General features: G+C 43.7%; 1 protein-coding gene and 2 long non-coding RNA genes across 3 annotated transcripts; 2 read left to right on the top strand and 1 right to left on the bottom strand.

Moving 5' to 3' along the window:
• The first annotated feature begins 18,756 nt into the window (after positions 1 to 18,756).
• Positions 18,757 to 66,339, top strand: LOC129625423 (uncharacterized). The gene is made up of 4 exons (XR_008701435.1): positions 18,757 to 19,264; positions 51,021 to 51,094; positions 54,799 to 54,885; positions 66,251 to 66,339. It is a non-coding gene; the product is annotated as an uncharacterized LOC129625423 (long non-coding RNA).
• On the bottom strand, positions 60,865 to 88,002 carry MSRB2 (methionine sulfoxide reductase B2). Its single transcript, XM_055543794.1, has 5 exons — positions 87,869 to 88,002; positions 79,410 to 79,510; positions 70,544 to 70,620; positions 62,849 to 62,996; positions 60,865 to 61,840 (listed from the first exon to the last, which is right to left on the bottom strand). The coding sequence occupies exons 1-5, from the start codon at positions 87,984 to 87,986 to the stop codon at positions 61,736 to 61,738; spliced, it is 549 nt and encodes a 182-aa protein (XP_055399769.1). The 5' UTR covers positions 87,987 to 88,002; the 3' UTR covers positions 60,865 to 61,735.
• A 73-nt stretch (positions 88,003 to 88,075) lies between these two features.
• LOC129625422 (uncharacterized) lies at positions 88,076 to 89,302 on the top strand. Its single transcript, XR_008701434.1, has 3 exons — positions 88,076 to 88,244; positions 88,612 to 88,763; positions 89,248 to 89,302. It is a non-coding gene; the product is annotated as an uncharacterized LOC129625422 (long non-coding RNA).
• The last annotated feature ends 35,108 nt before the right edge of the window (positions 89,303 to 124,410 follow it).

The following is a 124,410-nucleotide window of genomic DNA, read 5'->3' as shown; positions in this document are numbered from 1 at the left end:
GCCCCTCCCCTCCCCTCCTCGGGCGAGTACCTGCCGGGCAAGCGGCTCCAGGGGCACCTGCGGCCCCAGGCGGCCGCCGCCCGCTGGCGCGCGCTTCGCCCAGCCGGGCCCTTCTGCCCCCGGGCTGGGGTATTGGCGCGCGGCGTCTCGGCGCAGCCACAAAACGCCCTAGCGGGGCGCCTCCGCGTCCCAGACGGCGGGAGCGAGTCTCAGGTGGAGCTCGCTGCTTCTCCGGGGTTGGCGCAGCGACTGCGGGCAGCCTGGACAGTTCCGGCGGTGGGTTTCGCCACCCCCAACCCCGGAGCGCGAGCGGGCCTCCGGCCTGGGTTCCATTCCGGGCTTCTGTCTCATCGCCAAACCTTTCCAGGACTCTGGTCAAATTTGCACAGTGTGTGCCGCTGGGGTTGGAAGGCGATGCGGCGCCTCTCCAGGCGCGGCGCGGGTTTGAGGGGCGCGCGCCTGCCCGGCGCTGCTCGGGATCCTGACTCCGGTGCCCTGTGCTCTGCGGCCGGCCTCTCTTCCCCTCCCCTTTCCCCGCCCCGAGGGAGAAACGGGAACGCTGGAGAGGCCGCCTCCGAGAGCGGCTCAGCAGGGCATGTTTCTTGTGAGACCCTAGGGGTCCGGAGCAATAAAACCGGATACAAAGGGACTCAGTTGAATCGTCTGCTTTGGAGCAGTCCGAGAGAGGGCATGGAAGTAAATGGGCAGAGTGTGAACCGTTTTCAAAGCCAGAGTCGCTCACCTTTCCCACTGACCACCGAGTCCATCCTTGAACGACTTTTTCCTTTCTTTCTCTGGCTCATGACAGTACTACAGACAGTGATGCAACTCGAATTCCTCAGTTGAAAAGTAACAAACTCTTCCAGGGTCGAGGCAATTCTGTTAAAAGCCAAGTTCCAGAGGGTTCAGAAGTGCAGCCGACCGCGCGAGTTCTCTCAACAGAAGACAGAGAGCCACCGCCTTCCTGGGTCAGCCGCTTCCTTTTTCAGACACTTGTCCCACCAGAGGCTTCTTCTAGTGGGTGTTGGAACTCTCAAAAGCCAGGTCCATGTCTTATAGAACAGCGATTTTAACGGGCATCCTGGTTTTAGACATTTACATTGTATTTAACTGAATCCTGAAACCAAAAAAAGTTAAGGGCAAAAGATACATAAGAACGCCAGAGATTACCTTGAACCACCAAGGACACAGAGAATTTTAACCCAAAGACTTACTGTTTTCCAGTAAGTTCCTTCCTTTGTTAGCTCATCCTTCCTAGTGAGGTGATTAAGTTAAACTGAGGCAAATGTGGACAATTTTCCTGTGTTCAAGACTGGGCTGCAATTTCCTGTATTTAGATTTATCTTTCTCACCTCAACGAAAGGGAAGCTGTTTGGGAAGAGGAGTTCAAGACCCGAGATCTAGCCAGCTGTTGGTGGCCCTTCCTCCCCTCCCCTCACTTGGTTAGATTAAAACCCAGTAGGGACATGCTCTTGGATCAATCTGAGGACTTGGAGGCATAGCGAATAACCAGACTTCAAAGCCTTATCCGAAGTATTGATAATCATTCAGTGGAGGAAAGACTGGGGTTCCAGCCTACACAGGCTCTCTTTAAGAGGCTGAGAGACCTTCTCTGATGGATATAATGGCTCTTGAGAAAATGTTTGTGCCATGCATATGTCAGGGAGTGGGGGCTGGGGGACACAGGGAGTCTGTAAGCATACATTTGGGGGATCTTTATACCCAGTGTGATTTTAACAGTCAGAGTCCACAGAAAATCATCTTCCATATGCTTGATGAGTTTATAGAAGGGCCCAGAACTTTACCTAGGGCACCCAAGTGAACAATGGGCATGTCCAGTGCTGGTGGGAAAGTTTACTGTCCTGTGAAGCTGAGCAGAGATAGTGTGGAGGTTCTGGGCAGCTTCTAGGGCTGCATAGATGAGCCTGGAGGAAGAGGAAAAGAAAAGATAGTCACTTGTTCCCTCCTTGCCCTTTCCCTCCCCACCCCCACCATTTTTTCCCTTAGAGAACTGTCTGCTGACTTGTCCTTTGGGGAAGCAAGGGTCAGGCCTGCAGATGTTGATACTGGGGTGCTGGTATGGGCTGGCATGCTCTCTCTCTCTCACACACACACACACTCTGTCCTTAAGTAAGACATGATTGTTCTTTTCTCTACTAAAAAGAAGAAAGGCTTCACTGATAATAAAGGGAATTTTCTCTGGGTCACTGGAGGTCACAACAGTGTGGACGGCTGCCCTCTGCCTCTCGAAGCAACAGGTTGGCGGAGGAGATGGCTGGGACAGAGCCCTCTACAGACTCCAGCTCTCATTCCTCCCCCGCACCGCTGCCCACCCCCACCCCCGGCCCGCCCCAGTTCTGCACACCCCGGGTCCTCTAGGCACTGGGCGAGTGTGGAATGGAACAAGAACGCAAGGTTTCAGGTACTTCAGGGCAGAGGGACAGGGCTGGTCCCAGAGCCAAATGTTTCTCCACCCTTTGCTAAGCCCGAAGCTTCTCTGCTCCACCCTCTGTCCTCAAGAGAGACGTACCCTAACCTTGTTCCTGCCTCAGTATGAAATAACATCTGGCCCCTAAGGTTGGACAGTGGCGAGGTGCTTGACTCTTTTTTTAGGGTCAGATCCCGGTGAAACCTTGAGATTGTTTCCAAGTCTCTCAGTGGCACCTGTCCTCCTAGGCCCAGAAGGCTCCTACCACACTGCCTTTGGGGCTGCCAGAAGCCTCAGTCCGTCTTTAAGCTTCTCGGTTTCAGGAGAATGTCTGGCAAGAGCTGTGGGGCATTGCTGTGTCCATCTGCCCTTGTGTCCATCGTCTCTGTCTCTCTCAGCTCTCTCTCTGTCCCAGGGATTACCGACTTAAATACTTGCTCCTTGCTTTCCCAGAAAACATTTCTAGAGTCTTCCCCTGGCTTTTCAGAACCATAACTGCAGGGTTGGAGCCCAGATCCCTGTCTCCTGCCCAGAATGGATTCTCCGCAAAGCAGCCATAAAGGCTGGGGCTCCAGGTTCTCCATCCTTTGCCCCACCTTCGTATGGCTCCACAGTGCTGGACACTCCTTGGCACATGTCCTCCCTGCAGGAGAAATAGGGTGCAGCTGTCTCCCCACCAGCGTCCCATGCTCCTCACTTAGTGCTTGCAAGCAGGTGGGACTCATGGTCTGTCTCCCAACTTGAAAATGGGTCCCTGTTAATTTCTCATCGACCTAAATTGTTCCCGTTCCCCACTCTTGAACACAGAGGTGATACCAGGTGGCTGAATTGTCCTTACAAGTGTCTTGTTTCCCCTTTCTTTACCATTCCCCTCCCTCATTCTATGAAAACTTTCTCTTTTCACTTGAGGGCCCTCATCAACCCACACTCATGGGAATGATGATGCTGAAAGGCCTCTGAAGCCCAGAAAAGTCTGGTGACTTCCCTAAGGTCACACAGCGGGTTACTATCAATCCCAGTCCACGCCAGCCTAGTGCTGGTTCCACTGGCTGCTGAGAGCAGACTCATAAAAGGTGAATTTATATTGATGTGCAATGTAATCGGTCTGGGTCCCATTCTGAGCCAGCCCAGACTACCACACACCACCTTCCTGGCCTCTCCAGAGTCCTGGCCACACTGTGGATATCACCACACCTTCTGATGTGCTGAGAAAGGAATCACTGAATGGTGCAATTTCCAGCAGAAGACAAAGAATACAGAATTAAATATGGGCTCATGGGACTTTCTCTGCCCCCTAAAGTCACGTTATATAGATTATGAATGCTTTTTCCACTCAGAAAGTGCACTCTGATCAGGTGCCATCTAATTCCATCCTGGAAAGGACTGGCCTAGTGGATGCTAGACTCCTTGACATGACTTCAAAGACCTTCCTTGAACTAGCCCTGCCTACCTATCATCCTCCTCATCTTCTCTTTACTTTACCCTTTATTAACTTACCGTGTCTTCCAATGCCACAGTGACTTCTCTCTGGTTTTCTTTTTTAAATTTCTTGCATTAAATCAATCAATTTGGCTGCACCAGGTCTGGTTGCCGTACGTGGAATCTTTGTTGCAGCACAAGGGTGCTAGTTCTTCTAGTTACAGCATGTGGAGTCTTTAGTCTCGGCATGCGAAGTCTTAGTTGCAGCCTGTGGGATCTAGTTCCCCCACCGGGAATTGACACTGGGCCCTGAGTCTCAGGTCCTGGACCACGAGGGAAGTCCCTCTTTCTAGCCTTCCACTGTCCTTCCTACTAGCCTGCTGCTGCTGCTGCTAAGTCACATCAGTCATGTCTGACTCTGTGCTACTCCATAGACTGTAGCCTACCAGGCTCCTCCGTCCATGGGATTTCCCAGGCAAGAGTCCTGGAGGGGGTTGCCATTGCCTTCTCCATCCTACTAGCCTGAGCTCCTTGGTTTGGTCTGAAGCTCTTATGTTTATCATAAGATGGGTAGAAGGAATAATACAAAGGTAGAAAAGATGGAGATGAGCATTTTGGAGGGCTTTCACTTCTGATTATCCCTTTCTCAAAATGCTGCTGGAGGACATCCTCCTTATTTCAACCACTGAACAGAAGAATCTCGGCCATAAACCTACAGCTACAATGGCCTGTCAGAGAAGGGGACCAAATTCCACCCAGGCTGGCTGACTCCATATCTCACCTGCCTTACGTAGCATCTTCCTGCCCCTCCTCTGTCTCTATACTGAATGTAGCTGATGCAATGTGATTTTCACATGGACCCTCTTGTTTGCTAACACAGCTCTGGGAGATGAACTGGTCAGGTGTTTTGATTGTTTGCAAGCAGTTAGATTCAGAAAGACTCAGCATCCCGGAGTGATACAGCTGGCACCATGGAGCCACAAGAGCAGAAATGTGGATTTCCAGCACGAGGGTGGGGGGAGGTGTCAGCATTGTTTTCCAGGGTTTCCATCAGACATTATCCACTCTGAAGCTACTCAGCCTTAAAAAATAAAGAAGAAGAAGCTGAGCTGTGTCCCACCTGGGAATGAGGGCAGGACGCACGAGGCTGCCATGGCTGCCATGAAACAGAGTGAAAAGCCCAACACCCAACACCCACTACATTCCTTCTTGCATTTCCCATCGTTAAACATTAATCTTTGGAGGGAGAAACACCAAAACGCTGATATACTTCTCCAAATAAGTGTTTTCTGGCATGCCACGGTTTGTTTGATGAATAAAGCTTCTGAGCTTTGTCCTTCAGTCTTGTTATTCCAAAAGGTGTTTGGTCTTTTGTAAGGTAAACATTGCAGGTCATTATAATCAGACTTCTGTGTTTTGGCCTCCATGGTGAGCAGTGAGAAGGCAAAAAAAAAAAAAAAAATTAATAGAAATTTGGAGCTTTTTTCTGTTTGTTTCTCTTTAAAGCTGTAATTTTTGTTTGTTTGTTTCATGTCCATCCATAGGGCCTTAAGTGAATTATGGTTCTATATTGTGGAATATTTAGGCTTCCCAGGTGGCACTCATGGTAAAGAACCCTCCTGCCATTTCAGAAGATGTAAGAAACATGGGTTCAATCCCTGGGTCGGGAAGATCTCCTGGAGGAGGGCACAGCAACCCACTCCAGTATTCTTGCCTCGAGACTTACATGGACAGAGGAGCCTGATGGGTTACATTCCATGGAGTCACAGAGTCAGACACGACTGAAGCCACTTAGCATGCACGAATTGTGGAATATTCAGCTGCCATAACAGAATAAGAATGCTTTTGATGTCACAATGTGAAATGATCTCCAGGATACATCATTAAAGTGAAAGGAACAAGAATAGCTAGTATTTTTGCATTAAAAAAAAAAGAAGGCAGTGAGTATATGTGAAAGCATTTGTTTATGCAGCCATCCAATATCTCTAGATGGATACCAGAAACTGATGACATGAGCTGCACTGAGAAAGGAACTGAGTGGCTAATGGATAGACTTTTTCTTTAAAAAAGAAAAAAAATTATTTTGGCTGAGTCTTCATTCCTGCATGCGGGCTTTCTCCAGCTGTGGTGAGCAGGGGCTGCTCCCTAGTTGTGGTGTGCAGGTTTCTCACTGCGGTGTCTTCTCTTGTTTTGGAACCCAGGCTCTAGAGCGCAGGCTTAGTAACTGTGGTGCACGGGCTTAGTTATCCTGCAGCACGTGATATCTTCCCAGTCCAGGGGTCAAACCCATGTTCCCTGCATTGTTGGGCAGATTCTTAACCACTGGACTACCAGGGAAGTCCTAAAAGAAATTTTAAACTATTCATTAAACCCACCACATTGTTTGCATGGTCCAGAGACTCCACGTGACTGCTGCTAACATTTTGGTCTCTTTCCTCTGGTGTTTTTAGTTTCATGTCTTGCACTTTTCACTTGACCATCTCTCATCACCATTTCCCCATATCTTTACTTTAACAGACAGGTTTTAATGGTGGCATGATGGTTCATTGTAGGACTTTACCATCGGATAATTTCATTTTCACTTGAAGGACCACTCCTAAGAACTCACAGTTGAGTATCTCTCAGAATAGCCTGTGTGTTCCACTTGTGGGCTGACTTTCTTCCTTGCCTAGCAGACCACTGATTGTGATTCCCTTGGAAATTTTTCTACCTCTTCTCAATGATACCTTAGCTTTCACTCTTTACAGTGGTCCTGAAGATATAGGGTATTACAGTGGCATTTTTTTCTTGTTTCTTAAAATCCTGCCTAGAGCAAAACTTTCCCTCAGCCAGGTTAATCTGTACTTGAAGAAGCGTATGCTGGCCCATTATGGCACCCCACTCCAGTACTCTTGCCTGGAAAATCCCATGGACGGAGGGGCCTGGTGGGCTGCAGTCCATGGGGTCGTGAATAGTCGGACACGGCTGAGCGACTTCACTTTCACTTTTCACTTGCATGCATTGGAGAAGGAAATGGCAACCCACCCCAGTGTTCTTGCCTAGAGAATCCCAGGGACGGGGGAGCCTGGTAGGCTGCCGTCTATGGGGTCGCACAGAGTCAGACACGACTGAAACGACTTAGCAGCAGCAGCAGCAGCATGCTGGCCTGTGCGCAGTTCAAGCAGGCACGTGCCTACTATCAGTCAAGTGTGTATATGCTCAGTCACTGAGTCCTGTCCAACTCTTTGCAACACTATGGACTGTAGCCCTCCAGGCTCCTCTGTCCATGGGATTCCCCAGGTAAGAATACTAGAGTGGGTTGCTATGTCCTCCAGGAGATCTTCCTGTCCCAGGGATTGAACCCACATTTCTTAGGTCTTCTGCACTGGCAGGCTGGTTCTTTACCACTAGCACCACCTGGAAAGCAATTCCAGTTATTTAGAAAAGTTGACTATAAGTCTGGAATACAGTTTTTATGCTTGAACATTCCAAGAAATAAGGACTCTACACAGACCTTAGGTTTTTTGTGTTTTTTTTTTTTTTTAATATTTATTTATTTATTTGGCTGCACCAGGTCTTAATTGTGGCACATGGGACCTAGTCCCCGACCAGGAATTGAATCCGTGCCCCTTGCATTGGGAGCATGCAGTCTTAGCCACTGGACCACCAGGGAAGTCCCCAGGCCTCAGGTTTTGCCACCACAGGACCCCTCTCAGATTAGACCCTGTTAGAGGTTTGAGCCTATTTTTGTTGCAGAGAAAACGGCATCCCACTATCCACTGGCCCCTCGGAGAGGCCAGGAAGCACAGAGCTCATAAGTATAGGCTCCGAAGCCTGGCTGCCTGGATTCCAGCTGCTCTGCCACTGACTAGCTGTTTGGGCAAGTTAGCTAACATCCATGAGCCTCCACGCCTGCATATATAAGAAGAAATTAATATAACACTACTACCTCAGGACTTCCCTGGTGGTCCAGCGGTTAAGACTTCACCTTCCAGTGCAGGGGTTTTGGGTTCAGTCCCTGGTCAGGGAGCTAAGATGCTATGAGCTTTGAGGTCAAAAAACTAAACATAAAAAACAGAAGCAATATTGTAACAAATTCAATATAGACTTTAAAAACGGTCCATTTTTTAAAAATCTTAAAAAAACCCCACAACTACCTCATTGGGTTATTGTGAGGATTAAGTGAGTTAACAAATACAAACACCTACTCAGCACTGGGCACAGAGTAGTGTGTTTGTCTGACTTTATTTGCTCATTTATTTTTTTAGCAGCAGTAGGTTTGTTGCACTTCCCTGGTGGCTCAGATGGTGAAGAATCTGCCTGCAATGCAGGAGACCTGGGTTCGATTCCTGGGTTGGGAAGATCCCCTGGAGAAGGGAATGGCAACCCACTCCAGTATTCTTGCCTGGAGAATTCCATGAACGGAGGAACCTGGAGGGCTACAGTCCATGGGGTCACAAAGAGCCGGACACGACTGAGTGACTAACACAAATCAGGTTCATAGGCTCAGTAAACATTGGTGGAGTGGATGAGAATGTATCATTAAGTACACATAGGAGTCATTAGTCAAGTAGGAGTCATTCCTCTTGGCTTCACCTGCCTCTATGTGATATCCTGGATTTATAGTGCCCCAATATCAACAAGGGCTTCCCAGGTGGCTCAGTGATCAAGAATCTGCCTGCCAATTCAGGAGATGCATGTTTGATCCCTGGGTCTGGAAGATTCCCTGGAGAAGGAAATGGCAACCCACTCTAGTATTCTTGCCTGGAGAAGCCCATGGACAGAGGAACCTGGCGGGCTACAGTCCATAGGGTCACAAAAAGCTGGACATGACTGAGCAACTAAGCAATAAGAACAACAGCAAAAATCAACAAATCTATCACCCAACACGAAGATTGACTCACCACAGACATTGGAAGAAGCACTGGATCTCTGTTCAGCTGTTCTCACAGCTGTGGGAGGCAGTTTGGATTAGGCCTGGTGACAGTGTCTTGCTAATGCTCTTGGTTATGAGTGGGGGGAGCTGGAAAAGTGGTCCATTCACAGAGGATGCCCCCACAGCAAAGCCTGGGAAGGCATGGAGCAGGATGCCAGCCCTTAGCTGGGGGCGTTCACGCAGGCCCATCTCTGCTGCTTCTCTTTTGCATTGTCCTCCCAAGAGACACTGGTTAGCTGAACAAACACCAGGGCCTGGAAGGCAGGAACAGGGAGAGAGCTGGAATTCCTCTCTTACTCCTCCATCTTCACCAGCCCTGCAGAGAGAAGCCAGACACCTTTCATTACCTGCAAGGAAAAACTAGCCAGGCTTGTTACAGAAAGCTGTCACTTTATAATCCACCCCTGCCTCTGTAATCAATGGCTCCTATTTATAGACTTTTCCCTCTTCACAACAAAAGGACGCTTTCCATACCCAGGAGTTTGATTTTCCTGGGGAGGGTCCTATCACTGGACCTCTCTCATTTCTGCAGATCCATACTTCTCAAAGGAAGGCTTCACAAGTTAATTATAACTTTTAAAAATATATACTTACTTTTGGCCGCTCTGCATCTGCTGCACGAGGGCTACTTTTTAGTTTAGTTGCAGTGCATGGGCTTCTCATCGCTGTGGCTTCTCTTGTTGCGGAGCAGCGGCTCTAGAGAGCAGGCTCAGTAGCTGTGGTGCACCGGCTTACTTGCCTGAAGGCATGTGGGGTCTTCCCTGACCAAGGATTGAACCCAGGTCCCCTGCATTGGAAAGCAGATTGTTATACACTGGGCCACCAGGGAAGTCCAATTATAACTTTTTTTTCCCCCAATCTTGTGACCATGTGTAGATGATAATTGTTTTTTTAGACATATTTATTTACTTGGCTGCACCGGGTTTTAGTTGTGGCATGTGGGATCTTTAGTTGTGGCATGTGAACTCTTGGCATGCGGAATCTAGTTCCCTGACCAGGGATCGAACATGAGTCCCCCGCATAGGGGGCAAGGAGTCGTTAGCCACTGGGAATGTGGTCTAGTCGTTAGACCATCAGGGAAGTCCCTGGAGATGATAATCTTAAAAAACACTGACAACAAAGGGTGAGCATATTCTGGTCCACCTGAATGGCCACCCAAAAACTTAGCCCTACCTTGAACTTGGAGTCTGAACCTGAATTTATACTTAAGACTGTGGTGTGTGCTTTATGTTCTAAGTTGCTTCAGTCATGTCCGACTCTTTGCAACACCATGGACTATAGCCCACCAGGTTCCTCTGTCCATGGCATTTTCCAGGCAAGAATATGGGAGTGAACTGCCATTTCCTCCTCCAAGGGAAGACTGTGGTGGGGCCATTCTGTTTTAATTGCTCTGGCCTAAAGAAGATATACAGACGTTGTGCTGGTGCCAAGAAACCAAATAACTACAAAACAAGCTAGATAAACAACGCTATCATGGTAGTTTAATTAAACTGGTGGAGAAATAAAGGAGACCCATAGTGGGCTGAAGATTGGGACCAACATCATGTCAGCTTTGTAAAGGGCAAATGTCATTACAAATAGATCGTATCACATTAAATTAAAGTTAATTAGAATTTTATTGGCTTGAAGATTTAAAACTATTTTCATGTGTTTAGTTTTGTAGTTATATATGAAAAACACACATAAAGGGTTTATACCAATATTATGCCTGCAAATATTTAAGCAATTCTGTTTAAATCTTTTATTGAAATAGTTTACAATGTTGTGCTTGTTTCAGGTGTACATACAGCAAAGTGATTTATATATAGATATATACATTCATTTTTTACATTCTCTTCCATTGTAGAAGAGAATCCAGAAGAAGTATCCATTATTAGAAGATACTGAGTATAGTTCCATGTGCTATACAGTAGGTCCTTGTTGGTTATCTATTTTATATATAGTAGTGTGTATATTTTAACTCCAAATTCCTAATCAATCCATCCTCCCCTTTCCCCTTTGGTTACCATAAGTTTGTTTTCTGTTTCTCTATTTCTATTTTGTAAGTAAGTTCATTTGTATCATTTTTTTTTTAGATTCCACATATAAGTGATATCATACATTTGTCTTTGGCTTACTTCAGTTAGTATGATAATCTCCAGGTCCATTCATGTTGTTGCAAATGGCATTATCTCATTCTTTTTTATGGCTGAGTAGTACTCCATTGTGTATATATACCGCATATTCTTTATCCTTCACCGATTTCATTTTAATGATCATTTAAGCTGACATGCAGGACTCATGAACACTCTTCTTGTTGTTGATTTGCTTTATTTTTCTATGGAAAGTGTGGGGATTATATATAAGGACATATATGCATCTATGTGTTATATAAATGTTTATACACACATATAAATGCATACATATATTCGGAGTCAAGTTTGAGGAATACTGTTCTACATGATTATCAAATACATGTTTGACTTCAGGTGAGGGATTAAATGGCAGAGAGGAAAGGGGGCAGGGAGTAAAGTAAAAAGGACATGGAGCAGATTTAGAAAGGGAAAGAGACAGGAGGAAGAGTTTGACAGTTTGGAAGAGGAAGTATTTGAAATATTTTTGTGTGGGGATGGACAAGCATGAACATTTGACTCACATAGTTCTGAGTTCAAATTCAAGTATCTGCTCCACTTCATCTAGTTGTATTTTACTGTATATGTTATTTAAACTTGCTGAGCTTTAGTTTCATTAGCTATAGATATGGGAAGAAATAATAATATCTACCTTAAGGATTGCTGTGGGAAGTGATGTATGTAAAATATCTGATACAAAGTAGGCACTCAAAAAATGCCAGTTTCGTCCTTTTTCCCTCTATACTCAGTGGGCTAACCAATAGGTTTTTTTCCTCCCCCCCTCAAGCTTTATAAAAATATAATTGATATATAACATCATAATGTGTTCAGTGTGATTATCTGATATATGCATATATTGCAAAATGTTTACCTAAATAAGGTGAGTTAACACATCCTGTTGTTTTTTCTATTATAGTGGGAACATTAATATTCTGTTCTGGTACCAACTTTCAAGTATACCATACAGTATTGAATATGTTTTTATTAAATGTCTATAAAGTACAAGAGGAAATGATGTGAATAAGAGGTAATATCATAGGCATTAGAAAAAACCTGAAGGGTTCTATACCATTGGTAGCTTTCACCTTGAGCCCCAATTGTCTGTATAAAGGAATCATTTAAAAAGTTCAGCTCAGTTCAGTTCAGTTCAGTCGCTCAGTCATGTCCGACTCTTTGTGACCCCATGAATTGCAGCACGCCAGGCCTCCCTGTCCATCACCAACTCCCAGAATTCACTCAAACTCATGTCCATTGAGTCAGTGATGCCATCCAGCCATCTCATCCTCTGTCGTCCCCTTTTCCTCCTGCCCCCAATCCCTCCCAGCATCAGAGTCTTTTCCAATGAGTCAACTCTTTGCATGAGGTGGCCAAAGTACTGGAGTTTCAGCTTTAGCATCATTCCTTCCAAAGAACACCCAGGACTGATCTCCTTTTTATTTTTACCGCAAACCTTGCATTATTCTGGATAAAGTTCTGGCTTCTGTAACAAATATATAAAGACAATATAACATTTTTGTCTTTCTAGTAAAAGTCCAAGCATAAGCAATCTGAAGTTTATATGATGGCTAAATGCCTAGGGGGTAGGATCAAACTTCCTTGTAATTTGTTGCTCTATCTTCCTGAAACATGGCTTCAAACCCTGAGTCCAAAATGGCTGCTCCAGCTCCTGCCATTATGTCTGCATCCCAGCCAGCAAGAAGAAGGAAACAGAAAGGGTATGTGCCTTTCAAGATCATGGCCTGAACATTGCATATATCACTGCAGTTCACATTCAGATGGCCTGAGCCATCACATGGCCACATCTAGCTACAAGGGAAGGTGACAAATGTGGTCTTGAGTTCAGTGACCATATTCCCAGTTAGTACTTGGGATGTTAGCAAATAAGGAGAGAGAAGTATTCTGTGTGTCCATGGAGGGGGGAGGATTAGCACACCTTTGTTCAGTCGCTCAGTCATGTCTGTCTCTGCGACCCCATGGCCTGCAGCAAACCAGGCTTTCCTGTCCTTTACCATCTCTGGAGTTTGCTCAAACTCATGCCCATTGAGTCGGTAACATCTTATCATTACCATTTTTGATTATCCACTCTACCAGTGAATTTATCTATTTTTGTATAGAAAATCACATAGAAATAAGACGTATTAATACACTGTATGTGCTAGTGGTAAACAACTTGCCTGCCAGTGCAGGAGACATGAGACGTGAGTTCGAACCCTGGGTCAGGAAGGTCCCCTGTAGGAGGGCATGGCAACCCACTCCAATATTCTTGCTTTAGAGAATCCCATGGACAGAGGAACCTGGCAAGCTATGGTCCATGGGATCCAAGAGTTGGACACGACTGAAGCAATGTAGCATGCACACATTACATTTTTAAACATGCCCCATACCAAGAGAAATTTTAGGAAGATGAGTATAACTATATTAGGTATCCTAAATGTTTTCCTGTATCCCAATGGAACATCTTGTTCACTTTGGAGAGTCTTAGTCTACATATGCCGATCAATTACATTTTTTCAAGCTGAATTGTCATGTCATGTTAAAAGCATACAAAGTTAAAAGCAACATGGAAATAACGGACAAAATGTAAAGGCACCCTGTTTTAAGGCTTAATTTATTGATCTCTTTGAGAAAGATGTTTTACGCATCAACTATGTTCAGTCATTGTGTTAAATGTTGGGGATCAGAGAGAGTCTCTACGCCTTAACACAGGACACGGGTCCCAAACCTCCAGGATCTAATGTCTGATGATATGAGGTGGAGCTGATGTAATAGTGATAAAGTGCACAATAAATATTATGCGTTTGAATCGTCCTGAAGCCATCCTCCCCACCCCCTCAGTCCATGGGAAAATTGTCTTCCATGAAACTGGTCCCAGGTGCCAAGAAGGTTGGGGACGACTGCCTTAATGCATTCTTAGGGTAGTAAGAGAGAGGGGAGAGAGTATTATAAACCAGTGTAGTAAGGGCTATTGTTGAGGTTTAAAGGCTCAGCATGAGGGTGAGGGGTTGCGGGGGGCGAGGGTGGTTCATAAAGGGTGCAGTATTGAGTTAGTTGAGTCTTGAGTGAGTCTGACCACAAGAAGAGGAGCAGAAGTATGTCCCTAGGAAGCTGAATAGGTTGACAAAAACGGAAGGCCTGCAATAGCATGGTTTCCTGTGGTTTAAGGATGTGTTTGCCAGCAAATCTGTGGGATGCAATAGACCCCACTGCAAGCAAGCCAGGGTCAGCACCTCTCAATGGTCCTTTACCCATCTCCTTTCTTGGTCCTGCCTCCATCCACATTTCCATGCCAGGCATGGTGTGGCCTTATGGTGATCACATCTATGCCCCACCAAGACCCATGTCCTCAGAGAATGCCCAGTGCTTCAACTTTTCCTTTTTGCCCCTTTAAAAGCCAATTACTTCTGGGTCATCCATCTCAGTCAGAGGTCACTAAAGTGTAAACAACATATAGCTACCAGATAGTCATCTCTGTGGCATTTTATTAGTGCCCTTGAAAGGTAATGCCATCCACCACAGGGCTGAGTTCTTACCATGTAGCCTATTGCAGTCACTATTTGGGTGATAGTCACAGACTGCCTCAAGAACCTTGAATCTCACCTTTATGTAGCCTTCAGCCAGCCTTGGAAACCCATTTCCCAGCATTTACCTTATGGTAGAACTGCAGTCCATGGCATTGCTAAGAGTTGGATACGACTGAACGACTTCACTTTCACTTTTCACTTTCATGCATTGGAGAAGGAAATGGCACCCCACTCCAGTGTTCTTGCCTGGAGAATCCCAGGGACGGGGGAGCCTGGTGGGCTGCCGTCTATGGGGTCACACAGAGTCAGACACGACTGAAGTGACTTAGCAGCAGCAGCAGAATGTCTTCCTGCTTTTTCATATCCCTTGTATTTTTTTCAGACATTTGGAACTACCAGACCAGAGTACAAACCCACTCTAAAAATCCAAGATGGAGCTAGGAAAATGCTCAGAGACTGCTAAGAGTGTTGAGATGTCCTGGGGGAAGCTAATCTCTGCACACCAGTATCCATTTTATGACTTTTCCCTGCCCCGATTTAGAGTGACGTGAGAGATTTCTGTTGTCATTGACCTTACGGGTCCCCAGTCCTTAAGGAACACTTTCCCTCTTCAGCCAGGCAGGTGTGAGCAGAGAAGAAGGGAAGATGTGGAAGGATGATATTATGCTTTCTGGGTTCTTTGCAGTAAGAATTAATCCAAAATTAATTCCCCTGGAGGGGATTGTAAGACATCCCCTCCAGAATAGGACATCCCCTTCCGTTGTAGGATGTCCCCCTCTGTCCATGGGAGCTGGACAGACAAGCCACAGGTCTCTGTCTTCTTCCAGGTGGGTCATAAGCTTGTATTTCCCTCTCCTCTTTGAGATAAGATGTGGCCATGTAATTTGCTGGGGTTAGTAAAAGATGAGTGAAAATGCATGTCACTTCCAGGAGGAAGCGTTTCTTTTCCTTCATGTTCAATAGTGAAATTTTATTGTTGTAATTTCCCTGGTACTTAAAAAATATTAGTAGTAGTGATAATATTTGGGCTTCCCTGGTGACTCATCTGGTAAAGAATCCGCCTGCAATGTGGGAGACCTGGATTTGATCCCTGGGTTGGGAACGCAGATCCCTGGAGAAGGGAGTGGCTACCCACTCCAGTATTCTGGCCTGGAGAATTCCATGGACTGTATAGTCCATGGGTCACAAAGAGTCGGACATGACTGAGTGACTTTCACTTCTATTAGTAGTGATCCAAGTAAATTTTGAACACATTATATTCAGACCCAGGGCAAAAAGAACTATAAATAAATTCTAAACTGCTTTCGTAGGTCTAATTTTCACAGTGGTATAAGTTAGCAATGTTAAAACAACTTTCTATGTGATCTAGGAGTGAATAAATGAGTAAATATATTGAGAATAATGAGAACTGGATTTTTCATTGTTAGAGAAGAAGTTGTAAATGTGGAAACGAGAAAGACTAGAAGGTATAGATAGAGATATGTGGATACAGATATAAACATAGAAGTACTTGTATATGTATATGTACATTCTTTTTGTTTTCTCCTAGCTCTGTCTGCTAAAAGGGTCCCTGTAGCAGTGAACACATTTTGTTCTTAAATCTTGGTTTCTAAAAACCATTCTCCACTTACAGGTTCCAGAGATCCTTACAGAAATGGCTCATTCCAGGCAGGGGCAGACCAGGAGGAAGCTTTTTTTTTTTTTAATTTATTTACTTTTGGCTATGCAGGGTTTTAATTGCTGCCCGAGGGCAACAAGAACCTAGTATAGCCAATAAATAAATAATAAAATACAAACATATGTAAATTAAAATATTTTATATATACATATATAAGAATGAGATAAAAATACAGATGACAGTCCTAATATTTTCCACCAGGGAAACTCCCAGGAAGAAGCTTTAAGAGCCTGTGTACTATTTGGCTCTGTTGCTTCTCTTTTCCATAAGGATGGCAGAAACACAGCTTAAGGCCAAGCATCCGTCATCCTGGGACCTTAAATGACTAACGATGAACAGGGTCCCCCTGCAAACTCGAATAGAACAGGGAACCTGGACTAGAAATAATCTTCTGTTTTGTGAGGCCACTGAGATTTGGGGGGTGGCTACTCCAGCATAAATTGGCTTATCTGATGTACCTGTGTCAGTTTTAAATCTCTTGGTTTCAGGTCATGGAAATCAACATGAACTAACAAACATTAAAAGAGAGCTATAATATGGGATTCAGGGTATGTCCTAGAATCCATGAACAGGAATGTAGCTAGGCCTCAGGAAGGCAGTAGTACCAGGAGTCTTGGAGACTGAAAATTCTCCTCCATATCAATATGAATAGAAACCCATAATTTTAGCTGGGCACATGGACACTCAGAATAAAAACCACATTTTCTAATCATTCTTGCAGCTCAGTGTAGTGATGAAACTGGCTTTGGGGTATAAGTAATATTCACCTCTGGGGCTCTTTGAAGAGGAAGGACATGTCCCACTTTCTACTTTCTCTCTTCCTACTGGTTGGAATCCAACACAATGGCAGGAGTTGGAGCAGCCATTTTCAACCATCAGTAGAAAGCTACATATTTAGAATGGAAAAGTAACTAGCTAAAGGAGTCTGAGTCTCTTACATCATTTAGATCCCACATAAAGGCTGGAGTACCTATTCAGTTTTGTTTTAGTTTTGTGAGAGGGAAATAAATTATCTAATTTAAACCACTATATATTTCAGCTCTTTTGTAGGGCAGTCTAACTTGTATCCTAGTTAGCACACCATGATCTGGAAAGATGCTGGGACACTCCCTCCACTTTCTTTGTGCTTCTTTCTGTTCCCTTCTGTGTCCCTGCTTCATTCTTTTCTTTTTCTATGGATCTGTTTTTCTCTGCTTTTCAATCTCTTTATAGAAAACATGGCTTCTCCCAAGAAGTACCATGCTTATTTACAGAACAAATATTGAAGACCAATTCTGTGCTGAGAACTGTGATAAGCAGTAGTTACAGAACAGTAAATAGAACAGATCCTTTTTTCATGGTGCTTACAGACTAGAGGGAACAGAGAGTAGAGGTTGAAATAAACACAAAACAAAGACAGAGAATGACTATCATGGCATTTGGAAATATAAAAGAACTTCGTTAAGGATCAAGTAAAGAAAGATATGAGAATGGAATCGTAGGCAGGGTCTAGATGAAGGAAGTTTCTAAGCTGTGTTAAGGATATTGGCATAAAATATGGACCAGATATTTCCAGAGTGTAGAAGTAGTTCCACTGGGGTTTTGGAAGAAAATATCTGAATTGTCATCTGTATTTTTATCCCATTCTTATATATATATATTATATTTTATTATTTATTTATTGGCTGCACTGGGTCCTCGTTGCTGAGCAGGGTTTCCTCTAGTTGCAGCAAGAGGGGGCTACTCTCTGGTTGCAATGTGCAGCTTCTCGTTGTGGTGACTTCTCTTATTGTGGAGCCCAGGCTCTAGCGCTCATGGGCTTCACTAATTGTGGCACATGGGCTTAGTTGTTCTGAGGCATGTGGGATCTTCCCAGACCAGGGATCTAACCTGTGTCTCTTGCATTGCAAGACAGATTCTTAACCACTGGACCACCAGGGAAGCAATATCTCATTCTTTTAAAATCTGTTGGTCTGATTCTTTATGATGTATGTAATCAATTAGTACAGTAGCACATGTTTATAATTTATATGTAATTAATCAGGGAAGAGTTAGAAGCTGGAGGTAGCACGATCAAGTTTGCCACTTAAAAACAATACAGAAGCTGCAGGATTGGAAAATAGATTGAAGTAAAGCAAGATTATAGGCAGGGAGTCTGATCAGAAAGCTGCAGAAGAACAGCTGAGAGATTATGAAGACTTGAACTAGGTAGTGGTTGAGCAGATTGCAGAAATGGTTTGCAAATAGAATTTTAGGACCTGGTGTCTTATTGACTGTGGGCTTGGAGGAGACAGAGAAACAAAAGATGGTACTGAGGATTCTGCTGTTGGTATCAGGATGACTGGCGGGCCTGTTTACTGCAGTTTTAGGTATGACAAGGTCAAAAAGTGTCCTTAAACGGGGGGCCATGGAAGTTCCTGGTGAAAATGACTAAATGAGTGAGAGTTCCAGAATGAGTGTGGGCCAGATGCAGTGTGCTGAAGACCAAATAAAGGTGAGGGAATACAAACCTCCTCCTTTGGATAACTTATTCAAGAAGTTTAGTTGTGACCGTGATGATAGAACGGCGGTAATTTTTTGTTTATTTGTTTTTCAGATGGGAAAGTCTTTCTTTCACCTTGTAAGGAATCTATTCCTTCCCCTTCATTCTCTCAAACTATTCTTTTCAGACACACACCCTTCTTCATCCTCTTCACCATTCCTTGTCCAATTTCTCTTACTTTAAGAAAAAAGCACTCAGTCATATTCAGAGGTTAATTTTAATCAGAGGTGACATGTAAAAATAATGATGATGATGATGGAGCTGTAGAAGGAATATGTTTCCAGATAGTATTAGATAATGAAGCAAGGCAGACAACCTCTGAAGCGTTTGGGAGTATCTGGAGGCTTCCTACAGACACACCTAAGATTTCTGTCTGCTCATTCTCTTTTTCTAGTTGGCTCTAAAAATCATTAAATCATTTGTTATATTTTTAAAAAATTGTCTTGCTTAATATCCTGGCAGTGGTGTTTGGGTTGTCTTGCGGTACTATTTTTCTTTGTTAGAATTTTGGCCCTGTGAAGGCTTAAGGACCGACTTAGGTAGGTAGTAAACTCCATTAACAATCTCCTCCCCAAGGGAAAAAGCATTTCCAGGTGTTCCTTTATGGAAGCCAATTTTCTGCTTGCCGGGTCTTGCAGGGGCAGAGGGGCCCACGAGGTTACCTACTAAGGGTAAGGTCTTCCTTGGTTTCCTCTGGGTGGGAAATGACTCTGGCGCTGGGGAGAGGCCTCAGGCCCATCTGTGCACAGGAAGATAGACAGGGAGACGATGGACCGAAAAAGTTCGAATTAAATCTGGGCAGGCCCCTGGGGGCCCAAGTGGCCCAAGCAGCAGGCAAAATGCCTCTTCCTTGCCCGGCCTAGCGCCGGCCTCCACTGGGGAGTTCCAGTCTCCCGTGACCTCTCTGTGCCCTCAGCCTTGAAACTGGGTCGGGGCTGGGCAGAGGCTCAAAGCCTCCCCCGACCCCCCTCTCCATCAAATGCAGCCCATAAATAACGTACTGTAGGCTCTGCTCGACCCCCCACCCCCACCCCGGCTGCTTTCTCTACCACCCCCAACCCCCAGGACCTGGGTCTGCGCCCCAGGCCGGCTGTTCTCGCCGCAGAAGAGAGAGCGAAATTGCTCGAGCGGCTGGCGCGGCGCGGCCTGGCGCCTCTCCCCGGCCCTCCCCGGCGTCCTGCCTCCTCCGGGGCGTTTGTATAGTGGACACCTGCAGCACGGGCGGCCGCCGGGGCTTCCCGACACAAGGCGCTGGTACCTGAGCCCTTGACTGGTAATGTACCATAAACGGCTCCTTTCAGGCCCTTTCAGAGCTGGAGCGCGGAGGTCAGCGTGTCTACAAACCCCTCTGTGTCCGCCCCGTCTCCCGGGCCCCGGGTGCCCGGGCCTCCAGCCGCAGAGCCCGCCGGCCCGTGGGAATCGCAACACTTGTGCCACGGCTCGACCGGCAGGGCGGGCGGGGGAGGGAGACCACCCGCCCTCCCCGGGCCCGGCCTCCCCCGCCCGCCCCGCGCTCGTTCACAGGGCGCAGTGAGTGGAACGAATGGGTGCTGGCGTTCTCGGACGCTCGCGGAAACCAAATGATGAGGCGGGAGGGGCCCCCGCCCCGGGGCCGACGCCCACTCCCCCCTCGAAAGGTACCGGATGCCCGCCTGGACTGGGCCTCCCTCTGTCCCCCTCCCCTGCCGGCGTGCGCGGCCTGCGGCCAGAGGCCGGGCTCCTAGGGGCGCGATCCTATTAGGGGCGTTAGAGGGGAGTGGTGGTACCTGTGGCTCCGGTGACCTACAGTATGCGACCCAGGCCGAGGCTGTCCGCAGACCTGCGTATTCGGGGCCAGCTCGGGCGCCGGAGGCGCTGTTGCGAAGGTCGCTGGCCGTGGAGACGAGGCAGCCATTCGCCATCTCCCAGGGCAACTTTGCGCCCTTTTAGCGCACGCGGCGCTGAAACGTAAAGGTGGATAAAGGGGAAAGTGTCTCTAGTGTTTCCTCAAAACATCGTCCGGATATTTTCCCGAAATGGGGTGAGGGCATGTCATGGAGAGGACATGTTATGGAGAGGACACCCCCTCGCAAGACAGTTAGGACCACCTAACTTGTCAACCAAGTTTCCATCTCCCTGGCTGGCAATGGGGACAGAGAGGCGAGAAGACATCGCAGGCGCCCGAAAACTGCTAGCGTCCGGGATCCGCGGGGGTCGCTGGCCAAGGCCACTCAAGTCCGGCGAGCGAGCCTTCGGCCAGCTGGAGAGCCGGCCCGGGAGGCAGGTGGGCGGGCGGCGGCGGCGCGGGAGGGAGCGCACGGCCAGAGGCCAGTGCTCAGGCGCGGGGCGCCCCCTCCCGGGGCCGCAGGAACCCCGGGGTTACCTGGGGAGCCGGGCTTTGTCGGCCGCGCTGGCTGTCGGCGGCCCCAGAACTAATTAAACGTCTCTTTTGGCGGAGGGAAGGCTCGCGTCCGGCGGGGGCGGGGGCAGCCCGTGGGCACGGGAATAATCAGCGCCATTCTTGCGCTTCCACAAAACCCGCGGCGCAGCTAGAAGTGAACAGCGGCCGCCTGAATGGCAGTTTCAAAAGGCGACACCTGCAAGCGCGGCCGGTTGTGAATTGAATGGAGTCAAACGCGGCGCCTGCTCGTACCTGAGCCGCGAGCTATTAGTGTCAGGCGCGCCCGGGCGCCGGGCAGGGAAGCGCGCGGCCAGGCCGCCCGCGCTGAATGCGACAAGCTGCGGCGCGGCCGCTCCATGGGAATGTCGCCACTTGTGCCGCTCGCGGTCGGGAGGGGGTGCGCCGCCCTTTCAGAGACAGACACAATTAGGCAAAATGCTCAATGAACATTATAAATGATGTGCGATCGCTCTGCAGATTGCCTGGCAAATCAAATTATATGGTCGCTCGCGGGCGATTTCCATGTGCTTTAAAAACTTAAACAGGTATTCGCTGATTAAAAAAAAAAAAAAAAAAAAAAAAGCCGACCCAAGGATTCCGGAAAATACGACTGAAAGCCTCGGTGTTGAATATTCACACGTCCCCTTTGTTGGAGATTGACTTCACAATGGGCTTGGGGAGGGGGCGCGTTTGCATGAGACACATTTTTTACTGTCTTACATACTGCAGAGGACGGCACCAGAAGTTCGCATTTATTACAACTCACAATTACAGTGGGACCCTCTTTTTCTTTTAAGACTAAAATTCTTATAATGAATGGCTTGAAAGCTACTGTCATTCTAATCAGATGGGCGAAACATTCTAATCAGATGGAAGCAGGCCCGGTGCGCTTTGGGGAGGGGTGGAGAAAGACCCGCGCTTCTGCCTGGCACTGAGTGCTAACACAGGAGGGAGCTGGCTGGGGGAAGCCGGGGCTCCGCGCTCCACACAGCCCAGACTCTGGGCCTGGGGCGCAGCCGGAGGCTCCCCGGCTGCCCACAGGCCTCCCCAACGCCGGCTGCGCTCCGGGAGGAACAGCGCGCCGAGTTAGCACAAGCGAGCAGCGCCCTGCGCACTGCGCCCAGGGCGGCTCCGGCCACAGCACTGGCTTCGGGGGCACCACGGGCATCCTGGGCACCCTCGCCTCGCCCCACCTTGGCCCTGCGCTCTGCGGCTGGCGACTCTGGAGAAGGGGCAGCTGGAGGCGCCCAGATTGCTCGGACCCCCGCCGAGGCCGGGAGCTGCGCCTCAGGCGAGGGGCTGTCACCGAGGAAGAGCACAGTCGATTTTAGCTTCTGAAAAAGGGGGCAAGGAAGCGGCAGCAATCCGCTGCCTCACGTCGCTGCCGACCTCCATCTCATTTTCGATTTTCTACTCTTTTGGTTTTCAGATAATTGGGCCAGAGGGAGGGGTGCAGAACCTGGATCCTGGGGACAATTGGCAGATATATATCTATGTATCTTGCTGAGGAAGGACCAGCAGAAAGGAAGACTGGAAATCTGACTATTTGGGTTGGCTTTTGTCACTTATTCACTGTGTTCTCTTGGGCAAGTAGCTTAACCTCGGGGTTAGCTTCTTTATCTGTGAGATGGGAATAGTATTACCAACGAGTGATGTTTGCCTTCGAGGATTTTTATTACTTAGTTGGGAAGGACAATCTTTATGGTAGGTTGTTATTGTTTGTTAGCCTTAAAGTCAGGAGCTATACACAAACTCCAAGATAAAATTTCTCACAAACACGAATCTCGGAGTGCTGGGCGCGAGGCGGAGGGCTTCTCACCCATCTCCCCTCTCTGTCCCGGCAGAGAAGACTCGCCTAGTTGGGACAGGAGGCCAAGAATGCTTTCCCCAACTGCTTCTACGTGAGAAGAGGTGCTGGGAGTGACAGGAGGAGAATTTAACCAACATACAGCCCACCTGACAGCATTTGTGTGAGTGTGTGTGCGCGCGCATAGGCGCGCGCCTGTGTTCAGAAGGATTAGATCTCCAATAAATTGACCATTTTCATCTATCATTATCAAAAGCTTTTCTGCTGGTAGCAGTGACTACTCCATGAACAGCAACTTATGAAGCTCATTTCAAGAGTTAAGATGGCATGTTTCATTGAGAAAGGGCATTTCTTTATTGCAGTTCTGGGGCATGAGAGTTCTGCAATGGGGAAAGTTGGGGGATCCCGAAAGAGCCAGGTGCGCTGGCCTTGGTGCTGAAGGTAGCGGCCAGGCCTCTGGAGGCAAAGTCCCTCCGATCAAGGGCCATTGTTAGGGGCTGCTCTAAGAAACGTGATCACACCCTCTTACTACCTCCTGCCTAGAGTGTGAGCTTGTTTCGTGTGTGTGTGTGTGTGTGTGTGTGTGTGTGTTTAAAATGGGAACCGCATGCTAACGCGCAGTGCCTGGAATATAAACAAGCACTCAATAAATTTTAGTTACTAAATTTCAGTTAATACTTGGACACCTTTCTCTTATCCCCTTCCATGAGTTACTTGTTAAATTCAATGTGGGAAACTTTTTACTAAGTAATAGTCTTAGGATATCTTAAAAGTACATGAATTTTTTTTCTAGCTTTCTGTCCATTGGATTTAAATATTATTTTGGGAGAGTTTGGATAGAGAGCAACATTTATCAAAGCCAAGAGTTGTTCACCTCATGTTCTACTTTTGAATGGTAATTTGGTTCTGTACTATCTCTGGGTGCAGAATATGGTGATTCTATCTCAAGAAAAGAGATGATGACTGGGGCAGAGAGTTGTTAGAAAGGTACATGTGGTTTTAATTAGTGATTTTTTTCTGAGGTCTCTGAGAAAACAGTTTGTACTGAGTTACACTGATGATTAAGGCTTCATGCATGTCATTTGTGGGGAATATTTCCCTTGGGCTAAAACATGGTCAGAAAACTAAGAACCAATATTTCTGTTCACTTTTCTGTCACAGGATCAACCATTAAAAATCAACCTGCTCATTCAAAATAGATATCAGGTGGAATGTGCACATATGTGTATTTTAGTAAGATAAGAAATAAATAAATGTGACTATTTGGGTTGAAAGCAGGAAAAATAAGATGTATCTGGGATTAAGTTCTGTATACTTGCTATGGGTGGTCTCAAGTTCTGGCTTCCAATTTCCCAGCAGTCGATACAAAGAGGGAACACAATAAATCCTATGATTCACCAAAAAGAACAGCTATTTAAGTTACTGATGCCTGAGAGAATTTCTTCCATGTGTCCCCATAAAATGACGATGCCATGAACATTGACCTCAACAATGTCCCTAAAGCAGATAGATTTGGGCTGTGAGGACTGGCTATTTTTGCTGTTCATTGTAGCCCTGCAGTATTCTCTTTGTCTGAGTAAGGATAAAAGTGCTGAGAAAGGAACCCAGCAAATGTCATGCTTACCCACATTTTTAAAGGGATACTGAAATCTGAGTGTTGAAGACAAACCGTCTGGGAGTCCTTACAGTACAGTTGTTGCAGCTTCTGAAAAATTTGCAAAAATGCTCTGGGTACCCAGCCTGGGATCTAAGGGAAGATCAATGGCATGGCTGCCATTGGAGAAGACGTGTTTGTGCTGGAGCCCTCGTAGCCATCTCTGGGCTCCAGCTTTAGTGCTGATAAAAATCATCTGTTTAAACTTCACATTCCTAGGCCCCTAACATTCTGATTTAGTAGATCTGGGGCCTCAAACATACATCAGACCTGAGACTACCCAGACCTACTAAAATATGTGTGTGTGTGTGTATATATATATATATTTTTACAATCACTCTAGGTATGCAATGAGATCACCAACATAATTTCCATTTCCTCTGGGACAGAGTTAAACCACAGTTTCCAGCCTCTTCCACAGCTGTGTGAGACTGGGTAATTGAGTCCTAACCAATAGAATGTCAGCAAAATGATGTAGATCCCTTCTAGTGCTGGTCCCTAAAACCACTTTTCCCCACTTTGGCCATACCACATGGCTTGTGGGATCTTAATTCCCTGACCAGGGATTGAACCCCTGCCCATGGCAGTGAAAGCATAGAGTCCTAACCATTGGATGGCCAGGGAAGTCCCTTAATACCACACTTGACTCCTCTAAGTTGGTTTTTCCCCTGTTTTGTTATCTGCAGAGCATCTGGCAGAGGACTCTGTGGCCCTGGATGACTGCAGAGAAATTAGGTGGAGAGAACTTCAGCCACTGGATGGGAAGACCATCCTTTACAAGTTGCTAAAGACCCCTGGACTATGAAATGAGCAATGACTAGATCTTCATGCTATTAAGCTACTGAGACGTGGGGACTGTTTATTATAGCTTCTAGCTTTACTGGCCCTAATACACCAGGTTGATTCTAAAAAGGCACCATAACCATATTCAGTGAAGCACTACCTTAGACAAAACTATGGGTAAGAAACTCATTCAGCCTTCTGATGACCATTCATTGAAAGTGAAACTGTAGTCACTCAGTCATATCTGACTCTTTGAGACCCCATGGAAAGTGGCCCACCAGGCTCCTCTGTCCATGGAATTCTCCAGGCAAGAATACTGGAGTGGGTAGCCATTCCCTTCTTCAGGGAATCTTCCTGACCCAGGGATCAAACCCGGGTCTCCCATACTGCAGGCGTATTCTTTACCATCTGAGTCACCAGGGAATTCATTAGCTTGTAAGAATAACTCAGATGATAAAGGCTCCCAGATGTAGTCCAGGCGAATGCAAGAATGGGGAGAAGTTTCTCTCTGTGTGTGCCAAGTCACTTCAGTTGTGTCTGACTCTTTGAGAACCTATGGACTACAGCCCACCAGGCTCCCCTGTCCATGGGATTCTCTAGGCAAGAATACTGGAGTGGGTTGCAATGCCCTCCTCCTGGGGATCTTCCTGACCCAGGGATTGAACCTGTGTCTCTTATGTCTCCTGTATTAGCAGGCAGGTTCTTTACCACTAGTGCCAACTGGGAAGCCCATATACTTGGAAGTCATGACTGCTATGTTTTCTGAATATTTCCCTCCCTCTCTCTTGTCCTTGATCCTGTAACCACTGAGGGAGAAAGATGGGTCTCAGGAAAAAGGGAAGAAGAAGCACTCACGTATGAAGACAGACTGACCCACATATGGGGGCAGACACTGTAGTTAATACTTTCCATGCATCGTCTCATTTATGCTCACACACATTCCTTCAAATCTGACATTCATATTCTCATTTTACATTGAAGACTCTAAAGCTTTGTTGGAATGATTGCTCTAAGCATTTGGAAACTTACAGGTGAGCTTATAGCTCTGCTCTTTTAAGGAATCTTGGTTGGTGCTAGAAGTAACCCTGAGCTGTGCATCTTCTCAATGGGAAGATAAAGGGGTATAAACTAATGTTTAGTGGCATCCATGGACTCAACCAGCAGTTTGGGGAGATAAACAGATTAACTGACCTGGTTCTGGGAGGAGCTATTCCACAGGGACCCAAGATGAACCTCTTTGGACTTGATAACCTCCTTGAACTCTGATCCTGGGAAAGGGACATGTTTTGTATAAAGAGCCTTAGAAAGACTCTATTTTGGGCTCTTGAAAAATCCATCTCTAGGGATCAATTCTAATGAAGCAGTTTGAAATAGGCAAAAGGCTGTACATGAAAAGCTCTGCCATGACACTGCCTGTAGATAGAAAAAGACGAAATAACCTAAATATTGTTCAAGTTGATATGCCACTTACTGATGCACCAGTAAGTGAAATATGTGGTCATTAAAATAATTACAGGGAGAGTTTGTAAGAACTTTGAAAATGCTTACAGAATAATGTGAAGTGAAAGATATTAAAATACAGGTTTGAATACATCTGACTACCATGAAAAATAAGACATCAAAAACTAGTCATGGAGAAAAGATAGGAAAGAAATATACCAAGATATTAACAGTATTTGTCTTTAGGAGAAAGAATTTAGAGGTGATCTCCCCACCCCCCACCCCCCCACAACCCTTATATGATGTTTTTCAAATGTTCTCTTAAGCTCTTGAATATGTTTTCTAATGGAAATTCATAAAAAAAGAAAATTTCAGGGAATTCTCTGGTAGTCCAGTGGTTAAGACTCTGTGCTGCCAAATCAAGGGGCATGAGTTCAATCCCTGGTCGGGGAACTCAGATCCCACGTGTGTGTGTGTGGTGCAGCCAAAACATTAAAAAGAAAACTTCAAGTGCAAGGAATTTGTTTTTAAGGAAATAGTTAGGAATTAACACTTCAAACTTTTCATCTTAGAAGTGTGAAACACAGCACACAGACAGTAAAATGTATAAACTATACAACTCAAGAATTTATCAGTCAACACCAGGGTGAAGAAACAGCATGGCCTGTCCCCCAGAAGTCCCCTCCCCTCCCCTCCCCCCACCAACCCCTTTCTGGCCCCTAGGAGCAATGCATTTTACACTTCTCTGGGAACCTCTTTCCCTTCTTTAGAATTTTGTCTCTAAGTCCGAATCCACAAGCGCTCTGATTTCATCTGTTTTTTGGATGTCATGTAAATGGAATCAGACAACCTTCCTTTCTGTCTGCTTTCTTTTCTCCAGCACTCTGAGCAAGTGCACCATCCATGGTGCTGTGTTCACTGCTCTGTAGTATCGCATTGTATTCATGTGAATACACCCACCTTTCTGTAGCATTCTGCTATAGATGGTTCCAGTGTGCGCCGCTATGAGTGATGCTATGAGCCCTCTTGAACAAGTCCCTTAGTGCACACCTGCAGACACTTCTTTGACTATAGACCTAGAAATGGAACTTCTGGGTCATGGAGTATGTGTGTCTTTCACTTCAGGAGATAACTCCAAACTATTTTTCACAGTGGTTCTGACAGTTTATACTCCTGGGAGCAGGAGGCATGTACTTGAACTCTTTTTGAAGTGGGAGCATATGGTTCATAAAAGGAGATTCAAGGAATTGGTTTTCAGCCCTTTCCTTTCCAGGGACAGAGTGGGGAAAATTTTTGTATCAGATTATAGGGTCTCCAAGACTCACCATGGGGACCACCACCTCTGTATGTTGGCTGACCAACATCTAAGCTGACCTCAGAGTAAATCTGCCAACACAGTGAAAGCAATTCTCCACCCAGAGAACTCAAAGACAGTCAGAAATAACACTGGGGTGAAAAGACTTAGATGCTGAAGAAAGAGTAAAACTCTGGATCTAAATGTATCTCACAGATGAAATCTTTTTCAATAGTTCTCAATCTGTGACCTTTAGGAGGCCATAGAGGTGATAACTGGGGTTCATTGAGTATTATTTTCAATATGAAATAAAAGCTTAGAGAAACCAACCATTTACTGAGGATTGAAAAGGGTAGGATTTCTAAAGCTTTCCAGCTTGACTCTTGCCTGGAATTATTAATAGATGAATTCATAGTGAGAGTCTGGTTAATTCATGCTCATTAGGAGCTTTGGCTGAAAGTCAGATGTATCTCTGATGAATAAAAATAGAAAAATTTGCTAAAAATTAACATATGCATAATTTCTCTCCTCCCCCCGCCACCCCGGCCTTTTTGGGCTGTGCAGCATGTAGGATCCTAGTTCCCTGACCAGGGATGGAATCCTTGCCCCCTGCAGTGGAAGTGGGGAATCTTAACTACTGGACTGCCAGGGAAATCCCCATGCATAATCCCTTAAGCCTTGGGCCCATGAGGTCCATGATGATGAAGAGGTTGGGAAGCATGGAAGGGTTTATCAGGCAGAACATGGGAGCTCTTAGCAACCCCCAAACACACCCACAACTGCTGGCTCCAATAACTCCTTCTTGGTCATTCTTATTTGCTTGGGCAGGATCTCCCAGGGGTTCCCTCGTGTGATGATGATTTTTAACTATACTTGGGGGACACAGGGTCTTAGCCTTTGACTGGCCTGTTCCATCAAAGTACAGTAAAAATCACGGAGATGGTACCTCTGTAGGAAATACACCTTGGGAGACAGAATGGATGTCAGCAGATGATGAGTGGAAAGACTGCATTCATTTTCTGTGGCTGTCATTCAGATGACTGCAAACTTGGTGGTTTCCAACAGTGCGAATGTATTGTCCTACGGTCTGTAGGTCCAGCCTGACACAGGCCTCACTGAACTCAATCAAGATGTCAGCAAGGCTACATCCCTTTAGGAGGCTGGTGAGGGCTGGAGAGTGGGTGATGGGGGAGGAATCTGTTTTCTTGCCTTTTCTGGCTTCTGGAGGCTCCCACATTCCTTGGCTTGTTGCCCGTCTTTCCAGTGACATAGCATGCCTCTAACCAATTTTCCCCCTTGTGACACTTTCTTTTGCATCCTTTTCCCACTTTTAAGAACCCCGTGGTCACATGAGTCCCTCTAGCATTCTCTGGGGCCATCTCTCTGTCTTTCAGCCAGCTGATTATCAGCTCTAATTCCATCTGCCACCTTAGCTGCCCCTGGATGTGGAACTTACCACAGTCACGTGTTGCAGGAACCAGGGTATAGCTATTCTCAGCGTGCTGTTATTCTGCCTACTGCAGACCATTCCTTGCACAGGCTTGATTAACGAGGGGCGAGTCTCCAACAGGGCGGAGCCCTGGGCAGAGGCGGGGAAAGTATAAAAACAAGTGCCTCCCTGCTTGTTCCTGATCAGGCAGAGGTGCAAAAGGGCGATTGAGTCCTGTAAATGACCTGACTCTGCACTGCAGTCCTGGAAGGGACATCCTTGGGTTAACTGAATTACCTATCAACTCCCCAGGTGTTTTCAGGCCACTGCCTGACTTGTTGCTGAGACACCGATGTGCTGGGTAGTGGTATATTTGAGCCCTCTCCTCTTGCATCTCAGGAGACATATTGTCTGGAATGTTTCCGGGTGATAGAGGGACTGTGTGTGTGTGTGTGTGTGTGTATGTTAGTCGCTCAGTCACGTCTGACTCCTTGCAACCCCATGGACTGGCTCCCCACCAGGCTCCTCGTCCCTGGAATTTTCCAGGCAAGAGTAGTGGAGGGGGTAGCCATTCCCTTCTCCAGAGAATCTTCCAGACCCAGGCATGGAACCCAGGTCTCCTGCATTGCAGGCAGGCTCTTTACCGTCTGAACCACCAGAGAAGTCCAGAAATACCAGGTGGAGGGACTAAAAATACTATATATCAATGTGGTCATAACAGCTACAGTGAACCTGCTATGTGCCAGACGTCAGCCGTAAGTCCTTCATAGGCTCTGTCTTAATCTTTGCAAAAGTAGGCATCATCTATTATTACACAGATTTAGAGATGAGGAAAACAGGCAGGTAGCCCACCCCGTTGGCCCTCACCCTCCTGCAGGCAGGGCCACATCCGGGTCTTTTCTGGAGAATGCTTGCCTCTGAACCAGGAAGCTTTGGGGTTGCACTTTCTCAGCTTTTGCTAAGCCTCACAGAGCGCACTTGGCTGTCTGTACGTTCTTCCTGCCAGCCTGGCAAATGGAAGCAAGAAGTCGTTACATTTCTAATTGAGCGGATTTAAAAAAATGCCAGTTCCCAGGAACGGATGGCAGACTGGCCCTAGGTGCCACCTGGCCCCTTTTGAGGCCACAGCGAGGCTGAGAGGGGCGGGGGTTGGGGGTGGCCAAGGGATTTAGGTCTCCTTTGTCCCCAAACTCTCTTGTTTGGGTGGGGCGGCATCTGTTGTGGGGGACGGCTGTCCTGTAATGAGGCTTATGGTGCGGCCGTTTCTGCTCCCTGGCCTCGTTGGCATGGGACCAGCCTTTCCAGGATGGGTGTGAGCCTGGTGCCCTCTTTTTGGAGGAGGAAGGTCAGAGCTCTGGAGACTGGCTTTGCAGACCTTCGTTCTGACACTTCTTTTTACTACTATGGTTCTCACTGGTCTCTCCTGCTGGAATCCCCACACAACCAAGGACCAAGGTAAGGTGCCTGGCTTCCACCTACCTCAGTATCTAAGCTTGTACTGTTTCTGGGTTCAAATTATTTCCTGCATGTTACTGTTACCACTCAAGGAATTTTCTACAATGCAAATACCATCCTTATTCTTTGGTATCTCTTCACTCACCCCAGTGCTGAAACAGAAGAAGCACATATATAGTTGCTCATTTATTTATTATTTATTTATTTATTCTGCTGAATTCTAGCAGAAATTAAGCTGTCTGGATTGCTGACATACATGGACATCTGGTAGAAATAACAGATCAGCAACTTATGAGTAACATGTATAAATATAAAATGCTTTTCCTGCTTTACTGAAAAATGATTTTCCATTACTTACATTTTATCCACTGAAACAAAGAATCATGTCAAAAAATTCTTCAGCTGTTATGTCAGTAACTCCTTTATATTTCGTTAATGTTACGGCCTTCTCCTTCTTGAAAATGAAAACAATTCAGGCAATTCTGTTTTCCTTTTGTCAGCCATCTCAGAGAGACCCCCAGACTTAGAGCAGTGATATTAAGTCCTCCCTGGGGGGCTCAAACTTTCCATTCTGTCCTCGGATCGCTTTTGGTGAGGAGTGGAGTGTTTACGAAGAAAGGGAAAGTGGATGTTATAAGAAGCTTAGGGAGTGTGAGACTGGTTTACTGATAAGGAAGCATCACTGGGAGATGTTCTTAAAGCATTATACCTATGTTTTAAAACATTATACCATAAACAAAGATGATTGTCTTCTTGTTAGAGCCACTTGATTCCTGATCACCTCCCCCAATTTCCTTCACTGGCATCCACAGGGAGCCTGGCAAGATGGTTGCCATTGTGGACCTGCAACCAACAGCCCTGAATGAAGGGGACCTTCCACCCAAGATCTGTGAAGCCTCTCCTCACCTGACCTGGTGATGGGAGTCACAGGCCAGCTGACACCAGTGAGTCAGAAAGCCCGAGGCCAGAGCAGGAGACTCCTCTGACACCAGAAGCCTTGACAATAACTGCCGTTAGGATTTCCATCTTTCCCTTCCCTCCCCACCCCCCCACAGTTGTGAGTTTAGAGCTGTGAGTGGGCTCTTTTCCAAAGTACTTGGGGCTCTAAATTTCATAACAGCCCCTGGAAGTCCTTCTGGGAGAGGACAGCCTTCACTTCAGCATGTTTAACTGTTCTGGCAGCCCCATCCTGCTGTTTGCTCATAGTGAGCTTAGGATATACTGCAATCCTGACTCCCCGCCCCCTTTCCCTGGTGTCTCTATCAACACCTGTCTCCCCATCCCATACTTGTGCAGAGGGTTTTCAGAATCTGTGAGCTGGAGGTTAGGGCAACAGTACATTTCATTTATTGGTGGGAGCCCATCGTTCTACCTGTTTGAGTTTTGCTTTGTTTTTGGCCATGTGACATGCAGGGTTCTTAGTTCCCTAACCAGGGATGGAACCCATGCCCCCTGCAGTGGAAGCTTGGAGTCCTAACCACTGGACCCCAGGGAATTCCCATGATTTTTTTTTTTTAACAGCTTTATTCAGGATTAATGAACATACTATACAAGCCCATTTAAAGTGTACAATTCTGTGGCTTTTAGAATATTTAATATACTATAATATACTATATACTATACTTAATATACTATATCTATCGCCAGAGTCAATTTTGAACATTTTTATAATCTCCAAAGCAACTCCACACCCCTTAACTGTCACACCTCTCCCCGGCTTCCTCATCCCTCCAGCTCTAGATAACTACTAATCTCCTTTCTGTCTCTGTACATCTGTCTGTTCTGGACATGCCATACAATCGGAATCATGCAACATGTGGTCCATGTAACTGGCTTTCTCATCTGAGCTTAATGCTTGCAAGGTTCATCCATATTGTACATGTATCAGTCTTTTACTTCTTTTTTAAAATTTGGACATACATTGTATAATTTATTTTTAACTTTTAAAAGTGGGATTGTAATTGGTTTACAATAGTACATTAGTTTCAGCTGTACAACATACTGATTCACTACGTTTTAGATTATACTCCATATAAAATTATTATAAAATATTATTCCTTTTTTCAAATAATATTCCATGATACAAATATATCACATCAGTTGGTGGACATTTGGATTATTTTCCCATTTTGGCTATTATGAATGATACTGCTGTGGACATATGTGTACAGATTTTTGTGTGGACATATTTCTCTTATGTGTACACCTAGGAGCAGACTAGGGTAATTTTATGTTTACACATTTGAGGAACTGCCAGAACATTTTCCAAAGTGGCTGCACCATTTTCCTTCTTTACCAGCAGTATGGGCTTCCCTGGTGGCTCAGTGGTAAAGAATCTGCCTGCCAATACAGGAGACCTGGGTTCAATCCCTGGGTCAGGAAGATCCTCTGGGCGGAGGAAATGGCAACCCACTCCAGTATTCGTGTCTGGGAAGTCCCATGGGGGAGGATCCTGGCTGGCTACAGTCCTAGGGTCACAAAGAGTCAGACATGACTTAGTGACTAAACAACAACAATCAGCAGTATATCCTCCACACCCTCTCCAACACTTGTCATTTTTTTTTTAATTTATTATTATTATTATTTTTTTAATTTTTAAACTTTACATAATTGTATTAGTTTTGCCAAATATCAACACTTGTCATTATCTGTCTGTCTGAGAATAGCCCCCGTAGTGGGTGTGGAGAGCTGTCTCATGGGTTTGATTTGCATTTCCCTGATGGCTGATGGTGTTGAGCACTTTTCATGGGCTTATTGGACATTTGTATATCTTCTTTGGAGAATTAGCTATTCCAGTAGTTTGCCAATTTTAAAAATTGGGTTAATTTTTTAATAATAATAAGGTGTAATAGTTCTTTATGTATTCTAGATAGAAGTCCCTTCAGTTTAGTTCAGTCACTCAGTCATGTCAGACTCTTTGTGACCCCCATGGACTGTAGCACGCCAGGCTTCCCTGTCTATCACCAACTCCTGGAGCTTGCTCAAACTCATGTCCATCGAGTCGGTGATGCCATCCAACCATCTCATCCTCTGTCGTCCCCTTCTCCTCCTGTCTTCAGTCTTTCCCAGTATCATGATCTTTTCCAACGAGTTAGTTCTTCACATCAGGTTGCCAAAGTATTGCAGCTTCAGCTTCAACATCAGTCCTTCCAGTGAATACTCAGGACCGATTTCCTTTAGGATTGACTGGTTTAATCTCCTTGCAGTCCAAGGGACTCTCAAGAGTCTTCTCCAACACCACAGTTCAAAAGCATCAATTCTTCACTGCTCAGCCTTCTTTATGGTCCAACTCTCACATCCATACATGACTACTGGAAAAACGATAGCTTTGACTAGATGGACCTTTGTTGGCAAAGTAATGTCTCTGCTTTTTAATATGATGTCTAGGTTAGTCATAGCTTTTCTTCCAAGGAGCTAGCATCTTAATTTCATGGCTGCAGTCACCATCTGCAGTGATTTTGGAGCCCAAGAAAATAAAGTCTGTCACAGTTTCCATTGTTTCCCCATCTATTTGCCATGAAGTGATAGGACCAGATGCCATGATCTGTTTTTTTGAATGTTGAGTTTTAAGCCAACTTTTTCACTCTCCTCTTTCACTTTCAGCAAGAGGCTCTTTAGTTCTTCACTTTCTGCCATAAGGATGGTGTCATCTGCATATCTGAGGTTACTGATATTTCTCCTGACAATCTTGATTCCAGCTTGTGCTTCATCCAGCCTGGCATTTTGCATGATGTACTCTGCATATAAGTTAAATAAACAGGGTGACAACATACAGCTTTGATGTACTCCTTTCCCAATTTTGAACCAGTTTGTTGTTCCATGTCTGGTTCTAACTGCTGCTTCTTGACCTGCATACAGATTTCTCAGGAGGCAGGTAAGGTGGTTCCATCTCTTTATGAATTTTCCACACTGTTTATAATAGCCAGGACATGGAAGCAACCTAGATGTCCATCAGCAAATGAATGGATAAGAAAGCTGTAGTACATATACACAATGGAGTATTACTCAGCCATTAAAAAGAATACATTTGAATCAGTTCTAATGAGTTCTAATGAGGTGGATGAAACTGGAGCCTATTATACAGAGTGAAGTAAGCCAGAAAGAAAAACACCAATACAGTATACTAACGCATATATTTGGAATTTAGAAAGATGGCAACAATAACCCTGTATACGAGACAGCAAAAGAGACACTGATGTATAGAACAGTCTTATGGACTCTGTGGGAAAGGGAGAGGGTGGGATGATTTGGGAGAATGACATTCAAACATGTATAATATCATATATGAAATGAGTCGCCAGTCCAGGTTCAATGCACAATACTGGATGCTTGGGGCTGGTGCACTGGGACGACCCAGAGGGATGGTACGGGGAGGGAGGAGGGAGGAGGATTCAGGATGGGGAACACATGTATGCCTGTGGTGGATTCATGTTGATATATGGCAAAACCAATACAATATTGTAAAGTTTAAAAATAAAATAAAATATTAAAAAAATTTTTTTTAATTAAAAAAAAAAGAATTTTCCACAGTTTGTTGTGATCCACACAGTCAAAGGCTTTAGTGTAGTCAATGAAGCAGAAGTAGATGTTTTTCTGGAACTCTCTTGCATTTTCAGTGATCCAGCAGGTGTTGGCAATTTGATCTTTGGTTCCTCTGCCTTTTCTAAATCCAGCTTGAACATCTGGAAGTTCTCAGTTCATGTACTGTTGAAGCCTCACTTGGAGAATTTTGAGCATTACTTTGCTAGCGTGTGAGATGAGTGCAAGTACAATTGTGTGGTAGTTTGAGCATTCTTTGGCATTGCCTTTCTTCGGGATTGGAATGGAAACTGACCTTTTCCAGTCCTGTGGCCACTGCTGAGTTTTCCAAATTTGCTGGCATATTGAGTGCAGCACTTTAACAGTATTATCTTTTAGGATTTGAAATAGCTCAACTGGAATTCCATCACCTCCACTAGCTTTGTTCATAGTGATGCTTCCTAAGATCCACTTGACAAGTCCCTCACCAAATATATAATTTGCAAAAGTTTCTCCTATTCTGTATGTTTTCTTTTCATTTTCTTGATATCCTTGGAAACATAAAAGTTTTAAATTTTGATGATATCCAGCTTATTCTTCATTCATTGCTTGTGTTTTTGGTGTCATATCTAAGAACCATTTCCTAAGTTTATAAGTTAAAAAAATCTTCATCAGCGCTTCCCTGGTGGCTCAGTGGTGAGCTGCCCATGCAGGAGACTTGCGTTCAATCCCTGGTCTGGGAAGATCCCACATGCCCGCAGACTAGCTAAGCCCGTGTACCACAACTACTGAATCTGTGCTCTAGAGCTCAGGAGCTGCAACTCCTGAGCCCACGTGCCACAACAAGAGAAGCCACTGCACTGAGAAGCCTGCACTCCACGAGAGAGTGGCTCCTGCTCTCCATGCGTAGAGGAAAGCCCAAGCACAGTGAAGACCGAGCGCAGCCAAAAGTAAATAAAAAAAATGTTAAAACCTTCATCTATCATCCAACATATATTTTCTCTTTTCCATACTGGTGTCATCCTCTAATTTAACAAACTGATAATGTCTATCCTTATGAAAGTGAGTAATACCCAGTCCAGTATTCTTGAGCTTCCCTGGTGGCTCAGCTGGTAAAGAATCTGCCTGTGATGCAGGAGACCTGGGTTTGATCCCTGGGTTGGGAAATTCCCTTCGACAAAGGAACAGCTACCCACTCCACTATTCTGGCCTGGAGAATCCCATGGACTGTATAGTCCACGGAGTCGCAGAGAGTTGGACATGACTGAGCGACTTTCACGTAGTGTATAGTCGGTAAGCAGGCACACATCTGGGTAACCACCCTCTCTCTTATTTCCGGGCAGAACTCTACGCTAATGCAATGGGGGGTCCAGGTAGTGGCAGCACCATCCTGGGGTTCAAATCCCATTCTCAGCTTATATCATTCATGACCTTGGGCAAGTTACTTAATCCTCATCAATCTGAGCCCAGTCTTCTCAACTTTAAAATGTAGGTAATAGTGAACGTAAAAGTGCTGGTCACTCAGTCATGTCTAACTCTTTACAACCCCATAGACTGTAGCCTGCAAGGCTCCTCTGTCCACAGGGATTCTCCAGGCAAGAATAGCTGAGTGGGTTGCCATGCCCTTCTCCAGGGGATCTTCCTGACCCAGGGATTGAAGCCAGGTCTCCTTCACTGCAGGTGGATTCTTTACCATCTGAGCCACCAGGGAAGTCCCAGGTAATTGTAGTACTTGTTACTGATTTCATAGGGCATTTCTGAGGATGAAATGAGTTAATACATATCTAGTGCTTAGAGAGAGGCAGACACAGAAAAAGCCCTTGCTTGTTCCTAACTTTTCTTATTTTACACCCTGTTCATGAGAATATTATTTATTCCATAAAAGCTGATTAACTCCTAATGTGCGCCTTGCACTCTGTTGGATTATGAGGCTAAATCTTTCTGGAGAAAATTAAGACAAATTTCTTTCCTCAAGATGTTAACAGTTTAATAAGGAATTCGGATTTTAAATAATCATATAATGGACTGTGAGATATAATTTTTTACAAAGTGCGTGGGATCTCAGAAGGACCCACTAGCCCCTGGCTGTGGGTTGAAAAGGTTTAAGGGTGGGTACCAAGAAGGAGGGAGGGTGTTTTAAGAATTCGGTTGAAATTCAGAGGCACTGTTTTCCCAGCAGTTCCTGGCTACAGAATGGCCAATCATAGCCAATGCCAACAAGAGGATGTTGTTGACCTCAGTGGACAGTCTGCTAGGCCTAAAGCACAACAGAAGCAGAAAAGATGTATTTGTGTAGGTGGTTCTTAATGCAGAGCCAGCCCCTACAGTGTTGTTGTCGTCCAGCGGCTCAGTTGTGTCCAACTCTTTGCAACCCCATGGACTGCGCACGCCAGGCTTCTGTGTCCTTCACCATCTTCTGGAGTTTCCTCAAACTCATGTCCATTGAGTCAGTGATGCCATCCAGCCATCTCATCCTCTGTCGTCCCCTTCTCCTGCCTTCAACCTTTTTCAGCAGAAGAAAAAAAAAATCACAGTCAAATCCCCTTAAAAACAGATCCTTAAAATGTCTGTTGAAAATATATGAAAAGTGATCAGCTCAATCTGGTAAATTGTTTATACTCATAAACCATTCTCCCACCCCCTACCCCACCCCTCCACCCCCAGCATTCTTGAGGATTCATTCCTCACTGTGCATCCAGTTAACGGTCTTTCTAAGGCAAGATTTCTCTAATTATTCTGCTCCCTGTTAAGAAGGCAGAGAATCTTCACATTGTTAAATACATCACCACAGCAGTATTATTTGTTTGTTTTAAGTCTGTGGGTTGCTAGGTAAGAAGATACAGAATACATATTTCTAGCGCTATAATTACTTCTGATTTTTTTTTTTTTTTTTAATGTCTGGGGGAGGGGGAGAGATGAGGAGGGAGGAGGTTGGCCGGCAGCTTCCCAAACTTCAATGAGTGATTCTAAAGCAGTCATTTAGCTCCCTCTGGTGGACTTTTCCAGAATTACTCATTCCCCCTACTGAAACCTTGTTACAAACAGCAAACTCACACTTGTTTGGAAAATGGAAAGATGCAATGTAACAATCTACCAACCCAAACTCTCAGTTGTATGTTAAGGGAGAATTGGCTGATGTCTTTAGGTCAGTCCAGCCAGAGAAAGAGCTTAATGGAAGAGAGAAAATTGATTCAACTTTGCCCTATGCAACAGAGATGTAGCATTTTAGCAATATTCATATATGAGTTTTCTAGTTACCAATCCTACCTATACCCTACCACCCTAGCGTACAGCAAAAAGCCCATTCAGATTCAGTACATCTCAGGGTCTCACTACCCCTCGGCCCTCTTAAAAAAAAAAAAAGTGTTCAAGGGACTTGTAAAAGTGAATGACGCCCTCTATTGGCTCAGATAAGTCACATTTGTGAGATTTTTTTTTTTTTTTCTTCATTTGGAATACTCAGAATCTATACCTAAACAGAGCTGTTTCGGGGCTTTTAGACTTCCAGGACCCCCCTCCGCCCCCATCATTAGTTGTAGGTTTCTAATTGTTTGATAAAAGATATTTAATTATAAACAGTCAGTGAAGTTCATGCACAATTTGCATTCTGTGCATTGTGTGTGCATTTAGCTTGTTGGTGGAATATCACAGGGTGGAAGATCACAGGGGTGCCAAGGCTTTCTGGGGTCCAAGGAATGCCCCCTGGAGGACAAAAGTGGGTCGGGTAAGACACTGCTCACCCCCTGGGTTTCCTTCTACCTGTGGGTCCTCTGAACTCCCTCCTCAGCCCCCAGGGCCAGGGCCATTTCCTGCCCACCTCTCTGTGATGCTGTTATTAGATGGGACCAGTTGTGCCTGGAGCCCATTGTGATGGCTGAGCCATGGGACTCCAGGGAACGGGTGTTTGTCCTTGGTGGCATCTCGCTGTCCAGAGACCTTGGCTCAGTCCACCGACTCAGGGCAAACCGGAGGCTAGTTTCTCATGCGTTCTCTTCTCCTCAGCCCCACATGCATCTTCTCTAACCTCACCAGGGCTGCCCTCTACCCCCACCCCCATACAACTTCTGATTGCAGTAGGAGAAAGTACTGAAAACTTAAAGGAGACACACTAAGCTTTTGGGCTGTTAAATATATTTTTAGCCATCAACTCTGAATTATAAAGTTGATCTCAGATCCAACAGAGAAGGAGAATGACCCAAGAGGAAGGAAGCAGGGTGAGAGAGATTTTAATTAAACAATTTATATACACACATATACATAGGTGTAATAGGATCTATGAACAAAATGTACATATATATATATATGGACTTCCCTGGTGGCTCAGATGGTAAAGTGTCTGTCTACAATGCGGGAGACCTGGGTTCGATCCCTGGGTCGGGAAGATTCCCTGGAGAAGGAAATGGCAACCCACTCCAGTACTCTTGCCTAGAAAATCCCATGGATGGAGGAGCCTGGTGCAGGCTACTGTCCATGGGGTCACAAAGAGTCGGACACGACTGAGCAACTTCACTTTTGCTTTTCACTTTCATGCATTGGAGAGGGAAATGGCAACCCACTCCAGTGTTCTTGCCTGGAGAATCCCAGGGACGGGGAAGCCTGGTGGGCTGCTGTCTATGGGGTTGCACAGAGTCGGACACAACTGAAGCAAGTTAGCAGCAGCAGCGAGACACTTTCCTAGATTTCCTCAAATAGGGATACAGGGTTGAAAAGAATCTTCAGAAATCTTGTTGGCCAGATCCTGCTTATCTTCTGGATGCCCCAGTGATCTCCCCCTTAAAGGAAAACTGTATCTATTGCTTTTTTGGAAAGTCCTTGTTCACGTGAATGATGAAACCCAGCTCTTATTCCAAAAATGGAGCAGAGTAAGTAAAAGGAGTAAAAGATAGCCCTGTGCTCGTGCAGAGGAAAGACCCAGGTTCTCCACCCGACTGCTGGCAACATCCCGGGCTGGGAGTGGGCTGACTGCGCCTGCTTGGGGCATGGCCCAGGCTGACCAGGTACCCAGTCAGGTGCGCCCCAGCCCGCTCTGGGCCAGATGGTACGTCATCTGAACAAGATGTTGGGGGTCACACAGGTTGCATGCTGTCTGACAACTTGCATGTTTTAACGGTGCCCACCCTCCACCCCTGAGGATTCTCTGACAGATAGTTAGAGCTTTTGATTAGTCAGTGGCCTGAATCACGGACCAGGCTCTCCTGTTACCCTGCCGTGAGCAGAACACACGGCCTTTGCACCTCCACCGCCCTGGCACCTGGGCTCAGCAACAAAAAGTTCGATAAAACCTCAGGTTGACACCCACCAGTCGTGCCTGGAGCAAATCTGCATCCAGAAAGGGGTGACTGGGGAACCAGCAAAGGCGGTCCAGCCATCCACAGAGAACTGCAATGTGGACTTCAGGGAATGGAGCATGCTGAAGGGATGGGACTTCTCGTTTACCACTTTTCGAGATTCCAGTTATCCCACCTCAAAATGGCTTGAAGCACCAGCCAGTGCACACCTGTGGCCTCCCTTGTTTTGTTTCCACAGATCAAGCTGACTGGCATCTAGTTGTGTGACCTGGGACCAATTGTTAATTCCTCTGAGCTGCGTTTCCTCCTTCAGGGCAAATTGAACTTGACTGTACAGATGCACTTGGGTACCCACATTCTACTTGGTTTCAGTGAGACTTGAATTATAGGTATATACCAAATGCTAGTTACTCATATATGCCACACGGTGCAGAAGCCCTCTGCTATGGTGCACCCTCCTTCCAACAGCCTTCTGAGTTAGGTCCTATTATTGTGTCCAATTTTACAGGTGAGGAAACTGTGGCACAGAGAGGGTAAAGGACTTTCTTAAGGCCACACAGCTGTTGAGTGTCAGAATCAGGATTCAAATAGTAGCTGGCTTTGGAGGCTGAACTTCAGCCACCTGCTGTGCCACGAGATCCTGCAGGGACCTGCCCTGGGCTGCACAGCGGGCAAGTGATAGATTCCGAATGAAAGCCAGATTTTGTCTGAATCTAAGAGAGTCCATCCTTTCACCACTCTGCTGTACTAGCTCTCAAGTGCTGTTTCTAGTAGCAAACTCTTGTAAACATAGAGGCAAACGTCTAAGGCAGGGCATTTGTTCATTAAATAAACAGTGGCATACCCATGCAAAACAATACACTTTAACATTACATGGGAGAATATTTATTTTCACGGGAAGGTGTTTATGATATATTAAGTGCAGGAAGCAGTTACAAAACAGTGTGTGGCTTAGATTTACATGCAGTCCTGGAAAGGGTCATGAAATAAACCGTGAAATATGATTTCTAGCCTATTAGCTTGTAAACATGTAAACGTTCTGGCAATACTGATCCTGGTGGTAACACGTGGACGTTGCTGCTGTTGTTGTTCAGCTGCTAAATCGTGCCCATCTGTTTGTGACCCGTGGACTGCAACACGTGAGGCTTCCCTGTGCTTCACTGTCTCCCAGAGTTTGCTCGGATTCATGTCCATTGAGTTGGTGAAGCTATCTAACCATCTTACCCTCTGCCGCCCCCTTTCCTTTTGCTTTCAGTCTTTCCCAGAATCAGGGTCTTTTCTAATGATTTGGCTGTTTGCATCAAGTGGCCAAAATATTGGAGCTTCAGCTTCAGCTTCAGCATCAGTCCTTCCAATGAATATTCAGGGTTGATATTGAAAGGCTGTTGCTGAGCCGTGAAAGACGCCGGGATTCTTGGCCTCTGGAGGACAGGAATTCAATCTGGGGCCAGTGACGAGGCTTGATCGCTCAGAGCTTTTGTGTAATGAAGTTTTATTAAAGTATAAAGAGACAGAGAAAGCTTCTGACATAGACATCAGAAGGGGGCAGAAAGAGTGCCCCCTGCTAGCCTTTAGCAATATGTTATATACCTATCAGCAAGCTGTTGATTAGAGAAAGGAGATGTCTCAAAACTCAGAATGGCACCAGGCCCCTCACCCACAACATGCATTTTGAGATAACATTGGCACCAGATGAGTCATCCTGGGCCATTAAATGATTGACATGAATCTTGAAGAAAGGCAGGTTTCCAAGTAAATATATAGTTTCATTAACATAGATTAGGAGAACAATGTATGAATAAAACATACAGATTTGTTGAGCCCTCATCAGTTCTGAGTCTTAAACCCACTTGAAGAAAGACAGAGTCTAGAGTAAATACACAGTTGATTAACATAGCTTAAGAAAAACATTTCCATAAGAAAAATGCATTGGTTAGCTCAAGGTTTGAGAAAAATTAAGTTCAGGTGGAGCGAGGTATTGTCATGGCAACACAAATTTTTTTTTAACATTAAAAAATTTTTAATTGGAGGCTAATTACTTTACAATATTGTAGTGGTTTTCGCCATACATTGACATGAATCAGCCGTGGGTGTACATGTGTTCCCCATCCTGACCCTCCCTTCCCATCCCAACCCTCAGGGTCATCCCAGTGCACCAGCCTGAGCACCCTGTCTAATTGCATCGAACCAGGACTGGTGATCTATTTCACATATGATAATATACATGTTTCAATGCTGTTCTCTCAAATCATCCCACCCTCCCCTTCTCCCACAGAGTCCAAAAGTCTGTTCTTTACATTTGTGTCTCTTTTGGTGTCTCGCATATGGGGTCATCGTTACCACCTTTCTAAATTCCATATATATGTGTTAATATACTGTATTGGTGCAACACAGAATTTTAAGAGAAATCTCCTTTTAATTTTGTATACGAAGGATCATGTGAAGTCGTGTCCGACTCTTTATGACCCTGTGGACTGTATGTAGCCCGGCAGGGTCCTCTGTCCATGGGATTTTCCAGGCAAGAATACCAGGGAAGGCCCTTAGTTTTGTATAGAGAAGGGAAAAAAATCTGACACTTGTAGTGTTTCCTCCTGCCGCTCAAGAGAGAGATAAAAAAATGTCTGAAACTTGCAGCTTATTTCCTCCGTTTGGAGACCCCTAGTCTTTCTGCCTGTTACCTTCTCAATATCCTTTAGGATTCACTGGTTTAATCTTGCAGTCCAGGGGACTCTCCAGAGTCTTCTCTAGCACCATAATTTGAAAGCATAGATTCTTCTGTGCTCAGTCTTCTTTATGGTCCAACTGTCACATTCATACATGACTACTGGAAAAAAACACAGCTTTGACTATAGGAACCGTTGTTAGCAAAGTGATGTCCCTGCTTTTAAATATGCTGTTTAGGTTTGTCATAGCTTTCCTTCTAAGAAGCAAGCAGGAAATGTCTTTTAATTTCATGGCTGCAATCATCATCCACAGTGATTTTGGAGCCCAGGAAAATAATATCTATCACTGCTGCCATTTTTTCCCCTTTCATTTGTCGAAAAATGATGGGACCAGAAGTCATGATCTTGGTTTTTTTAATGTTGAGTTTTAAGTCAGATTTTTCATTCTCCTGTTTCACCCTCATCAAGTGACTCTTCGCTTTCTGCCATTAGAATGGTATCATCTGCATACCTGAGGTTGTTGATATTTCTCCTGGCAATCTTGATTCCAGCTTGTGATTCATCCATCCCAGCATTGCACATGATATACTCTGTATATAAGTTAAACAAGCAGGGTGACAATATACAGTCTTGATATGCTCCTTTCACAATTTGGAACCAGTCTGTTGTTCCATGTCTGGTTTTAACTCTTACTTCTTGACCTGCATACAGGTTTCACAGGAGACACGTAAGGTGGTCTGGTATTCCCATCTCTTTAAGCATTTTCCACAGTTTGTTGTGATCCACACAGTTAAGGGCTTTAGTGTAGTCAATGATGCAGAAGTAGATGTGCGGGAACTCATATGTATTACGGGAGGGAGTGTATATTGGCAAAATTTCTTTGAAAGTCAGCTGGTCAGTCTTGAAATATTTATACCCTTCAACTCAGAAATTCCAGTTTTAAATACATATCTTAAGAAACTCTTGAAGAAGTGCAGGAGGCGGTTTGTGCATGGGATTTCCTGCAGCATCAATTGTAAGAGTAAAATGTTGGGAACAACCTAAATTTTAATAATAGAGGAAGAAGTAAGGTGCTGTATTCTTACGGCAGTACTACACAGACCTGCCGTTAACCTGCATAAAAGTTCGTTCACAAATATGAACACTTTGGAAGGATTTTCATTTCTTTATTAAGATGTTTTTATTTAATAGGAAGATGTTGACTTGACTGACACCTCTGCAGAGTAGTCCAAATATGTTGTCATCCAAACTAGGACAGTCTTAGGAGGGAAGGGACAACTGACAGATCAGTACAGCCCAGCACATGGGACGTCAGGTCATCCTAAGGACAACCATCAGAAGTACTTTGTGCGGCCATGACCCAGACAGCCAGCCACCCAGCATGCATTGTCATCCAGTGGGGTACTTACTGGGCACCTACTGCGAATCAGACACATGCAGGTCCCGAAAAAAACTGCAGTGACCTTGACAGCCTTGGTGGCCCCTCTGAGCTAATACCTTCACTGAGCAAACTGGCCCTGCCTAGGGCCCACTGCTCCAAGGCAGGACAACAGCAGACTGTGGCTTTTCAGGCTACACGTGAGACTGGCTATTTACACCAGCGAAGGGAACGGGGTGGGGAGGGACTGCGGCTGAATGGAAGCCAGGAAACCGTTATGGGGATGTTTGCAGCCCATCATTGTGACAGGAAGAATAAAAACATTCTTTTTTTTCTATCATTTACTTTAACATTTTTAAAATTAATTTTTATTAGAGTATAATTGCTTTACAATGTGTGTTAGTTTGTACTGTACAGCAAAGTAAATCAACTGTATGTATACATATATGCTAAGAGGGGAAGAATGTTAGATAAGTAATTATATAATTTATGAACTGCAAATGTAAGTGATCTCTGTAAGTGATTTCAGAGAGTCCAGGGTGCATGAATGGGAGGATCTGACCCTGCCCAGGACCTCACAGGTTTTCCTAAGGAAGTGACTGGAAGCTGAGACTTAAGAGAGAGATAGAAATGAGGCCAGTGGGAGGGACAAAGGGGATTGTACGAAGAGGCCCTTCTCATGTTGAAAAGAATGAGCATGCAGCATGTCTGTGGATTCAAACGAGAAGTTCATGTGCTTGGTTTATTTTTTATTTTCCTACATTATTAGGAAAAAAAAAATCCCATCCTGCTCTTGAAAGCTGCACTTCATTGTGAGTATTTGATTCGGCAATAAAAGGCAACAAAGGGGACTTCCCTGGTGGTCCAGTGGCTAAGACTTCATGCCCCCGGTGCAGGGGGCCTGGATGCGATCCCTGGTCAGGGAACTAGATCCCACATGCTGCAACTAAGACCCGGGGCAGCCAAATAATAAATATTTAAAAAAAAAAAAAGGCAACAAGGATAAACCCTAAGCAAGCACAGGGAATCATAGGGTGTCTTGTAATAACCTATAGCAGAACATAATCTGCAAAAATACCGAATCACTATGCTTACCTGAAACTGACACAACATTGTAAATCAAATGCACATCAATAAAACATAAAAGGCTTCCTGGTGGTTTTGAGCAAAGCAGTCTGCAGACTCACTGGTTTCCTGGGATGTGCCCAGAGTTCCACGGCAGCCAGAGAGTGGGGAGAATCCCTTCCTGATGCTGACCTGGGGACGGACCCACCCCTGCTCCAGCACCGCGTGGCCAGGCGTCCTGGGACGTGTGCTGCTGGTGGCCCATGCCGCCGCGGGCCAGCAGCTGTGCTCTGTCAGGGCCCCTCTGCGTGTTTTTATGAGCTGACTGGTTTTGATGTCCCCAACTCCTGCTTGCTGCTTCCTGTGTTAGGGTTTTATCTTTCTGTATGCGGAGGAGCCCACAGTGATGGGACCCAGCTGGGATCATGAGACAGGGGCAAATCTGGCGCTGATGAAAACAGTCTTCTTGCCTCTGCCGGGCTGGCTCTGCCCTTTCCTCTGGGGCAGTAGTTTTACTGCCACAATCTTCCTGGGAATCAACCTGGGACGTTTGATGCAGGATTCATGACTGACCAGGGACGCTGGGAGCTTACCTTCTATCTCTGGAGTGCTCCTTATTTCTAGGGCTGTTCGTGGACAGTTAGGGAATTAATTTTGCTTAAGATAAAATGAGGTGTTTTTTTTTTTTTAATAAACTTTTTTGACTGACCTGGGTCTCAGTTGCAGCATGTGAGATTTAGTTCCGACCAAGGATCGAACCCAGGCCCCTGCATTGGGAATGTGGAGTCTTAGCCACTGGACCACCAGGGAAGTCCCAAGTCTCCTTAACTTTAAAGATCTTTTTACAATATTTATTTATTTATAAATAAATTGGGTTTGTTGGTTTGGGTCTCAGTTGCAGCACACCTTTCGTTGAATCTTTTGTTACAGCGCACAGGCTATTTTACACACAGACTTAGTTTCTCCGTAGCATGTGGGATCTTAGTTCCTCCACCAGGGATGGAACCCACATCCCCCACATTGCGTGGCAGATTCTTAACCACTGGACCCAGTGAAGTCCCTCTCTTAACTTTTAATGCCCAAGTTACAATAATTCGAGGTTCTCTGGTGCCTTTCCTGGTGCTGCAGACAGTAAAGAATCTGCCTGCGATGCAGGAGACCTAGGTACAATCCCTGGGTTGGGAAGATACCCTGGAGAAGCAAATGGCAACCCACTTCAGCATTCTTGCCTGGGGAAAAATCCCATGGACAGAGGAGCCTGGTAGGCTACAATCCATGGGGTTGCAAAGAGTCAGACACCACTGAGCGACTAACACTTAAATACACCTTAAAAGGGACATAGCAATCTTTATGTCTCCCAGTCGTTCTGGGGAGTCTCTGAAAGGGATCGTGGAGGCAGCGCCCAGCCCGTCTCTGGTGCAGTCACCAAGCCAGCTGCTGCCCCACCGTCCCCTCTGCTGTGCAGCTCCTGGTGCAGGGTCTTGCAGTGCAGGGTGCGGTGATGTATCAGTGGCGGCCTCTATGGGGACACCAACACTGACCGCTCCCTCACCCCGCCACTGATCTGGGAGGGAACGAGACACCGCTAGGACACCTGAAGAGGCTGGTGTGAAGACTGCACCCCAACACTGTGCTGGACTATCTCCTCCCCTCTCTCCTAGTCTGTACTGTTCTCCTTAACTATCTCCAGAAGACCTGCTTCTGATCCTTGTCCAAAATCTTTCAGAGATTTTCATGAAAAGAGTTCTTTCCCTGGATGGTTCAAACCCCATCCAGGAGGCCTTCCTCTGTAACACAAATGCCCTCCTGCATATGGATGAACGCAAGCAGATACAGGAGCATGAGTTCCCTATACTGACAGCATCACCTATACTGCCAGCCTCTGTTTTTGCCCCAAATGTCCAATTCCAGGGCCACCTCTGTGCATCTCATGAATGCACAGCAGATACACAATTAGCTGGCTCTGATTTATAATAGGCAGGAATTAGTGATTGGAAACCAATGACATCAGTTTATTTATTGATTAAAGGTAAACTGAATCACCCATATCTTTTTTCCCATATTTATGTAGTTGGCCGAGTCGGGTCTTCATTGCGTCACGCAGGATCTTTCGTTGTGGCGTGTGGACTCTCTAGTTCTGCTGGGCAGGCTTTGGTAGCTGCAGCACGCAGGCTTAGTTGCCCCGGGGAATGTGGGATCTTAATTCCCAGACCAGGGATGGACGGAACCCGAGTCCCCTGCATTGCAAGGCAGATTCTGAAAACTGGACCACCAGGGAAGTCCCACATCAGTTAAAAAGGCAAAATAATTGACAAAAGTGGACAAAATTACTGGAAAATACATTTAAATGTAGATTATTCTGGAGTGCACAAACATTAATAATAAAAAATACTAGTGATCTGAAAGATTCATTTTGATCAACAGTCTTTCAGAGGTTTACTTAGAACCAAGGAGGAAATTTTAAATTCATTCATGGAAAAAAAAAAATTCATTCATGGAAAACAGTGTTAAGCAAGCAGAGTAAGCACAATGATTCAAAAGCATTAGGAAAAATATCCCCCAATTTGGAAACAATTTTCTTAAAAAATACAGAAAATTCACAGGACTTGTAAATGTTATCATCCTCATCCAAACTCTTACATTAAAAAAAAAAATCATGGAAAGTAAAAACAATGCTTAAAGGCTCATAAAAGTTTGCCAGAATTTTGTTTGCATTGACAGTTTTTTAATTTATTTACTGGTTGCACTGGGTCTGGATTGCCCCACGTGGGCATTCTCTCGTTGTGGCAAGCGGGGGCCATTAGTTGCAGTTTGAGGGCTTCTCATTGTGGAGCACAGGTTCTAGGGGTGCTCGGGCTTCAGTAGTTGCTTCCCACAGGCTCTATAGTTGTGGCTCAAGGGTTTATGTGCTTTGCCACACTGGGACTCTTCCCAGACCAGGGATCGCACCCATGTCCCCTGCATTGGCAGGCAGAGTCTTACCACCGTGCCACCAGGGAAGTCCCTGTATTTGTTTTTATTTATTTATTTTACTATTTTTTTTACTTCTCTAGCTGTTACAATTGGTTATTTGGTGTCATAAAGCTATCACGTATTTGGTTTGGAGATGGAGCCACTTTTGTTAGGTGGAAACCACCATGGGGGTTCCCTGGGCTCCGGGCCGCTTCCTGTCTATGGCAAAACATGTGACACGTTGCTCAGCCATTCTAGAAGCATTGCTGAACTTAGACTGAGCCATGGTCTAGGTTTCACTGAAGCCATGTTGGAGGGGGTGTGATCACCATGGGTGTCATGGGGGCTGGGAGCCCTCAGGGTGCTCTTGCCCATCCTCCCTGCCTGTGGATTTCCTGAGGGTCTCTAGCCTGGGGAGGAGACCTCAGGGAGCAGCTCTGCCCCTGCAGTCATTGTTCCCGTCCTGGGACCACGTGTTAGCCTAGGATCTGGGGAGGCGGCATGTCTCATGCTCAGTGGAAATGGCCACCCCAAGGAGCTCTCAAAGGGGCTCCTCCTCCCAGTCCTGGCTTAGACCCCAGACCCAGGTGAGGGAGGCTCCACTCCTGCTGGAGACGATTCTTCTCCATTGCCCCTTCTCTTAGTGGCCCTCCTCAGTGCCCACCCCCAGTGCAGGTCACCCTGCCCCTTGTCCTTTTCACCCCCCTGTTCCTACACCCTCTGGGGTACCTGCAGGAACAAGCATGAGGCCAGAAAGGCACCTGGAGGCAGAATTTCAGCATGGGCTGCCTCTCGTGCTCTCCTCCCCCGGGGAAGGGCCTCTCCCATCTCCCATCTCATACTGTCCAGGTGCTGAGGCAGATCTTGGCCTCAGTCCTCAGTGTTCCAGCTCCAGGAAGGCGAGTCTAAGGGGGTGCAGGATGGCCACCCATTTACGTGGTGGAACACTGCTGAAAATGAAGCACAGAGCTTGAAGCTCTCAGAGACTCCTGGTGACCCCTGACGGTGGCCTTGCAAAGTCCTAAAGTCCATTCTTCTGCCAGAAATCAGGATTGTACCTGAGTCGTTATGCAAATTTAACATCCTAGAGAAGCCACATAATACAGTTTCCACCCATGAAGATCAACTTGGGAGAGGACATGAGGTGTAAGAACTCAGGAACCTTGGGTATCCCAATCGTCATGAGCTAGTTCAGTCTCTCTAGGATTCAGTTTGCTTAATGGAAAGATGCTTGCTCCTTGGAAGAAAAGTTATGACCAACCTAAACAGAATATTAAAAAGCAGAGACATTACTTTACCAACAAAGGTCCATCTAGTCAAAGCTATGGTTTTTCCAGTAGTCATGTATGGATGTGAAAGTTGGACTATAAAGAAAGCTGAGCACCAAAGAATTGATGCTTTTGAACTGTGGTATTGGAGAAGACTCTTGAGAGTCCCTTGGACTTCAAGGAGATCCAACCAGTCCATCCTAAAGGAGATCAATCCTGAATATTCATTGGAAGGACTGATGCTAAAGCTGAAACTCCAATACTCTGGCCACCTGATGCGAAGAACTGAGTCATTGGAAAAGACCCTGATGCTGGGCAAGATTGAAGGTAGGAAGAGAAAGGGACGACAGAGGATGAGATGGTTGGATGGCATCACTGACTCGATGGATGTTGAGTTTGAGTAAGCTCCAGGAGTTGGTGAAGGACAGGGAAGCCTGGCGTGCTGCAGTCCAGGGGGTCGCAAAGAGTCAGACACGACTGAGCGACTGAACTGAACTGAACTGAAAATGTACAGGGATTGGACCTAGTGCCTTCTCATTCTCTTCTCTCAGTGGCATTTTACGGTGTTTGGAGTCTGTTGGTGTCGGGGGGAACAGTCCTGTTGACGGGATACTCTGTGTAGGCAAAGCAAGGGCTTTGCAGGCGATGGTCAGAGACCAGGGAGAACATGGAATCCCTGGCCTTCTGCCAGCACTCACCCTGGCAGGTGGTTTCTTACCAAGACATCAGTCCCCAGCATTGGAGATCGGAGGGGAGTCCGGTGACCCCTAGAAGCATGTCAGGAAAAGGCATCAAGTCCGGTTCTCAAGCTAATGATGCGCTAAGAGATTCACAGACAAGAGCATCCTCATCATTTGAGATGCCTTCAGTGATTCCGAGAACTGGGCCATCGATGAAGATGCTGATCCCGAGCAAAGCCTGAGACCGAAATCAATCAAGCAGCCGTGTTTATAGAGTAACATGTAGAAAATAGATGCTTTTAATTGCTAATTGTTCTTGAGACCCCTACTAAGATTTTTTTTTTTTAATGTGGCCTAAATGTTCTCCTCGCAGGCATGGGTGAAGGAATTACAGTTTATTCAGAGGCTGACATGCTGCTGATTGAAGTACAAAGCAGGGTAATCAAGGTTGGTTTTGTTTTTTGCATATGGCTTTTAACATTTACAAAGAAAATGATTTCAAGGGGTACATGCTAGAAAGAAATAAGCTGTAAACAGTTACCAATCAGTCAAATACTCCGATTACTAAGAATATCTCCCCCTCCCACCCTCATTTCTTACCACCCCTCCATAATCAGCATATAAATGCAACAGGAATTATTCTTTTGTTCACAACTCTCTGTGGGGAGGGGATAAAGGGTCAGACTTAAGGGTGTCCCGAGCTCTGAGACTCCAGTTCCCTGGCTTGGATACCTTCACACACACAAACCTCCTCCCTGACCAAGGCAGGGAGGCAGCCTTATGGGATTACCTCCAATTCAGGTGAAAAGAACAGAAGCCTCTTTGTCTTCCATCCCTGCTCCCCAGAACTAGACTCGGGGGGCTTCTCGATGATGCATTTTAATATAGGAGAAAGGTCAGAGAGCATGAGGAAACTGAGCTGACATAGACAGCAAGTCTGCAGAATGCCTATTCTTGGAAGAATTCCTCTCTTGCTGAAGTATTGAGAAAATAGCCTTTTCCTGGAGTCCTGCAGCCCCAGGAGTATCTTGCAGGACACCTTACAATGTCAGTGGGTTGACAGGCCTGGGAACCTCAAGGTCACTGGTAATATAATGTGTTCATATCCCCCTTGTATTATGGGGGATGGATAATGCTGTTCACCCACCTATGCCAGGGCAGAATGAAGCCATGGTGATCCTTGAGAAACATCCCTGGGCTATTTCTCAGGATAGGTGGTCTTAAAACCTCTCAGAGCAATGGGGTTTTCCAACATACAGAAAGAACCCCTCCAGTCATCAACCAGCCTTCAGACTGAGGTCTACACCTTTTTAAGGCATGAGTGCCTTGTTGTTCAGTTGCTAAGTTGTGACCTCATGGACTGCAGCGCACCAGGGTCCTCTGTCCTCCATTGTCTCCTGGAGTTTGCTCAAATTCATGACCATTGAGTCAGTGATGCCATCCAACCATCTCATCCTCTGCTACCCCCTTCTCCTCTTACCCTCAATCTTTCCCAGCATCAAGGTCTTTTCCAATGAGTCAGCTCTTTGCATCAGGTGGCCAAAGTGTTGGAGCTTCAGCATTGGTCCTTCCAATGAATATGCAGGTTTGATTTCCTTTAGGATTGACTGGTTTGATCTCCTTGCAGTCCAAGGGACTCTCAAACTGGGTCACTTTTTAAGCTCAGTTTTTTAGCCAAGCCTAACTTCAGGACAAGATGTGTACACAGGTAGCAATGTGACCTGTGTCTGCTCCCTCCTTTCCTAAGTCCAATATTAGCCCACAGAACTATTCAGGTCTTCCATTGCCTCAAAGGAAACCACAGTTCAGAGGAACATACACAGAGCAAGAATGTCAGAGACAGGCAAAATGGAGCTTTCTCTACAAAAAGCAGTCCTTCTTCCTTGGCTTCACTGCTGTTTTATTTTTTAATTATTTGTTTCCAAGTGTAATGGATCTTTGCCATTTTCCCTGGGAGGTAGTATTCTTCTGGTTTACTGTCTTGGTTGGGATGAGATGGGGCGCAGTTTGAACCTTCCTATCACGGTTGCCCTTGCTCCACAGATGGGGTCCTGCCAGCTGGGAGGTATATGCATCCTGAGTAAGTAAGGACCGGCAATGACTGCAGGGTGGGCCTGTGGGCTCAGTGATCCCCTGTTGAATGAATCTGGACCAGGCCCACGTGCTTTGTATATCCTGTGACCACGGTGCTTCTGGGGTCCCTGGAATCAGTGACGGCTCAGATCCTATATCCAACAGACCTCAAAAGTTCGAGGTTTTCTCCTCCCCAGTGTTCAGTGACCACAGCACATGACTCTATTTCTCTCTGGGGAAAAATTAGGGGAATTAGTACTGCCCTCAGAGACTTGTCTCAGATAATAAAGAATCTGCTTGCAATGCAGGAGCCCCAGGTTTGATCCCTGGGTCTGGAAGATCCCCTGGAGAAGGGAATGGTCACCTACTCCAGTATTCTTGCCTGGAGAATTCCAAGGGCAGAGGAGCCTGGTGGGCTGCAGTCCATGGGGTTGCAAAGAGTCAGACATGACTGAGCAATGAATGTTTTCACTTTTCTCAGAGACTTAAAGGATGTGGGGTGGTGTTCCCAGTTCACCTCTATTTAATGCAGCCTATTGAAAAGGGCTTCTCTGATGGCTCAGCTGGTAAAGAATCCACCTGCAATGTGAGAGGCCTGGGTTCGATCCCTGGGTTGGGAAGATCCCCTGGAGAAGGGAAAGGCTACCCACTCCAGTGTTCTGGCCTGGAGAATTCCAGGGACTGTATAGTCCATGGGGTCGCAAAGAGTTGGACATGACTGAGCTACTTTCACTTTTTTCATTGAAAAGAGCAGACACCACTGTGTATTCAGACTCGAAGCCATTCTTCTCCTGGCTCCTCTTCAGTCACACAAGTCTCCTCAGTTTCTGAAGAACATACCTCCATGCAACCCTTACAGGGTGTGGCTCCCTCTGCCTGCAATGGCTCCCCTCAGCTCCAGGTCTTTTCATGGAGTTCTTAGTGATGCATCCCCTGACTATGCTCTCTAAAACTATAACCAGGACTTCCCCGCTGGTCCAGTGGGTAAGAACCAGCCTTGGAATGCAGGGGATGTGGGTTTGATCCCTAATCAAGGAACTAAGATCCCATATGCCTGGAGCTACTGAGCCCATGCACTTTGGAGCCCTCCATGCATCACAAGGAAAGAGCATAACACAATTAAGACCTGAGGAAGCCAAATAAATAACTATTCATTAAAAACACAAACCTGTAATCCACCCAACCCATCCTATCCTCTTTCTAGGCTTTTCTCCATAGCACTTAGAACCACCTAAAATTTTATTGTATTTATTAACTGATTCTGTTGCCTGTCTCCTTTATTAGAATTGATGCTCCAAATGAGGGCAGGGATCAGTTACTGTGTTGGTGATGGCGGGGTCTCCAGTGCCTAGGAAAGAGCCCAGCACAGGGCAGGTACCCTTTGGTGGTGGTGGTAGGTTAGTTGCCAAGTCATGTCCGACTCTTTGCAACCCCATGGACTGTAGCCTGACAGATTCCTCTCTCCATGGGGTTCTCCAGGCAAGAATACTGGAGTGGGTTGCCATTTCTTTCTCCAGGGGATCTTCCTGACCCAGAGATTGAACCCAGGTCTCCTGCACTGCAGTTTCTTTACTGACTAAGTTACCAGGGAAGCCCAGGTACCCTTTAAATATTAAATAAATGATTGAATGATGAATAATGTGGGCTTAATTACTCTCCACCCCCAGGAGACCCAGCCTTTTCTGAATGCTCACTGTCTCACTTCCTGTTAGAGCCCCACCCCCACCAGTCCCCATGTGCCTTCTGGTAGGTCCTGGAGGCCAAGCAATGTAATTCGAGACATGACTGTTTCATGCAAGCTCTATTTTTGTTTTGTTTAGTCTTGAACTGGGAGGGACATCCAAAGAATCTAATTTTTCATAATGATCAGAGTAAAAGCTGAATGATTCTTTTAACACCCTTTGAAATCCTTTTGTTAGAAATTTGCTTCATGTTTTCACACCCATTTTCTGGGGTGAAATGGGTTTATAGGTCTCCTTCCTTTGTGCTATACTCTACCTGTGACATGATTTAATGCTTATTCTTATGTTATTTTCCCAACATTAAATTGACTTTCACTCCCTCTGCCCCACTTCCAGGATCTATGTTATGACACAGGAATTACTGGATGTTTGAAAGAACTCACTCAGGAAACTCTCCAGGTCCAGTCATTTTTGTAGGCAACTGTGAGTAATTTCTAGTCTCCTTCATGCACAGTAGTCTGTTCTGGTATTATAGAGTTTATTGCAGTAATTTTTATAATGTAATATTTTCCGCTAAAATTATCTATTTCACCTATATTTTTCATTTGAGCTCTACAGAGCATATGTTAACAATTTTAAAATTTGCTGTATCTGTTTTAATACATTTCATATCTAATTTTAGTTCAGATATTCTTTTCTTCTAGATTAACTACTAGAAGTTTGTTTTATACTGTTGTGTTTCATTGATATTTTACTCTACATTTCTTTAGTTTACTCTGCTGTGTTTCTCTCCTAATTCATTAATGTCTCCTTTTCATTTGTTATTTCTTTATCCTATTTTCCTTAAGGTTACCTTACTCTTTTCTTCTAACTTCTTTATATGTACTTTTAACTTCATTTATTTTCTCTTATAAATAAAAAAAGCATTTAAGTCTATGAATATAGTATTTAAAAACCTATATTTTTTTAATATGTAGTGTTACTGCCTAAAAGTCCTATAATAAAGAACTTGTCTGATCTTTGTCCTGGGTTCCTGGGGTGGAGCTCCTAAACTCTTGGAAATTCCCAAGTGATGTCTGAATCTTTGTTATTCATGATGAGCACTGGATTCTACCTTAGTTTGTGCCAAAGAGGTGACTCAGGTGGGGGCTGGTCTTGCTGGAAAGACCAACCATGTGATTAGCGGGTTTCTGTTTTAAGCCATGAGATACAAGCCAGCCCAGCCTCCTGCCCTCCAGGTAGGGAAGGTGGAAGAGAGATTGAGTTCAATCACATGAGCAATGCAATCAGTCATGCCAGGGAGTGAAACCCCAATAAAAATTCTGAAGACTAAAGCTTGGGTGAGATGTGCCAGGATGGCAGTGCATCCTGACTGCACAGCGAGAGGGCGCCGAAGCTCTGTGCTGGGACCTCCCCTGTTGTCTCTTCACTGACTGGTCTTGGTTTGTGTCGTTTAGAATAAAGCTGTAACAATAAACATAGCACATTCCTGAATTCAGTGAGTGTGGCTAGTGAATTATTGAACCTGAGTGTGACATCGCAAGAGCACCCCCTGGATTGTAGCCAGTTGGTCAGAAGTGCAGCTGGCCTAGGGATCCCCAAAATTTGCTACTGGAATCTGACAGGAGGGCCGCCTCATTGGGGATCAGGCCCTGAACCTGTGGAGAGGGTGGTAACTCTAGATGGTTTGCGTCAGGGCCGCACCGCAGAGTTGCAGTCTATGCATTATTTAATATTTTATTTTTTAACACGAGTATATATTTTAATCTCTTTGCTCTAGGAGTTGTTTGATATTCCTTTCAGATTCTTGACATAATTGGGAATAGCCGTGGGGTGTTTTATTTTCATTTGTTGCTGTTTTGTGAACAAAGAGGAGCAGAGGTGTAACCAGCCCACCAGTCCAATGGCCGTTTCATCAGTCATAAGTCTCTGTAGCTATTCAAACAAGTCATAGTTTCCACTTCTTTATGACTCTTTCTTCTATTTTTCCACACTGTGTGTATGTGTGCTGATTGGATGGTGACGGGTAGGCATGTTCCTGGATATGAGGTTAATCTATTAAGTTGCTAATCCAATAAACATTGAGGTTCTCTTCAGTGACCAAAGAAAAACATGCCTGGAGAGGAGATGAAAATGACTTTCTATTAAATTGCTATTATTCCTCTGCATGCATGACTCGGCTCTTCAGTGGGAGAATGCTCACAGTTAGTACTTGGTTGGAATGAGTGTCAGAGGCCTCTGGAAAGCAAAGTAGACTAGGGCAGCAATCACTAATTCTAGTTTTCAAATTTATTTTATTAAAAAAAAAATTTTGGCCATGCTACATGGCAGGCGGGATCTTAGTTCGCCCATGGGGGATCAAACTCACAAAACCCCTGCATTGGATGAATGAAATCTTAACCACTGTTTCTATTTTTTAGTAAAGGTCTTAAATGAAAATATGGTCAGAGTGGAAATATTAACAGATATGTGGCAAACACACCTAAAATCAGGGAAATCACCTGGAGAAAAAAGTGCTGCAGTGGTGGGCTTTGAATGAGGCAAAGGATCTTTTCTGATGAGTCATTATTTTCTAATGGGTCTTTCCCACCCTCCTGCTCCAGGAGATTCTATCTGAAATGCTATGAGAGCCCGAGCTTGAATCATAGTGTCTGACAATTAGAGCAACTTCAATTTCTTTAAGTTGAGAGATGCAAAGAAAAAGAGAAGGAGCAGAGATAAGCAGAATGGGCCCCCTGGAAGTAAAAAGAAAATGGAAATAAACATTTAATATCAAGGAAAAATGGCCACCAGATAAATATATAACTCATCTTCTTGAACTTCCTTCTTTTATAAAATAAGTACATTTCCTCAAACTCTTACATAGGGATAAAAAAAAAAAAAAATACTAGAACCCAACTGACAGAGGCACAATGAAATTGGCACCAGGGATTCTTTTTTTAACCGACAACATAATATCTAGCAAATGTAATCTGTGATCCTTAACAATGATTTATATTTTTTATAATACGATAATAGCCAGCTGTTAATGGTGATTTATATTTTTGTAACGTGATCTCAACTGGCTGTAATATAATGAACATATTTTAAAACCCACAAAAAGTTTAGGAGCCAGAATACAGCACATAAATTGTATTCATAGCCAGCATCTAGCACAAAATATCTTGATTCATGGGACACCACAGGAGGAGTTGAAAGGCCTTTGGCTGGAACCTCCACCTGCCAGTAATTCGCCAAAATGATGAGCTCAAGCAAAAGAGAGGAGGAACCTGCTGTATGTTCTTTAGACCTTTAGAAAGCATGGAGTTGTTTCCTTGGCCATGTACACGTAAATCTGCCAGAAAGGTGATACTGCAGAGGTCAGGGGAATTGGGACTGTTAAAAATGCATGCCTGGGACTTCCCTGGTGGTCCAGAGATTAGGACTCCGAGATTCCACGGTAATAGGCTCAGGTTCAATCCCTGGTTGGGAAAATAAGATTCTGCATGCCATGTTGTTGCTGTTGCTAAGTCGCTTCAGTCGTGTCCTACTCTGTGTGACCCCATAGATGGCAGCCCACCAGGCTCTGCCGTCCCTGGGACTCTCCAGGCAAGAACACTGGAGTGGGTTGCCATTTCCTTCTCCAATGCATGAAAGTGAAAAGTGAAAATGAAGTTGCTCAGTCGTGTCCAACTCTCTGCGACCCCATGGACTGCAGCCTACCAGGCTCCTCCATCCATGGGATTTACCAGGCAAGAGTACTGGAGTGGGGTGCCATTGCCTTCTCCTGATGCATGCCATGAGATGTGGCCAAAAAATTAAACAAACAACACATTCTTTTTTGTTTGTGTATGTGTGTGTTCATCCACCAGTGCTCCCATTGCAAAACTGGAAGATTCTACAGTGTTACTAGCATGCCTTTAGTGTTGAAAACCAACAAGGGAAAGATTCTTGCCAAGAGAATCAATGTACATGCTGCTGCTGCTGCTGCTAAGTCACTTCAGTCATGTCCGACTCTGTGCGACCCCACAGATGGCAGCCCACCAGGCTCCCCCGTCCCTGGGATTCTTCAGGCAAGAATGCTGGAGTGGGTTGCCATTTCCTTCTCCAATGCATGAAAGTGAAAAGTGAAAGTGAAGTCGCTCAGGCGTGTCTGACCGTCAGCGATCCCATGGACTGCAGCCCACCAGGGTCCACTGTCCATGGGATTTTCCAGGCATGCACTCCCAGACCTGAGACAGCTTCCTGAAACACATGAAGGAAAATGATCAGAAAAAGAAGAAAGCTAAAAACAGGCACCTGGTTCACCTGAAGCCCATGCTACTCCACCCAGGAAGCCCACTTCATGAGAACCAGTGGAAAGGAGGCTGAGCTGCTAGAACCCATTTCCTAAGAATTTAGGAGAAAAATGATCCCAGGTTAAGAAGTGAAGCCACAAAGCATAGCCATGAGAGTTTATAAGTTGGAAAATATTTAAATTAACAACCTTTGGCTTTAGAAAAATTTCTCAGTGATGAGCCTCTAAAACATCAATTTTGAATCTGTGTAGCTTTCTGGCAAATTCCCCAGGACATATCAGCTGAAGAATGGATAACATCATCGAACAAAAATCCAATTAAAGTTCTGGAGACTATGCCAGAAAGGAGGATACACCACTAAGAAAAGTACTGGCAACTGAGAGTCTTAGGTCTCCACTTACACAAATAATGACTAAAATGCCTTCAGACGATTGTGCTTCTGCAGAAAACTATGAAACTGGACATCATACAAAGAGCACCTACCTGGAGGAACCAGAGAGTAAGAGGAAGCAAATGACGTCCAGTGCAGAGTGCCAGCTTTGAAGAAGGCACAGTGGAGCCACACCAGAAGTCTCATCTGCCCAGATTTTAGCCTGAGGCTAAGAAAAGCTGGTGGTGCACCCTAGTGGGGGCAGGGAATAGGGGGTGTCCAAGAGGAGTCATGGGAATGTTAGAAAATATGTTGATAGTATATCATATAAATATGATCATTAAAATACACATATCAAAATTTGTGAGATGGCAAAAATAAGGTAAACAGGGAAATTTATTAATTTTTATTTTTAAAATATTTATTTGACTGTGTTGGGTCTTAGTTGTGGCACTCGGGCTCAGTAGTTGCAGTGAGTGGACTTAGTTGCTCTGAAGTATGTGGGATCTTGGACTTCCCAGGTAGTTCAGTGGTAAAGAATCTGCCTGCCAATGCAGGAGACACAGGTTCAATCCCTGGGTCAGGCAGATCCACTGGAGGAGGAAATGGCAACCCACTCCAGTATTCTTGCCTGGAAACTTCCATAGACAGAGGAGCCTGGTAGGCTACAGTCCATGGGGTTGCAAAGAGTTGGACACGACTGAGGACACACACATGTGGGATCTTAGTTCCCCAATTAGGGATTGAACCCGAGTCCCCTGCATTGCAAGGTAGACTCTTAACCACTGAACTATAGGGTGAGTCCCACAGGGAAATTTGGAATTTTAAATACCTATGTGGGAAAAGAAAAGTCTAAAACTCAATGATGTAAGCTTCTACTTTAAGAAACTACAAAAAGAAGAATAAACTATACCCAAAGCAAAGTTAAAAGGCTTTGGAGACTAAAATTATGAGCTGTTATCCATGGGCAATGAGTGGCTAGCAGCATACCAGCACTCCCGTCCAGGACAACAAGAACAGCCAGGCAGAAAAGGACTTATTTATTAATTTATAAATATGTATTTAATCTATTAGATTATAAATTATTAATGATAATTATCTCCATAGGCAGCAGAAAATTTCTGAGGTGACTAGAACTAAAGGGGATAAGATTCTTGTATTAGTTTTCTGCTGCTGCTGTACCAACCAACCACAAGCTGGGTGGTTTAAGACAACACATTTAGTATCTTGCAGTTACACAGAAGTCTGAAGAGCATCTCACCAGGTTATAAAATAGATGTTGGTGGGGCTGCATTCCTTTTGGAACACTCTAGAGGAGAAGCCGTTTTCTGGCCTTTTCCATCTCCTCGAAGCTGTTCCCATTCTTGAGCTCATGGTTCTCTTCCTTCATCTTTTAAGCCAGCAAAGCAGCATCCCTCTGACCCATATTCCATCACCACCTCGCTCTCTGACCCCAGCCAGGAAAGGTTCTCTACTTCTAAGGACTCGTGATTAGAATGGACCCATCAGAGAATTCAGGATAATCTATTTCCCTGCATCAAGGTCTTTAATTCATTCACACCTGCACAGTAATACAGAGAAAAATGGAACACTTAAGCTTCCTTTCTGTCCATAAAGTCTCAAAGAAAATGATGTAAACGTTTTCAGTAACAAATCATTAAAAACTCAGTTCGTAAAAAACACTTGAGTTGCTATTACCATTGATGTAACCAATAACTACTACCAGGTGATTTAATTATTTTTTGGCATTTGATTTAGTCACTTTTGTAAGAGAGAAAATTCACAGATTTAGACAAAAAGCAAACAAATTTTAGTAAATATTTTATTTGGACACTTTAAAGTTTAACTTTGTAGCCACGTGTATTCATTATCACTGAAATCTAGCGGATTCCCATTGAAATTTAGTTGCAGGTAGAGAGGTTGGAACTAGAATGTTCAAGACAGTTTATTAACGTTTTGGAAAAAAAAAAAATCATGCATCCCATGGATCTCCAGGCATGCTCCCGAAACCCACCTTGTCCACAACTCTCCTCCTTCTCCTCAATGCCTCCTTCCATGCTGGAACTGTGGAGTACTCTAATGCCATATTTTCCTTCCTCTTTTCACTTGATCTCTCACCTATCTATGTCTGGGAAGAACTTAACTGATGGAAAGTTCAGGGTCGTTTTGTAGGAATATTTTTTTGGTTTATCCATCTGCCTCCAAGCGTCCCTAGAATCATATACTCTGGTCCAGGCAAAGCCCACAGAAGTCGATTTAATGGAAACAGTTTTCCCTCTGTCATTTTGTGAAATTCTAGTCAAAGCCAGAGCCAGGGCTGGGTTGACTCCAGGTAGTAAATTAGAGAAGGTGTGGTTTGAGTGGTGCCAGCAGTGAACTTAGCCTTGGTTTGGTAGTTAATAAAACTACCAATCACAATGGGTAGTCATTCACATCGGGCTTCCCTGGTGGCTCAGACAGTAAAGGATCTGCCTGCAATGCGGGAGATCTGGGTTTGATCCCTGGGTTGGGAAGATCTGGAGAAGGGAATGGCTACCCACTCCAGTATTCTTGCCTGGAGAATTCCATGGACAAGGAGGCTGGCGGGCTACACCTCATGGGGTCACAAAAAGTCATTCACATAAGTTCTTCAAATTGAATTTGGAAGTGAGGGAGTGGCGAGGGAGGGAAGGGAACTCGGAGGTGGTCAGTGTTTCCTTGGCTTGAACCTGAGCGCCACACTGTTGATGCAGAACCTCTGCCCAGCAGGCCCAGGTCCGTCAGGGAACACATGGCCGAGGTGAGCTTCACACTGCAAGGAGAGCAGCCTCTGTCATCTCTCACCAGGGACAAGGCTCTTTAGGTAAAACCCAGACAGATCAACCCCACCTGGTGGGCCCACTCACGTCTTTGACCTCGGTGTTGGGGGAAAGTCTATTGTATCAGAATTTGATTCAGAAATGAAAGGATGTAGAGCACGTGGGATGGTAAATAGCTCTCTACTTGATCGGTGAGAATGTCAGCAAGTGATTTAACTTAGGCCTTGATTTACTCATCTATGAAATGGGGATGATGATTATACCTACGTAACAGAGCTGTTATTATGATTCATTGATATAATGCATTGGGACTTCCCTGGTCCCAATGCAGGGGGCCTGGATTCGATCCCTGGTCAGGGAACTAGATTCCACATGCCAAAACTAAGACCAGGGGCAGCCAAATAGATAAATATTAAAAAAAAAAAAAAAAAAAAAGCAGTAGCACAGTTCTGAGTGAGTGAATCTTGTAGCCAGTATATTATTATTGTTTTTTTTCACTGAAGACAAGACTAAGCTACATTTATCTGCTTACAAAACCAGAACATTTGAGCACCCAAAGATATCAAGTTGAATCTGCTGTCTGGATTTAAGCCACTCTCTCCTGCCAGGCTCCCAGGAGAAATAAGCCCTGATGTCACCTTTGGTACTGCTCTGCTTATAGGCGACATGCTGCAGAGCGGGAAGCGGGCAGAGAGATGCCATCCACCCTGGACCTTCCTGCCGCTCTCCCAGCACAACAGAATGTGAAGGGCCAGCTCTTTCTTTCAGACCCTCACTCACTCCCATCTCTGCAAGGCTAGAACCAGGCAAGGCTCCTTCTTTGGTCTGCAGTGCTGGGAGTGATGGGAGAGAGGAACTGGTAGCAGCTCAGGAGAAACCCAAAGAGCTTCCATGACAAAAGCACTCCCGTCCATAACACCAGATGTGCAAGGACAAGTGAGCTCTGCACTGCACTCAGGAGGCGCAGGGGAAAACAAAACACACGAAGCAAAGACACCCACCTGCTTACAGACGACCTCTGTGCGAGCTAGTCCCAACGAGGTGTCCGCGCGTCTCAGGATCCCCGTGTTACTCTCATCAGAGCCAGATGTCCCGTGAGCCTCAGAGAACGAAGGCCATCCCGTGCCGGAGCAGAACTTCTTCTCAGAGCTATGTTAGAAATCACGACACCTACAGCTGTGAAAACCGCTATGAACAAACAAAGAGCACCATGTGCCCCAACCCACGTCCCTACAGAGCACAAATTGATTCCCTTCTTCTCTGCCACATCTCAAGGCCAGTTCTCTGAACCCCAGGCGTCTGCCCACTGCACCTCCACTATTCAAGATGCTGTCTCGTCACGTCAAAGATGTCTTGTTCCTTTGATGTTGAAGGCATCCCTCTCAAGCTTCGACAAGGACCAAAAACACGAGGAGCTTTGTGAACTGCTCCACGTTAGGAAACAGATTAAATGCCCATGTTTGAAACGTAGGGAAGGCGGAAATTGAAATGAAATGAGTGGCCAAAGGGTTTAGTGTATCGCAGGTTCAGCAAATCAGAGAAACATGAGAACTGATCAAACGGCCATGTTCAGCCACAGGAACTTTTGGTTATCTGAACACAGAGCCTGACTGCCTTTGGGGATTCAAGAATGAGTTCCTCTGCCACTTCTTAGCTGTGTGAAACCGGACGGGCTGCTTCCCTATCCAACTCACAGTTTTCTTATCTGTAACATGGGGACAGCAACATCTACGTTATAGAGATGCTCTGAGGGCTTAGGGAGCTATGCAGTGGAGCACGTAGTGATTAATAAGCCTGGGCACCCAGACTCATCACTGCAGTGCAGTGATCTTCCTGGGAAAGCCCCACAGGAATGAATGATGCTGGGGGTAGAGGGTGGGGAGAACAGAGGTGCCAACAAAAGGGGGAGGAGGGCAACAAGCAAATCTACTCATCAGAGACCCACTCTAAATAATTTGTTATGTGAACTCCTTTTCTTTCTTTTTAAAAAAATTTTGGCCACACTTTGCAGCATGTGGGATCCTAGTTTCCCTCACTAGGGATCGAACCTGCGTCCCCTGCATTGGAAGCAGAGTCTCAACCACTGGACCACCAGGGAAGTCCCCAAAGAGGAACTCCTTTACATCATGCTAGAAAACAAATTTCAGAAATTTAAATGGCAGGGGAATGGCTCTCTCTATCTGGGGGAGAGGCAAGAAATGAATTGTAAATTCTGCAAAACAAAAACTGAGTGAAAAGAGGGGCAAAGTGGCAAATAATCAAACTCCTAGACTATGAGCACAGAAGGAAGCTCAGTTTAGAGCACAAACCCAGCAGAAAGAGTCTGGGGTAAGTCAGTGACTCAAACACTCTGGTCCTGGGACCCATCCGTTACTAAAAAATTATCGAGGATCTCTGAGAGTTTGGTTTACATGAGTTGTACCTATTAGCACTTAACAAATTAGAAATTATGAGTGAGAGTTTCAAAGACATTTATGCATTGAATTATTTTTTAAAATAATAAATTCATTATAGGCTAACACAACCTATTGTTACAACAGATAATTCTGTTTTCCAAACTGAAACAAACATTTAGTGGGACGAGTTGCACTGTTTTATGACTTTGCAAATCTCTTTTTAAAAAATTAATTTGTATTGGAGTGTAGTTGCTTTGCAGTGTTGTGTCAGTCTCTACTGTACAGCAAAACGAATTGGCCACACACATACAAACGTTCTTTCTGTTTTTGGATGTCCGTCCCATTTAGGTCACCACAGAGCACTGGATAAAGTTCCCTGTGCCGTACAGTAGGTTCTCACTGGTTATCTGTTTTACACATAGTATCAATAGTGTATATATATCAACCCCAATCTCCCAATTCATCCCAACACCCCTTTCCGCCTTGGTATCCATATGTTTGATCTCTATGTTTGTCTCTATTTCTACTTTTTGCAAATCTCTTTAAGGTCTAGCCTTAAAAAAATGACAGTTGAATCTCCAGATGTGCTCATGCATTCAATCTGCTGCAGCATTGTTTTGACTGAAGTGTAGGAAGAGGATGTAGTCTCTTGGACGTGTGGGTGTGTGCTGAGTTGCTTCAGTCATGTCCGACTCTGTGCGACGCTATGGACTATAGCCCACCAGGTTCCTCTGTCCATGGGACTCTCCAGGCATGAGTACTAGAGTGGGTTGCCATGCCCTTCTCCAGGAGATCTTCCCAACACAGAGATCGAACCCAGGTCTCCTGCATTGCCAGCAGATTCTTTACCGTCTGAGCAACTAGGGAAGCCCCAGTCTCCTGGATACACAGAAAAGAAAGCACCTTGAAGAGCCCTGGAAAGATCCCAGGAACTCAGGTACAGCTCTGAGGTTGACTTCTGAGAGCCTGGGGTGTGAATCCGGGCTCTGGTATGTCTGTACGACCTTGGCAAGTTATTTAACCTCTTAAAGTCTCTGTTCCCTCGTCCACAGAATAGTAACAGCATTGTTACCTCACAGGGTTGCGGAGGATTGACTGAGATGCTTTCTTCATTTAGCATTTTTACCATCGTGTTGGATACATGGTACCTAAGTTAGTGGTTATGATTTTAAAAATATCATTATTATTATTAGTAACAGGTATCCATGAAATTTGTGCAGCTGTGGGTCCAATTAGAAGTGTCTGCACATTCAGACTGGGCTTCCTAGGTGGCTCAGTGGTAAAGAATCTGCCTGCCAATGCAGGAGATGTGGGTTCGAGCCCTGGGTTGGGAAGATCCCCTGGAGAAGGAAACAGCAACCACTCCAGTATTCTTGCCTGGAGAATCCTATGGACAGAGAAGCCTGGCAGGCTACAGTCCACAGGGTTGCAAAGAGTTGGATACAACTGAGCACATGTGCACACACCTATTCAGACTGGGTTCTCTGCAACCCCTTTTCTTTTTCAAGGGTTCAAAAATATTCATCTGAGCCACTTTGGTCTGGGGAAAAACATTTTAAATATCCTTTAATCATAGCTTTTCCATCCTCAACATTATATATAAACTAGTGATCATTAAAGCAAATCTGATAGAGAATTATGAATATAATAATTTTTTTAATGAATGACTCTAAGACTAATAAAAAGTCATTTAAAACGTTTTATGGGAAACAATAAACTTTTATTGATGCAATTAACAGAATCTGGAGATTTTACCAGGTAATATGAGAGGCCCATCATATATCATTTAAGAGGGAAAACTTAAATATTAAGGGCAATTAGAAATTGCAATATATATATTTAAATGATTAGCAGATTGTAAGGCCCGCCCTTGAGAAACTAAAACCGTTCTGGACCATCTTTACTCTTAAAGGGAGTAAAGATGTATATCATGTATACTCTTTAAGGGATTCCTTTTATTTAGTTTTGTTATATGTTTCTTTGCTTTGTTTTTGTCATTGTTTCTAGAAACTCCATGGCCCCCAAACCAGCAGCAAGAGGCACTTGGTGATAACTGACAATCCTCATGGTAGAAGAATTCCCATTCATTTCAAGGAACAGGAGCACAGAAAAGGTTAACAATATTACCTAGTTCCTACAACACGTGGGGTGCCAGGATATTCTGTAAAAAGGGAACTAACATCAGGCTCTCAGTTTCCTTCTATTCTAAAAAGATTTATGACCGTGAAACATGTGATCTCACAGTAGATTTTAATAAACACATCCAGAATTGGAGAGGAAGAAGGAAAGGGAATAGAGGAAGGGGTCAAAGTCACATAATTTCAAGGTTAATGAAGTGACAGTCTGGAGTCCAGTGCTCTTGACCTGGAAACCCTGGATCAAATGACTCTGAGTTGGAGAGTCAGCAGCTCCCCTGAATCATACTGGTTCAGCTCGAAGGGAAGTCTGCAGGCAGCAAGGAGCCCAGTGGCCAAGTGGCTGTGGTCCCTCATCCACTTGATTTCTTAACTGTTTAGTTTTGGTTGACTTTTCACCTCCTTTTGACTGTGTGCGAGTATTTGAAGGGATGTTCATTTCTTCTCTACCCCTGTTCTCTATTACTTAGGACGGAGACTGGGGACGGGAAGAGAGGGAAAACGAGAGGTCCAACAAGAATCCTGACAGTTATCTACCCTCTTGAATGGGAAGCACTGTCAGGAATATAGTCTTCATTTATAGATTCTCATTAATTAGAAGAGATTTCTTAGGAGTTCCTCATTATCAAAAACACTTTCATGCATAAGGCCCTAAGAAGGCTCTGTCTGTAAGAATCTCATTGCTAACATGTATCTGGTGCTTGGCATGTGTCAGGCATTGCTCTGCTGCTTTCATGTGTATTAACGCATAACTCAGTTCCATGAACTTCCTGATGTTCAAGCTGGTTTTAGAAAAGGAAGAGGAACCAGAGATCAAATTGACAACATCCGCTGGATCATGGAAAAAGCAAGAGAGTTCCAGAAAAACACCTATTTCTGCTTTATTGACTATGCCAAAGCCTTTGACTGTGTGGATCACAATAAACTGTGGAAAATTCTGAAAGAGATGGGAATACCAGACCACCTGATCTGCCTCTTGAGAAATCTGTTTGCAGGTCAGGAAACAACAGTTAGAACTGGACATGGAACAACAGACTGGTTCCAAATAGGGAAAGGAGTACGTCAAGGCTGTATATTATCACCCCGTTTATTTAACTTATATGCAGAGTACATCATGAGAAACGCTGGACTGGAAGAAACACAAGCTGCAATCAAGATTGCCGCCATGACACCACCCTTATGGCAGAAAGTGAAGAGGAACTCAAAAGCCTCTTGATGAAGGTGAAAGAGGACAGTGAAAAAGTTGGCTTAAAGCTCAACATTCAGAAAACGAAGATCATGGCATCCGGTCCCATCACTTCATGGCAAATAGATGGGGAAACAGTGGAAACAGTGTCAGACTTTATTTTTCTGAGCTCCAAAATCACTACAGATGGTGACTGCAGCCATGAAATTAAAAGACGCTTACTCCTTGGAAGGAAAGTTATGACCAACCTAGATAGCATATTCAAAAGCAGAGACATTACTTTGCCAACAAAGCTTCGTCTAGTCAAGGCTATGGTTTTTCCTGTGGTCATGTATGGATGTGAGAGTTGGACTGTGAAGAAGGCTGAGCGCTGAAGAATTGATGCTTTTGAACTGTGGTGTTGGAGAAGACTCTTAAGTCTTCTCCCTTGCACTGCAAGGAGATCCAACCAGTCCATTTTAAGGAGATCAGCCCTGGGATTTCTTTGGAAGGAATGATGCTAAAGCTGAAACTCCAGTACTTTGGCCACCTCATGCGAAGAGCTGACTCATTGGAAAAGACTCTGATGCTGGGAGGGATTAGGGGCAGGAGGAGAAGGGGACGACAGAGGATGAGATTGCTGGATGGCATCACTGACTCGATGGACGTGAGTCTGAGTGAACTCCGGGAGTTGGTGATGGACAGGGAGGCCTGGTGTGTTGCGATTCATGGGGTTGCAAAGAGTCGGACACGGCTGAGCAACTGATCTGATCTGATCAGTTATTCCTCCCAATAGCTTTATGAGTTCAGAACTACTAACATGCTCGTTTTACCGGTGGGGAAAGCAAGGCACAGAGGGGTTAAGAAAGTTGCCCAAGGTCACACAGCAATTAAGCCAGGATGTATATCTACAGACTTCACCAGTCTACTACATTGTCTCTCTTATAAACCAATGCATCTTTAATAGCACAGAAGATTCTAGAACATAAAAGATTCTTATGAATATATTCTTATTTTTCTCAGACTAAGCTGCAGGAGGAAAAAACTAGAACAAATTCAAAAGTCCTTAAGAAATGAAAATGGAAACTGCAACTAAAACTAAATTGCGACCCAGAGGGATGGTATGGGGAGGGAGGGGGGAGGAGGGTTCAGGATGGGGAACACGTGTATACCTGTGGCGGATTCATTTGGATGTTTGGCAAAACTAATACAATTATGTAAAGTTTAAAAATAAAATAAAATTAAAAAAAAAACTAAATGATTAAAAAGAAACAAATAGGTTGGCAGATTGGCAGGTCAGTAAACTAGCCACTTGCTGAAAGGGCTTTTGGAGACCTTTTGGATGGTTTTATTAGTCTTGGCTGCCGTGAAGATGGTCACTCAACTTCCTTAATTTGGACAAGCATTGGTCTTTCAAGTTTAAATTACCTTAAATGAAATAAGATAAAAAATTCAATGTTTTAGTGGCATCAGCCACATTTCAGGTGTTCAATAGCCACACGTGATTAGTGGCCACCAAAGTGGATGGAGCAGATATAGAATATTTCCAGCACTGCAGAAAGTTCTACTGGACAGAGCTTTTTGCTCTGGTCTCTCCAGTCCCTCCCTGCCCCAACACTCTGATTCCCCCACAGAGCCTGCGAGGTGCCCATGCTGGGCACTGGGTAGGAAGAAAGTGTCATCTTCACAGGTGCAGAAACTGGAACACCAATGAAGTCAAAACAACAAAGACTAAAATGGAGGAACATGTTCTCGCAAGGATGACGGTCAAAAGCTAGAAACAGAACCTCTGGCCGCTTACTGCAGTCACAAAGCCATCTTTTATATGTTTACAACAAGGTTGGTTGTTTGGCTAAAAGCAGGTTGGCCATCTCAAGTCCCACCCCTCCCCCTTTAAACAGAACCAAAGGTCAAACAGTAACTAGTGGTTCAGAAATCTGCGTGCATTTTACCATTGCCAGCTCCCTCAGGCCATCTTCTCAGCCTGAATGTCATCTTTGCTGTCTCTTCACCAGCCACTGACAGAGTGAATGAATCCCGGCGAAGGCCTGCCCTTCTGTGAGCATGAAGGAAAATCAATCCTGATCGTTGCTCATCTTTGCAGGCGGGGTTTGGCTTTCCAAATTCAGCCCCCATTAGCAGCCAGCGGCCCAGGAAAGCCCAGTCTGCTGAAAGCCCAGAGCACATAATGAAGCACGGCCTAATGGCAGATTCACAGACCTGGCTTGATTTATATTTTATTCTAAACCAATTTAGGGTTGATGCAAAAGAAATAAAAAACATCTTTGAACTTCTGAAAAATGGGACTTCAAAGATGTTTTCCTTTCTTCTTCGTCGAATCTACTTTTTTTAGACTGTTTCCTGCATGTCTAAACAAAAAAGCCTTTGTTGAGAGATTTCAGATCCTGATTGACTTAAAAGAGGCTTTGAAATCAAGGGACAATTAAATTTACTTTTAGCTACATAGAAGAGGCATGGCATTCACTACTGTCAAGCACTGTGGGGAATCCATCCTCATAAAATTCTACATTTCCTAAATTAAATTATAAACCCATTTTTTCCCTGGGAGAGATATAGTTTTAATCACATGGGTCAAGCAAATACCATTATGGTTTAGATGTCTTTAAATACTTTCCCAGGGAAAAACTAATAGCTTTATCTTAAGGTGGCCACCAAGTTTTTTTTGTTGTTGTTTTTGTTTGGTTTGCTTTTTGCTATTCTTGCAGATACAGAAAGAAAGACTATAGGCTAAGATGTTAATGCTATAAATAATAATAAGACAGGCAAGAATCTTAATGAACAGCCCTCCTTATAGTAACCAAGTTAATCAGGAATGAAAACCATGGTATGTATTAGGTTGGTCAAAAAGTTTGTAAGATCCTATGGAAAAACCCAAGTGAATTTTCTAGCCAATCCAATATTTATCCAAGGCCCCAAAAGACAGAGCGGTATGAATTTTGAGGCTCACTCTCCTTTGGTACCTCTTGGTCTTTATCTCACCTGAAGAGCGGGCTGTCGCAACACACACAGTGATACATCCCTGGTTCCTTGTTATTCAGGTAGATCCCACTGAAAGGCTGAAAGTAAATGAGATATATCACTATTCAGGTTTCTCATAACACCAGCAGGACATGATACAGCAGATCTAAATCCAAGATTAAGTTCCCCAATAAAGGAATTTTTGTACTAATTTCACAAAGTGCAAGTATCACTGGAGAGAAAATTACAACATGCCCAGTGGAGCAGTCTGCAGGCTTGTTTACAACCGGCCTTTATGGTGCCAAATATTCAAATTATGACATTAATAATGCTTTGTATTTATATAGCACCTTTCATCCAAAAACATCAAAGCCTGTGAAAAAGCAAGAGAATGGGCCTCTGGATTGTGTTAGATCTCGGCCTCCATTTCAAAAGTTAATACAACAGGAATCGAGTCCACTGACTAAAGCACTCTGAAATCTCCAATTAAAGACAGGAGATAGATACATTAAAAAGCAAAGCTCAGTGAGATTGGGGTTGTGCCTTTAATATGCTTCACGTGGGGTTTAGGATACTTCATACTGAATAAATGCTAAATAATGAGCAAGATTCTCCCAGTGCCTAAGTTACTACTTAGATGAAATTACTGCATTAAATTGTGGCTTAAGGAGTTTGCAGGTTCTGAGAACAGCAGACTTCAATCAATGAGTGAGCCAAGACTACTATATATTTTTTTAAATGTTATTTGGTAAACTGATCTCATTGTTTGGAACAAACAAAGACCATTTTTGCCCAATTCCATCTTCTCTATCAAAGAAATTTCAAGAAAGAGAAACTGTTGCATGAGTCTCCTGTGAAAATCCATAAGCAGTGGCTGGTGGCAGGCACTGTCCTACTCTTTGGAAGAGAAGCTGAACACGGGATGGGTCACTGAGTCCCAGAGCTGATTCAGGAAACAAGTGGCCCCTTCAGCCCTCTCTAGACAAATCCCCAGTCAAACGTTCACGTTCCCTGTGGTAGGAGTAACAGTACATTTTCAGGGAGCAGCATAACAACAAATTTCAAATTAACCTACTGAGCTCGCCATCTGGCCACACTTGGATGTTTTCCCTCACTAAAATCCCTAAACTTGGCTGCAGACATCTAACAGTGGTGAGCTGGTCTTTTTCTGGCCTGTCCCCTTAAAGGCTTGCACCTCACGCTGGCAAAAAGGGGTATCTGGGATGAAAAGGAAGTTTCGCCTTCCTCCCACCTGGGCTGAAGAGACAAACATGCCAAAGGGCTACCCAGATGTGAAGCTGATCTAGAAATGCCTACTTATGGGATCCGGACAGCATGCTAATATTCACAATATAATGGTTGTTATCGCAGGGACAGTTGGACAGAGGAAGTGACAGGGAACTGGTAACCACAATAAGTTAAAAAATCAGACATAAAAGAATCCTTTGCTGACATATTTTATGAAATGACATCTCTCCTCTGCCTCCTTGCCTGATTTCCTACTGTCTACCCTCTCACCCTTTCTCCTTAATTTTTTTAAATTTAAATTTATTTATTTTAATTAGAGGCTAATTACTTTACAACATTGTATTGGTTTTGCCATACATCAACATGAATCTGCCACAGGTGTACATGTGTTCCCAATCCTGAGCCCCCCTCCCACCTCCCTCCCCATACCATCCCTCTGGGTCATCCCAGTGCACCAGCCCCAAGCATCCTGTATCCTGCATCGAACCTGGACTGGCAATTCGTTTCTTATATGATATTATACATGTTTCAATGCCATTCTCCCAAATCACACCCCCCCTCCAACAGAGTCCAAAAGACATATTATTTAGGGCCACACTCAGCTTCTATTTCACTCGCTCATTCCAGTATTACTTGAAAACCAAGTGTGTAGCCAATGCTGCACTGGGTACTAAGGTTGCTGCTGCTGCTGCTGCTGCGTCGCTTCAGTCGTGTCCGACTCTGTGCGACCCCATAGACGGCAGCCCACCAGGCTTCCCCTCCCTGGGATTCTCCAGGCAAGAACACTGGAGTGGGTTGCCATTTCCTTCTCCAATGCATGAAAGGGAAAAGTGAAAGTGAAGTCGCTCAGTCGTGTCTGACTCTGTGAGACCCCATGGACTACAGCCTACCAGGCTCCTCCATCCATGGGATTTTCCAGGCAAGAGTACTGGAGTGGGGTGCCATTGCCTTCTCCAGGGTACTAAGGTTGCAGAGATGGAGAAACAAAACAGAACTACACTAACCATGGTTCCTGCACTAAGAATTTGCTACCAAGTCAGGAAGAGATGTGAGCTGGCAGTGGTCACACCACGTGACCGCAGTTCTGATGGGGAGGTTAGCAGCGAGTGGTGGGTACCACGAGTCCCTTTACTACTAGGGAAGTCTTCATGAAACCTTTCTGGACCAGGTCATATATGAGATGTCTGAGATCAGGGTTTTCTTTTTCTTTAACCTTTTATCATCATTATTTTTCATTGCATGGCTGACTAGTGTTTATTACAGGAAAATGCCAAGACACTAAAGTGAGTTTTGAAGGATGAGAAGGAGTTAATCAGATAAAGGAGTTAATCAGATAAAGAAATTTCAGACAGAGCAGCCTGGGCTGGGCTCACGTCACAGAACAGAGCAATGTGGAGGAGGAAGAGGTTGCTGGAAAGGCAGGGAGGGCCAGATCATAGCAGCTTTAATCAGACCATGCTTGTTGTTGTTGTTCAGGCGCTCAGTCATGTCCGACTCTTTGCCACCCCATGGACTGCAGCACACCAGGCTGCTCTGTCCTTCACTATCTCCTGAAGTTTGCCCAAACTCATGTCCATTGAGTCGATGATGCTAAAGAGTTAAAGTGCCAGCTTACTGAAAATGGAAAGCCACTGGAAACTTTTAAACTGGGCGCACACCCAATCGGAGCTGGTTTTTAGAAGGAGCTCTCAAAGGACAGTCAAACGGCCACCAGTTCAGGCCTGGATTTAACTATGGCAAGAATAGTGGAAATAAAAAGATGAGGACGGATTTAAGAATTGTCTTGAAGAGAGAACTGAAATGAGTGACTGTACAGGGAGGCGGTCAGAGACAGAGACAGAAAGATATCCCCATCCCCGGGTTTTCAAAATCTATCCTATGCACTACATGTTCTGCACTGCCACGGACTGCAGCCCACCAGGCTCCTCTGTCCATGGAATTTTCCAGGCAAGAATACTGGAGTGGGTTGCCATCTCCTCCTCCAGGGAATCTTCCTGACCCAGGGATTGAACCTGTGTCTCCTGCACTGCAGATGGATTCTTTACTGCTTTACCACAGAGAAGCCCCTAAATGTTTGTGTATCCCCTCCAAATTCATGTTTAAGCCCTAACCTCCAAGGTGATGGTATTGGAGGTGGGGCCTTTGGGAGGTGATTAGTTCATGAGGGTGGAACCCTCAAAAGTGGGATTAGTGCCCTGGGAAGAAAAGACATGGGAGGGATGACCTATTTCTCTCCCACATTGGGACACGGCAAGAAGGTGACCATTTGCAAACCAAGAAGAAAGTCCTTATCAGAACCAAATTGTTTGGCACCTTGATCTCGGATTTCTCAGCCCCCAGAACAGTGAGCAACAAATGTTTGTTGTTTAAGCCTCCTCGTCTGTGACATCCTGCTGCTGCTACTGCTGCTGCTAAGTCGCTTCAGTCGTGTCCGACGCTGTGCGACCCCATAAGATGGCAGCCCACCAGGCTCCCCCGTCCCTGGGATTCTCCAGGCAAGAACACTGGAGTGGGTTGCCATTTCCTTCTCCAATGCATGAAAGTGAAAAGGGAAAGTGAAGTCACTCAGTCATGTCCGACTCTTAGCAACCCCATGGACTGCAGCCCACCAGGCCCCTCCGTCCATGGGATTTTCCAGGCAAGAGTACTGGAGTGGGGTGCCATTGCCTTCTCTGACATCCTGCTAGAGAAGCCCAAACTAAGACTATGTGCACACCAACACAGCCTTTCCCTTCTTTTATCTTGTCACTACTACACACCTGTTGGAAACGGATGATACACTTAAATGATTTGCAGGTTATTTCACAGAGAACTATTTACAAAGATGGGGATGGGCCCGATGGATACCAGCCAGGGAAGGTGAAGCATCTCTGGGCCAGTGATTGAGAACACACTGCCCTACTGGCCTGTGGGGCACAGAGTAGGCAGAACCCATGAGGCCGGAGCTGGAGGGGCGGGATGCCTGTGGGGGTGGGGGGCAGGGAAGCTGCAAGCTGCGTGGGAGGAACACAGGCCCAGGGGACCCTCGATGCCTGTTTTTCTACTGTGTCCTCTGATCTTGCTGGCATCTCGCAGGGGCCAAACTCAATCAGGAGTCAAGAGGGCAAGGGAGCTGGTAAGCCTTCCCAGAGGTCACAGCAGAGTGAAGCACATAGATGGCATATCTGAAAGGCAAACAGTAACCTGCACAAAACCTAGCTTCTACTGACATTCAAGATGGGCTCGATAAAGGACAGAAATGGTATGGACCTAACAGAAGCAGAAGATATTAAGAAGAGGTGGCAAGAATACACAGGAGAACTGTACAAAAAAGATCTTTAAGACCCAGGTAATCACGATGGTGTGATCACTCATCTAGAGCCAGACATCCTGGAATGTGAAGTCAAGTGGGCCTTAGAAAGCATCACTACGAACAAAGCTAGTGGAGGTGATGGAATTCCAGTTGCACTATTTCAAATCCTGAAAGATGATGCTGTGAAAGTGCTGCACTCAATATGCCAGCAAATTTGGAAAACTCAGCAGTGGCCACAGGACTGGAAAAGGTCAGTTTTCATTCCAATCCCAAAGAGAGGCAATACCAAAGAATGCTCAAACTACCGCACAAATGCACTCATCTCACACGCTAGTAAAGGAGTGCTCAAAATTCTCCAAGTGAGGCTTCAACAGTATGTGAACCATGAACTTCTAGATGTTCAAGCTGGTTTTAGAAAAGGCAGAGGAACCAGAGATCAAATTGCCAACATCTGCTGGATCATCAAAAAAGCAAGAGAGTTCCAGAAAAAACATCTAGTTCTGTTTTATTGACTATGGCAAAGCCTTTGACTGTGTGGATCACAATAAACTGTGGAAAATTCTGAAAGAGATGGGAATCCCAGACCACCTGACCTGCCTCTTGAGAAACCTATATGCAGGTCAGGAAGCAACAGTTAGAACTGGGCATGGAACAACAGACTGGTTCCAAATAGGAAAAGGAGTACGTCAAGGCTGTATATTGTCACCCTGTTTATTTAACTTATATGCAGAATACATCATGAGAAAAGCTGGGCTGGAAGAAGCACAAGCTGGAATCAAGATTGCTGGGAGAAATATCAATAACCTCAGATATGCAGATGACACCACCCTTATGGCAGAAAGTGAAGAGGAACTAAAAAGCCTCTTGAAAGTGAAAGAGGACAGTGAAAAAGTTGGCTTAAAGCTCAACATTCAGGAAACGAAGATCATGGCATCTGGTCCCATCACTTCATGGGAAATAGATGGGGAAACAGTGTTAGACTTTATTTTTCTGGGCTCCAAAATCACTGCAGATGGTGATTGCAGCCATGAAATTAAAAGACGCTTACTCCTTGGAAGTAAAGTTATGACCAACCTACACAGCATATTCAAAAGCAGAGACATTACTTTGCCAACAAAGGTCCATCTAGTCAAGGCTATGGTTTTTCCAGTGGTCATGTATGGATGTGAGAGTTGGACTGTGAAGAAGGCTGAGCGCCAAAGAATTGATGCTTTTGAACTGTGGTGTTGGAGAAGACTCTTGAGAGTCCCTTGGACTGCATGGAGATCCAACCCCAGTCCATTCTAAAGGAGATCAGTCCTGGGTGTTCACTGGAAGGATTGATGATAAAGCTGAAACTCCAGTACATTGACCACCTCATGTGAAGAGCTGACTCACTGGAAAAGACCCTGATGCTGGGAGGGATTGGGGGCAGGAGGAGAAGTGGACGACAGAGAATGAGATGGCTGGATGGCATCACCGACTCAATGGACATGAGTTCGAGTAAACTCTGGGAGTTGGTGACGGACAGGGAGGCCTGGCGTGCTGTGATTCATGGGGTCACAAAGAGTCGGACACGACTGAGCAGCTGAACTGAACTGACATTTGACTTAAAAAAAATACTTATTTGACTGCACTAGATCTTAGTTATGGCACGTGAGATCTTTAGTTGTGACATGTGAACTCAGTTGCAGCATATGGGATCTAGTTCCCTGACCAGGGATCAAACCTGGGCCCCCTACATTGGTTGTGCGGAGCCATAGCTACTGGACCACTGGGGAAGTCCCTGATATTTGATTTTTAGTTCCTGCTCAACTAGTCTGTGAACCCCCTTGTCGCACTTGGCAGAGGGCTAGCAGGTTACTGCTGCCCAACAAAAAGCACATGCAACTGAATTTTAATTTTGAGTCACCAAATAGAAGGCTGAGGTGTTTCCCTTCTCTTTTCTTAGCCTCATGGAGCTTATGGAGGCTTATCGTTCTGCAGCATTCTAAAAAGTTACATGTGGAAATGAATCAACTGAAAGGGATTTAGAACATTACTTAAAATAATGGATGATGCTCATTTTGTAAAATGGCCAAATGCAGAGTATAACATACCATCTGTCTGAGAATCCCACGTATTTATTCTCCTAAACATCTGGCAGCTTATCTTCAGGCTGCCACTTCCAATTCCAAACCCTGTGTGGCTCTGCCCTTCAGAATAGGGCTGACTTACAGTGCTCTGGGAAGACACACAACTGCTCAGGGAATTACAGGTAGCTCTCTTGTGCTATCTGGCTATCTATAATGGCTAGTATAAGTATCTTTCCTGGGCTTACCTGGTGGCTCAGTGGTAAAGAATCCATCTGCCAGTGCAGGAGATTCGGGTTCAAATCCTGGGTTAGGAAGATCCCATGGAGGAGGAAGTGGCAACCTGCTCCAGTACTCTTGCCTGGAGAATCCCATGGACAGAGGAGCCTAGTGGGCTACAGTCCATGGGGTTGCAAAGAGTCGGACACGACTGAGCACACACACACATAAGGAGTACCTGCTCTATGCTGGGCTCTTTTCCAGGCACTGGAGACCCAGCCATCAACAATACAACTGACCAGCTAAGCAACAACAACAGTCTCTTTCCGAGGAAGCCTTTATTAAAACCCCACCCACAGGAAGTTTTCAAAAATACCAGTATTTCACCAGAATCTAGGAGATCTTCTGGTCTATCTAATGACTTTGGATTGGCAGTAAAGTTGAAGGTGAGACCATGATTATATGGCTCCAGCACATGGATAGCTTACCTGAATTTTGCAGGGACCGCCAACTTCAAAGATATACATATCCTGCTGCTAAGTCGCTTCAGTCGTGTCCGACTCTGCGACCCCATAGATGGCAGCCCACCAAGCTTCCCCGTCCCTGGGATTCTCCAGGCAAGTACACTGGAGTGGGTTGCCATTTCCTTCTCCAATGCATGAAAGTGAAAAGTGAAAGTGAAGTCGCTCAGTCGTGTCCGACTCTTAGTGACCCCACAGAGTGCAGCCTACCAGGCTCCTCCATCCATGGATTTTCCAGGCAAAAGTACTGGAGTGGGGTGCCATTGCCTTCTCCGATACATATCCTACAATATTCAAAACCGCTGTGCTGGGGTCCACTCTAGGGGGTCTGCTTCACAAATGAAAATATCTACTAACCTGGCTCCATAGCTGTTTTCCAGTGGTCATATTTGGGCCTAAGACAAATGACTTGCTGTGAAACTCAGCGTGGTAAAAATGGTACTATACTGAGTAACCACTGAGGGCTGCTTTCTCAGGAAAGGAAAGAAAGCCGAGGTTATTGAAGACAGTTTCAGTAATATGTTCCCCTCTTGGCCTGCAGTGGTTCAACAGTCCCAACGCTTGATTTTTTCAGCACCCACTACCTGCAGGATATGTCATGTGCTAGGACGGCAGGTACTGAGCAGGGAAAACCCAGCTTGGGGCTGGGGAAAGGCTTCCCTTTGCAGGTGAGATTGGGGCCAAGAGCTGAAAGGTGGGTTTGAATGGGTTGGAGCTGGGGGAGGACAGAGGGTGAAAGGGCCTGAAGTGGGGAAAGTCCAGGGTCTTGGAGTTGAACAAGGAAAAGTGGCCAGATCTGAGGATGGGGGTGGGAGGTAGGGACCAGAGCTTCAGGGCCTTATTAGCCACTTTAAACTTTTTGCTTTTACTTTGAAAACAAGAATTTAGAGTAGGGGGTGATGTGGTCATATCCATTTCCAAATGATCTCTTTGGCAGCCGGGAGGAGAATGGCGAGGTGAGGAGCAAGTACAGAGGTGAGGAGCACAGCTGAGGCAGCTGCTTTTGAGCCAGGGATGGTGCGGCCTGGACCAGCCTACAGGGGCAAGCAGTGGAGAGAAGCAGGGTGATGAGACAGTCATTCAGGAGGCTGAGTGGGTGGACCGGCCACTGGAGGGCAGTGTGTCCAGAGAGAGGTTTCTGGCTTGCATAACTGGATGGATATTCATGGCCAGAGGAGAACAGTGGAGGGTGCCAGATTAGTAGAGAAAATGATGAGTTTTGTTTTTTTTTTTTAATTGGAGGGTAATTCCCTTATAATATCTTGATGGCTTTTACCATACATCAACATGCATCGGCCATAGGCATACATGTGTTCCCTCTCGCCTGAGCCCCCCTTGCACTCCCCGCACCCCTCCAGGCTGTCCCAGAGCACTGGCTTTGGGTGCCCTGCTTCATACGTCAAACTCCCACTGGCTGTCCTTTTACTATGGGAAGGAGAAGGTGGGGTGATCTGAGAGAACAGCACCAGGTTAGGTTTTGTAGTGAGATCAACTCCAGTTTGTCCTGCGCCACACCCAACACATCTACTCAGAAACCGTAAACAAGTGTAGCTTACCGGCTCCGTCCCTTTTTCTCTTGTGACATGGAACTGCTCTGGTGTCAGCTTCTTCTGCCACTCACTCTTGGAGAGAGCCGGCTGACTTTTTGTAAGAGACCCTGTATTGTTAAACAGGAATTTCAAAAAAATGAAAAAAGCAAGGAACACTGAGGTTGACTTCCTTGGGTTTGTCTAAGAAAATTTAGTTATTTCTCCCAAAGAATTAGAGTCATGCCTTCACTACAGATATTTGTATTTTAATTGTTTCTTTGTATTTCATTGCATTGTTTAGACTCTCAAAATAACTACTCTATAAGAATGTATTTAATAGCAGTGGTTGACAAATTGCAAATTATTAGATGGGTGCTATTTCTGCTTTATTGACTATGCCAAAGCCTTTGACTGTGTGGATCACAATAAACTGTGGAAAATTCTGAAAGAGATGGGAATACCAGACCACCTGATCTGCCTCTTGAGAAATCTGTATGCAGGTCAGGAAGCAACAGTTAGAACTGGACATGGAACAACAGACTGGTTCCAAATAGGAAAAGGAGTTCGTCAAGGCTGTATATTATCACCCCGTTTATTTAACTTATATGCAGAGTACATCATGAGAAATGCTGGACTGGAAGAAACACAAACTGGAATCAAGATTGCCGGGAGAAATATCAATAACCTCAGATACGCAGATAACACCACCCTTATGGCAGAAAGTGAAGAGGAACTCAAAAGCCTCTTGATGAAAGTGAAAGTGGAGAGTGAAAAAGTTGGCTTAAAGCTCAACATTCAGAAAACAAAGATCATGGCATCCAGTCCCACCACTTCATGGGAAATAGATGGGGAAACAGTGGAAACAGTGTCAGACTTTATTTTTCTGGGCTCCAAAATCACTACAGATGGTGATTGCAGCCATGAAATTAAAAGACGCTTACTCCTTGGAAGGAAAGTTATGACCAACCTAGATAGCATATTCAAAAGCAGAGACATTACTTTGCCAACAAATGTTCGTCTAGTCAAGGCTATGGTTTTTCCAGTGGTCATGTATGGATGTGAGAGTTGGACTGTGAAGAAGGCTAAGCGCCAAAGAATTGATGCTTTTGGACTGTGGTGTTGGAGAAGACTCTTGAGAGTCCGTTGGACTGCAAGGAGATCCAACCAGTCCATTCTGAAGGAGATCAGCCCTGGGATTTCTTGGGAAACAATGATGCTAAAGCTGAAACTCCAGTACTTTGGCCACCTCATGCAAAGAGTTGATTCATTGGAAAAGACCCTGATGCTGGGAGGGATTGGGAGCAGGAGGAGAAGGGGACGCCAGAGGATGAGATGGCTGGATGGCATCACTGACTCGATGGATGTGAGTCTCAGTGAACTCCGGGAGTTGGTGATGGACAGGGAGGCCTGGCGTGCTGCGATTCATGGGGTCGCAAAGAGTCAGACACGACTGAGCGACTGATCTGATCTGATTGGCTTCAAATGATGTCTTTGATCAAGTTACGGATTTTTATACATTTCTATATTATTAAAATATATTTTGCTTCAAGAAAAAAGCCAGGAAGGCACAATGACCTTTTCTTGCTAAGCCTCTCTCCTGAAGTGCACCAGTTCCCAACAGAACACACCATAACGTCCCCTCCGCTCCCAACCTTTCCTTCTTCACAGAGACCAGAAAGTTCAGGTACAAAATGCTTTAATTGACTCATTAGTTTAGTAAGAGATGAGTAATAAGCAGAGAGCCAGTTTTCCAGTTGTACTGGGGCACAGAAGTTAAAGAGGCGGCTGAAATATGAAATAAAGCAGAATAAATTCTCCTTGGTTTGCTAAGGGTAGAGATCAATCCCTCTTCCATTACTACATACAAAGGAGTATTTCCTGTCAGGATACAGCTGCGAATATCTGTGAGACTGGACAGAAAAGATCATTGAGCCAGTGGGTTATTAAAACCCTCTTCCTTGCTGGTTTATAAAGATATCTCAGATTTTATTCATCAAAGGAGGCCTCTATTAAAAATTCTTCTTGTGTGAAAAATAGAAGACTCCTAGAGCACACATTCCTGAAAGGGAAACTGAGACCTACCATAATCTATGTTTGGGCTTCATGGTTTTTATCCACTTGTGTCTTCCTTTCTTCTGCTTCCTACAGCATCTGTGTTACTTTTATTCCAATGAGTATAATCAAAGTAATTAGGATAATACTCTCTTTGGCCAAAGAGTTGAGGAGGGGGGCCGGGTGGTGGGAAGTCTAACGTCTATTATAATGTTCTAATCATCCAATGTTAAGAATATGAAAGGATCGTATCATCTGCACACCTCAACTTACACAAGAGAAAACAGAATAGTGATCGAAGGCTTTATTAGGAAGGTGGCCTTTCGGCACAGAGTTGAAGGAAATGTAAACAGACCCATCAGATGAGCACCTGGAGGACCACTGCGGGCAAGAGAAGCAACAGGCTGGGTGTACCTGGCATGTCCTATGAACAGCAAAGAGGCCTGAGCTACTCGGGTGGAGCCAGCAGGGAAGGTTAATAGAAATGAGAACAGACAAGCAATGGGGGCCAGATCACTTAGAGCCTTGAAGACTATTACTTCAATCAATTAGTTAAGGCTCTGCTGGGTCTTCTCTAATTGCGGTGAGTAGAGACTATGTTTCAGGTGAGTGGAGACTGTTTCATTATTGTGCCAGGGTTTCTCATGGCAGTTGCAGAGCACGGACTCTAGATGCCTCATGGCAGTTGCAGAGCACGGGCTCTAGATGCGTGGGCTCAGTAGTTGTGGTATACAGGCTTAGCTGCTCCAAGACATGTGGGATCTTCCCAGACCAGGGATCAAACCCATGTTCCCTGCACTGGCAGGTGGATTCTTCATCACTGGCCCACCAGGGATGTTCAGGCCTTGAAGGCTTTTGTAAGAACACTGGCTTTTGTTCTCAATGAGTTTGGAAGGCAGTGAGAGGTTAGCAGAGGCATGGAATGATCTAACATATTTTAAAAGAATTAGTGGCAGACGTTCCAAAAAAAAAAAAGAAACAGGGTAAAGGCTGAAGCAGGAGAACCAATACAGAGGCCGGCTAGCTCTGAGAACTGTGGCAGCGTACGTCATGGCTGCAGTCTGATCATGTTTACTTCTTCCACGGGGATGGGGGGGGGGGGTTGGTTTCAGTATCTATAAGACAGCTCACAGGCTATGGCTCAGAATATTATCTGTATCCCTTGCTGAAAGGCAGAGACCTGGACTGGGGTTGCAGCAGTGTAGTGGCTTAGAAGTGATCAGTCGGTGGACACAGTCTGATGGCAGAGTGGGGGGATCTGCTGATGGGCCAGTTGTGGAGGTGAGAGAAAGCAAAGGTCAAGAGTCATAAGCCACAGCTTCTGGGCTCTGGAAGATGGGGAAGACTTCAGGAGGAGTAGGTTTGGAAACATGGTTTTGAACTTGTTAAATGCCAATCAGGTATTCAGGTGCAGGTGTCAAGTATGGCTATATGGATACAGAGAGGGAGAGGTCTAAGGTGGAAATGTGAACTTCAGGATTCCTCAGCCTGAAGCTGTCTTTTATCTTGGGGGCTGAAAGATCCTCAAGTCAGTGAGTATAGACAAAACAGAAAGGCCTGAGGATTGTACTCTGAGGCTCTCCTCGATATACAGGTTGAAGATACATGGAGGCAAGCAGGGAGGTGGGAAGGAAACTGAGATGCAGTGTCCTAGTGAAATGGAGCAGGATCCTATGGTCCTTCCCCAACATGTCCTCAGTTGCCTTTTGTCTGTGAAATAACTTTAGCCAAAGAATAAGTTTAATCAGGAACTTCCCTGGTGGTCCAGAGGCTAAGACTCTGAGCTCCCAGTGCAGGGAGCCTGGGTTCAATCCCTGGTCAGGGAACTAGATCCTACCTGTCACAACTAAGATCCCAGAATAGCAAAATAAGTATATTAAAAAAAAAACCATAATATTTAATCAGAGAAGTGAGAAAATACAGAAACAAAAGAAAACAGTCAAATGAGACGAAATAATAATAATTTAGTCATTAAGCAAAGTCAACGACTTTTAGTTCCTTCTCGAGGGATACAGATAATATTTGAGCCATATAGCCTGTGAGCTGTCTTATACTGAAACCCCCACCAGGTGGAAGAAATAAACATGATGATCAGACTGCAGCCATGACATAAACTACGGCAGTTCTCAGAGCTGGCCTGGAAATAGGAACAGACCTACCCTGGAACTGAAGATGAACTGTACTTGAAACAATCAATGACACTGATTAGATCACTGCATAAGCAATTTCAAGATGACTGTCAGAGCTGACTGTGCTGTTTCTGCATATAGCCCCCTCCCATCACCTACAAAAGCTCTTGCCCACTGAAGGGGAGAGGGGGAGTCAACCTTCGGACAGGAGTCTTCCTCGCCCCTGCCCCGCCAAGCCCAGGTTGCGGGCCTCTGAAATTAAGCAAACTCTCCACCATTCTCGCCTCTATTAGCTTTTGAGCAGCGAGCAGCGGGACCCTACTTTCACTTAGGCTTTTCGGCTCTCACCATGGGACCGCTGTGCTCTCGCAACACCTGGCTCACGGGATTTTCCTGAGCAATGCTGAGGCCATGACGACACGCCAGAGTGACTGTGAGGAACTGCTGCTCCTGGCCTGCTGGCCCCAAGAGGCGGATATGAGGGGATGGATATGAGGGGACGTTCCTAGCAGCTGCCGAATCCGTGTTGTTTCAGGGATCCTCCCTGTTTCTCCGCTGCTCGGCACTGGCTGTCAACGTACATACACTTTTCCTCGGTGGAATGGAAACGTGTCTGGATGAGCTGATGAGACCCAAGACCCAGTAAGTCAGTGCACCGGTGTGCAGCCGGGCTAACTTCTCTTTGAGCACAAAATACTGTTCGGGCATTTCGCCAATTGGTTCTGCCATGGGTATGATGTCGAGGAGCGTTTGTGTTGGGGACTCTGTATTGGTTATTGTCTTGAACATTTGTGACAGTTCTGTCTTCTGGTGTGTGAGTGTATATTCCATTTGTGTGATTGGTATCTTTCTTGTCTTTTATAAAATGGGAGATTTGGTTCAATTTATTTGAAAAATTTTAGCTATGAGATTATGATTAAGGAAAAAGATAATTTTTTTCAACAACATATGGCAACAGTATTCTTTAAACTCCAAGAAAAAAAAAATGGGTTAAGATGAAACTTCTGAAATTCCCAAACTGGTTCTTTTTGCATATGCAGTTATGTACATATGTACATAAGTCTGCCTTACATATGTTATTAAAGTACTAAAAATGATGAGGAAGCACTTCAGTGTGTAAAGCAAGTGGGATACGTGTTAGTGAGAGGAGGTATAAAGAATGGAGGTTATTTTTTGTTGAGGAAAAATGATGATAATAATTTTGTCCTGGAGCTGGTTGTGATCTCTGAGGGGAGAGCAGTGAATGGTTCTGAAGAGAAAGCTGTTTCCTGACCAGGAATTGAACCTGGGTAACCTGGATGAAAGCCAGGAATCCTAGCCAGCAGACCACTAGGGGCAAGAGGTTAGAAGCAAAGTGGTCCTGGCTCTTTCCCTCATTTGAAAGTAAGAATGTTTCAAGGAGGCAGAAACTGTAAAAACAGGTACAATCCCTTTTGATCATAAAAAAAAAAAAAAAAAAACAGGTACAAAGTTTATCATTAGAGTACACAGCACAATAAGTGGGAGGGCAACAGATAAATCATTTATTTAAGACAGAAGAAGAAATACACAGCTGGAGAGAAGGGGCATGGGCACCCTCTCTAACGAGGAGGGCATAAGAAGTAAGGCAGAAATACCCACCCAGAGAGGAGTGTGGGTGTCCTAAATGAGAAGCCAGTAAAAAGGTGATTTAAATCCCTTAATTGGATAGTCCTTCCCCATCTTTGTTTACATTTGGCCAATTATTTTTTTTCCACAACTGACTGGTCCTCGGACCCTCCCCACGATGAGTGCACAACTTTTTGCTAAGATGGATCCCATCGCAGAAGCCTGAGGGTGCCTCTCCATGCTTATTATAGGGTGGGGCCCCCTCCCTTTTCGATCCCCAAGTAGCCTTCCGCGCATGTGTAGACAGGGAAGTTTTCTTTGACCTCAGGAGTCGACACCTTATGTCTTTAGCTGAGCTCAGTTTTTGCCACTAGCTTGTCACTGGAGGGTTTGGGTGAGAAAAAACCTTGAATTTTATTCCACTTGACAAACACCAGCTGTGCAACCCAGGGGCCTATGTATCTCCTACCTCAGTTGTTTCTGGATGGGGACAACTCATATGGATACAAAAAGTGACAAAAGGTTTGTGAAAAAAGGGAACTTTGAGAAGAGTTTTATTTGTTGTCAGGAGTGATTAAGATTAGACTGGATTTAATTAGGTAAATATACTTTGTTATTAATAGTAAGCTGGTATAAAAGTAGAATTTGGTTTTCTTTCTCCTTGTTAAGAGATAAAACCTTTCCTGGAATATTGAGATGCTTTTGACAACAGATTGTAAGTTTCTTTCTCTAGCTAACTTTGAGTATCCCAAAGGGCCTATAGGCATCTCAGAAGAAATGTTAAAGTAATTAGGATTATTTGGTATGTTAAATTATAGGGAAAACATTTGATTAACTTTCAGGTCATAATGCTGAACTGGGTGAGAAATTTAAAGAATTCTAATGGAAAGCTATTGTTTTGCTTCAAAGCATATTTTTGACCCCAACGTTTGGGATGGAAGTTATCACAGAGTATAATTACTTAGATGTGTACCACTGCTGGTTTTAAGTTTACTGCTACAAGTACACGTACAATGCTTGAGTGACAACTTTATATAAGTGATAAAATGTATAGACTATAAAATGTCTTCCTGTCAGCATCTCTCTGTACTTGTTATGTCTGATTAGTTTTCCCTCAACGCGGATAATTAAGCACACAGCATAGGGTTAAATATAGCTACACTTTTATCCTTTCCATTCATTTATGTAATTATAACTAATGCTTATTGTATACCTACTAAGCACCAATATTGTGATAAAACATGTTTAGTTTTTTTCATTTATTCTGTATAATAACCCTACTATCATCATTATCCTTATTTTACAAAGAAAAAAAAAACAGGCTTATGCTTACCAAGTTCAAGACATGCTCAAAGACACACAGCCAGTGGGTGTGGCACGTCAACACTGAAACCCCTTAACCACGAAACTATTAGCTGCCTATCATTCTCAATGGTTGCCTAGTAGTTTGTTGAATTGAACGTTCACGGTTTACTTAAGCATTCCTTAACTGATAGACATTTGGGTTATGGCCAGTTTCTCCTTCTTAAGAGTAGTGCTGTTAAAAGCATCTCTGCACATATAACTTTGTTCTTCTTTTGAATTATTTCCTTAGAATAAATTCCCAAGAGTGGGTGTCTGATAAGTGAGCAGTTCCTGTTAAGTATTGGTGTCTGGCCAAATTTTAATGTTGCTGAAGAACCTCAGATTCCAGGGCAATTTATTAGGCTGTTTCCGACAGCACTAAGTACAAACATAAAGGGCAAATTTCCGCTGAAACCACCACCCTCTAAAGGGGAATGAGGAGGGCTCCAGCCCAGAACTCTGATGCCTGAACCACCACCTGTGGTTCTCAGGAAGTCAACACTTAGCACTGAGTGGGCAAAGAACACACAGGAGATTGGCTGACTAGAGACACCAGGAGTGGTCTGAGGTCCGTGACCCCAAGTCATATTTGATCAGCTCCCATAGCACCCTGCCAGGGCTTTTATTTATTTAACACTACATTTTGAAATTTTCAGGGGATAAAAAGAATTCCGAGTGACTGGGTACATTTATAGCACAGATATTTATCTTTAAATATCTTCAGTGGACACATAACAAATGGATTCCAAGATGGGCTAGCTGGGGCAGCTGTCCAGAAAGGCAATCAACACATGGCACTGTGTCCACCAAACTGGACATGAAATACAGCCAGCTGACCCAAGATCCCACTAGCGTCGCCTTTAGTGACTCTGTACTAAAGGATGAGGTGTCAGCGAGCCCCAATCCCACAGAGCAGCCAAAGCCATGTCGTAGAAGAAACGCACACTTTCCCCCGGTCTGTGTCAGCAGGCATAACTGAACGAGGGGGACAGTGTAGTTAACAGAGCAGTGGGTGGCTGCAGCAGAGAGCCCTCTGGGCGGGCTGCTCAACCAACACCGCCGTCCTTCACCTGGAAGCCCGGCTCCAGAGTACATTTTATACAAAAAACAAAACAAGTATGTGTGCACGTGGGAGGAGAGGACCTGTACTTTTCCACAAACCCTCATACGGGTCAGGGACTCCCCCGCCCACGCCCCTTCAAGTTTACAGCCCGCAGTTCTTAGATGGCAGGGGGTGGGCGGGCAGGAGCCCCGACGGAGCTTCCGGAGAATGGACGAGTCAGGTCCAGGACCAGCCGGCTGGGGCCCCCCGAGACCCGGCAAGCGAACAAAAATCGAAAGCCGGGAGGTGAGGGCGGGGCCTGCGAGGCCTACCTGCTTGCGGGGATCCAGCACCTGCGCGGAGGCCGCCGCAGTCCGCTCGGCCCCGCGCAGCCCACCCGAGCGCCTCGCGGAGGGGCAGGCCCCGCAGAGCCCGCAGGAGGCGCGCCATGACGCTGAGCACGGCCGGGCGGAGCCCACGCTACGGCCCCGCCCACTCGCGTAGAACTCGCCCCGTCTTCGAGACTCGGCTCCGCCTCCTTCTTTCCACTCCTTTCGGCACTACAGCCACCGCGAAGCTCCGCCTATTTTTAACCTTCCTGAGCTCCTGTCCCCGCACTCCTCCCCTTCCTCCATCCCTCCTCCTAATCCCTTTCTGCTCCTGTCCCTACCTGCCTCCCCTTGGCCTTCTCTGGTACCCTCTACTCAGGTACCACCCCCCACCTCCCTGCGTGCCTCCCCCACACCCTTCCCTGCTTCTACCCTTGCGGCTCCTCCTCTGGTCCCACCTAGCTGCATGCATTCCCACTCTGCTCCCCACCCCAAGCCCACTAATCTGTTTTAGTTGGTTTGCATTTTCTAGAATTGCTTATAAATGGAAACTTTTTTTTGGGGGGGGGGGAGTCTGGTTTCTTTCATGCAGAATAAATGTCTTGACACTCCTTCCAGTTTTTGCATGTAGCAACCGTTCATTCCTTGTTAGTGCTGAGTACTATTCCATTTGTAGCTGTATCACATGTATTTATCTAGTCACTTGTTGATAGATATGTATATATTTAATAATTTTTCCTTATTAGAGATGAAGCTGCTGGGAACATTTCTGTACAAACCTTTGTGTTACCGACCACAGTTCTTGGACTAGAAATTGATAAAGAGGCCAGATAAGAAATTCAGACAAGGCTTAACTGGGACTTGTGCTGCAACAGGAGAGAGTGAAAACAAGTAACAGGTACCCTTGATCCCTCCCTGAGCAGGGGTGAGCTGCTTCCTTATATGGAGTGAGGGTAGGGGCGGGTCCAGGGGTTATGCTGGAGGGGGGTTCTTTGGGTGGTTTGCCCACCCTCTTGATGGTGCTGTTTGCAGGGTGTATGTGCAGTACCCTGGTTTTGCTCCTGGCTCCTCAGCAATGGCAGTTGTGTTTTTGGTCTTTTTGTACCTTGTTGTTCATAATTAGTGCCAATTGCATGCACTTATTTTTTAGTCCCTTATAGTTTCTTTGTATTTTGTTGCTGGAGGAGACATTTGTCCAGATGCAAGCACTATAGCAAAGCGAACGGAGTCCCAGGTCCCAGCCTGTCTCATTTGTATAAACATGTGATTTCCTTTCTCTTGGGTAAATAACTGGGAATGGAATGACTAGGTCATAAGATAAGTGTAACTTTTAAAAACTACAAAAATGTTTTCCAAAGTGGTTGTTTCACCTTCCATTCTAGGGAAGCCCACCAGTCTTACAGACTCCACCAAGGCTCCTGTCTTCCAGAAACACCCTCACAGATACACCCAAATTATATTTAACCCGTTGCCTGAAAATCTGCTGGTCAGTCAAATTGACCCATGTAATTAACCATCACAGTCCCAAATTGGAAAAATAAATAGGAAAACAATAAGGGGAGTGATATAATAATCTATAAAGATTTATTGTTATGAATGTAAGGAAAATTAATATTATCTATGTGGACAATACTCAGCTCTGATTGGACAGATGGCTAAGGGATATGAACAGATGGTTTGCACAGGAGAAAATACAAATAGTGAACAAAAACTTGGGAAAATGTTTAGCTTCCCTAATAGTTAAAAGAGTTGCAAATTGGAAGAGCTCAATACACCACTTCCTATATATTAAATAATAGATTTTAAAAAATTAACAGTGTTTTGGAAACTCAGGTATACCCATGCGTTGCCTCTATTTAGAGGCATAATTTTTCTGGAAAGAAATCTACAACATTATAGAATTCATCATATCCTTCCATGTGGCAAATCTGCTCTGGGGAGTAAATCCCAAGGAAAGAATTCTGTAAGGGGAAGCACCTGATTTTTGCATAGATGTTTATATTTATGCTTTTCATAAAGTGAAGTCACTCAGTCGTGTCCGACTCTTTGCAACCCCATGGACTGTAGCCTGCCAGGCTCCTCCATCCATGGGATTTTCCAGGCAAGAATACTGAAGTAGGTTGCCATTTCCTTCTCCAAGGGATCTTCCTGACCCAGGGATTGAACCCAGGTTTCCCACATTGCAGGCGGATTCTTTACTGTCTGAGCCACCAGGGAAGCCCTACAAGAACTTAAAAAAAAAAAAAAGTTTAAAAGCATCAGTTCTTTGGCGCTCAGCCTTCTTTATGGTCCAACTGTCACATCCATACATGACTACTGGAAAAATCATAGCTGTGACTATACGGACCTTTGCAGGTGAAGTAATGTCTTTGCTTTTTAATATGCTGTCTAAGTTTGTCATAGCCTTCCTTCCAAGGAATGTGTTCTAAAATCTGTCAGTATGTATTTACAACTTGATTTTATCATTCAATATTTTGGTTTTTCAAGATTTATTGTGAAAGACACAGACAGATACAGATCTACTTCATTCATTTTAAATGCTGTATAGAATGCATTGTACTGACAAAGCAGAGGATATCCATTATCCTACTTAGAGACAGTAGATGTTTTCATTCTTTGCTATTGCAAACCAAACTACCATGTTACAAATGAATGACTCTGTACAAACCTCTTTGTTCACCCAAGATTACTTTAGAAAAGACATCTAGAACTACTGGATCAGAGATGAACACATCTTCTGCTTTCCTGCTGCTGCTGCTAAGTCGCTTCAGTCGTGTCTGACTCTCTGCGACCCCATAGACAGCAGCACACCAGGCTCCCCCATCCCTGGGATTCTCCAGGCAAGAACACTGGAGTGGGTTGCCATTTCCTTCTCCAATGCATGAAAGTGAAAAGTGAAAGTGAAGTCGCTCAGTCGTGTCCAATTCTTCGAAACCCCATGGACTGCAGCCTACCAGGCTCCTCCATCCATGGGACTTTCCAGGCAAGGGTACTGGAGTGGGGTGCCATCGCCTTCTCCTCAGCTTTCCTAGGACTTCAATAATTGCTCTCCAAAGTGGTGGTACCTATAATTTGTATGAATCCATTTCCCTACATCTTCACCAATATTTGATGTTATGAGATTTACTAATTTTTGCCAATATGATGAGTGTGAAATCATTTTCAATTTCAAAATCAGGTTTCAATTTTCATTTCCCTGATTGTTAACGGGGTTGAGAATCTTTTTAGATGCTTGAAAGTGAAGTCGCTCAGTTGTGTCCGACTCTTTGCGACCCCATGGACTATAGCCTACCAGGCTCCTCCCTCCATGGGATTCTCCAGGCAAGAGTACTGGAGTGGGTTGCCATTTCCTTCTCCAGGGGATCTTCCCGACCCAGGGATTGAACCCCAGTCTCCCTCATTGTGGGCAGACGCTTTAATAGTTACCAATTCACAATTTTTGTGAATTGTCTACATTCTTGTCTCTTTTTCTTTTAGATTGTTAGTTACAGCCATGTTGGAATTCTTTATTATTAAATATATCAATTATTTGATGATTATATGGGTTTTAATTATTTTCTCCCATTATGTGAATTTAATTTTTACTTTATCTTTCACTGTATCTTTTATATAGAAGTTTTAAGTTTTAAGTAGTCAGAGTTATCTACCTTTGCTGCTGCTGCTGCTGCTAAGTTGCTCCAGTCGTGTCCGACTCTGTGCGACCCCATGGACTGCAGCCCACCAGGCCTCTCCATCCATGGGATTCTCCAGGCAAGAACATTGGAGTGGGTTGCCATTTCCTTCTCCAATGCATGAAAGTGGAAAGTGAAAGTGAAGTCGCTCAGTCGTGTCTGACTCTTAGCGACCCCTTGGACTGCAGCCTACCAGGCTCCTCCATCCATGGGATTTTCCAGGCAACAGTACTGGAGTATCTACCTTTAGAATTTGCTTATGTTCTTCTATTGCATTTGTTCCCATACATGTGCATACATAATTTTACACAAACTACATACTACTATTATCAAAATGTATTCATTCTTTTCCAACTTACTTTTCTTACTCAATATTTTGTTTTAACATTTTACCTGTATCGGTCAGTCAGTTCAGTCGCTCAGTCATGTCCAACTCTTTGCAACCCCATGGACTGCAGCATGCCAGGCTTCCCTGTCCATCATCAACTCCCAGAACTTGCTCAAACTCATGTCATTTGAGTTGGATGCCATCCAACCATCTCATCCTCTGCCGTCCTCTTCTCATCCTCATCCTCTTCTCCTGCCTTCTCTTCTTCACAGCATCAGGGTATTTTCCAGTGAGTCCGTTCTTCATATCAGGTGGCCGAAGTATTGGAGCTTCAGCTTCAGCATCAGTCCTTCCAATGAATAGTCACTGATTTCCTTTAGGACTGACTGGTTTGATCTCCTTGCAGTCCAAAGGACTCTCAAGAGTCTTCTCCAACACCACAGTTCAAAAACATCAATTCTTTGGTGCTCAGCCTTCTTTATGGTCCAACTGTCACATCCATACATGACTACTGGAAAAACCATACCTGTGACTATACAGACCTTTTCAGGCAAAGTAATGTCTTTGCTTTTTAATATGCTGTCTAGGTTTGTCATAGCTTTTCTTCCAAGGAGCAAGTGTCTTTTAATTACTTATATGGATTTTTAAAATCTATTTTATTTCTTTTAACAGCTCTTACATAATAATGATATTCTCTTATCTTCTAAAGCTTACAGTTTTGTTTTCATATTTAAGTCCACCTGAAATTAATTTTTGTGTCTAGTGTGAGGTAAGAATCTAATTTTGTCTTTTTCTGTATGGAGAGACAATTGTCAGAACCATGTTATTAAACGTCCACTCATTAAACAGTCTGTTCTATTCCATTATCCTATTTGTCTTTTTCTATGCCAATACCCACTGTTTTAACCCTATAATTTTATGTTAAACCTTACTATCTAGTGAATATATGTCTCCCTTCTTCAAAAGCTCTTCTGGGCTCTTCATTCATCCAAATGAAATATATGATTACCTTTCACATGAAATTTAGTTGTATAAAAACAATGTTATTGAAGTGTTCATTGAAATTGCATTGAATTTACAAGTTAAAGGGCAGACAACTGCTATTTTTGATAGTATGTTTTAAAGTAATATGGCTCATTTATTTAGGTTTTACTTTATATTTTTCTATAGGTTTATTTTATTGATGAGGGAGTTGATAAAGTTTATTGATAAAGGACTTTCCCATCTTTTGTTAGATTAATTCATAGAACATTGGTAACTTCTGTTGCTATTTTGTGTTTCATTTCATGTTCTAATTTCTAATTATTTGTTGTTTGTGATTTTGAATGCAATTCTAATACGTTGTTATTTTATCTAGTTATCTTGACAAATTCTCTTATATTCCACAGTTTTTCTTGAAGAGTTTCTTGAATTGTCTATGAAAACAATCTTATTGTTAGATCATCTTTCTTTCTTTCCATCTTTCTTTCTTTCTTTCTTGTATCTTTTATTTCTTATTGAACTGGCTTGGACTTCCAATAAACATGGAATAGATGTAGTGAAAGCAGGCACCTTTGTTTTGTTCCTGACTCTAAAGAAAATGCTTCTAACGTTTCTCCAATGCACATGATATTTTTTGTAGATTTTTGGTAAACTTTACTAAGATGTAGATATTCCCTTCTGTTCTTAGTTTACTAAGAGATTTTGCTTCAGTGAGTGTTGAATTTTATTTGCTGGTTTTCCAGTATCTAATGATATGGCCTTTTTCTTTTACTATGTTAATGTAGAGCATTACATCAATAAACTTCCTCCTAATGTTAAGCCATCACTGAAATCTTGAGATCAACCCAGTTTAGTCGTATATTGAATTGGCCAAAAAGTTCATTTGGGTTTTTCCATAACATCTTGCAGAAGAACCCAAATGAACTTTTTGGCCAACTAATATTTTTTTACACATTTTTAGACAGTTTGCCAATATTTAGTTAAGGATTTTCACATCTATATTCAAAACTGAGTTGACTTTATAAGTTTCTTTTCTCATTGTGCCACAGCATAGTCTAAATATCAAATTTATGCCACCAAATGAGTCTAGAGGCTTATGGATATTGTTCACAATCAATCAATGTATCTTAATTTTAATGGCTTCAGTATTGTTTATATCATAGTTGACTTACAAATTGAAGACAATACCATGTGTCTAGTTTGTCTATAACTTTAATAGTGAAGATGTTAAATATTTAATAAAACCTATTTTTAAATAATCTGTTATTTTCCTGAGTGATCTGACTCTGCCTCCATATCACAGCAGTTTGCAGGTCAAATTGGTATGGCTGGCATTTACTTTTTTTTATTGAGGTTCAGTTCTTCTTCCAGAAGACTGACATATTTCTGCTCTGAAGACTGGCATCATTTCAGATGACCTGGGTTGGCCCAGGGAACTTGAGGTTGGTCTTTGACCTCCTGGCCCATCTTCTCTCTATCCCCAGATTATGCTAATTCATTTTCTTCCATTAAAATGTGAAGGCTTTCTCTGTCTCATACTCCTTTGGGTCCTCTGCTTTCTAAGACTAGTCTAAATTTGTTTCTGTGTTCTTTTTTAAAAAAATTAATTTATTTTTAATTGAAGGATAATTGTTTTCTGTCACACCTCAACATGAATCAGCCATAGGTATACATATACCCTCTCCCTCTTGAACCTCCTTCCCATCTCCCTCCCATCCCAGCCCTCTAGGTTGATACAGAGCCCCTGTTTGAGTTTCCTGAGCCATACAGCAAATTCCCGTTGGCTATCTATTTTACATATGGTAATGTAAGTTTCCATGTTACTCTTTCCATACATCTCACTCTCTCCTCCCCTCTCCTCATGTCCCTAAATCTATTTTCTATGTCTGTTTTTCCATTGCTGTCCTGTGAATAAATTCTTCAGTACCATTTTTCTAGATTCCATATATATGCATTAGAATATGATATTTATCTTTCTCTTTCTGACTTACTTCACTCTGTAGAATAGATCCTAGGTTCATCCACCTCCTTAGAACTGACTCAAATGAGTTCCTTTTTATGGCTGAGTTATGGAATACCATTGTGTATATGTACCACAACTTCTTTATCCATGCATCTGCCAGTGGACATCTAGGTTGCTTCTGTGTTCTAGCTATTGTAAATAGTGCTGCAATGAACAATGGGATACATGTGTCCTTTTCAGTTTTGGTTTCCTCAGGGTATATGCCTAGGAGTGGGATTGCTGGGTCATATGGTGGTTTTATTCCTAGTTTTTTTAAGGAATCTCCATACCATCTTCCATAGTGGCTGTGTCAATTTACATTCCCACCAACAGTGCAAGAATGTTCCCTTTTCTCCACACCCTCTCCAGCATTTATTGTTTGTAGACTTTTTGATGATGGCCATTCTGACTGGTGTGAGGTGATATCTCCTTGTAGTTTTGATTTGCATTTCTCTAAAAATGAGCAATGTTGAGCATCTTTTCATGTGTTTATTCACCATCTGTATGTCTTCTTTGGAGAAATGTCGATTTAGGTCTTTTTCCCACTTTTTGCTTGGAGTGTTTGTTTTTCTGGTATTGAGTTGAATGAGGTGCTTGTATATTTTGGAAATTAATCCTTTATCAGTTGTTTCATTTGCTATTATTTTCTCCCATTCTGAGGTCTGTCTTTTCACCTTGCTTATAGTTTCCTTTGCTGTGCATGCAAAAGCTTTTAAGTTTAATCAGGTCCCACTTGTTTACTTTTGCTTTTATTTCCATTACTCTAGGAGGTAGGTCATAGAGGATCTTGCTTTGATTTATGTTATTGAGCATTCTGCCTATGTTTTCCTCTAAGAGTTTTATAGTTTCTGGCCTTACATTTAGGTTTTTAATCCATTTTGAGTTTATCTTTGTGTATGGCATTAGGAAGTGTTCTAATTTCATTCTTTTACATGTAGCTGTCCAATTTTTCCAACACCCTTTATTGAAGAGGCTGTCTTTGCCCCATTGAATATTCTTGCCTCCTTTGTCAAAAATAAGGTACCCATAGTTGCATGGGTTTATTTCTGAGCTCTCTATCTTGTTCCATTGATCTATATTTCTGTTTTTGTGCCAGTATCATACTGTCTTGATGGCTGTAGCTTTATGATATAATCTGGAGTCAGAAAGGCTGATTCATCCAGCTCCATTCTTCTTTCTCAAGACTGCTTTGGCTACTTGGGGTCTTTTGTGTTTCCATATGAATTGTGAAATTTTTTGTTCTAGTTCTGTGAAAAATGCCATTGGTAATTTGATAGGGATCACATTGACTCTGTAGATTGAGTTTGGTAGTATAGTCATTTTCACAATATTGATTCTTCCCACCCAGGAACATGGAATATCTCTCCATCTATTTATATTGTCTTTGATTTCTTTCATTAGTGTCTTATAATTTTCTGTGTATAGTTCTTTTGTCTCCTTAGGTAAGTTTATTCCTAGATATTTTATTCTTTCTGTTGCAGTAGTGAATGGGATTGATTCTTTAATTTCTCTTTTGGATTTTTCATTGTTAGTATATAGAAATGCAAGTGATTTCTGTGTATTGATTGCTAAATTCACTGATTAGCTCTAGTAATTTTCTAATACTATCTTTAGGGTTTCCTATGTACAGTATCATGTCATCTGCAAACAGTGAGAGCTTTACTTCTTTTCTGATTTGGATTCCTTTTATTTCTTTTTCTTCTCTGAGTCCTGTAGCTAGGACTTCCAGAACTATGTTGAATAATAGTGGTGAAAGTGGACACCCTTGTCTTGTTCCTGATCTTAGGGACAATGCTTTCCGTTTTTCACCATTGAGAATGTTTGCTGTAGGCTTATCGTATACGGCCTTTACTATGTTGAGGTAGGTTCCTTCTATGCCCATTTTTTGAAGACTTTTAATCATAAATGGGTGCTGAATTTTGTTAAAGGTTTTTTTCTGCATCTATTGAGATTATCATATGACTTTTATCTTTCAATTTGTTGATATGGTGTATCACATTGATTGATTTCCGTATATTGAAGAATTCTTGCATCCCTGGAATAAACCCAACTTGATTATGGTGTATGAGCTTTTTGATGTGCTGCTGAATTCTGTTTGCTAAAATTTTGTTGAGGATTTTTGCATCTATGTTCATCAGTGATATTGGCCTGTAGTTTTCTTTTTTTGTGTTGTCTTTGTCTGGTTTTGGTGTCAGGGTGATGGTGACCTCATAGAATGAGTTTGGAAGTGTTCCTTCCTCTGCGATTTTTTGAAAGAGTTTTAGAAGGATAGGCATTAGCTCTTCTCTAAATGTTTGACAGAATTCTTATCTCCCTGTATACAAGAAACCCACCTCAAACCTAAAGACACATATAGACTGAAAGTTAGAAGATGGAAAAATATATTGCATGCAAATGGGAAGCAAAAGAAAGCTGGTGTAGCAATCCTCTTATCACACAAAATAGACCTTAAAATAAAGAATATTACAAGAGATAAGGAAGGACACTATATAATGATCAAGGGACCAATCCAAAAGGAAGACATACAGTTGTTTCTGTGTTCTTCAAGGGAGTCAGCCCTTATCTGACACACTAGCATGATCCTGAGAGCTGAATTCTGACTCATAGTAATTTCTCTGTTAGTCTCTCCCTCTACTCACTGTTCCATTTCATGAGCCTTTCTCTTTATCTATGCAATATAGTTTCAGGACAGTTTCCACTGGCTTTTTATCACATCTTTGCAAGAACTCAGGTCGATCCATGAAACCCTGACACCACCCTCCTGTAGCAGAGGAATATTAAAACACAAAGGAAGGACTAGATTTTCCTTCAGTTGCATTTTAATTTCACTGGGTCAACTGAACAAGGTTTTCAGAGAAAATATCATTTGTACCTTGTACCTTTGAGCAACTTCAGCAACTTCTTCAGAACCATGGTGGCAAATCTCTGAGCATATTTATAGGGGAAGGTGAATCCTCTCTCTCCAGATGGCTCTCTACAAGTTAATCCTGCTTCGTGTTACTGGTGATTGAATTCTCCCCTGAGAAGGAAATTGTATGAGATCCATGAACATTTGATGTATGGATATTTCTAAACAGCCTGACTTGGAAAAGATTAAAACAGCCTTGTATTCCCAATCCCTCAAACCTCCTCACCGACAGGACCCAGATTTTAATCTGCTCCAGGTGGCTAAACTCAGGAAGGCTTATACTCTCAGCATCTTCAATTAATGCCAAGTGTAATCACTGTTGGCAGAGTGCGGGGTGTTCTGGCACATCTCGGGTATGGGCATAGAACTTCTCTGCCAAGTCCTCAGACTACTATCTTTTGGATTGCACTTTTCATAATCAAAAGCTACTATGATTAATGAGCTGCAGGCAATGGGTAATCCCCTACACTTAAAAATCAGAACCATGGGGAAAAAAAAATAAGAGCAAATTATTCTACATAGCCCTGGGTTTCTCAACCTCAAAAGCTTTGTGCAGAGCCCTTTTTAGGGCCTTTGCCATGCAGACAGCTGAGTCTGATTGAGTTTTGTTATATCTGAGTGTGAGAGAGGTTGCCCTCTGTTCTGCATCAGTGTGTGTATTTATTTTGATTTTGCTCACAAGTCCAGAGGCATTTGAAATTGGAATGTTTTAAAGTAAAACAAAGCATCAAAACATTGTATATGGAAAGTGATCACATAACTGGATTCGCCTTTGCCTGCTTGATTTGCTTCTGGTCCAAGGCAATCTGAGGCAAGATGTTTCCAGAGCTCATTATAGGGACAACTCTGCAATGGAAACTGGAGACAACCTCCAGCAAGTCATAGAAGTACAATTTATACTCAAGTACAAAAAAGGAAGTTCTACCTCAGAAAAAAATTAGGGGGCTTCCCTGGTGGTCCAGTGGTTAAGAATCCACCTTGCAATGCAAGGGACACCGGTTTAACCCCTGGTCCTGGAAGATCCTATATGCCATGGAGCAACTAAATTCGTGTGCCACAACTACTGAGTCTGTGCCTGACAGCCTGAGAGCTGCACCTACTAAAGCCTGGGTACCTAAAGCCTGTGCTCTGCAACAAGAGGCGCTGCTGCAATGAGAAGCCTGAGAACCAAAAACGAAGAGTAACTAGAGAAAGCCCACATGTGGCAACAAAGACCCACCACAGTCAAAAAATGAAATAAATTAATCTTTAAAAAAATTAGGTGTTGAATGTTTTTCTTTCATTTGATGGCTGCTGCAAGGTTAAAAAAGTGAAGCATCCTAAATTCCACTGGAAAAACAAAGATCTCAGAGTTACAAAGCAGATGAAGGAGAGAATAGTCCTTGTATAAATGCCTCCTTAGACACACTACCAAGATGATGGAGTTTAAAAATCAACTCTGGACACTATAAAAATTGTGTTTTTTATGTAGGTCATAACTTGGCTTGGCTTTTAATGACTATCAACAATTATGAGAGAACAAGAAAGCAGTGTTAGTGTATTTGAACTGAAGTAGAAAAAAAGTAGGTCCTTGGCATCTCTCTCAATTTTATAAATTACTAAAGTTTGTATTTAAATTAGATTTTATTAGTCATTGTAAAATGGTGCATTGACTTTATTACATGTTGTTTTTAAATGCTGGAGAAATGGAATTCTAATTCTGTTTTATCACACATGACATAAAAGTGTTTGTAATGACTTTGTTTCACCAGACTCCCTACCAGTTGGGAATGTTGTCAGTCTCCTATTCCACAGTTTATAGATGGAGATAGCAAAGCATGTGAATGTTAAGTTGCTCTTGTTCACATTACGGTAACAGTGATGGGATTAAATCGCAGACATTATCTGTAAAGGAAAAATTTGCCTTGATATGTGAAACCTGGAGCCCTCCAGTGTTTGGACAGAGAAGAGCTGTAGAAAGGATATCTTCCAGCCTACAGAGAGTCCACACATGGGTCTCTGTTTTATCCCATTGGATACATCCTACCCCTTTGTCTTGCTCTGCTGTAAATAACAACAATAAAAGACTGTGTTGGGTTCCCCTGAGCACAGCGCAGGTGGGAGGGCAGTTTCTAAAGAGTGTGAGAAAATGCAAAAGGAAAATCAGAAGGAAACAGAGATTAATTTCCATTCACCCATGTCTCCCACAGTCCAGTTTCACGGTACCCAGGTTCTCCCTTCTTCCCCTGGATTCCCTTCTACATAGGCTCTTCTGATGTCCCCTCTGGAACTCTTTCTACCACAAACAAACCCCTGCTTTGAGGCTCTCAGATTGCCCATGCTTACAGTGCCTGGGATCTGGTCATCTGTCCTGCCATCTGTCAACCTTCAGGTCACTCTCCCACATTCACTGAGAACATCCGCACCTGGCCCTTTTTCCATCTCTTCAGCCTCACTGTGGGGCACCCTGAGTTCACACAGGCGAAGTGTTCAACACCCTAACTGTGGGTCTGTTTGGCTACAAAGTTTAACATCTTGCTCATCACAATCACTAAGCCTGGCAGCTTAAATAAAAGATAATACCCAAAACTTTTTGTCTCGAGCAGCCACTGGAACACCCAAACATAGAATCAGAAATACCTCAATGATGGGGGAAATTGTTCTTAGTACTAAAATGTATTATCTGAGGTAAATCCCTTACAATTATACAGTAGAAGTAACAAACAGATTCAAGGGATTATATGTGACAGACAGAGTGCCTGAAGAACTGTGGACGGAAGTTCGTGACGCTGTACAGGAGGCGGTGTTCAAGACCATCCCCAAGAAAAGAAATGCAAAAAGGAAAAATGGTTGTCTGAGGAGGCCTTAAAAATAGCTGAGAAAAGAAGAGAAGCTAAAGGCAAAGGAGAAAAGGAAAGACATACCCATCTGAATGCAGAGTTCCAAAGAATAGCAAGGAGAGCCATGAAAATCTTCCTAAGTGGTCAATGATCAATGCAAAGAAATAGAGGGAAACAATAGAATGGGAAAGACTAGAGATCTCTTCAGGAAAATTAGGGATACCAAGGGAACGTTTCATGCAAAAATGGGCACAATAAAGGACAGAAATGGAATGGACCTAACAGAAGCAGAAGATATTAAGAATAGGTGGCAAGAATACACAGAAGAACTATACAAAAAAGATCTTCATGACCCAGATAATCATGATAGTGTGATCACTCACCTAAAGCCAGGCATCCTGGAGTCCAAAGTCAAGTGGGCCTTAGGAAGTATCACTATGAACAAAGCTAGTGGAGGTGATGGAATTCCAGTTGAGCTGTTTCAAGTCCTAAAAGATGATGCTGTGAAAGTGCTGCACTTAATATGCCAACAAATTTGGAAAACTCAGTAGTGGCCACAGGACTGGAAAAGATCAGTTTTCATTCCAGTCCCAAAGAAAGGCAATGCCAAAGAATGCTCAAACTACTGCTCAACTGCACTCATCTCACATGCTAGCAAAGTAATGCTCAAAATTCTCCAAGCGAGGCTTCAACAGTACATGAACCAAGAACTTCCAGACGTTCAAGCTGCATTTAGAAAAGGCAGAGGAACCAGTAAAAATGTGTCCACTGGAGAAGGAAATGGCAAACCACTTCAGTATTCTTGCCTGGAGAACCTCATGAACAGTATGAAAAGGCAAAAAGATAGGACATTGAAAGATGAACTCCCCAGGTTGGTAGGTACCCAATATACTACTGGAGATCAGTGGAGAAATAAGTCCAGAAAGAATGAAGAGACGGAGCCAAAGCAAAAACAACACCCCGTTGTGGATGTGACAGGTGATGGAAGTAAAGTCTGTTGCTGTAAAGAGCAATATTGCATAGGAACCTGGAATGTTAGGTCCATGAATCAACGCAAATTGGAAGTGGTCAGACAGGAGAGGGCAAGAGTAAACGTCAACATTTTAGGAATCAACGAACTAAAATGAACTGGATTGGGTGAATTTAACTCAGATGACCATTATATCTACTACTGTGGGCAGGAATCCCTTAGAAGAAATGGAGTAGCCATCATAGCCAACAAAAGAGTCTGAATTGCAGTACTGGGATGCAATCTCAAAAACGACAGAATGATCTCTATTCATTTCCAAGGCAAACCATTCAATATCACAGTAATTCAAGTCTATGCCTCTATCAGTAATGCTGAAGAAGCTGAAGTTGAATGGTTCTATGAAGACCTACAAGACCTTCTAGAACTAACACCCAAAAAAGATGGCCTTTTCATTATAGGGGACTGGAATGCAAAAGTAAGAAGCCAAGAAACACCTGGAGTAACAGGCAAATTTGGCCTTGCTGTATAGAATGAAGCAGGGCAAAAGATAATAGAGTTTTGCCAAGAGAACGCAGTGGTCATAGCAAACACTATCTTCCAACAACACAAGAGAAGACTCTACACATGGACATCATCAGATGGTCAATATCGAAATCAGATTGATTATATTCTTTGAGCCAAAGAAGGAGAAGCTCTATACAGTCAGCAAAAACAAGACTGGGAGCTGACTGTGGCTCAGATTATGAATTCCTTATTGCCAAATTCATATTTAAATTGAAGAAAGTGGGGGAAACCACTAGACCATTCAGGTATGACCTAAGTCAAATCCCTTACGATTATACAGTGGAAGTGACAAATAGATTCCAGGGATTAGATCTGATAGACAGAATGCCTGATGAACTATGGACAGAGGTTGGTGACATTGTATAGGAGACAGGGATAAAGACCATCCTCAAGAAAAAGAAATGCAAAAAGGCAAAATGGTTGTCTGAGGAGGTCTTACAAATATCTGTGAAGAGAAGAGAAAAGCAAAGGAGAAAAGGAAAGATATACCCATTTGAATGCAGAGTTCCAAAGAATAGCAAGGAGAGATCAGAAAGCCTTCCTCAGTGATCAACGCAAATAAATAGAGGAAAACGATAGAATAGGAAAGACTAGTGATCTCTTCAAGAAAATTAGATATACCAAGAGAACACTTCATGCAAAGATAAAGGACATAAAGGACAGAAATGGTATGGACCTAACAGAAGCAGAAGAGATTAAGAAGAGGTAGCAAGAATACAGAGAACTATACAAAAAAAGATCTTCATGACCCAGATAATCACGAGGGTATGATCACTCACCTAGAGCCAGACATCCTGGAATGCAAAGTCAAATGTGCATTAGGAAGTATCACTATGAACAAAACTAGTGGAGGTGATGGAATTCCAGTTGAGCCTTTTCAAATCCTAAAAGATGATGCTGTGAAAGTGCTGCACTCAATATGCCAGCAAATTTGGAAAACTTAGCAGTGGCCACAGGACTGGAAAAGGTCAGTTTTCATTCCAGTCCCAAAGAAGGGCAATGCCAAAGAATGCTCAAACTACCGCACAATTGCACTCATCTCACACTCTAGCAAAGTAATGCTCAAAATTCTCCAAGCGAGGCTTCAACAGTACGTGAACCGTGAACTTCCAGATGTTCAAGCTGATTTTAGAAAAAGCAGAGGAACCAGAGATCAAATTGCTAGCATCTTTTGGGTTGGCTTTTTTGCCAACATCAAAAAAGCAAGAGAGTTCCAGAAAAACATCTATTTCTGCTTTATTGACTATGCCAAAGCCTTTGACTGTGTGGATCACAACAAACTGTGGAAAATTCTGAAAGAGATGGGAGTACCAGACCACCTGACCTGCCTCTTGAGAAATTTGTATGCAGGTCAGGAAGCAACAGTTAGAACTGGACATGGAACAACAGACTGGTTCCAAATAGGAAAAGGAGTTCATCAAGGCTGTATATTGTCACCCTCCTTATTTAACTTATATGCAGAGCACATCATGAGAAAAGCTGGACTGGAAGACGCACAAGCTGGAATCAAGATTGCTGGGAGAGCTATCAATAACCTCAGATATGCAGATGACACCACCCTCGTGGCAGAAAGCGAAGAAGAACTAAAGAGCCTCTTGATGAAAGTGAAAGAGGAGAGTGAAAAAGTTGGCTTAAAACTCAACATTCAGAAAACTAAGATCATGGCATCTGGGCCCATCACTTCATGGGAAATAGATAAGGAAACAGCAGAAACAGTGACAGACTTGATTTTGGGGGGCTCCAAAATCACTGTAGATGGTGACTGCAGCCATGAAATTAAAAGACGCTTACTCCTTGGAAGGAAAGTTATGACCAACCTAGATAGCATATTCAAAAGCAGAGACATTACTTTGCCAACAAGTTCCATCTAGTCAAGGGTATGGTTTTTCCAGTAGTCATGTATGGATGTGAGAGTTGGGCTCTAAAGAAAGCTGAGCACCAAAGAATTGATGCTTTTGAACTGTGATGTTGGAGAATACTCTTGAGAGTCCCTTGGACTGCAAGGAGATCCAACCAGTCCATCCTAAAGGAAATCAGTCCTGAATATTCATTGGAAGGACTGATGCTGAAGCTGAAACTCCAATACATTGGCCACCTGATGTGAAAAACTGATTCATTTGAAAAGACCCTGATGCCCAGGAAAGATTGAAGATGGGAGGAGAAGGGAACAACAGAGGATGATGTGGTTGGATGGCATCATTGACTCAATGGACATGAGCTTGAGTAAACTCCAGGGGTTGGTGATGGACAGTGAGGCCTGGCATGGTGCAGTCCATGGGGTCGCAAAGAGTCGGACACGACTGAGTGGCTGAACTGAACTGAGGCAAGGCAGATTTTCAAGCTTTTTGTTTAAAATGCTAGGAAAGAAGGTCCTAAAAATTTATCTTGAGTGAAACATAGTCAATGGGAATTACTAAGAACCTATTCATACTAATTTAATATATTAACTTATTAAAGTTAATAAGTTAGCGCAGTTAGCATGGGCTTCCACCGTGGCTTGGCAGTAAAGAAATAACTGCAATGGAGGAGATGTCAGTTAGAGCCCTAGATCAGGGACATCCCCAGATCAGGAAGATCCCTTGGAGAAGGAAATGGCAAACCACTCCAATATTCTTGCCTGGTTACCCCATGAATAGAGAAGTCTGTTGGGCTACAGTCCATGAGGTCACAAAGAATCGGGTGAGACTTTGTGACTAAAACTGAAGTTTGCGTAGACATCACTGTTGATTTTGTGTGCCACTACAGGGAGGCCTGGCGTGCTGCGATTCATGGGGTCGCAAAGAGTCGGACACGACTGAGCAACTGATCTGATCTGATGCCATGTGATGTGTGCTATGCTAATGTGATTTAGTGAATATAACGATATTTGTAAGATCTTTTTCCACAGTAAGTGAGCTACCCCCAGGCACTATGACACTTGGCCTGGGCATTATTTACTTTTGTTTTCTAATTGCTCCATCTGTTTTTTGTTTCTTTTAAAATCTCATTTCTTGAATTTTTTTGGATTGAGATTTTTTTTTTTTTGAGGATTGAGATTCTATTTCCCGCCTTCTGTTGGCTTTTTAAGTTTTTTTTTTTTTTTTTTTGCTAAAAGCTGCGCTAATTTCATTATGTTAGCTCATGCTTTAAACAATATTTAGATTTAGATATTTGACCTTTTAAGTGTTACCTCTTTATTTTTTTAATGGTCGCCCTAGGGATTACCATATATACCCTAAAGCACAGCTCGTTATCCCATGTCCCAGATAAACTCTTAAACCATATGCATCCACTTCCTACCATCTCCCTTTGTGCTGTTGTTATGCATCTTCAGCATACACTATAAACTCCACAGCACACTGTTTTATTTTTGCTTTATACAGTCAATTAACCTGTAAAGAAAATTTTTAAAAACAACCAAAAAAAATTTTTTTAAGTTGATCATTTCTGGTTTTCTTCATTCTTTTGTGCAGATTTGAGTTTCCAACTGATATTAGTTCCCCCTTTAGCTTGAAGAACATCCTTTAGTATTTATTGTGAAACAGACATGCTAGTAACAAAGTCTCTCTCTTTTTAATTTCTTTTTTTCCACCTTCATTTTTTTGAAGAATTAGATTTTTTATAACAATTTAAAAAATTACTCTATAGTTAATTTACAATGTTTTTTTAAGTTTCTGGTGAACAGCAGAGTGATTCAGTTATATATATATATATATATATATATATGTATGTATAGCTTTTTCATATTCTTTTCCATTATAGTTTATTGTAAGATTGAATATAGCTGCCTGTGCTATACAGTAGGGCCTTATTGTTTATCTCTTTTATACATAGTAATTTGTATCTGCTAGTCCGAAACTTCTAATTTGTCCCTGCCCCGTTCACCTTCACTTTTAATATACATGTATGTATTTATAAATACATAAATATAAATAGATATATTTACTTTTGGCTTTGCTGGGTCTTCATTGTTGGGTGCGGGCATTCTCTAGGTGGGCGTGCGGGCTTCTCATTGGGGTGGCTTCTCTTGTGGCAGTGCACAGGCTCAAGAGTAGCTGTGTTGCACCAGATGAGTTGACCCTGGGCAAGTAGAATCTTCCTGGACCAGGGATCCAACCCATGTCCCCTGCATTGGCGGGCGGATTCCTAGCCTGGACCACCAGGGAGGTCCTCACCTTCAGTTTTGAAAAATATTTCTGCTAGTTAGAGAATACTAGATTGATAGACCCTCCCCGTCCCCCAACTAAACACCAGCACATTAAAAATGTCACTCCATGGACTTCTGGCTCCACTGTGTCTTAGAAGTCAATGGTGATTTTTAGTCTCCTTCCTCTAATGTGATTTCCCTGTGCCGCAATTTGGAAAGTGTCCTGAGGGAGATTGCAGGGTGGATGTGCCATTTCCTTTCTTTCAGAGATCGCAGCCTCGAGCTGCCTGTTTGTCTACTGCCTGAGAACAGTTTTGTAGTTTTTGTTCAGTTTTGTAGTTTTTATGTTGGGAGGGCGAATCTGATTCTTGTTACTTCTCCATGACCAGATCCAAAAGTCAGCTCAAGGGTTTTTAGAAATATAAACCTTCATGTATTGGGGGAAGGAACACTATATTTTCATTTGTCCATTCATTTTCCTAAGGTAGTACTGAAAATATATCTGTTGATCTTTAATTTTTCTCTCCTTTCCTTTTCTCTGTATCCAGTTCTTTCCTTTTCTCTGATTCTCCATAATAGGAGTGCCACAAGGTTTGCTTATATGCAAACTCGAATTTTGGCAGCTACAGAAAAATTTTATACAACAGTAAGTCTGTATATATTAGAGTTTTACCTAAAAAGGAATTGGGGAGGAATTTAGGTATATGCTGCATATAAACAGCTAGTTTTAGAAAGACCAGGAACACCCAGCTGTCAGAAAGCTAGTTTGCCTGATCTTCCTCCCATTCTCCTGTCCAAATGAACACATTCTTATTTCTCACTGTTTAAGAGTGGTCTCAAAACCCTGTCTGTTCTTCAGACAAAGCCATGGGAACCCAATTCAAGTTTCCTAACTTCCCTGAGCCTTTTGATTCATTTTCTGGTCTAGGAAAGTGCCTTGATCCTAAGAGAATAGTAGAACTTTAATGGCCTATACTCTGAATTTGGTCATGGTTAAAGGGAAGCTCCACCCCAGAAAATCTATCCACATCGCCACCAAGCTAGAGAGCAGTCAACCCATTACAGTTCATGAAATAATGTTTTAAAAGGTGCAGTAATCTTAGCATTTATAATTAGGAACTTGAGTATAATACAAGTAGGAGTTTATCTGCCCAAGGTAATGCAAGAATTGTGCATTATATCAGAGTTATGCAAGAATTGTGTTGAATATCAGAGTAGAAGGGTGCTTAGGAGTCATCAGATTCAACCTTTTCATTTGCATTTTAGTCAAATGGGGTCCAGAGAGGATGACATTTTCCCCAATCTCACACACTTCAAGGATCAGAGGCAGATTGACAGCATGTGTTATCTGACCTACAGTGTGCTGCTGCTGCTGCATCGCTTCAGTCGTGTCCGACTCTGTGTGACCCCATAGACGGCAGCCCACCAGGCTCCCCCGTCCCTGGGATTCTCCAGGCAAGAACACTGGAGTGGCTTGCCATTTCCTTCTCCAATGCATGAAAGTCCGACTCTGTGCAACCCCATGGACTGCAGCCTACCAGGCTCCTCCGTCCATGGGAGTTTTCAGGCAAGAGTACTGGAGTGGGGTGCCATTGCCTTCTCCAGACCTATAGTGTAGATTATGTTTTATTGTGTAAATGGAAGATTCATCTCTTCTGGTTCCCTTATCAGAGATAGATCTGATTTTCAGTAAGTTCTGTTTACTGGTGAACTCTGTAGGCAGCCATGGTGAAACAGAAATGACTAATGATATGTCTATTTTGCCTTGAGTCTTGATGCATTGTAACCTCCTTATTCTTGGTTTACTGCTCTAAAGGCCTATGTTTGAATGAACATATTCATTTTTGTTGTAATGAATGCATATATTTTATTTAAAATATCCACTTTACAGCTGAATAAACAGGCCATTTCAGGTTATTTTCACTATATTTTACCTTGCTTTACTTACCCAGATCTGTCTGGGCTTTTGAATGACTGAATAGCAAACTAAAAAGCAGAACTTCACACACCATTTTTCTGAAAGCTAAGTTCGCACAAATTTGATAATTATCTACACAGGGTGTCATCTATTTTTATGCCTTTGTAAATAAATAATCTTCACTTGAATAAAAATCATTTACTTCTTGATTCTGTAGTATTTATAATTTTCTAGAACTTTACATGTTCACATTGGAGAAGGAAATGGCACCCCACTCCAGTACTCTTGCCCGGAAAATCGCATGGACAGAGGAGCCTGGTAGGCTGCAGTTCATGGGGTCACGAAGAGTCGGACAGGACTGAAGCGACTTAGCAGCAGCAGCAGCATATGTTCACATTATGATATAATAGATATCATCCGTAGACACTCAGCACTGTAACTGCTACCTCACCGAACGACTAAGTCAACAAGTCTTTAGTAAACACTCATGACAATTCAGAAAATAAAGGACACAATAGTTATCTCTGTCTTCATAATGTCTCTAACCAAACTGGGCAGTCAAGATGCACAGCTGCATAAGCAGAAACGTCCCTGTGGAGAAGCTGGGAGAGTCAGGGATGATTTTACAGTAGTGAGATTGGAGTAAGTATGGAGAGAGACCTTGAAGTTGGAAGGAAAGCATTCAAAGCAAGAGTAGCACAGCAAATAGATGCGGAGCAGAGGAGGCAGACTGTCTGTGAGATCTACATTGGTTGAGAACATCAAGAAGAACCAATACTAGCCTTCCTTGAAATCCAGGTACTCTACCCATTCCAGTGCATGCTAATTTTGTTTAACTTCCCCAAGAATGTGGCTTCTATCAGAAATAGATATTATCCCTGCCATTCTATCATAGATGAAGAAATTGAAGTTCACAAACGGAAGTGATGTGCCCCAGGCTCCACAGCCAGTGGTGGGGGAGGAGGGGAGGGGTGTGGGAATTTGATGGTCCAGCTGCCTGGCTCTGCTTTCTGTTCTCTTAACCATCGTGCTCTCATGCGGCTTCCACAAGGGGAATCGGATATAACAGGAGTGAAATATCTATTCTTATTAACTGTGGGAGACTATGGGACTGATCCAGATTTAGGATTTTGCAAACAGCACCAACACTATCCCTATATGCTTTCGCCTGCCTTGCAAACCAGAAGGCTGAGAAGATTTATACCCATTTAATATTATATTTTGGGAAGTGACTTAAATTCAGCTTCATACCACTTTTCAGCCTCAGGTCTGCCCACTGTCTGATACTATTTTAAGATCACTATTTAGTTGTGGATGAAATTTTATCATAACTGTGATTATTATAGCTTCCAATTTTGAATTTCTAACTTCCATTTCATAGAAGAGGTGAGACTTGGAAAAGGTCTTGAAGAAGTCAAGTTGAAGGAGTAATTGATAAGCATTACAGGCATGAAGGAAAATTCTCACCAAATCCCACTGGTTGTAAAAATATTGAATTACTATATTGTACACCTGAAACTAATATAATACTGTAAATCAACTGTACTTCAATTTTAAAAAGCTTTGGTTGGACCTGCTGCATGAAAAATCTTTTTGCTGGTGTTAAATTTTTGTTTTGGTGTACAAATTTACATCCAGGTTAATATATGCTGGAAATCATTCCTTCTGATTAGGTGGTCAGAACTACTTGCAGCCAAAGTTTAATGTGGCTTTAGTAGCATTCTACTGTCCTGCTTTACTCTGTTATGATAAAGAATAAAACCTGAGATGTGATCACATCTGAATTTCTATCTATATTTTGCAGACGTGTCACATTATATACAAAGAACACTGAACTCTCAGATGGATATCTGAGGATAATAAGATTGCCAACAAATAATATCATCATACTAGCCAGTATTTAATTAGTCTCCAGAAGACAATACATTATTTAATACTTTACCAAAACTGTGGGTATTTACTCATGGATGTAAAATTATCCTAGCACTTAGGAAACAAGTACATGCAAGAATAAGAAGACTTTTTCTATAAGAAAGTATAGGGTATGAGTATCCATGTGGACTAATAATGAGTCAGCAGCATTTCTGAGGGTACCACACTATGCAGGGAGGTATCTATATATTTAATAGTTGATATGAAATTCTTGTATAAACTCTGGTTTGTTAGGCTGTCTCTTCAATCAAAAGTTCTGTTACTTAGTTTTCTATTTAGACTTGAGTCATTGACCAAACTGTATAAGTCAAAGTATTTAACCCACCACCATACACACACACACACACACACACACACACACACACACTCTACTAATGAAAAGTTTTAGTCACATATGCATATTAATTAATTTCCCCCTGAGGAACACTCCATCAATCCTGACATACTAATGCCAGACAAGTCAAGGTAGTTGAAGGCTGTCTTTTGGCCATGAGGCAATATTTCCCTGTGTCATATGACATGATGCATAAGGAACTTTCTTCTCTAGGGCTAAGAGACAATGAAAGAGAAAACCATAGCACGTACCTCATTGATCACTAGTGGAAATCTGAAGATCACATATGTCTCTTTTTCTTCTGCATAGTGAACTTTTTAGGAGGTACTCTTTCCAAGAGAAGTGAAACAGTATTGTAGTTCTTTCCCTGAGGACTTTGATTCTATTCCCTTTTTCGATCAAGTCACATATATTCCAGAAGAGGACTTAAGCAAACTCTGCCTTCTTTATCTGTTTTTTTAACTTAACTCTCTCTTTTTCCTCAAGATAATCATTTATAGAACTTGCCATGCTTGCAATAGACCTGATTCTGATCCCCTCGCTGGAGGCTTAACAAGTTAGAGCAAAGGATGCCGAGAGAATTCATAAGAATACTCAGGGTGCATTCTCTGGAGTTTGGGGTGTACAAGCACAAGAGGGCTGTTGTCAGTTTTAGGCCATGGGTGCCCAGTAGAGTACTCTGTACTGGCAAGTCTTGAACCATGGTGGTGGCCTGGAAGAAGTAGGGTGCAGCCCCACCCCAACCAACTTCTCTGTGCTTCTTGAGAGAAGGGGGAAAGTATTCTAGTTATTCCCATGGCTCCACACGAAGGAATATGGAACCTGGAGGAAGGGTAAGGGCTGTGAGGCTTCCCAGGAGGTCCTCAAGCCAAATGATGGGGTAGTCCAATCTGAGAAGGGGCTGGACATGTGGACTGCTAGAGAGACAGAGAGGGAGCTTAGCTGTTGCTCTGAGGGGTCTTCTGTAACAGAGGGGCTGAGATGGAGCTGAACACCATCCATCTAAAGGGGAGAAGCCCCCTGTGAGGAGTGTACCCCATCAACCCAAGTCACTAACTATCAGACTAAACCAAAGGCAAGTCAGAGAGCTGCATTTCTGAGTTCTATAAAACGACATGTCAAACCCATCTATTCATTTGCAACTGGGTGAATATCCAGCTATATATGGGCTTCCCTGGTGGCTCATGTGGTTAAGAATCTGACTGCAATGTGGGAGACCTCAGTTCGATCCCAGAGTTTGGAAGATCCCCTGGAGGAGGGCATGGCAACCCACTCCAGTATTCTTGCCTGGAGAACTCCATGGACAGAGGAGCACCTGGCAGGCTATAGTCCATGGGGTCGAAAAGAGTTGGACACGACTGAGCGACTAAGCACACAGCGCTGCTGCTGCTGCTGCTAAGTCGCTTCAGTCGTGTCCGACTCTGTGCGACCCCATAGACTGCAGCCTACCAGGCTCCCCCGTCCCTGGGATTCTCCAGGCAAGAACACTGAAGCACACAGCACAGCCCCAGCTATATATAGGGTTATTTTAAGGCATTGAAACATCAGTTCCTAAAAAACATTTTATTATCACAACAACTGCTGCCTATTAAGTGCTGTGAGCACAGAGCTGCAGTGGTACTTTCCTTATCTTTCCTCCTGCCGGGAAGCAGCTGGACCCAGGCCACTACTCAAATCCACCTTGCTAGGGTGGGAGAAAGAAAGAATAAGCAAACCATGGTCCAGACCCCACTCCTAGCTCTTGGCCCTCAAACATCTAGCCTGTGTTAGGTACAGGGAGGAGCTTTGAACTTAGCTATGTTCTAACGACTGAAAGTAACCAGCAATGACAGATTCTGCCGAAGGACATCATTAGAGGGGAAAAGCTCAGCTGACGTAGCACCACTGAAACTGGTGGTTGAGGGGAAAATACTGTCCTTATATTCTCAAAGAATTGAAATTCTTTGGTAAATTGTTTACACATATACTTCATTTTAGAAAGATTGCCATCCAAGTTGGCAGAATTTTTTTTCTAAGTTTGGGATTTTATTTTATTTATTTATTATTTATTTTTTTTTAATTTTATTTTATTTTTAAACTTTACAATATTGTATTGGTTTTGCCAAATATCGAAATGAATCCACCACAGGTATACATGTGTTCCCCATCCTGAACCCTCCTCTCCCCTCCCTCCCCATACCATCCCTCTGGGTCGTCCCTGTGCACCAGCCCCAAGCATCCAGTATCTTGCATCGAACCTGGACTGGCAACTCATTTCATACATGATATTATACATGTTTCAATGCCATTCTCCCAAATAATCCCACCCTCTCCCTCTCCCACAGAGTCCATAAGACTGTTCTATACATCAGTGTCTCTTTTGCTGTCTCGTATACAGGGTTATGGTTACCATCTTTCTAAATTCCATATATATGCGTTAGTATACTGTATTGGTGTTTTTCTTTCTGGCTTACTTCACTCTGTATAATAGGCTCCAGTTTCATCCACCTCATTAGAACTGATTCAAATGTATTCTTTTTAATGGCTGAGGAATACTCCATTGTGTATATGTACCATAGCTTTCTTAGCCATTCATCTGCTGATGGACATCTAGGTTGCTTCCATGTCCTGGCTATTATAAACAGTGCTGCGATGAACATTGGGGTACACGTGTCTCTTTCAATTCTGGTTTCCTCGGTGTGTATGCCCAGCAGTGGCAGCAAGATTACTCTATCTAGAGAGTTAATTTATAAGTTATCAATCTTTTTTTCAGAGAAAGTACTAATACAGTTCCTACTTCATCATTTGTCTTAAAAAATAAAATACAGAGAAATTACTGGGATCTGGGATGGATAGTGTCCTATTAATAAGTGAAGTAGATTCTTCAAATAGAAGACATCTTATCTCTTTAAATATGAAGAAAGTACCACTTACATTCATTCACTTATAGTCAGTGTCTTGAAACAGCAGTTTTCCGTATGGTGATCCCGTGGATGAAATGCACTCATGTATCAACTTGAGCCATTGAGCCCCCTCTCACCTGGAGGACCTGTCCCCATGTGTCATGAAAAATACAAAGTAGAGCTGATGAAAAATTACAGAACAAGAAATGGATAACCCCTTCTTCTTTTATTTTGTGTGAACTCCTTTGCTTTGAGTAAAGAGATTTTATCACCTTAAACAGTCCAATCACCACCACCAACATCAAAGTAAATATAGACAAATTCCCATAATGTTAGCATATTACAAGTTGGAGCCTCTGTTTCGGATGGTCTTTTGGTAAAATTTTCACCTTGGCTTTGTAGCACTTTTCTTATAGTTTGTATTTTATCTCTGGTATTTGAAAATTTGGGATTAAAAACAATCTTTCATTATATTGAACATTTCACATTAAGCAACTGATGTCATTTCTACATAGCTTTAGGAACAACGTGTAATGGCTTTTAAAGAATTGAATATACAAAATAAAATTGAATTCATTGCCCGTGTTCTGCCCTCAATTGTGGATACTTGCAGGGGTTTTCTGGGATGTGTCAGGCTCCACTGTGAAGAAAGGATGGTGAGAAAGGACGATGGAATGAGCTGGACAAAAGGTAGGAATTGTGACAAATGAACACAGACTGGGTTTCTCAGATTAATCTCTGACTTGCTGGTGAAGAGATTGAATTTGAGAAGGGCTGTAATAAATCAGGGGCTGTTCACAGTTACTGATTACTGAGAGCAAGCCCCCAAAGTAAATCAGCTGTCCAGGATGTAGGCTAGTTTTGAAACCAGAGATGCACCTGTAGATCTCAGGGACCCAAGAGGATGCATGGGAGGGCATGCTTGAGCTCATGGCAAGGAAAGCTAGAAGAGTAATAAAACATAATTTTAAAATGCTTTCCCCTTGCACAGCACTTAGTGATTTTTGTTGATCTCATCTTAATTCTCATGCCAGCTGTGGAGTATGTGTTTCTGCTTTACAAGAGGCAAGTTACTAACCCTAGATCAATTGGAACCACCACTCAGATGCACATATTCTGACATCAATTCCATTTGTTATTTTCCCTGACAGGCTTGACTGGAAGGGTGAGGTTAACCCACCATGGCCAGGCCATCTCCCATAGATAATGTACTTTCATCCCCTAAATTGGGAAAAAGCCTTCCTTCTGGTGAATTGGTATGCTTTTGTTTGATAGACAGTATGAATTTTCCATTTATATTATGGCTGCTGAAAAGCTCAGGGCCCAATTTATGGTCTAGTCTCCAATTTTGGAGATTGCATAAGGCCTTTTGATCATGTCTTTCCATTCTGTCCATGTTGTTCTTCATTCTTTTCATTCACATTTTCTTATTTTAAGGTGGCATGGATATTATGAACCTCTTCAAATTATTTTCAGGACAAAGTAAGAGATATAAAATAACAATTAAAAAAGGCAAATTTGTGGCATTTGACAGCTTTAGGTTCCTGGAGGCAGAGCTATTGTTCTGAGTCCTAGAAAACAAAATCTACATCTATCATTTCACCTCTGCTTAGATGAATATCCAGCTATGTTTAGTGATGTTGCAAAGCATTGGAGTGTCAGTTCCTGGAAAAATTTCATTATAACAACTGCTTTATTGAGTGCTGTGAACACAGTGCTGCTGGAGGTGCCGAGAGATGGGCTCATAGTCTTTGGGTTCAGACGGAAAAGATCTTTCCCTTTAGTGTTGAGGGAATTCCTGCTGGGAACAGGTGTAAGTCTGGACTTCGCATGTAATCACCTTATGTGTGGCAGGAACACCAGAGTTGTTTCCTCTGTGGATTTCCATGCTCTTCCATCTTTTGCCCGGTCTGCACCCATGAGAACCCCCAGCTTGGAGCTCCACGCTTTTCCTGGAATCTGACGATTTCTTCCTTCCTCTTCCTCCTGTCAGTTCTGAAGAGCAGGACCCCAGACTTCATGACCTTACTAGACCATGACATGCACAGTCTTGAGATTCAAGGAAAACATGGCCATTCCTCTCTAAAAACCCAATCTCACCATATGAATCGATATAATTGAATATGTAGAACAGTATAACGTGTTTTACTGTGAAGTAGTTTGACAGAATTTTTAACAGACACTGGAACTTATACCTCCGCCTGAATTTGGATGTGTTCGTTCTGTCATTTTTTAAAAAATGATCCGATCACGAAGCCCCACATAGATATTTATAGGGGTGGCCTTTGGTGTCTTGTCACCATCATTAACTGTGACAATGGAAATTATCAATGAATGAACACAGATGTGGGCTAAGCTCTTTGCTGAGGTTGTCAAACCTGCAGAACCCTGACTGCATAATTCATGGTTGAGGGCATCTTCCTGATGCAAAGGACTCAGCTAAAGCTGCACCCCGAGCATACAGTTACTCATTACTTACACATATAATTAAACAGTCTTTCCAGGGCATGAAGAAGGCTAAAATGTAGGTCCCCATGACTCATTGGAAAAGACTCTGATGCTGGGAGGGATTGGGGGCAGGAGGAGAAGGGGATGACAGAGGATGAGATGGCTGGATGGCCTCACCAACTCAATGGATATGAGTTTGGGTGAACTCCAGGAGTTGGTGAGGGACAGGGAGGCCTGGCAGGCTGTGATTCATGGGGTCGCAAAGAGTCGGACACAACTGAGCGACTGAACTGAACTCAACTGATGGGTTATTAGCAAAGAGACTTTAGAAATTCTCAAAACTGCCTGTATCCTTCAGTTATGAGTCAAAATGGTAGTTAACATTTCAGAATTGAGTAGTATCTGCTAATACCATATGCTGGGAAAGAAAGAGCTTAGCCTAAGTGGGAGATAGCTTCCAGTTCTAGGTCACTGGTTTCCCAAGGATGGCTCCAGACCAGCAGAATCAGTACAACCTGGAGCTTGTTGCAACCACAGATCCTCTGGTTTTACCCCAAACCTACTAAATGAGGAACTCTGACAGTGAGGCCCAGTAATCACAAGAGGGTACGTGATTCTGATGCTGCTAACGTTTGATACCACTGCTCTGAGTCTAGTATGAGAACAAGTGCCCAGAATTGAATCCTGGTATGAGAGCAGTGAACTCACTTCCCCTTCTGGTACTGGAGTATGTCCAAGTTTAGTGAATGCAAAGTAGTAGTTAATGAATGGAACATAAAGGATTACTTTTCCTTTAAAGTGCCTTGTGGTTTGGGGGCCACAACTTCTTGGCCTAAGTTAATGGCATCCATAATTACTTAACTGTTTACAGTTAGACAATGATGTCAACAAATTGAGTGGTTAGTGGCCAATATTCTGGAGACATGCCTGAACCTGGGCATAGCCCACAGCTGATTCCTCAGTCATAACCAAGGGCACATCAGAGAAAAATGACCAGATCTTTTTTTAAAAATTGAAGTATAATTGCTGTATAATATTTTATAAGTTATGGGTATACTATATAGTTTATAGTCCACTTATAGTTATTATAAAATATTGGCTATATTCCTTTTGTTGTACAACGTATATTTGTAGCTTACTTTATACCTAATAGTTTGTACCTCTTAATCCCCTACCCCTATATTGCCCTTCTCCCCTCCCGTCACCTCTCTCCCCACTGGTAATCACTAATTTTTTCTCTGTATCTGTGAGTAAGCTTCTTTTTTGTTATATTCTCTAGTTTGTTATTTTTTAGATGCCACATATGTGATAACATATAGTATTTGTCTTTCTCTGTCTGACTTATTTCATTAGCATAATGCCCTCCAAGTCCATCATGTTACTGCAAATGGTAACATTTCATTCTTTTTTACTAGTGAGTAGTATTCCATTGTGTGAGTGTGTGTGTGTGTGTTTATCTATTCATTTGTTCTGTTGATGGACATTTAGGTTGCTTCCATACCTTGGCTGTTGTAAATAGTGCTGTTAAAAACACCAGGGTGCAGATTTTTTTGAAACTGTAGTTTTGTATCTTTCAGATATATATCTCGGAGAAGGCAATGGCACCTCACTCCAGTACTCTTGCCTGGAAAATCCCATGGACGGAGGAACCTGGTAGGCTGCAGTCCATGGGGTCGCTAAGAGTCGGACACGACTGAGCGACTTCACTTTCACTTTTCACTTTCATGCATTGGAGAAGGAAATGGCAACCCACTCCAGTGTTCTTTCCTGGAGAATCCCAGGGATGGGGGGAGCCTGGTGGGCTGCTGTCTATGGGGTTGCACAGAGTTGGACACGACTGACGCAACTTAGCAGCAGCAGCAGCAGCAGATATGTATCTGGAAATGGAATTGCTGAGTCTTATGGTGGTTCTGGTTTTAATTTTTTGAAAAACTTTCATACTGTTTTCCACAATAGTTGTACCAATTTACATTCCTATCAACAGTGTTGGAGCATTCTCTTTTCTCCACATCCTTTCCAACACTTCTTTTTGATGAGAGCCACTCTGACAGGTGACAAAGAACCAGATCTTATAGGGTAAATTTTTCTTTTTTAAAAAAGAATTTTTTTTTCCTTGCAAAATTCCTTGAACTGCAGTAAATTTGATACTGCAGACAGAAGTAGTTTAACACTTGAATCACCCAGTCTCTCTGACTCCTATCTGTTCTTTCTAACAGACTCCCTGACCCTCATTTTAAACGTATGTCCATTCCTGCATTTTACAATGGTTCCTATAACATGTTGACAAGAACTTTACATCAAATGTGCAATTGAAAGATAAGTGCTGGCATCAGCATACTTAATAGATCTTCCTGGGCCTTCACCTTTAGGAATAGTCAGAAGAGTGTCTAGGGACTTTCCTGGTGGTCCAGTGGTCAAGATTTCGCCTTCTGATGTGGAGGGTGCCAGTTCAATCCCTGGTCAGGGAACTGGATCCCACATGTCTTGTGGCAAAAACAACAACAACAAAAAACCCCAGAACATAAACAGCAGAAGCAATATTGCAGCAAATTCAATAAAGACTTTAAAAATGGTCCACATCAAAAAAACCTTTAAAAAAAAAAAAGTCTATACCCAGTAGAGGGTCTTTCCCACTCCATGAGCTTTCTCCTATTAGTGAAATGGGCAATGCAAGGAGAAGGTTGGGGCCAGGATATTCCAGCCCCTGACCACCTGCCCTAGGTTTCTCCCTGTGTCTGCAACAGAGCAGCCACCACCTGGCCCCAGCAGCAGCCTCTTCATGTGGGAATTGTTATTCTTTCTCAGGAAATGTCACCTTTCCTCTTAGTTGCCCTGTTGTCACTAAGAGACCCAGGGACCTCAAATCAAATCAGTTTGGAAAAGGTGGGAATTAGCATACATCAAGTAAGACCGGGGAGAAATGACTGCCTGCATGAATGGGTTAAAAACAATCATACTGGGTCACATATTTATGTCCTGCCATTTGACAGACACTTTCAAGCCTCTACTAATGTTACTTTAAAAATGTCTAAGTGGAAATACTATTCCCAGCCTGCCTGGAACTTGAGCCTGTAGCCGAGAAGAGGTCTTCCCATTCTCCCAGAACAAGCAGACAGTTATTAATGGGCATGCTCACCCAGCTCATGTACATACTAACAGCTGTTAAAATTGCATTTGTACGGGATTGCATGAATGATTGATACGAGAACATACCCCACTTTGGCTAAACACAGGCCCTTATGATTTCATGACGATGCTTCCCAGAGTTCTAGCTTATAACAACCTGACTTTGAAAGCAGTCTACTCTCATCCTGAGCTGACTGTACAGAAGAGGTTTTCCATCGAAACAATCTGACATTTAAAGAGAGTGGGGGGTCTCTGGCAGTGGAAAGAACCGGAATTTGTGGCTGGGATTTCTTTGGCACCTCCCGAGGCAGCTGTAGCCTGAAAGACAGGGTGCTATACTCAGAAACATTTTCTCTTCTAGTCTGGAGGTGGTTAGTTTTACTGCAGGCGGAGGGCAACTACAGAAAAGCAGGGTATAGAGGAAATCCTGATTGTCCTGCTTGTGCATCTCCCCAAAGAGCATTCTTAATGCTCTTGAACTTCCATTCACTGATCTTAAACTCATGATCAAATATACAGCAGCAGCTCAAAGTGCCAGAGCTGGGTCAAGCCTCCGCTATTGTTGAATCCACATCTCTCCTGCCTTTGCTTTTTCCGGTACCACCTCTGCATCCCTATTTACTCCATAGTCTGTTTCACTCTGTTTTTGTGTTAGGGAATCTTACTAGGAACTCTAGACAAATTGGGGGACTTCCTGGGTGGTGCCTGTGGTAAAGAACCTGCAGGAGACACAAGAGATGCAGGTTCGATCCCTGGGTTGGGAAGATCCCCTGGAGAAGGAAATGGCAACCCACTCCAGTATCCTTGCCTGGAAAATTCCATGGACAGAGGAGCCTGGCGGGCTGCAGCTCATAGGGTCGCAAAGAGTTGGACAAGACTGAGTGACTGAGCACACTGGACAAATTGAACACTGTTGTAGAGTGAGGTGACTCTTAACAACTTTCTCTTCTTACCTAATTAGAAAAATATTTTAGAGAGGGAGCAGAGATTTCGAGGGCTCTGTTGTATTATTGAGACAGAATTATTATTTTGTGACTTTCTTGCTCCTAAGGAAAGGCATCTTAGCTGGTGAGTATTGTGTCTGTGGGATTTGGTACAAGGAAGGGCCCACTAGGGGGCGCTGAGAGCCTCAGGATAGTTCGTCTCTGTGCAGAGAGGGCTGGTTGCCAGCCCTGGTGCTGGGAGGCCTCCTAACTCCAGAGGCTCTGGAGCTGCTCCTGGAAGGCCTTCATCTGTCTGTTAATGGGTTTAACAGAGAAGAGCGCTGCCAGCCCCGAGATGGGAGGGTGAGGAGGGGATTCAGAGAAGGGAAGAGAGGATGGGCAGGAAGGATGATTTTTGTAGGACTGGGGTGCTCCAGAGACCTTGGGATAGGGTATTTTGGTGGACCGTATTGGGAAGCAGGGAGGAGATAGGGAAGGAACCGGGTATGAGCTGAATTAGGAGACCCCAAGTATGAGCTGAATTAGGAGACCCCAGGTATGAGCTGAATTAGGAGACCAGGATGTGTGACCCAGGTGCAGGAGGTCTCAGGCATCTTGTGGGCCTGGCTGTCCGGATCTCTCCAGGGTCCTTCCAGGCCCCTGTGTCAACCTGCAACCTCCCTGATTTTTCTGTCACTTTAGAGTCACAACTTGCCTTGCTTACGTCCTCCTCCTGGAAAATAACAATGACCATTTTGACTTCCATGCGTGCCTGACAGAAGCAGGACGTGAAGATGGAGAAGGGCATTCTTACCGCTTCCAGCCCTTGAGAATCACATGTAGTTATTAATATCATGGACAGTTTTGAGCCACAAGATGAAGAACAGGGAGGAATTTTATTTTCCTATTTTAAAATGTTTGAAGGACTTCCCTTGTGGTCCAGTGGTTAAGACTCCATGGTTCCATTGCAGGGGACATGGGCTAAAAAAAAAAAAAAGTTTGAGACTTATAACAGTCACTCTTTCTCTGCTGCAGGAACAGTTGTTAGCATCTATAAAGGATGATGCCAGTTAATCCTGGCAGCAACCAGATGAAGGTGTATTGTAGTCATTCATATTTACAAAAGTAAAATGTCTCACCTGCAGTCATACGACTAGCAGGCAGTGGAGCCAAAGTTGTGACCCAGGTACTCTGGAGCCTGCCCTTACATAACTTACCAAAAATCAAAGTCAGTTTTGTGATGGAATTTGAATTTGAATTTAGAACTTTGAATTTGAATTGAATTGAATTCAAATTGAATTTAGAACTTCCTGTTGTATCCTATCCACCACCATTCCACAGAAGTTTTTGCCTCAGAACCTCTTTGCACTCTAATTACTGAAGGTTTTAAAGAGTAATTGTTTCTGTAGGTTATATTAGTCACCATTTACTGCACTAGAAATTACAACTGAAATTCAATTATTTATTAAAATAATAGTAACATTAAAAAAAAAGTAACATTAAAAATAATAGTAACAAACCCATTCATGTGTTTAAAGAACACATTTTTACCAAAAATATCTAGTTTCTGAGATAATTTTAAATATTAATAATAAATTTGTAACTATGTGAAGTGATGAATGTTAACAAACTTATTGTAGTAATCATTATATATGTATATATATTACATTATTTATCTAAAACTAATAGAAAATTCCATCCCAGTTATATCTATTTACAAGTTAGGAGGAAATTTCAATTTTCTATTCAATATAATGGTAATATTATTGATACAGAAAACTTTGTGATAATAGAAAAGCACAAAGAAAAGGAAAAAAGCAAAAATCCCTTGAAACCCCACCACCTAAAAGTGAACTACGATGAATATCCTTTGTATATTGTTCCAGTCTCCCTTAAAGACTATAAATTCCAGACATTGTGTCTTCCAGACACTAAAATAGTAACTTAAATCTCACCAATTAAGAAATTCATACAAAATCAGAGTGGGATATCTCAAGGCTAAGCTAAGACCTATAGGGGAAAGTGAATGACTTTTGACCACATATTTCTCCATAAACAGGTTGGAATCACAGACCCATCATTTACAATCTAAGTGACCCTGAATTGGACAGGTTATCTAAATTTCCAGCTCAGGTTTCATTTCTACAGGGAAGATAATAATAGTACCTTCAAAGAATTGTAACTGTAATTAAATAAGGAATGTATACAAATGCCTAGAACAGTATCCGGAATGTAAGTATTCAAAATGTTAGTATTATCACCATGTTAAATGATTCTGACACCCTATATATTCCCTATTAACTCATATGTTCCCTTTGGCTTTAATATCTGTTGTATGTTGGTATTGTTGTTGTTGTTTCTTAGTTGCTAAGTAGTGTCCAACTCTTTTTGCAACCCCATGGACTGTAGCCCACCAGTTTCCTCTTTCCACGAGATTTCCCAGGCAAGAATGCTGGAGTGAGTTACCATTTCCTTCTCCAGGGGATCTTTCTGACCCAGGGATCAAATCCACATCTCCTGCACACATCTCCTGTATCTCAGGCAGATTCTTTTACCACTGAGCCACGAGGAAAGTATATTGGTATGTTTATTGGCATGCTTCATCTTAAATAATCAGGCAATTCTGGAGACAGAGATAACCCCCATCTTGGTATAATATTTAACTCCAGAAGATCATGTCTGTTCTAAGCATTATCATTTGCGGTTTTCTTCCTATACCAGAGTCTCTGATGAAGACATAGGTGTTGTGGATCCTCAAGTTGGGCAGAAAAAGATCTGCATTCCTCCTATCATTAACCTGTTATGTGGAGGTGCGAACAGAATATGTGATCTGTGTGTGAGGAAGGGACTGACACTTTTTATTACTGCATGTCCATTAAACGGACAGGTCAGGGGAGCACAGTTTAGCTTTTCAAGCAGCCTCCTTCACAGTCTGGACGCTGGAAATCCTCCAAGGGTGGGCGACCAGAGCAGAGGCCAGGAGGACAGCCCTGGTTTTCTCTTTGTAAGGTATTCATTTAGCAGGGACAGTACTGGGAGAGTGAACCACCTTTCATAAACAATTGTACACCTTGGCAGGCTGGTGAAGATTCCCAGTTGTAACCTGCCAGCAAGATAAGGAAGAAAGCAGGAATGTTTCCCAAAGATCAGTTAATCTACCTAGTGGGTCAAGTAACCATGGATTGTTGGCACCAGCGTACAGACAAAGGTAATGAATCTAGTATTAAACATTTTTTTAAGTGTATTTTTAATTGGAGGATCATTGCTTTACAATGTTGTGTTGATTCATAACAATGTCAATCAGCCATAATGTACATATATCCCCTCCCTCTTGAACCTCCCTCCCACTTCCCTGCACCTCTAGGCCATCACAGAGCAGCAGGCTGAGCTCCTGGCATTATACAGCAACTTTTCACTAGCTGTTTCACACGTGGTACTGTGTATATGTCAATGCTACTTTTTTACTACCCTCTTCATCCCCTACTACATCCACAATTCCGTTCTCTACATCTGCATCTCTATTCCTGCCCTGCAAGTAGGTTCATCAGTACTATTTTCTAGATTCCATATATATGTGTTAATGCACGAGATTTGTTTTTCTCTTTCTGACTTACTTCACTCTGTATAACAGTCTCTTGTGGATTTAATATTTTTGAAAGAATTCCTAAATTATATTCCATTGTTAGCAAGCCAGTTTCTTCCTTTCCTGTACCATGATAGGGTCTGTCATTGCCCCAAGATCTTTCCCCTTCTTTGTATTCATTCCTTTTGCCCTGTGACTTTACAGTTTCTCCCACCAAAGCGGCAGAGTGTATTAGTGTATTTCCCAAACCTATCATCTTGTGTTTAGCCATGTGACTTGCCTTAGCCAGAAAAATAAGGTGCAAGTAAGAGGATGCACCTCAGTCTTAAGAAGACGTGTGTTTTCACTTGCTCTCTTGTGAGTCAGCCATTTCCATGAGAGCATGGCTCAGGCACGCCCTCTGGTCTGAGAAGGGGGGTGAGAGACCCATCGATCAGTCAGCTAACTTCCTGCCCGCCCACAAACATGTGAGCTAAGTAAATGCTCACAAGTTTGATGCCCATAAGATATACAGTTTTTTGCTACACAGCAAGAGCTGATGTGCTGACCCATCATGAGGCTGCAGTAAGGAAGCAGGCAGATATGGTGACAAAAGAAAAGCCTGTTCCCTTCACTGGTTGAACATGGGCAGTCAGAGAAGTAAGATGGGAAGGTCAATGTCAAGCTTCTTACTTTCTCCTTGTTCTTGAGTATGAGGGTTTGGAAGGGTGAGATTTTGGAAAAACCTGAGGATGTCAGGACCCAGAGGTCTTTTTTGCTGGGTATGGTATGGAGGAATCTGTCATGACCAGGGAGTTGTCACCCAGCTTTGGCAGCGGGAGATGTCTGGGCCACTGGCCATAGCCTGTGGTGCTCCTGGCTCTCCCAGTCTTCCTACATGTTTGATGAGGGTCTAGAACTTACTGCATGCCCCAGCAAGGGGCTGAAAAAGTCCGTGGGCTGACTGAAGACAGAATAGAGGAACCAGAGAGCACAAGAAATTTGTGACCAGAGACAAATAGCTGGGACCATGGTGCCACCATAATATTCT

Source organism: Bubalus kerabau, chromosome 13 (assembly GCF_029407905.1).
Source record: "Bubalus kerabau isolate K-KA32 ecotype Philippines breed swamp buffalo chromosome 13, PCC_UOA_SB_1v2, whole genome shotgun sequence".
Lineage (NCBI taxonomy): Eukaryota > Metazoa > Chordata > Mammalia > Artiodactyla > Bovidae > Bubalus > Bubalus kerabau.
Note: the sequence above shows the minus strand (reverse complement) of the source record. Positions and strands in the feature narration are given on the sequence as shown.

Bases quoted from the DNA above. Each gene is read 5' to 3' on its own strand.
- MSRB2 (XM_055543794.1), bottom strand. From the start codon at position 87,986: ATGGCGCGCCTCCTGCGGGCTCTGCGGGGCCTGCCCCTCCGCGAGGCG. The intron at 62,997-70,543 runs GTGAGATAAAGA...TTTCTAACATAG, and splicing joins TGCGACAGCCCGCTCTTCAG to CTCTGAGAAGAAGTTCTGCT. The intron at 61,841-62,848 runs GTGGGTGTCTTT...CTCTCCTTGCAG, and splicing joins CAGAGGTCGTCTGTAAGCAG to TGTGAAGCTCACCTCGGCCA.